This window comes from Gambusia affinis, linkage group LG05, assembly GCF_019740435.1.
Source record: "Gambusia affinis linkage group LG05, SWU_Gaff_1.0, whole genome shotgun sequence".
Taxonomy (NCBI): Eukaryota; Metazoa; Chordata; class Actinopteri; order Cyprinodontiformes; family Poeciliidae; genus Gambusia; species Gambusia affinis.
In genome coordinates this window covers 24208097-24335007 of record NC_057872.1, presented here as the reverse complement: position 1 = coordinate 24335007, position 126911 = coordinate 24208097, and the positions used below count along the sequence as shown (strand labels likewise).

The following is a 126911-nucleotide window of genomic DNA, read 5'->3' as shown; positions in this document are numbered from 1 at the left end:
ATTTTTTAGGATTAAGCTAAAAATGCTACAAAATGAAGGCAGCAGCATGACCATAAAGGTGGACATGATTTTGGAGGCTTTTCAGTAAATCAGCTGCTCCCTGCACACACTGGATCAATTATTTTTAAGTGCTTTTTTTGTTATTTTGTGAGCAAGATGATCCAAACTAATTAAATATTTATGCATCTGTGTCAAATCCTTTTTTACAGTAGAACTGCTAAGATAAAATAAGCGTTGACTGAATAAAAATTAAACCAGAGTTGCTTTGGTTAGCTCTCAGATAAGTAAAACTGTTTGTGGTGTCATTTTCAATCTTTTGTGGACGATTTTTCCCTGCAGGTGGGGACTTTTCAGGTTTGCTGTGATATATGAGTCGACTGCTGTGTGACAGACCTATCAGTGAGTCGCAGTTTAGCTTGGGGGGGAGTGTGTCAGGCTCGCCTGGTGTTAGCTGTGGGACATCTCACTCTGAAACGAGCCAGAGACGTCTTTTGTGCCTGCGCGTGAAAGACATCCATCCGACTCTGTGTGATCACTGCGGTTAGCAACAGTGTCTTAGTGTGTTTAGATAGCATCATTGACTGTGGTCTTTTCTGTCTCTGAGTTATACAGAATCCCCTCAAGGTAATGCTTTTACATTGAATTCTTTCTGCTCAAACTCATACATTTCAAAGAAGCACAACACATTCTTTCGTACAAGAAGTAACCTGTTGTAGCGTGCAGAATGTTTGGTATCAAACTTTCCGAGCAACATATCTGAACAGAAAAATTTAAGCATAAAACTAGTGAGTTAATTCTCAAGCATGCACAGCAGTGGCATCTGTCAATAAAAACTGTGGTAGAGATTGTAAAGGAAACTAAATTGAATCCTGCTGGGGTCACAACTTTGATGCTGTAGCTAAGGTCAGCATTACTATGAATAGTGCTTTTCAGGGTACATTGTCATTTACCTTGATTCACCTGAAATAGTCAGATAGACGCATTCCAAGTATTGCCACCAAGTTTCAACTTGCAAGTTTCAAACTGCCTCCTTTTGAATTTTGTGGAAAAACATTTAGAAACTGTTTCTTCTAGATTGAAAAGATAAGTAACAGGTTATGAAACAAAAGTCTCATGTGTGTGCTAATCCATGGAGAAGAGATCCCACAGATTTCCTTAACAATGATTCTCAATGGAAACAAATGACCACCAATTATACACCTTTGTCATTTGTAATGAGTTTGTGATCGTGACTTCGGTTTTTATTCTTCTTTTCAGGTAATTTGAACATCTTTACATCTCTCTGGGATCCTTTTTATCCATTTAGATGATAATTATTTGTTGCCTCTGGTTCTTATGTGCTTTGGGGCCTTAGTTATTATTTCCATTTTCCAAAAGTGTCTTTATTTCTATTTTTCCTCTCTTATTGATCCAAATGAAGATTGCCAAGGACTCTGCTAGACTAAGAAAACAAAATATGCTTCCTTATTGATCTCCGGCTGCAATCAGGTAGAAGTTTGCCTGTCTCTTCTTTGTGTGGAGTTTTTTATATCCTCTCCTGCCTTAGTACAGTCTGGGAACTTGTTAGTCCATTATTAAGAGAAAATTGCTCTCTTGTGTAAATGCTCAGAAATAAATGAAAATATTTTATTTGGACATTTTTCAACAGACCAAGACAAAGTAATAGTTGTGTGGGAAACTCTTCAACCTCCATTTGTGTGTAGACATTTGTTAGAGAATATTGAACAGAAAGTATCATGAAGAACAATAAAACCAAGATTATTAAACAGTATTTCAAGCTTCAGTCCTTTAGATGGAAATGGTAAGAACATGGAACAACAGCAAATGCAATGAGAAAGAGGAAAGCCAAGTGGCTCTTTGGAGGAGCTGCAGAGATCCACAAGCTATGAGAATTTGTTGACTGTACAATTTAGTCAAGTTAATCTGTGTTATTCTAAAACATTGCCTCAAGCTTTTAAAAGAAGGTGCTCTGATTAGAGAAAACTAAAATTAAACATTTTAACTTCCACTGTAAATATTGTGGTTGTAACCCGACAAAATGTGGAAACGTTTAATTGATGTGAACAGATTACAGATTTCTGGCTGATCATTGATTTTCATAAAGCCTGATCTGCTGATTGTGATTTTGTCTGATACTGATTTTTTTTGTCAGAAATTTTGCTAAATATAGTAAGAAAGTTGCCGATAGGTTGCAACTCTATTTTATTTGTATGAATTGATTTTATAGGACACTTCATATGTGTATATAAAGATTCTTGTATACATACAAACTTTTACACTAATGAAATAAAATTAGTTGCTTTTAAAAGCCTCTAATTAGTCATTGCAACATATGCTTCTAGAAAAAGATTCATTTTACCTAATTTTTAGTAGGAAGGTCTGTCTAGCAGTCTTTGAGGGGATTATTTTTGTTCAGAATGAAGGTTATGGAGCTATCTGTTTCTTCAAGCCACGGTCTTGATGCGAGACGAAGGCTTATTGTAAATCCAGCCTGAATCCCTACTTAACATGATACATTTGGGGAGATATTTAGTGACTTTCTTCTACTCTGTTTGTTTGAAACATCTCCACAAGCTCTTTGCTTATTTATTTATAAACATTTTTAATTCAGAAGATTCAGTTTTATACCATTTGGAAAGTTTTATGAGAAAATGAGATAATTATACATTTACAGTCTGAATGATTTTATTTGTTTTTCTTTTTTCAATATTTTTGTTGAATAAGTTATAGTACCAAATGGGAAACCTTTTACTATTTATTGGATTCCACTTTGCTAAATTTGAATTTTGGGAAAACATCTTAAAAATGATGAGAGAATACATAAATGCCAATATTTTTTTTGTTTCCAGGCTCAGAAACTAAAATATGAGCCAAGGCACTGCCGTGTGCTTTATAGCCGTATTTACTAATCTGCTTGTCTCTAGCAAAGTGCACATGCTCATTTATATTCGCAACAATTTTCAATATGCATAGATAATCCAATCCCCTGAACCTCGATATTTTTCTGTCTCTCCCGCTTGCTATGTTTCTTCGATTTGTGTCAAGGTTACTCTGTGCAGGAGGCATCAACAAATGAAGAGTTCCCCACTAACAAGGAGCCAGGGAGTAACAAGGCTCTTCTGAGTATTTCTGCAAATGTGTGGGTTGGAGCTTGATAGCCCCAGCATTCATTATCTCATCAGTTTGAATATTATCACCCTCTGAATGCATGCACATTCACACATAAATGCATGTATTTACAAGCCGGGATTTTAATCACTTATTTGCTTACTCACCACCTTTCAGAGACACATCCCACATCTGCGCTCTCTCCGCATCTCACATGGTGGTGTGCACACACACACACTGCTGCCTCTCAGTGTGCTCTCGTAGCTATTAGGCAAGTATCATTAAAGCTCTTCAGTCTAATTATCTCCCCTGATGAGCCGCAGGTCTCAATGGGACAACAGGGAGAGATCCAGCATGATTGACTTGGCCTGTGCTATCCTCAGTGAGCCTAATGCAATGAAACACACACTTACAAACATGCATCAGCTTGAGCTAATGTACTGCAAGCCAGCTCACCCTATTAATTTTCAGCTATGTGAGAAAGACCTGTCAGTTTCTGGGGAAGTGAAAACATTTGATGGAGGGATGTTGGTGAAAAAGTCTATCTGCTTTGTACACTTTTGCCTGGTTTGTGCACTTGTTTGCCACTTGTGAGCCAGGTGCCATGGCAATGCTGGGAATGTAAGCCGTCAGTGAGTGATGGTGACAGTTTGCCAAAGAAATGGAGCGATGAAGGGAGATGGAAGAATGGAGGAAGACGCCCTGCGTTTGCTTTGCAGGAATTGTACCCATGCACCACCGATAAGCTCTGTCACAACCTAAGAAAAATAATTCCTCCTTTGGGTCATCATTCACTTTAATTCCCTCATTCATCAGTTTTCTTTTCTACCAAGGAGGTTTGGACAAATGAGGGTGATATTTGTTTTCGCTGTAAGCCAAGCTTTTACGCCTGAGTTATGGCTGCCAAAAGATAGAGGAGGAGGTTGGGAGAACCTTTAGAAACTTAGCTACAATTTATAATTTGTTTCTTCAAAGGGAGTGGAAAGGGAGTGGAAAGAGCAAAAGTTAACCATTAGAAGAGGTCAACATGTTAAGTCTAACAAGACAGGGAGATATTAGTGGAAGACTTGTCACCCAGAAACATCATTATGTGTCCAGACCCTGATTGTATTGAAGCAAATTTTAAATTAAAGTTCTAAAATGCCAAAGAAACATCCATGTGTTGTTTCAATGATGTCGGTATTGATACTTTTGGTCTTTGGCCACCAACTGAAAATAGGAATCTCATTTTGGAAGTCATTGACATTTCGACACCAGTAAGGTGTCCTTGAGACACACTGAGCGAAGTTCATGAAGTTCATGAAGATGATAACTGTTGGCCCACATTTAGATTTGCTAGAGGTCAATGTTTTTTTTTAAATATATTTATTGTTTTCAACAAATTAACAAAACTGCAGGACAGTTATCAAAATACAAAGATATGCGGAACATCGATCAGACTGCGATGACCAATTGGCGTCGGTTGACGCTGGCATTGGGATCTTCTACAATGTCATCATCAGTGAATGAATCCAAACAAGATTGCAGTTACAGATAAATTCCAGAATACAACTGTCCAACTATAATTTATGTAACCAGAAAATAAACAACAAAAACAGTGATACCCCGACCCAACCCACCCCAAGTTATCAAGGATAGAAGATAGAACAGCAAAAAGATAGATGGGAGAAACAGAAAGAAAGAAAAAAAAAAGGGAAGGTTAATATGTACAACTAAAACAAGTATGATAACTAAATAAAATATTCAGCTCCTCCGCATACCGCTGGAAATGAGTGCATCAGGGTGTATTAAGTTTCTTGTGTACCAACCGAGAGGCCAACCTACAGCCTTTCTGACAGGTGCTGAAGGTCAATGTTGACTCCTAAATGGATTCATTGAATGACTGAATGGGACTTTCATGATTCCTACAGGCTCCATTTCAATGTTTAACTTTTAGTAACTTTTTATCTATGATCTCCATGAGTTAATTTTTAGTTGAGAAGAATGTTAAAACATCTAAAAAGTTGTGATAAAGGCTTCCATAAAGAACTTAGCTACAGGGACTCATTACGTTCTGCCAATTATTATTATTTTTTTTTTTTGTGGATAATGTTTTGAAGTTGTTCGTTGACGTAGTGTGTTGTGGCAAAGAATGCAGATTTTCTATTTTGGCTTTTGTCACACTTTAATGTTCCAGCTCAAACACATTTTAATGACAAGATCAATGTAAGTGAATACAAAACCTTATCAGACTATTGGGCCTCTGAATGCCCTTTGGAAGAAAACCACAGTTAGAACCAGTGTTAACAAATGGTGAAAATGTGGAACAATTTTGCGGACCGGCACAATAAGTACAAAATGTTTCCAGGAGGTCAGAAAAGAAGCCAGAACAACCTCTCATGCACTGCAACACTCACTAGCCTGAGCTATCTTACAAGTTACAACCCCTTTTTGGGAACACAACAGAAAGGTCAGAGATAAAGTTTATCAAAGTTTATTACAGTTATTAGTTAAAAAGTCCTTTCAGATTTCTGACCAGTACTTTTTGGTTTATTGTTTAAGGGAATGGTTATCTTATGATACTAATAAAAGCTTTCAATTAATAATATATTAGCAATAGCATTCAGTTGTATATTTTAATAATGAAATGTGATATTTCAAATTGATAGAAAAAAGAAACACAAAAGTGCTTTAAACTATCACACCAATTAATACTGCACTGATTTCTGAAGTGACATCCTACTTATTCCTTAGTCTGCCTTCTTTCTCCCACTGAGGTGCAAAAACAGGAAAAGAGGGGGTGTGGATCAGGGGAGAAATGCTGAAAGCAGATGGCAGAGTGGTCCCTCTGTTTTGGGTGATTATGGACACAGCTGTCATTCACTTTGCATGTATGTGACTATTGGTGTGTTTGCATGTGAAACTCTGACTTACCCCATGTGTTCCCCCTGTTTCTTTGTCTCTCGGTAACATTAGATCACATCCATGTGTTTATGGCTGTAACATTCTTTCGCAAATGGCTGGGCATGTTTGTAGACTTCACAGAAAAACCTTAAAAAAGTAGAATTTCCATCACCTGTTCACTCTTTCTCTCAGCTCTCTGTGCCTGAATCTTTAGGCGTTACCGCCCTCTAGTTGTACCTTTTATTATTGCAGCATTTTCAAGCCTTGGCAGAGAAATGTTCAGACCCAATCCATTGTGAAAAATGGAAATGACATTTGAGACTCCTTATCAGATACAATCACATCCAGCAATCTATTAGAAAGCCCTGTAATGTCTCCTGCATAGTCATCTTTTATTTTATCCCTTTCAATCACTAGAAGGATAAACTTTAAACAATTGGAGCGACTGTGCCTCGATGTGCAGAGTGGTTTTCCTGCAATTGGAAGGTTGCAGGTTTTATTCAAACTTTTCCTTATCACATGTGGTTGTGCCCATGGGCAAGGCATCTCACCCCAAGTTGCCTTTTTATATTTGTGTTAACATTTAAATGTATGCTTGTTTGTGAGCGCAAATGAATGAAAGTGGCTCTAGTGTGAAATACTTTTAATGGTCAGTATGATTTGGCAAGAGTTAAATTAGTCCAGTTAATTTCTTGTTGCACTACTTTCTCTCAAGAATTCTTTTTTGGCCTCTTATGATAAAAATAACAACTTGACCACCTACTTATTACTATAATGTCCCTGCTTTTGCTGCCAAAACAGTCCAGACCCTTTGAGGTATTGATTCCACAATGCCAGGTGTCTTTTTAGGGAATATTTTTAATTTCCACAGTAGAATGATATTGAATGTGCCAGTTACAACTTTTTTCTTGCCATTACATTGAAGACTGTGCTTTTTTTCTGCACGATTTTCACAATTATCAATATATCATAGAATTAAATTTATTCATCATTTTTCTTTAAAGTTGTATTATTTTCTGTATTTTGAAAGCCTATTAGTGGAAGTACAATGGTTTTTGGTATCTGGCAGTAAGATATTAGCAGCAGATCTTTCAGTAATTTGCAATATGTATCCTTTGTGGATCAGATGTCTTTGTCTAGCACATTCCAAAGATGCACATTTAGACTGAAACCCTGGGAATTTGGAGGCCAAACCAACACATTAAGCTCATGGTGGTGCTCTTTAAACAATTCCCAAAACATTCTTTTCCTTTTGGCAGGAATCATTATTCTCCTGAAAGAGGCCAAAACCATCTAGAAAAGGTTGTACATGATCATTAACCATTCTTCTTTTTAGGTGTTATAGTTCACAATAACATACACCTGGATGGCATTACTCAAGCTTTCCCAGTGGAACATTGTCCAAAATAAGAGAGCTTTACAAGGGCCAGAGTGTAATAACTAGACCACTGGGTCAGAGCTACTGCAGCACTATTAAAAGTGGTCCAATAAAGAAGCAGTGGTGAGCTGCAGCTGAGGTTATAGATGGCCAAGGGTCACCGATGCATGTTGGGAGTGATATTTAATAGATTTGCCACTATTACTCAAACTGCAGAGAAAGTTAGTTCTTCTTCTGATATGACAAGTGTCAAAATGCATCTCTTTGGCTGGTTATGGCCAAAGAGCAGCGAGGTTTCCCATTCTGACCATGTCCAGTACTGGAAACACCAACGATTAAAGCTTAAGTATCAGAACTAGACCTCAGAAAATTGAAAGAATGTAGCCTGGTCAGATGAATCTTGATTTTCCATCACTTAAACAAGCAGATTTGACTGTGAGCATTTCTTACCTGGAGAACATGCAACACTGGAATACACTATGCAAAGAAAACAAGGCAGAGGCAGTATCATGCTTTGGGCATTGTGGTCAATTTGGTTGTCATTTGTCATATTAAGCTCAGAGTTACCTAACTTGTTGGATTTCAGGTTGTGAGGCAAAACAAAAGTCTTTGAAACCTTTGTAGGAAGCAGCCAAAAGTGGTAAAACAAAATGGACAAAATCAAAACAATAGGAAACATTTAACTATTTTTTATTTACAGAGAATCTCATTAAACCTCAACAAACCACAAAGCAAAGTAATATTTCCAGTTGTGAGGAGCGATCTTTTAAAATATCATAGTCTCCTCATATTAAATGCAGATGTGCGTGCCAATGCTGCCTTATGTTGTCCAGGGCAAAGCAGTTGTAGTCTCGGGAGAATATATGGCCATCATTTCGTTAATCCAGTGGGTGTATTCACACATCTTGGTGTAAACTGTGGGGTGAGCTGGATCCTCGCAGCCGTGATTGAACCACGTCAAACCCTGCAGTTCACCGGTGCACACCATCACATTGCTGCTACCAGTCTGAAGAAGACACAACATAACACTTTGTTAAAACGGAAGGTTTTGTGATGGAAGACAGCTCTGGAGGGCGTGGGGTGGACAGGATCAGAAACAGTCAACATCAGTATCTGTGCTTCGTGTCGATGCTCACCAGGCAGTTATCTGTGTTTGCTTGACCGGCGCAGACCATGACACCCCAGAACAGATATGGAGGGAAGGTATTCAAACAAACCATATCATCCACCACAGGCACAGTAAGACACTTCAGGTGCCGGGAGGGGTAATCTGATTTAAAGAGAGGGAAGGAAAGTTGTTACTTATTTTAAACTGTTTCCTCCATTTCAGACAGGTATCTTATCTTTGTTTTAAATAGCATACAATCTGTGTTCCATTGCTTGTCAAATTGCTACCCAATGCAGTTATTTAACAAAACAATCTTTCATTCTACACAGGGTTTAACAGATTATATGGAGCATGAAGATCTAATCCTTCACCAAATCCTGTTTTCAGAGTCTACCTCTTTTAATTAGTTCTGATCACTGACTGGGTGCTCTGGCAGGTAATTACAAACTGATTAAAAATGGAAATGATTAAAAAATAACATTCTTTCCTCTTTGGAGACTCAAGTGACCAGAATAAGAATGAGCTCCTGATTAAAAACATTTATATATTCTGAGTTTGAATTTTAACCAAGCACCCATTCAAAATTAAATATCAACAAATTGAACCAAAGTCTGCAGCCTGTCAAGTGAACCTCTGGAGAACTGATGTTCCCCCTATGTGAGAGAAGAACAGAGATGATAATCCCTAAAAACATAAACTTATTATTGGGCAACAAAGTATGTACAACCCTTATTTCTGTTTTATCATTGTATGTCTGGTGTAAGAAACTAAACCCCAAATTTGTGGTGTTTCCAAAATCTGGATTTTATCTTTCCTTTTTTCTATTCTACATAACTTATCTTATTAAGTACCAGCTGTGAAATTCATTCCTTTATATCCTAGAAAACCTATAAACTTTAATGAAAGTTTGGTCTTTAATCATCAAACACACATTTGAACATTATTTTTTTATTCAGAAAACATTTTTTTTCCCTTGTATCAGAACAATAAAATCAGCAACATTTTTTATTGTACGTTCATTTACCTTTGCTTATCTTTTTATCTAATTGGATCGTTAGGAAACAAACGTGTGATGAGTAATAAAATGAATTCTTTATTACATTAATTGTTAGTTTCCTGGTGTGTTTTTTCTTTAAATTTCAGTTTAATTATTTTTGAGTAATTTGATAAAAAAATTAACTACACTGAGGAATATACAAAACATTTTTCTGCTCAGACAAATCACATAAAAAGCAATACTAAAGTTTTTATGTCATTATAGTTTAACACATCTTTATATGTTAAACTATAGTGATTTGCTTTTTATTCACAATTTGGAAATTTATTAGCAATTTCCAAACTTTTTATTGTTTTTATGTTTGACCATTTTGTAACAAAACTTTGTAACAACTTTTCTTTTTCAATATGTTCCTTACAAACATATTCTACAGAACAATATACAATTTAGCCAGGTTTCCCATTCATTTTAAAATGTATAAGCGTTTTATACGTTTTTAAAACGTATTAACTTCACATTTCATACATTTTATTTTATGGCCTTCAGAAACTCAGGTTTGAGCTGAAAGAGCTTGGGTCTGCTAATAAAGTTAGTTTCTCAATGCTACATTTGATGCCCTAAATGCTAAGAAAATCAGATCACAATCAACATGACCGCCTTTAAATCCACTCACACTGGTTTGGTTCTGTGGAGCCCCAGCCGCTGATGGAGCAGATCTCTCCTGTCTTTGGGCAGCGGGTTGGTAGTGGGATTGGTTTGACATACTGGTTCAACCTGGCAGGCGCAGACAGACGCACCATGGTGAGGCTGTGGAGAGGCGAGCGGTAGGGGCTGTGTTGGATCACGTCAGAAACTAAGATGTGCTGCTCTGTGCCTTCCTCCACACTTGAGTCATGTTCCCCAAGAGAAACAACGGTCTGATAGGATCTGCAAAGAACCAAGGAGAGGCGAATAATTTATCAAACTCAGACAGAAAAAAGGACAATAAGAGAGAAACAGTATGTCTTAGTCAGACATGAACAAGAGGTTGAATAATGGTCTACAATTAAGCTGGAAGCCAACAGAGATTTCCAGTCAGTTTGAGCTTTTCTGGGTCTGACTGCCCTAGTGACTGAAACTATATTTCCCTATTATTCACAACAAAAGCCATGCAATATTTATTTCTGAACAGCTTTGTGTTTTGTTGCCATTACTTGCTGACACTTACGTAGGTGCACACTGAAATGAAGTCACTATCCACCACTCATCAATGAGCGCTCCGCTGCATGACACTCCTCCACCATGCAGCCTCACATGCCAGGGCCTTGAGTGAGGCTGGCACTCTTTCAGATCTTCCAGGGGGTAGGCTCCTACAAACCACCAATGACAGCAAGAAGAAGCTATAAATATGAGTTAAAATCTTAGCATTTTTCTATAGCATCCAGTAAATGTTTACCTGCGAGCACAAAGGTAGCAGCCAGGAGGAGAAGATACATTGTGTTTCTCTGGGTTTCTTCCAATGGAAAGACAAAGCCTACAACACAACCTGCAATTTATTTGTGAGAACTTTAGAGCACAGAGGGAGGAGCCGGCTACTTATTAAAATTCAGCGTCATTTCCCTGTCAGTCTTGCATCTTATCAGAGTAATATCCAACACTTTTATTAAGCAACTTTTTAAACAGCACATCTCGCTTCCTGTAAAGAGATTTGACAATCTCCTTTATCTGAAGAGAAGACTTTGTTCTTCCCCAATAACAACCTGAACCGGAAACGTAGACAGATATTAATGCCAGGTGTGGGTTTAAAATCCATATAATAGCAAAAAGATATAGTGCATCTTGTGAGAGGTTTGGTGAGAGGTTGATGACACAAAATGCAATGTTTCACCATTCAGTGTTAAACAAACCACTGCAGACATACAAAGGTTATGCCAGAACTCAAGGAGACAGAAGCAGGGAATGTAAAAGTGAATTGCTGAAAGCTTTGTAATCTGGCACAATGTGTCAAATTTTGTTTTCTATATTTATTAAATATTTTTCCTTTTTGAATAAAGTCAAAGATAAGCTTGTTTGTATTTTGGTACATTTTTAATAGTATGTGTTTATGGGGTAAAAAGGTAGAAATAACTTAGCTTTGACCTAGAAATGATGTGGTTTCCATCAGTTTATAAAATTACTTCAATATAACTTTGAGAGTAACACATTTTATTGTGAAATAATATTACATGGGAAGATACATGTATTGTGCAAACCAATGTGAAGGATGTTGTGTAGGAGATAGATCAGATCATTAATCCAGTCACCAGTGCTGTTTCTGATCAGTTTGTGAGCTAATGCCTTTTTGGATTGGATAAACATAAGTACAGACTATTCTCACCTTTTTTATGGTTCCTTTGTCCCAACATTAGTGTGCTAGGTAAACGAACATAGGTTTTGTGCAACTTCATCACGTAATAAGAAGATAAGAGCTATGTCAAGATTGATACGTCTCTTTTCTAAAGTTAATATTTCACCATGTTAATAGTCATAATACGAAGCCCTTGTCTGAATGATATTCAGAGTTGCAAAAGTAATAATATTTATGATTGATTGAAAGCGATTAAGAGTGTGATCTGCTTGAGTAAAGAGTGACAGATTGTCCTACAGGTTGGTGGCTGCTAATCCAAAGGCTGAAACAAGATTACAAAACCCTGTTTCCAGAAGTCAACTTATCATTCCTATTCTCCCTTCCTTGAAGCAATTAAACCAGTCATTGAAGGGAAGCATCACTGTGTAGGAGGTTATCTGTGTGTGTTCCTTCTCTAAGAGTCGGGTCAGTGTTTATTACCTCAACCGTTCTGGGCCGAGGAGGTTGCATCTTCAAATAATACAGAAAGTAAGAGACTCAAAGTTTATGTAAACCTTCTTGATGAACTGATTGTGCAAGAATAAATGTGTTTTTGGTTTTTTTTTTAATAAAAAAGATTCTTTTTATAACTTATTTGATTGCTGCGACATTAATAGAATTAAAAAGAGAAATGTTTTTAATGAACTGTTAAATATGTGTTTCAAACGCCTTTCAGATCCATGAGTTCCATTTCATCCAAGCTCAAATAAAGCCCATGATTTAAATAATAATAAAAGAGAGTTATATTCTTCTGTACCACAATGGGGCAAAATACAACCACACAAGGGCAGAAATAGCTATCTGCTTCTACCCTTGGCCCATTGAATAATTGGAGGTTTTAGCATTGTTGCCTTGCAGAAAGGTGGTCCTGAGTTTAAATCCTTTCCAACATCTTTCTCCCAGAGTTTGTATATTTTCAGTGCACAAGTGGGTTCTCACTGGGTGCTTTGTCTTTCTCCCAATGTCCAAAAACAAGTGTGCTTGGTTAAATGGTCACTTTGAAGTTTCCTTAAGTGTGTCTATGCCAGGTTATCTGTTCTAGGAGATTCTGTTTTGCTCAGCCAAATGTTGAACTGAAGAGAGAAACCAAGATCCCCATCCCAGCTGCCTGCAAGGGTGGATGGAAGGATAAATTAAAATGAAATACAATATATTCAATTAAAGGAAACACAGGACAAAAAAAAAAAAAATATCTAAAAGAGGTCAGGGTCTGAATGCAAAAAATTTAAGCAAAAATTATATTAAAATGCCAAAGAATAATACAATGAATAAAACTAAGTGCAAATAAATGAAATTTAAAAGGTCTAGGATGCACAAAAAAGAAAATAAACCTGACAGGCACATAGCAGGTATAGAAAATGAATGGATGAACACAGAAATGACTGAGAAAAAGCAGAGGGGATTCTAGAATCTGAAATTTAAGGCTGCATTTCTAAAGCACATTCATTCGTGTTGAGAGTCTCCTCCATTGAATCATCACCTTAATGTGGAGGAGGAACTTGTGTATGAAATTATCTGTATCGCTGCATGAAATACTGAATGAATAAATAAATATTTCATATTCACACAGTCAGTTGGTAACAAAGGAACATATTTAACAAAAAAAAATTAGAATGTAAATATAGAATAAAAATAACAAATCAAATAAAAGATATTTAAAGCACATAAAATTCCTCCTGGGATTAAAATAAAACAAGCAAATACAGCATGAATAAATAAATAATCAAACTGCCTTTTCAAGGTCTAATTACAAAGGCAAAACCTAAAACTTCAGGAATTGTAAAAGACTGTACTATTCTCTATTCTTTTCCAAAAGACAGAATCCAAGGAAGATAATATTTTCATAGACAAATGGAAATATTGACATCATACTAGATTGAACCTACCTATTGTGTTTACTAAAGTGTTATCCAAAATACAGGAAGGCCTACAAAAAAACAACATATACATCTAAAACTCAATCAATAAAACAATTTGGTGTTTAAAAATTGCATCAATAAACTTTCTGTTCTCTCATTTTCTTTTTTGTTGTGCTGCAGCTTCAGAAGCAGCTGTGTCTTGCAGATTTAGGCATTCATTAAAAATCAAAACCATCTTGCGTCAGTGGACTTCTGCACAGATGAAACAGCCTTCATAGCCTGTTGTTGAGTCATCTGTGTTAGTTTCATTGCATTCGTATTTGACTTATCTTTTCATTCATTATTAATTGGAGCAGAAATTTGTGTTCTGATTCTGCCTGCGCCCAGAAAAGACTTGTTTGTGACTGCAAATTAATCAACACAGAAAGGTGGGACTTTGTGGGATAAAAGGAGACACAAACAGGTGAAAAGAGTGCAAAAACATGACAGTTGTTCCTGTAAATAAATTGCAAATGCCTTTTTTGTATAAATACTTTATTTCAAGAAATGACACAAACATTATACTCATCGAGGGGTGAAATGGCTGATTTAAGTAAATTAAGAGGGAATACAATACATCTAGGTGGAGATGAGATTATCTGCAGGACATTGAGTGCCCCATGTGCTCACCACATTTGGCCATCCATTTCCTCTAGGCAGGTTGTGTTGTCAGGATGTCTCCAATTTGTGTTGTCATCAGTTCAGTGGTTTAAAAAAGCACTCTAAAAAGCACATTGTCCACTATTTCAGTTGTGAGGTTCCGTTTGGTAATGAGTACCAAACGTTAACGTGACAAATGGTGTGTAGACTCTTTAAGGTGCAGGATGAGCAGTGCAGTGCTCTTGAAAATGTTTTTTTTTTTTTTACTTATTTTGTACTTTCTTGTCCTAGTGGTGGAAAAAATGGTAAAGCTGGTCTTGGAATATGCCAGCGTAGGTGCTCACAACTGTACTGGTTTCAGTGTAAAGATTCCTAAAGACAAAACAAACGGAAAAGGAACAATTTGGTTTTTGAATTCGGGCCTCTGCTCAGGCTTTATCAATGAAGCTACCGACACACTCTTACTTTGCTTTCTCCTGGAGGTTCAGGCCTTTGATGTTGTCCACATATCCATTGACGGTGTCCACGGCGCTGTTGTAGTAGGACTTGACAGCGCCTGAGATCTTGGTCAGCGTTCCCTCTTCCTCCTCCACCTGCCTTCTCAAACGAAAGCTATCGGCGCCTGCAAGAGAAGTGGTCCGAAGTGGTTTTGACTTTCAAAACAATTTTTATTAGCCTTGCTGAAGTGTTCCTAGTCCTACTCACATCATAATAATGTGACAAAATGTGACATTTGGCATTGTAATGTGCCAAATGTCACATTACAATTACACACATCTGTGCATTTTGTCAGAATTGTTTGGAATAGACCAACACAAGTTAGAACATTGCTGAAAATATACATTTGCATTCAACTCTCTTCACAATGATATCTCAGTACAAGTTGGTGATTGTTACATGACAAAATGTGGAATAAGTTCCAATGACTTTCAAAGCCACATTATGCTTTTTAACCAGGCTTATTCTAGCTGAGTGACACTGTCAAAAATGCAATGAGATTGGAAAATGATACGAGAAATTATGCTAAAAAACATAAACACAATTTTCCTTTTTCTTTTTGCCAAACTAAAATTTATTGCTCAATTTCTTTTTATATTTTTTAATGTACATTTACTTTAATGCCAATAAAAATGGTAATATTTTAATGTAAATTATCCAATCTTCTAATTTCTAATCAATGCTCACTTGTCCTTTGTTACATTTACACAAACAAACTTCAAAGCAAAACACGGAAACACAGAAACCCAACTTAGTTTTCCAACTTCATCAGTCGATTAATGTACACTGTCTTCTTTGATCTACTAGAATCATTTTCAGACCGTGTTTTAATATGGATAAAAATAGACTTACTGATAGCAAGAAGTGCAACCAGCACAGTAACGACTAGCAGTTTATTCATGGTGCTTTGGATCTGTGAACAGAGAGACAGCAAAGACGTACTGAGACCTTACACCTCTTTATCCACTAGGGTGAGACATTATCAAAGATTTGCCCGCTCATGTTTCTGATGCTTCAATAATGCAGTAACAGTACATGTTGATTGTTTTCCATCTTCTAACTAAGAAATACAATATGTTCCTATCTGAATATTCTGAAATGTAAGCCAAACTCAAATAAATGCACACTAACTGGTCTACCACAATGTCATTTTTCTTCTAGAAATGTGGCAAAATGTTCAGTACTCACTGTTTTCCTGTGCAGAAATGAGAAAAAGAAAACAAAGTTGGAAGCACCGCTGGCCTGAGCTGTTTATATAGGAGTGTAAATGTGTTGACTTGTTGCTCTCAGAGCCAAAGTGCACTCCACCGGGGAGATAACCCAGAATTGTTTTCTGATATGCGTTGTCCTGGTAAAGTGTGTCATTGCATCTTCATATAAGAGGAGATTGTGATTACATGTATATTAAAAAATTAATGCAAGTGCCTTGACTAGATGGTTACAGTCAGGAGGACGTAATGCGTAGCTGCAAGGATGTTTTATTCTGCTGAATCTGTTCGTGTAACTCAAATTGAAATCAGCCTCAGTCAATAATCCTTCTTATTGATTAGATCAGGAGCTTCTGCCACTCACGTCCAGAGGAAGGTTCATTGTTACTTGCATAACAGGAATGATGTGTTCAGTCCTATGTACTATTAAACTGGTCCTAAGTCGACAGTGTGTTTAACACGTCATCAGTCCTGAGTCAGGTTGTTAGTCCCCACTGCTCCCACTAGAAAAAAAAGCCTTTTGACAAGGACACCTTAATGTGTTTCTGATCTTTTTCCTGCAGTTGACAAAAGTGTGTATGAACTAGTGCAGGGACATGATCCTTGAGGACTTTTTGCTTGAGCGAATTCATGTTTCCATCAGTTTTAACAAGATACCCATGTCCTGAAGCAGAACCTGTGATCCTGCTGCCATATGATTGACTGACATTATGATGTAGTTTTTCCTAAAAGGGTCAGTTTTAATGCCTGATTTAACATGATGCTCATCTTCAAAACGTTCCAGGTTTGTATCAACAGTCTAGAAAATATTCTCCCAAAAATCTGGGGAGAAAAAATAGGGAAAAAATCCACTCTTTTATGAACTATGAACAAATATTCTGTTTATCACACAAAAGTTCAAGCCTCTGTATAGTAAATTTTTTATGCTTATGTTGAAATTAGGCCTTTTGTTTGTTTTTTTTTTACATAAATCCGAGAACATGTGAGTGCCATTCGAAGAACCTTAAACCATCTTGTCATTCTTTTTCAGATTCAAAAATGAAAATGTCAGAAAAGCAAATACATTACATTCCCAGTTTATTATTTTTATTCACAATTTACAAATTCTTTTCATTCTAAATAAACAGTGAGAACATGTACAGAGAACACATTCATTGCTATTGTTTACTTTTGATTGTTTTTTCCTCTGCTGACCTTTAACCTGTGGTCATGTATTGACTGTAAATATTTTGAATCTAGTTAATATGTACTAATACTAGTTATTGCTAAACTCTTAGCACAATCTTTTTTAAATCTCAGTTCATGGAATTTGCAGAACAACAATCCTACCATGTCTGAAAAAATAAATATCAGAGATACCATCAAACTACCCAAGCAACATATGTGATAAGACAACAAATGTAATCAAATCTATTTTCCCTTTTCAGTATAAGATCTTAACCATGTTTTAAGGATTTGTAAGAAGAGAAATACAGGATTCAACTTTCTTACAAAACAAGATTTTAGTAGTTTAGAAGCTGAGTCAGAATTGATGGAAAAAATGATCATGCTGGGTCAATATTGGAAAACAAACTGTTGCAGTTTGCAAATTATGGCAACGTTCCACAGCCCTCATACAGCTTTGACTAGGTTTAAAGTATTTTGCAAATAAGAATTTGTAAAAATTAGAATTTGTGGATCTGTACTGCTGGTATGGACAAGACACAAATGAATAAAATTTTAACTTAGGGAGCCTGCATGCAAAGCCATGCCATACCTAAATTTGTTTTGATAAAGAAAATAACAATTAAAACCTACATCTAGTTCCTTTCATTTCAGAATTATGTCTCTGCCATCGCTAAGCAACATATCAAACACTTTACTTTCATACAAATCAGTTGCATAATGACTGATTTTATTTTCATGCTTTTATTGTGTTAAAACTACACATGTTGCAGCCAGCCCCGGTATCCTCTTTTGGTAAAATGTAATTCTACTTTGGAGCGCTTCTTCTAAGCCTCCATTTTGAATATTTTCTAAATCAAAATGCTTGTGCAATAAGTCATCACACAAATATGTGACATTACTGCAAAGCAACATCAGAATAATCCTTCTCTCTACTAACACCTGGTTTTCAATTCTCATCCCACATCAAGTTAATGTAAAACAATGTAGGATTTGTTTCTCAGTAAAACATTTTGAAGTGGGTTTTTTTTAGTTGTTTTTTTAATTGAAATTTATTATATCATAGAAATATCTAACTAAAATGTTTCAAAACATTAAAATACTAAAGTTTGTCTGCCATGGCCACAGCTGTACGCATAGATGTAACCTCCTTTAAAACAGAAGACAGTGTTAAGAAAACGTAAACATTTGTTTAACTAAGGGAGATATGAGTCAGCCGAATTCTTCTCTTCATTTCAAGAGATAAAGGCAGCGAACACAAACTCAAAACAAGGATCAGTCCCAGGCAAGGAAAGGCAGTGCATTGAAACTCAAACTCAGTTTTATACAGTACAATGACGTGACAACAAGACTACAGTGGTGGGTCAGATACAGTTGTTTTCCTGAATACATACGTCACTGATGCATTGGACACAATTTAATATGACATAATTGGTCCTTGTCTCAAAGAGATACTCCATTGACGCACTTTATTATCAATAAAAACAATGTTCTGAAGAGAATCATACTCTGTATATGCGTGTCTGTGAAGGCCTTATCTGCTGATTGATATTCTTGTCAGGCAGCTGGCTGCATCTAAAACATCGGGTCACAGCTGATATTTTACACATTTCTGTCTCCTTAAACTGGCACTTTGAATAGTATTCATATCCTTCTGACAGGCGTCTCAGACTCCACTGCAATTAATTGATTTACAACCCTAAGAGAAGAAATTTTGAGTATTTCTATTTTTAAATTCAGATAGATCACAACAAAAGGTAGAGCATACTTTTAATATTTTTTTTTACAAACTTAATTCTGAAAGTGCCACTCATACAATCATCACGTTTGTATTCAGACCGGTGGTTTAATACTTGCCCACAGTATAATACGGTGACAACCATGTTTTATTGCAAACTTGGTGTGTTCATGCCGTGTTACACTACTCACCCAAAAACCTCCAACCACAGGCAATGTTCCCTACATGGATAACAGGAAATTATCGAGGAAGTTCTTTTAGCATTTCTTCAATAATCTAGCCAGTCTGTCACCACTTCCTTGACTTTATCCTCAATCTGTCTGCTGTTTTCCTTGGTGTTTGTGATGCCGCTTGTTCATTAATTAATTCATTCTCTGAGTTCAACATAAAACAGTGATTGCATCATACATGGGTACCTTTATACTAATTATGCGACCTCTGATGGCAGTTGCTTGTGCAGGATATCATTTAGACGGTGAAAAAGTAAAAATGTGCTGAATATGAATTTGTGTTACTCTTTTTAGATTGGAATTAAAAAAAAAAAAAAAGAGTTGAAAACATGTATAATCTTCTTTCCACAAGCAGGGATGCTTTCGTCCATTATAAAAATACATAAACACAATACTTTAAAAGTGGGTTGAGCTTAAAATAAAGAGCATTTTCTACAAAGAAATGCGTGCTTTCACTATGAATACTAAGTTAAACTTAGCTCTACTAAGTTTAAGGTGAATTTGTTAACAGTTGAGTCCTTCTCTCTATAACACCCACATGTCGATTGAAGTCTGAACAAACATTGCAGCCAATCATGTGATTCAGACTCACATGTCATGTCGCTCAGGGCAGTTTGTGTCCAGCTGCAGGGTTCAAAATGTCAGCGAAGCTCTGGGTATGATCCAGCCCTGCTGGGGAGAAACACTACAGCTGCATACTTGTGCTGTCACTATAAACCTGCATCATGTTCAGTCCTGTCTGCTGTTAGTTTTTATTTTTTGCCTGAAGTGTGCTGTGTAATTGTAAAATAGGAACCATTTGTTTGTTTAATTTCAATTTAAAAGCTGTGTCCATCTGTTGTTTGTCTTAAATGAGGTAAAACACCACAAACCCTCCTCAGGGTGTTGCACAATATGCTATCATATAACTAGCACCACATTGTAATGCTAGATGCATCACTAGATGCAAAAAGATATTAGAAGTGCTGGATCAGCACACGCAGCTTTTAAGCAGTCACTTGTACTATTTATGCGATTTTATAAATTGGAGTCTTAAATGTTCTGTGCGCAAAATAAACCTGTAAATTTTCTTCCTGGAGTGTCATCTACCTAACAATTAGTACATCATGCTTACATTTAAAATACAGGAAAAGATACTAATTTTTGTAAAATAGGAATTAATTGGCTAAACTGAAGTGAGGACTGATAAATATTCTCATAAGGCAACATGACTTCAGATGATCTTTAGGTAGTAACCAAATGAAAGTGACAAAATAAATCTGCATCATTGTTTCTGTTCAAGTCATTAATGAAGGGATTTCTGGACACATTTTATAGTTTTCAGTACGTTTTATTGAACATGCACACACATACGTACACAGTCACACAGACACTGTTAGTGTATCAAACATATAGTACTGTACATGCAGAATTTGCGCACATGGTGACATGTTTGCCATGCTTGTAACTCTGCATGATCTGGCAAAGACATTGATTTAGAAACAGGCAAAATAATCGTGTTTGCATTGAGTATTGCTGCTTTCAGGCTAAACCGGTGTAATTCTATCAGCTATCATCTATTACAGGCACCTGACACGCATTTCCGCTTTAGCTGGTTCTTTTTGAATTATTATTATTGTCATTGTTTTACTCAGCGGGCATGTATTGATCCAGGTAGACCTTGATCTGGTCGATGGCTTCGCTCAAGCTGTTTCCGACATGGGGGCGCAGGTATTGTTCGTACAAACCGAGCAGAGATGCACGAGCGCTGTCCACCACTGGAGCTGCTTCTGAGCCCAGACCACTGCAGGAAGACAAAAAAAAAGTGTACTTCTTGAAACATGTCACAAAGAAAAACCTTTATTTGCTGTTGTCAGCAAAAATTGACATATGCTTCTGATGTTTAACAAGAAATAATGGTTGAACTAAGCACAAGAAAAATCCAACATTAATGCCTTCTTCAAATGGAAACTCTTAGAGACCACTGACTTTGCAACTTTGACAACTGCTTGCAGTTCAGGCTTGTCTCTCAGAGACTCGACGAACTCCCTGGTGGTCTGTCCTTGGTCAGTCTCTCCAACGGCACCTTGCAGCTTGCCATAAGCATTGACCAATCTCTTGTAGAAAGTAGCTTTCATGTTCTCATATTTGTCGACAAGTTCCTGGCTTGGTGCAGGAACCTGACTCAGGCTCATGGAGACTAAAATAAATCAAAAAGAGTTGAACTATGATTTGACAATGAATAAAAAAAGTAAAGCCCAAATTTTTCAAAGAAACGTTTCAATGTTTCTGTGTATAAATCTTGCAAAGCAACATTGTCAGCATGCTACAGCAATATCAGGGAAAATCTGTAGTTCTTTGAGCATTAGGTTTTACTTTTCATCTACTTCATGCATAATTATTCAGATGGAGTTTGCATGTTGCCTTACCCTGAAGAGCGAAGACAAGTGCGAGGATCAATTTTGTGTTCATCTCTGAAACAAGAGAGAGACAAAAAAGAATGCAAACCTTTAAACAAATAGAAAGATACAAATATATTCTTGGAAAAGTTTTCCTCACTTCTTTTGGGCAAAAGTGAAATATGCTTCAAAGAAGTGAGAGTTATGCTCGTTAACAAGAGCTGAGCACCTACTGTGGTTGCTGGATGTACAGATCCAAGACGTGACAGTCTTCTCTGGAGGCGAGTTGTCTGTAAACCACAGCTCACATCTGGACGAGATGATATAGGGGGGACTGCAAACAAACGTCATCTGGTGATATTACACACATGCTTGTATCCGCTCATGCAAACACACACACACACACACTCAAAGGCATCCACCTACAAAGTCCAGTGTACATGGCCGTCTGGGGTGCATGTGGAATTGTGGTTGTGCAATATTTCTGAGATGTACGTTTATCTGCATTCAGATGGTAAGATGCAAAGGGAGCGCTGCTGATATTGAAGAAATTGTGTCTTTAGAAAAAAGATGGTGCTTCATGGAAAAAAACAAGCAGAAATCTTTAAATTGGCCCATTACCTTCAGTGAGAGAAGATAATGCTGATTAGATCAGCATTTTCCAGTCAGCAAGTCTGTCGGTTCGGTAAGATTGGAGTAAAAGTGGTCTGTCATTCCTGACCTGTCTGGACAAATTGTGTTAAGCCCCAAGACTTCACCTTTGAACCTGTTAATTTAAAACAAACAGCTTGGAAGGTGATATGTGATGTGTCCATGATTACTTTTTTTTTTTTTTTTTTTTTACCTCTTTGTGCATCCTTTCTAGCATTTGGATGGCCTTCTGAGTAAGACTCAATCTCTCACCATCTATTAGCAAATAAATGGATTCCTTAAAATGTTTTGATGTTTTGAAGTATATTTTAATAGGGCAGCTGTGTGCAGTCAGTATCTTGCAGAGTGCAATTTTTTTTTTTTTTTTTTTTTTTTTTTTCAATGGCATCTTGAAGCAGCCAAAAGTAAGGGTTTTGTCCCTTTCTGTGTTACAGGAATTCATTAAGTTACTTCCCTGGCTGAGATTCAGTAACTCAAAGTTTCAGTTCTCTCCCTCAGTTATACTTTTGAAGTCTGCCACTCTTCTTTAGACACTCCTTTGTGTCTAAAGAAAGGTCAGTGCTCTCTAAGAGTTTCCATGTGAAGAAGGCATTGATGTCGAATTTTTCTTGTGCTTAGTTCAACCACTAGTTCTTGTTAAACGTCAGAAGCATCTGACAATTTATATAATGGACTCATTATATTTTGAGTTCAAGTGATTTATACTGAAATGAAACTGCACAGAATTTGATTTATTTCTGCACTCTGCACTTGCTTTTATTTTGGAGTAGAAGAAAATTTATGAAATTGTATTACTTGATTTTTTAAAATTATTTTGTTAAACTTGTGTATCATTTCCTTCTGCTTCACAAATACATATCATTTAGGTCAAATAAAATCCCATTAAGTCATTTAAATTCACCACTTTCTCCAATCTCCCACAATAGAGTTCACTTAAGAGGCAAAGTTGCTTTAATTAAGTTTTATTTGATTATGCCATAATTCCTTACAGTCATCAAACGTTGGGAGAACAGCAGGAATTTGTAAGTAAAGTAGTGAAAGTAAAAACTGATAATAAAGCAGTTATCTTTCTCTGTTCTAATTTTCAGGTGCTTGATGAGTAGGTGGCATGTAGTTGTCAGAGGCTTTCTGAAACTTCTCCCACAGCGAACTCCTTATTTCAGAGGCCCACTCAACGTAGCCTCCAGCCACCGGTTGGATGTGGTCTTCATAATAAGCTCTAGTGAAGCCAAACACGGTCTCTCCAATGGACTGGATTTTAGCTTTGGCTTGCCTGCACACAGATCAAAATGTAAATTTTTAAATGCACACAGAAATATACCAATAAAGCTTATTTAATAAGTTGTTAAAATTTAGCTAAAGTATTTGTTTTTTTCTTAAACACTTCTTCCATTTTTTTTGTTTGTTTGTTTTTTGTCACACTTACATACAGAAACTGATATTGGACAAAGATGAAATGAGTGAATGTAAAAGACTACTAAAATAAAAATTTTATTTATGCAAAGATAAAAACATTGAAAGCAACTTAGTTCTATGAAACACCCTCCACCCATTCTTAAATATGAATCAGCTGTGATTAACTGCAGTTTTTGACATCTTAGTTCAATTTCACCAGGTACATTTGGCCTGATTACTATCAAACCTGTAGAATCAGAAAACTTCTTAATTACAATCTTAATTTTTTACATCTTGATAAGTAGTCAGCAAGATCTAAAAAAAAAAACTCACTTCAAAAACAAACACAAAGGAGGAAATAAAGCCACAGATTCTTTCAATCCAGAATGTCAAAGAGAGGCTCATTATCCAGAAATAAAGGGGAAAAGGTGGAATCATGGGAAGGCAGACCACCTTCTGAGGAGTGGGCCACCTACCAATAAAGGATGTCCAGATCAAATAAGATTGATAAATGATGAAGGACACCACCATGGCTACTACAACAAAACAAAATTAACCCTTGGGATTGGCCTAGTCAAATTCCAGAACTAAATCTGATTGAGATACTGTGGCTTTAAAAGCCACCCAGTTTTCAAAACTCTCCTGAAATAAAACAAATTTTCAAAGAACAATAAGCCAAATATTCTTCACTGTCACCTAAAAGACTCCTGCTATTGATCAGAAATACCTGAAGGCAGTTTTTGAGATCAAGGATGATATAACCAGTTATAAGGTTTTAGATTTACTTTTTAGATTGACTTTTTCACAAGATTTTGATTTGATACTTTTTTTTTAAGAAACTTATTTGTCATTTAAAATCATTTTTGTGTGTGTACTTTGGTTAGTCTGGTGTGATTTGTAAAATTAGTATAAGGATCTGAAACATTTAAGAGTAACAAAAGCAGAAGAAAGCTGAAACAAAATATATGATCTTTTCAAGCCACTGTGATTTAAACTGAACCACTCAAAAATAGGATTTATATTCTTCTGTGAGTTAAGTGCTTCAGGTTTCCTCTACAAATTAAAGCAAGCAAAAACATGAATAAATCACCCAGCTCTGTCTGCGAGCCTCTCCAGTATTCCTCTGGAGTCTGGTTGCTCAGGGGCAGTTGTCTGTGCCGAAGTTGGCTTCCATGCTGCAGGTGAATCAATTCAAGTTTAGTAAATTAACTCAAACTCAATGTCATAAAGGAAAAACATTGATAATGAGAATTTTGTGTGATTCATTTTTAAAGTTGTACCTTGCAGGAGAAACAAGAGAAGGAAGATTGACTGAAGTCGCAAGAGCTGAAAAGAAAGTAGAAACACATCCAGCAGTTAGTTTGTCTTCTGCTAAAACATTCAGAACATCACAGTAACTTTTACTGACTGGTTCAACAACAAAAGAAGGTTTTACATGTCTCAGGTTTTTACATTACTACTATCACAATTACAAAAAAAGCAGTTTTTACCATTTTTTCCATCTTTCATCAACAGAAATCAAGCGAGTTAAATCTTATCAGGCTGCTGTATTTGATTTAGGTTGGTGCAAGAGTGCGAACATTGGTCCTTACCGCACGATCATTGATCCTGTGCTTGTTTTCTTTTTTTCTGTGCTTCAATATTTTATTGCCAAATCACAGAGTGACAGCAAAGCAACGTGTCTGAACCTGTTCCAGTGAGTGGGTTTATTTTTCCAATTTGACTCCTACTGTTTGTTCCCTCATAAAAACAAAGACTACAAACACGTGCAATGCAAAGGCATTTGAAGTAGCTGCCAGTTCTGGGGATTTAAAAAGCTTAAAACTCAAAATACTTTTGGAATCATCAAGTTTAATCTTTCAAGTATCACATTTTGTGTTAATTTAGTGTAGCTATACTACATTGCAAATTGTTGTGTCAGCAAAGATTTGCAAAATGCTTATTTTGTAAAATTACGGGTTCTGAACTGCTGCCATCTTCTTTAGGGCCTATGTTAGCTGTCGATGCACCCTTTGGCTTGCATATCTCACCCCATTTGGCAAGTGCTGAAATGTGTACAAACCAGGCAAAGTCTCCAAAGAAGAGATACGTGTTGTAGTGAAGACGGGTACAAAAAGATCGTTGAGGGGCCAGAGTCCACCTCATATTGATTTGAGTTTTTAGTAGATACATGGGCTTTTCACCTCACTTGTTCTAAATGGAAGCAATTCTGTCTGAAACATTATTTTCTAATAGACCAGAATACTTAAAAATCTAACCATCTAGCACAATTAAGAATTTTAAACCCTTTCACCTGGGACTCCATCATTAGGCCTAGCATCCCTTCATATCAGGTAAGAGAGATGCTGGAAAAAACTAGAAATGCATTAATCTTATGCCTTTGTGTACAAGTGACTGACCTCTGTCACTGTTCACTTCAGCGAAAAGATTTCATTGAACCTGGATAACTGGTGAATTATTAACACATCATAAACAGTGACTTTATACCAGGGGCATTATGAAATGCCCAAAAAGCTACCATGTTGGCGTTTGCCCTTTGGTCCTTACAACCAACAGAAATAAACCATTATCTATTAGATAATCAGAGGTGTTTGATATGGCAGTATGTTGTGCATTATTTATTGCTAGATTTGAAGCAGAGCTGGGACCATTTTGGTGGTACATATTTTCAATTAAATTTAGACTTAGATTTATACCAACCTGCTGTAACACACAGAGAGGCCTTAGTCTGAACCAGTGGTTTTCAGTCTTGGTCCTAAGAATCCAGTGGGTTTTGAATGTCTTTGTTCTCTAGAACAACAGATTCAAATAACTGTATTACCATCTCAGCATGCCATTAAGTACTGCATTACTATGCCATTCACTGCAGCAAGGAAACATGTCCTGCATGTTTCAGGATTCACTGTCCTGAAACATGCAGGACAGTGAATCCTGAGAACCACAATTATTAGTCTAAACTATTCAGTTTTAATAAGTTTTAATTTTGGCTGTATGATGAGGGTAGTTACTGACTCCCCCAGCCATCCTGCTCCCCAATCCTTCTACCCATGATGTTTGACTACGTTGCTGTACTGCTTTAAAAAAAATGCATTTCATGGTGGGGATGTTATACTCTGGGTGTTTGGACTTGTATTGTTTTACATGTAGTTAAAAAATGCTTAATTTGAATTAGCTTATTTTCCAGTGGCCAATGGCAAAATCCAAACGGACATCAGAATGTCAGAATTAGAATATGGCTTTCTTTCACAAATTCAGAAATGTTGTTATTCCTCCAGAGAATTCATGCTGAGCGATTATCAACAAAATCTTCAGCTCCGAGAGAAAATATCTGGTCAGTGTTTCTTATCATCTTATCAATTGTTTTTATATTTGTCTCCTTCTCTTCTTAGAACTGTCTTTTTAAAACTAAACGCTTTAAATGTGTCATTTTTTTATATTTCACTGCAGCAATGCAGAAGCAACCAATCTGCTTATTTTAGTTCAGAGTGTCATTTGTCTACTCACATTATCTGAACTTTTGTTATCAGGCGTCTTGGATAGTTCAGTTTGTTCTGTCTGGTCTTAATCATTCAGTTAAATCTGAAGAAACAAAATCCACAAGGGCCTTGTTGTTTGTTTAGAAGTTCTCATTTTATTTGTACAGAAATATAATGATATAACAGAACATTTTATTCCATTCCATGTATTTTATTGCACTTTCACACAGTTTTTCCAAAGAAAGATTACAAGCTAAAAATTGGCAGAAATTTTTGTTGAGCAATGTGACTTCAGCCTTGAGAGGGTGCAGAAGCAAGTCATCTGTCAGCGTGGGCGTTGGGAACAGAGGGCAGGTCATTGACTGGACCACCAGTTCATTAAGCCATTTCATTTACCTTCTGCTTAATCTTCTGGAACTGCTCTGTGAACCAATTCCTGTGAAGGTTCAAAATGAAATTTGAGTCAAGCACTTAACAAGAAAGAACTTACATGCATTTTATGTGTATCAGTCTACCTGGTGTTCTCTGCAAATTCACTGGTTGTAATGGTGTCAAAATGGGTCTTGGCTTTTTCAGCTACATTCTTGCTGAACTCTGTGATCTGATCCCCAAAGTTTGAGAACCGTTCTGCAAGTGAGTCATCCTGAGCCTCTGGAAGTCAGTAAAATAAAAACAAGGACAATAAGAATCTTCATACAAGATGAAAGCAGAAAGAAACATACAAGACTTTTCTGTATGAAAACACTAAGGACCTGTGTATGCGACAAGAGCCAGCAACAGCACGACAGCTACAAGATACAGTCTCATCTTGACTTCTTTTCCTAAGAATAGAGAACAGAAAAGTTATGTTGTGAATTTGCATTAAATTGCAAGCGCAGATGTTCTTTGAAAAACATTAAAATAGATTGTTTTTCTCCAGCAAGAACTTTATTTAATACACAATTAAAGTTTAGCTTTCAAAGAAGTGCAGAATTTTCCAAAACACAAAAGATTCATTATTTAGTTGCTTTTTTCCTTACATTACTTACTTGTTGTTTGTTCAGCACAAAGTTACAAAAACGTAATTTTTTAAGTGGTAAAGTGTAAAGCATACCTCTTTTCCGTCTCTGTGCAGAAAAAAAATGGTGTGTCTTGGATGGTCAGAGTGTCCCTGCTTTTTATAACCCTTCCCCGTTTCAGGAGTGTTATGCAAAAACACCAGATTTAGGTCAACACGTAGGCGCGACGGCCTTGAGGAATCCCTGCCCATTTCATTGATCTGCACTCATCTAATTGCATTAAAAAAGCTCAATGATGAAACAGGCCTACTGTAAATAAAAGGTTGCACAGCTGGTGCATATTGATGAAATGTTGAGCTTAATTCTCAAATAATGTCTTGTGATTAAGGGGAAAACGAGACGAAAAGGGAGTAAAATTCTCATCTGAGCCTTCAGCAAAACAGTGGTTTGAACAGATAAGCAGGGAGGTGATGTAGACGGACAGCAGAGTTCACTGCTGACAGACATACAGACATGAGCTATGTGTAAGCTACTTTGGACCTGGATAGTTGCCCAAGAGTTAATTCTGAGTCAAAAAAAAAAAAACTCCATGCAATGACTTGACAAGACTGTGTTGGAAGGCAACTGGACTTTAATAGTTTATGTTACACGATGCCACTGTTTGTGCCTTTTATGCACCTTCAAACTGACAACATAGAAGTACTATGCTGATTCCAAGAGTGATTCTTTTTAATATGAGACATTGTTAGACCCACAGCTCAATATAAGGGGAGTTGGGTCACTGTGAGAGAGCTAACCTTGGTGCTCTCCACAGAAAAGTTTTCTTTACACATGCAGACTGCAATCAACTAAACGTTAAGCATAAACTCAAAGGTTCTACGACAATGTCCAAGTAAAAATAGTAAAAACTAACTTAGTATTTGTTCTTTCATTACAAACATCAAAACATTTAGAAAGGCTGGCATCCATAAATAAATGTTGCAGTTGCTGTGGAAGACCTGTGTGTGGTGACATCAGGCAGTAAAAACTGAACTGCATCATAAACAAATTAGTCCAGAACGCATTTGGTGCTTGCTTTTGGTACATTTGGCAATTTTGTGATCAATCCGTAGGCTTATGATTGTGAAATTATCCTTTTCAAGTAGCATCTATAAAAAATCCAGCAAATTAAACTATATCAAATGCAGAAATTGCATGAAATGATAACACTATACAGCTGAATAGAATTACTTGTGATTGGGTATTTTTTATGGCTATTTATCTCCATAATTTATGAAAATGCTTAATTTAGTACATGGATACAAAATTTCTCTCACATTTATGAAGTTGGAAGTGTCTAAATTGTTACGTATATCTATGAAATGGGCTTATAAATTGGTGAAAGGGCATAATGACCCAGAACCCATTTTTTGTTGCTTTGTTAGTTTTTCATTTGCCTCTCAAATTAGAAATGTCAATGCAACACTCACTGTCTGGTTTGTGTACACCTTCCTTATTTTAAAAAAAGGAAATGACCAAGACAGAACCATGTGGCTGATTCTTCCAGCCAGCTTGTGACGGCAAAGAGACGCACAGTCAACGCACTGCAGTAACCCACAATTACAGCTTTTTATCATACATGGCAAATCAAATGGACAATCTTAACTTAGGTGACAAAGGTCAATCTATTGCTAATCACTGCAACCAGACAGTCCTATTGTTATGATGAAAAGCCCACAATTTAGGCATTGGCATTACGGATAGAATCCTGAAACCCCAAATTCTCATCTTTTGTTCAGAAGAGGCCAATTAGGTTAGAGTATGGGTCCTGACCTTGCCTGCATGCGAGCCCATCTTGAATAATTGTAGGAGGCACTGGGTGTTAAAGTGGATGTCTACCGTGCTTCTAATTTGCAATAATGAGCTTAAGAAAGGCCTGTTTTTGTGTTTTGCCCAGGCCCCCGTGGAGACAATTGTTGTGTGCCAGCACTAAAGAGCACTGAAAAATGAAGTGAAGAAAGAGATTTCAAAAGGAGGCAAAAACACCATGGGGATGTTTTTGGAGAGGTTACTAGCAGTCATGGGCTAGTTACCACCTGCTTTTTTTTGCTGTGTTTTTTCCTGGATTGTTGCTGGGCAGTTCTCAAAGTGCAGACACCCTATAGGAACAGACTGAGCAGAAGTGCTGAACAAGCAGACCAATTGTGGTTTTCCTGTTTTTACCTTTCATGAGTAATCCTCAAAACAACTGGCAGCTTACTCTCGAAGTTTCACTCTATCTGCCAGAAAATAAACACAGCTTCCCTAAAGAGAGTGATTTCATGAGTGATGAACAGCTGCTCGTTGTGTTAGTCATTCTTTCACTTTGAACAAAGTGCCCCTTCACACAGAAAGAAACTGTAAACATGTTTTTCACGATCTTGTGAAATGATTTTTCTTAGATGAATCTATGAAAAAAAATCCACTTTTTTAAATCTGCCTACAGTTTGTAGTGTCATATCAGCAGTTCCCCTTATTAATTTTGATACAGAATAAGTACAAATTGCTCTTGTGTAACAGCACATGTAACTTTTGAACTTCTGAATGTCAAAGGGTCTGTATCCTATTTACAAAGCTATATTATTTTGTAAATAGGATACTATTCACAAAAGCATCCTGCAAAAGTATCCTGAACCTTGAAACGTTTCACACTTTGTCAATGTCAATAATATTTTCGGGGAGTATTTTTTATTTTTTTTACTTTTTAATTTCATTTTCAATAACTGTTTTATATCAACACATACGCATATCCACCCCTGTCACAATTCACATCTTGTTTACGCAGACCCTTCCAGACATTTAACCCACACCAAGCAAACAGGTCGTACAATTCCAGCTCTGCCAAAAGTCTTCCAGGGAATGTTGATGGAGGAAACAGTCCAACAGAGATACATTTCCTTCAGATAGACATTGGACCCGCTAAGAGATACTTAAATTCATCAACATCCAGGGATATATACATTACAATAATTATAATGATAGGGACAACAGTAGACATAATGAGAATACAAACTAAAGCAGTGAAAGTACACAAAGATATTAATACAAAATAAATTTGAAAGGTACACAAACAAACAAATAGAGGTGTCAAGGTTACAGTATGAAATTAGCTATAGGTCTCCACTTTGTTTCAAAGATCTCCATCTTGAGTTATAGTCTTGTGGTTGTTTTTTTCCATAGTGTAGACTTTTCTAATTATATCTCTCCACTGTGTAATACTGGGAGGCTCGGGGAGTATTTTTATCTGATACACAAAAATGAGTACATTATTGCAAAGCAGAAAATGACTGGTTTCAAAACTTTTGATAAAAATATAAAAAGTGTTAAATCAATTTTCTTTTTTTTAAGAACAACCTTTTATTGTAAATACAGCTACTTCTGGCAATCTATGCAGGCTGATCTCAGTTATATTGAATTCACCATCAATTTCTAGCTCAGAATCTCAATTGAAATTTGGTCTGACAATTCTAACATCTTGATATGATTTGATCTGAACCATTCCACTTGTTGCTGTGGCTGCATGTCCTGGGTCACTGTCCATCTGGAGAATGAACTTGTGCCCTGTTTCAAGTCTTTCACAACCTCTAACAGACTTTTTTTGTTGCCCTGCATTTAACTCCCTCCATCTTCCCATTATTTCTGACCAGCTTCCTTTTTCCTCATGAAGAAAGGTGTCTTCACTACACTGCCCCAAGATGGTTCACTTTGGAGTGTTTAAGATGATGGTTTTAGTTTTCCTCAGGTGATGTGTTTGGACCTAAAGGTTTAAATGTGTCCCTTCTGGCCAGAGTACCTCCTTCTCCATGTTTGTTTAAGCTTTTTGCAACATTTCAACAATCTCACCACTCTTGCACAGTAAGCTGGAAATCATGTTGATAGAACCTCCAACCTGAACCTGAGACCTCTGGCCCTACTGCAGAGTTATCAAGGCTCTGATTCTTGATAATCTTGCCTACCTTCTCATTTTAGGTTGGTGGCTATGTCTTGGTAGGTATGAGGTTGTGCAATTCACTTTCCATTTCGCAATAATGTATTGACCAGGTCTATATGAAAGGTTCAAAGTTGATATTTGATATTGCAGAAAGTAATCTGCAGTATCCCAAACTATTGGAATATTGTCCAGATTTCTAAAGTATATGTAATAGCTGCCCTGCAAATAGACTCTTTCTCCAGATCTCGTCTTGTGTTGCAGTGGTACCATACGTTATAGGGTGATAGATGTTACAATGCTCTGTGAGATGTCCAGTGTTTAGGATTGTTACTGTTTTACAAACTATCCATGTTTCAAATTCCTCAACAACTTTAACCTTGACTCATTTGCTATGTTCTTTGGTCTCTGGGGGCTTCACAGAACAGATTTAGGGTGCATTCACACCAGCCATGTTTAGTCTGCTTTAATTTAACTCCAGTTTGTTTGCCTTGAATTTGTCGTTCATTTGGCGAGGTGTGATTGAGCTATCAAACTCTGATGCAGATCAAAAAAGCTAACCGGTAAGCCTACTTCTCAATTTAGTTGAAGTGAACTCTTGTGATTTGAATACATATGTGAATGCTAAGGGGACCAGAGACCACTTCAAAAGCAGGAAGTGGATGAAAGTGCACAGAGTTCTGGGTAAATACATCCAAAACAAGCATGTAAGTCTAGTTCTAGCAGAAGAAATGGGTCATGGTCTTTTACCAACTACAAAAGAGAAATGCTACAATCGCTATTTTCTGACACCATTTCATTTTATTTAGCATTTTGTGAAGACAAAATTTAAGCTCATTGGTTTCTTCAGAGGTTTTCATGTCGCTATCTTCAGTGGTTCTTGGTACAATGCCGCCACAAGCAAGGGCAGAGGAAACATGTTTGGTTAGTTTGACATAGTGCAGGTAAAGGTGAATGGCACCAACTGAAAATGAAACAAATGTTGCAATTTTCATCCTCAATCTTGTCCTAATAGTTTTCACATTTGGTAGAGTACCTGACTATCAGGTGTGAAAACACCCTTACACTGAGGTTAAACTACACACTGACAAACTGTTTATTATTTAAACAACTTTGAAAAGGAACTTGGTTTTTATTTTCTAAGGAGTGTCGTAAGAAAAGGGTCCAAATACAGTACAGATCAAAAGTTTGGACAAACTTTCTAATTGAACTCAATTAGAAAGTTTGTCCAAACTTTTGGTCTGTACTGTATATGCAAAAAAATTAAAACTGTCTTCCAGAAAATGTAAATTCCCACTCTGGATATTTTAAGGCAATTTGTTTAAACATGTTTGGAAATTTCTGCAAAAGTCAGACACAATGCATTCATTTTAGTCTTATAAATCAAGTATTTCCCTTTCATGAAGTCTCATTTTCAGATCTTTCTTTCATGAGGCATATAGATTATCTAACTCTCCAACTAAGAAAACACAGCTGCAAGTTTTGCAGCACGGATCCGTACACAGGGGGGGTCAGAGGACGGATGTTGGCCAGTGAAGGGGGTGAATGGTGTCCCCTACCGGCCTCTGCTCTGAACTTCAAAGGAAAAGTCCTGCTGAGTTTGACAGACATAAAGAGGTTATCAAACTCAGCAGGTGGAAATGCTTATTTTGATGTTATATGCATTTGGCACAGCAGAAACCAGTGAAAAGGCTTGAATATGCGCCAAGACTTTTCAACACATCCTCTTATGAAAACAAATGATCATGTTCAGGCACAGAAACTTAACGGAAATGTGGAATGGCATGACATGCAGCCATCGATCTCATCCCAAAAGTGAATGAGAGCATGCATGAGGTCTGTGCATTTGTTGATCTGAGTGGCACATCTGTTCAAACCTGCATAAGTGCAGATAAAGCTGGAACTCGAACAGTGTCACTGGAAATGGCACAGCTTGTTCCCAAATACCTGCTGGGATCAAGAGAAAGGAATCTGCAAGCAAATACGAACAAGTCTGAACTGGATACAAAAAGTGGGCTTGAGGATTCAGGGGTGGCATTTAGTGCAAATACAGTTGATTTATGATTAGATGCAGAAACAGCAGAGAAGGAAAGCCTTCATTTTGGGTTTTATTCTTTTATTTTATGACAAGATGGCAATATATATCATGTATCCTTCTCTCATGCAGCAAATGCTGAGCAAGAGGTTGGCTAAAATGTGGTTGTTTATTTTTTGGAAGGTCCTCATTGAACTCTGAAAAAACCCAGAAACCTCATTGAACCCAGAAAAAAGTATTTGTTTGATTGTTAAAGTTAATGCAATCACCACAAACTTAGAAAACAAACAGTGGAGGTTGCTTTGTTTTATAGTCAAAATACTTTGAAAGTGAAAAGGTCATTTGACACCCCTCTGAGGTGAGAGTGTAACTGGATCTATGTCATTTTAAATAATACATCAGTCTTAAATATTTGATGAGAGAAACAAGCCAAGCAAGTGAAAACATCTTTTCTGAATTCTTTATTTACTCAAACTTGGAGGTTACACTGACAGAGAGCAGCATTGTGGGCTTACATCATGAAAAAATATCAAAGAATGCTTTCGTAGAAAGTTGTTGCAAAAAGACTGTCAGCTATGCATGAAGTCAGTTTATTGTCCACTCTTCTATGAAGTACAGCAAGAACTAACAGTCAATATGGAGTTAGATATTAACAATTCTGCCCATGTGCAAAGGAATTAGCAGATACCTTGCTGTATATGAATCCATCATTTATTCAGTGCATTATTGAAATGAAAGACAGTTGTGTGTGTTGCATCCAAACCCAGCAACAAAATGTAAAAAAAAATAATAATAATCAGGAAAAAAAATTTAATGCAAAACTAATGAGGATAAACAGTAGTAAAGCAGAAAAAGCAAAACAGAAAAAATATATTTGTTGTTTTCTGAAAGATATACTCTTGGTGACTGAGACATTTGCATAAAAGGAGTGTAAAGAAAATAAAGAAAGGAGATGATCTACCTTCCCTCTGTTTAAACCCCTCTATCCTGAACATGACAGCAAAACATTATCAGTAACTTTCATCTTCTTTCCTTCCTCTGGTACCACCAATCATTTACAACCTTAATAACCACTTTTCTTTATTCAGTGGCAGTCTCCTTGACCTTTTGCATGACATTTTCAAGGTGCTCGCGGACCTGGGTGGCGTACGGGGAGAGCAGCTCTGTCAGCTCCTCCAGCTTGCTGTCCATGGAGGTGCTCAGCTCCTTCATGCTGCTTTCCAGCTGGGTCCTGATGGTCTCAGCCTGGGTCTCCAGGATGGTGGAGATGTCCTTCAGCTTCTGAGAGGCGGTATCTCTGGCCTGCTCGATGTAGGGCTCAACGTTCTCCTTCACGGTATCTAGGTTCTGGTTGGTGCGGGACTGGATCTCAGTCATGTAGGTGGACACGGTGCTTAGGGAGAGAAAGAAAAAAGGGGACCGTTTAGGTTGCACGCGAATGGAAGCCTGATTCAGACAGATTGCTGAAAACCAACTTACTCTCTGATGTCATCAGTGTCTTTGATCAGGCGCTTCCTCAACTTTGTTGCGTAGGCGGTGATGCGGCCGCGGACGTCATCCGTGTTCTGCTCAGCCATGGTCTTGAGTTCATTCAGGTACTCGGTGCTGCGTTCCTTGGCATCTGTCATGTCTTTCTGCAGTCTGTTAGCCAGAAGCTGGAGATCCTCAGGGATCTGGCCTGGGGAACCTGCGCTGTAGGTAGCCAGCTTGCTCTGGATGCTGTCTCTATATGTTGAAAACTCACTCATGGTGTCAGTGATGAGAGTTCTGGAGAAATCAGACCAAACATCAGAATACTGTGGTCCCAATGGCAGAGAATAACATGCAATCAGAAGACATCACTCACTCCAACTGCTTGCTGAGCTCAGGGACTTTGAGGTTCGCCAGGACTCCATCAGCTTGTTGGTTCAGGTCTGTGATGTACTGCACGAATCGTTCCACACTGTTCTCCATGCGGGTCAAGGAGGTCTCAGCCTGTCGCACAACACGGCCATTGCAGCCTACAGTGGACGTAAACACAAAGGATTAATAATTAGCAAAAAAAATTTTGCAACATATGTTATGTGGCAAAGCAACACAAAACCTACCAGTGATGACTGCCAGAGCGAGGATCAGAGCTACAGCCTTCATGGTTGCTTAACAGAAAGATACACCTGGAATATAAACAAAAAGTATTCAGAAATTACAAAAAGCAGCAGCTAAATTCAACAATTCAGAATCACATCAAGGCGAACAGCCATTAAAATTTTTTTTATTATTATTTCATTTTATTTCCTCCTCGCATCACTCACCTGAGAGGTTGAGCTTCCTTCGTGCTCCCAGGATTGTGGCGGAGGGTTTTTATAGTCCCAGGGTGCCGCTGCTGTTCCGCGTGGAACGGGTGGGGTGAGAGGAGGAGGAGGATGGGGAGGTTGATGGGGTGAGTGATCGCTCACGCTCTCGCTCGCGCGTGCGTTCATGGCGTGATGGTGATTTGTCTGCACAGATCCGCGTGTCTTTGCACGCAACGTGCCACCACCGACACAGCGTCCGAAGTTCTCAGCAGTTTGCGAGGCTTGTTATTGGCGCTGACCGAGCTGCGTGGCTCTGACACGAAAGCAACAAGGTGAAAGTTAAAACCTGCAGCGGGATGATTCATACTATCTGCAGCAGAATTTTCTGCGTCGCATTTTGTCCTCATAAAATTGACAAGGTGTTAATTAATTAGATTAGAGTACAACGAGAAATACTGTATTAATCCCAGAATGTCAATTATTTTGTTACAGTAATATATAACACGAATGATTGTAAAGGTTTAGAAATCAGGGGCGCAACCAGAGCTGGATACGGGGGCAAATCCCACAGGCTGACTAGAAATTGCCAGCCCTTTTTATTTTGTTGAGTATTTTTGGAAAAATAGGAATAAACACAAGTTAGACTAATGAAATAGAAATTTGAAATGCATTGTCTAAGAGTAGTAAATCAAACTGTAAACAAACATTTGTGTATAATTACTTACATATTTACAGTTGAAGTGAAATGTTATTAGCTGCATTTGTTGTACAGTGAATAATTCAGTAGGTTAAATCTAATGTAGCCTAATTGTCATGTGAAATGTAAAAAAACATGAGAAGCTGAAAAAAGGACTAAGCTACACCTTTTTGGAATTAATGAGCTAAAAAACAGTGATCTAAGTTATATCTAAGAGGTTTTTTTTCTTGTTTTGCACAAACAGGATTTATATTTTTTATATTTGTATGTCTCTACATTTTATCCAGAAAGTCAGTCTGAATACTTTCTTTGCTGTTCTTTATTGCAGGTTTGTGTTAACTGGGTTTTCTTTCTCTGATTGTTGACAAATCAGTTCTCAACCAAAAGCATTGTCTAACACCAGGATGTAAAGCAGCTTTCCACATCTACATTTTCATTCAAATCACCTGCATTAGCATTTATCCCCACAAAGAGATAACACAACCACCTCCATCACAAAGAGCTCCTTTTTTATGCAGTCTCATCTTTCAAACAGTAGATATGTGATTCTCCAACAAATAGGATGTCCTGATGGCATAATGTGCATGTGTAGACTTGTGGGATGGAAATTCCACTGTACAAAAAAAGGATTAAAATGAGTAAATCAGGGAACATTAAGTGTGGATGCCATGGAATAAAATAAATGCTACGAAATCAGCTTTACCTCAGAGAGTGTAGGAGAAAAGTAAATTGCAAAGTAAAATGAGGTTTGTGGTTAAACATGCTAAGCAGTAAATATTTGTGTTGTTGCACAAACGTGTCATGGACTGTGTTGCTACTTTGATTATAGACATGCTTGGGTTTTTCAGTCAGACAAGTCTATTATTTTATCGCTCTAATTAGAGCCTTAGAACATTGTTGTTGCTTTTGCTGCCAGATACAAGTGGAACAAGAAAAGACTCAAAAGCCATACACAAGAATTAAATCTTTAATGCATAGCTGAAGTGATCTGTTACACATTTTGAAAGAGAAACCAAATTAATCTGTGGTGCTTTGCAGTCATAAATTCATCATCAGAGAAGCAATAAATGGTTTTGGGTCTGTGGAACCCAGACTGCCTATGTGGCCACGTTTAAACATCTTTGCCCTTTAGAACTTGACCTCTTTGTTGTTAGATTTTTAAGTTTCTGTTTAGTGTTATGTTCACTGACATCCAATTTACATAGGAACAAAGTTTAAATATGTTGTTCATGTAATTGGTGTGAGGCCATGGGAACAGGACTGTGTGATAACTGAGTGACGTCACTGTAACTATCCATTGATTGGTTAAGTGTAATAAATAGCCTGACTGTATTCTTTTTTTAAACGAGGTTTTATTGGCTCTAGTCGAATTTATTTGATAGTTAATTGACAGGAAAGTGGATAATGAGAGAAGGGGAAGACATGCAGCAAAGATTGCCAGGCCGGGAATCGAACCTGCAACAGCCACATCGAGGACTAAGGCCTCCATATGTGGGTTGTGCTTAACCCCTGCGCCTCCACATGACAGCCAGCCTGACTGTATTCTAATGAGAGAACTTATTTACTTTCCTTGAAATGTGATAACAGCAAACATAGCTAAAGCCCTTTGATCCTAATGTTCCAACACAATAGTGATTAATGAGGGTTTGGAATGAGGAGTTGTGTCACACAGAAATCATGATGATAACCAATCTATTCCAGAAAGGGAACACATTGAAAAAAAATCTTGTTTTTAATCTCTGGAGCACATTAAATGTGGTAACAATACCACCAGAAAAAGACAATGTTTTCTGAGAAAAGTTCTTACAGTCCAAACCTGCTTCAACACAAAAAAAATCAAATAAATTTGGTGCCTGTATTGTGTAGATGGAATGTGCTACCTCTAGCACACAACACACAAAGAAGTCAGAGTTTACTCAGGCAGATCATTTAGGGTTGACTGCTCAGTTTTGTTTTTCAGGGGCTTTCAGGACAAAAGGCAGTACAGAAAGGGAAGTGAAAGGGACAGATTCAAGAAGACATATGAGGTAATACAGTGAAAATCTGACAGAGTCATCCAATCTGCAGATGCTTCTTCTTTTGCTCCAGGAAAACACCAAATGTCTGATGTCAGGGGTCGGCAGACAGAGCACTGAATGAATGTAACCCCGATGAATGTGGTTTTTGGCTGATGGGATTTTAATCACCGAACAAAAGGGAATTTGTTTGGATGTGTCAGTAATATTATTACAGGTTAATTAGAAGCACATGTTCACTTTAATGTACGTAGATAAACATATTTTGTTTTCTGCACAGAAAGCTGGAAACACTTTGATATGGCAAAAATGAACTCAAAAAACCTCTTATCATCTGATTCTGACTCAGAGGTATCAGCTGATGGGAGTAGAAGGAAATCAAATCTTAGGAATTGCTGAGTTTGTCATTGTTTTGACTCAGCTAATGTCAGGAGGAATATATAATCAACAAGAATGAAGTGGAAAAAACCATCTAATGTGTGAAAGGTTGTATTTGGGTATGCATCTTGGTGCAAGACGAGGAAAGATGTTTCTTTAAGTTAGTGCTAAGGTATATATAAAAAGTCTTCTGTCCCTTTTAAAACATATATGTACTGCTATAGAAGATATAGGGATAAAACGTGGGAATGATTTGCATCCTTTGTTTCCACTATTCAAAAAAGAAACATTAAAAGTAAGGAAACACAATTGTGTGCGTTAGCTAATCCCATTTCTTTATTTTTGCAACAAATTCCTAACTCTTAAATTTTTTCAATTTATGTCATTAAAACCTGAAACTTTATTTTACTTGTTGTCTTATTTGATAGACCAACTCAAAACAGCACATAATTGTAAAACAAAAGGAAACTTATGATTTTTGAACATTTTTAGAAATAAAAACTTGAGTTTTTGAGTGAAGTTATAGCAATTTTGGGGGGGGCTTTATCTTTTTACCAACTTTGCACATAATCTTTTACACATTCTTTGCAAAATAGGTCAAATTAAGTCAAATTAGAAGGTGAACATCTGCAAACATTAATTTATAAGCCTTGCAGAACATTCTTGATTGGATCTGGTCTGAACTTTGGAAACATATTCATGTGTTCAAACACATGAATATGTTCAAACACATGAATATGTTTTGGTCTGTTGTAGCCTAAGAATTTCTTTGCCATCCATTTAGCTACATCCTTCTTCCCATCAACTTTAACTGGCTTCTTGTTCCTGCTGGAGAAAAGCTTTGCAGTTAGATTTCCAACAAACATTATGTTTTAAATATAAGCCAAAACATGGATTTTGGTCTCATTTCTCACAAAGCACTTTCTTCCACATGCTTACTGTATCCATGCATTTGTGACATTAATGTGTGTGACCCAGAACCCAACTGTGTGTCCCCTTGTTAGGTTTTCAACCTAAACGAGCATCTTAAAAAGGCTAATGTGGAATGTCAGTGCTGCCTAAAATTGGCAGAAATGAAAACCCCATAACCTGGGTTTCCAAACAAGTGTTATTTGGGTTAAAATGTATTGTCTTATTTCTTGTTTAGTCTGTGGAGGGTTAACAGTGTTTTTAGGTCTTGTAGCAGCTGGGGGCAGAACAGAGGAATGTTGTTTGCCACTGGGTAAGTCAGCGTGGGAGTAATCTTCCTGAAGGTTTGGAGGCACGAAAAGAGAAGTGATTTAGAACAAAAAAACAAGGAAGGATCAGGATGTTTTTACGAAGATCCAGACTTGTGGGTGAAAACAAATTTGAACATGCCCTCCACAGTACACAAAAGAGAATCGTACGAGGGCGTGGAGGAGGGTGTTGGGGGAGCGTTTGTAAATGGAACATAGAAAAAGCGTGTTACTCAATTCTTTCTAAGTTTTCATTAATGTCTTTACTTGTCATTGATGTCTAGTGTTAAGAACAAGCTGTTTTGTTATTTTATAAAATTTGACAATTTTTTTAGGTGTTAAAGCAGGTTTCAGGATTCAAAGTATCACTGACTAAACTGAACACTTCAGTTTAAAATACACTTTATTTTATGCTAAGACCTCAGTCTCCTTACCCTGCTTTAATTACAGATTCTTTAATAATAAAAAAGGTTTTGATATAAAAAAAAATATTTTGCATGAAATAATTGCTTTACTAAATCCACTCAGATGGTCTGTTTTGAATATGCCTGTCTAAAATTCACAACTCTTTGCCATTGCAGCACCTACAGCGCCTGACAAAAGTGTTGAGAATTTTATCCTGTACTTATAAAGAACCCCACAGAAAGTAGTGTCACTTCAGCCTTTGCAAAGAGGGAGAGTCTCAGTGGTGCCTCAGGACAACTCCAGCTTGTCCCCCTGCAGCAGCCTGGTTTTATTGAAAGCAGGGTGGGGGTCGGTCATAAAACAGAAACTTAAAGATAAGGAGTAGAGGGGGCTCTCTGAACTCGCTGAAACTGGTTTCTCCAAGAATAGCATGGTCCACCTCACCTTGTCTCCAGCTTAGAGTAGAGAGACAAACCTATTCATGAGATAACTATTTGCAAAACTCTGACAAAAAGTATTGGCAAAAGGACCATGGTAACGTTTGAGGAGCAGTACTAATCCACAGCTCATATTGACAGGAAAACTACTAGTAATTAGGAAGAATTGTCTGCAATGAGACACTTTACAGTCTAATACACGTCACACATTTATGTTCTTTTAAAACCCTTCCATAAAATGGAACATAATAACTAAATAAGCACCATTAAGTAAGAATTAAATATAAAGGTTTTCTTTACCTTTCATTTCCCATAAGACCCCAATCATTACCATCTGATCTTCAATATAGGTGTAATGTTAAGACAATTCCTGTAAAATCTCACCTTTATGCATAATTTTTACAGAATATTTCTTTGCTTGTTTATAAATGCAACAGTTGCTGTTGTTTTTATTTTGTTTTTTATAACCCTTTGGCATATTCTGTCTTTTTTGTTCAAAGTCTGGAAAATAAAATATTACAAAGACATTTTAAACTTCAACCCATTTCATAAACAAAAATACACAAGAATCTCAAGTTTCTTTTGCTTTTGTTTTATTTTCATAAATTAGGGAGCGGACACCTTGTGGTCACAGACCAACATGCTTTTGTTATGTATCACCTTTTTGACACTATTACATGAACTAACAACTGTAGCTTTTCCAAAACAGGTAAATTAAAGTTGTACTGCCATGTTTCTGGCATCCGGGAGAAAATTCTGTTTTATTTGAAGCAGTTTCTTTTAGTTCAGAGTCAGCTGGAGTTTGACTTAGTTGGCCTTGATGTAGGATTCATAGAGGGAGGTGAGACGAGTCTGGAGGTCCTGGGCATAGGGGTCCAGCCTCTCCCTCAGGTTGTCTACGTATGGGGCAGCAATTTCCTTCACCTGCTGGGCTCTCTGTGTGAGCTGGTCCTGGACTCTCTCGGTCACGGGAGCGACTCTCTGCTTGAAGTCTTCCAGGTGCTGGTCAACCTTCTGCTTCAGGTCGTCGGTGTAGGGCCCCAGGTGAGTCTGCAGCTCCTGCACACTCTGCTCCAGCTGAGTCTTCAGCTCCTCGCTTTTCTGGATGACTGTGGTCCTCAGGGTCTCAGTATCCAAACTCTCGGTGTAGGGGGCCAGCTCCTGCTTGAGCTGCTCCACTCTCTCCCTGATCTGGACCTTCAGGTTCTCAGTGTAGGGCTCCAGCTTCTCCCGGGCGTTGTTCAGGTCGGTGTTCAAGCGATCTCTCAGATCTTCTGCCTCTTGGGTGACTCTGGTGATCAGTTCCTGGGCTCTGGGTGGGAGCTGCTCCTGCAGGGTGACTGCATACTGGCTGGCTGCTTCAGCGCCGTCGGTGAGACGGGCACTGAACAAAGCGACAGGAGACAGTGAGTTTACACTCTGCAAAAACTAAATGAAAGCCATGCTTCATGTGATGGTGTATGTCTTACCTGATATCCTGGCCAAACTGGGACTTTCTGATCATCTGAAGGGTGTCATCAGCTGTCTGGGTTGCTTTGCCGACATAGTCCCAGAAAGCATCAGTCATTACTTCCAGCTGTGGCTTGGGAGCGTCAGCGTAGAAGAGGTTGGCATTGCAGCCTGTTGGACGGATAGAAGGACAACTTGAAACTACGGCAGCTGTCTGAAGGTATAATTCAGTCATTAACGAGACTTTAAGCTTCCTTTTGATTTGCCCCCAGGTTACTTACCGGTGAAAACGGCCAGGACGAGCACAGCAAGGACCTTCATGGCTCTTTGAAGCTACAACAAGAAAAAAAAAATTAAAGCATTTTCCTTCAGTAAGCTTAGATGAAAAGAGCTTAATCAATTTCCTCTTCTTACCTGAGTTTACAAGAGTGTCTGTAAATCCGCTCAGTTGTGCTGGTGTCGAAGTAATGAAGCTCTGCAGCTTATATAGTGAATTTGGACAGTAATGATCCCAAAGTCCAAGAGGTAGTGCTTTGCTGTCACCTTGCCTCACCCTTCTATCACTGCTGATATTTTGTAGCAGACAATCTATGTAACAAGTACAGGTCCCTTCTGTCCCAGCAATGTCATTTAAGTATTGGTTTTATCCTGTACATTTACCACTTTAAGAGGAAATGATCAATGTAAAATCAAGATTACACTGTTATTGCCTAAAAATGTGTTTGTGCTTCATGATTACAACAGTAAAACTAAATCCATAGTGTTAACTCTGTTTGACCTTATGTTCATCTGAAAACCTTCAGTTTTTACTACAGAGAGAATCCACAACATTACTGTCACTGAATTCCAACTTCAAGTAGACATACAGCATATTTCTGTAATCTTTATATTGTGCCAACAACATTCAGGGCAATTAATAGTTGTTGCTTTTGTGTCATGCCAATGTTCAGCAGTCCTGCATATCTGTCTGACCAAAGGTTAGTGCATTCAGGCGTCGTCAGCCTCTGAGGGACAAAGTAGCTTCTGCTTCACTTAGACGAGTCAAAGGTCAATTCTCATAAACACATTTTAGAGTTTTCTTGATTTATGAGTCTTTTTCACTTAAAGAACAATATAAGGCCATTTATAGTGTTAAAAGTAACAAAAGTGCACCTATCCTTTGAACTTTCTAATGTGTTGTAAAATTGCGACAAGAAACTTGAGTGCATTGTATCTTTCATTGGGGTTTTATGCAAGAAACCAATGAGAAGTAGCACATTTTGAAGCAAAAGGAAGTGGACTGAAGCTCCTTTGAGGAGTCTTTTCTTCACTTTCTTGTAGACGGCATCATTAGCGGTGTTCCCATTACATATGCGCGCCAAACTTCGTCGATATTCTGCTAAGATTGGAAAATCACAATTTGCAATTGTGGTGTTTTCATTAAATAAGGAACGCAATTAAAATCACATAAAAATATGCATCGCCATCATCCTCCTGCCACTTGATTCCAATTGATCAATGAAAACTCATCTACTTTTGAGTCTTCGCCCAGGTGATAAACAAGTTATTTACACTCCTCCACCATCTCCACTTCTTTTCCACAAATGGAAAGAATATGGCACAGCTGCAAACCAACCAAGATATGGCGATCAGCCAAGAAATCCATACATTGATTTAAAACACAATTAGAAGAATCAATCATCAGTTGTGCTCTCCACAAATCTGAAAGCACATCTTTGTGGAGAGAAGAGAGCCATTGTTGAAATAAAGCCAAAAATCTCCAGTTTGCCGTTTGTAATAAGCTATGAAGGATGCACAGCTAACATGTAGAAGAAATACTCTCGTTAGGTGAGACCGAAAGTTAACTTTTTCTCTAATATGGACAGACAAGCTGATTAGAGCTGATAAGTAAGTAAGTAAAATTTTCCTTATAACACCTTGTAAGATCGCAAAGTGTTAAGAAAGCTAAAGGAGAGGAAATCTGCTAGAGGCTACAGAAGGCATGAGACTGGGGCGGAGCATTATGTTCCAGCAGAACACTAACCTAAATATTTTTGGGACAAAGCTGTCCCAAAGTTTTGTTTGGGTCTAAACTTATCCTACCTTATTTCCCTCACACGCATTTAAAAATATCTCCTTTAGTAGTCAAATCAAATCAAATCAAAATTAAATCAAATTTTATGTGTATAGCACATTTCAGCAACAAGGCATTTCAAAGTGCTTTACATCAAATCAAACACAAAAACACAATGCAACATAGAATCAACAATCAAAACACAACATCAAGTCAGATTCTGTCAATAAATTTGCAATTGATTACGTTTCAAATACGACTCTAAACAAGTGGGTTTTAGTTGAGATTTAAAAGAAGTCAATGTTTCAGCTGTTTTATAGTTTTCTGGAAGTTTGTTCTAGATTTGTGGTGTATAGATGCTAAATGCCGCTTCTCCTCGTTTGGTTCTGGTTCTGGGGTGCAGAGCAGACCAGAACTCAAATAGAAATGTCCAACAGGTATCTCCTGAATAAATAAAAGAAAACCCTTAAATGAGATAAAAATCTTCATTATTTATTTAAAACTTAATTCCATTTAGAAAATATCCACCATGAATTCAAGTGGCTAAAATTAAGAAATAAACAATCTAAGTGGATCAATCTTGATAGCGCTTAATTCGTGAAGCTTGACCTGAAGACAAATTCCAGAAGTCTAACAGGGTCATCTTAAGTTATCTAGTGACTGGTAGTGCAGGACGATGTTGACACCTTAAAAGCTGCACACTTCTAAAGCTTTCTGCAAACAGTTTAGGGAGGAAGTGAAACTATTGAAAATCAAAGCAGATTTTTCTGTATATATTTTCCATCTTTCAGCAATTCAGTGAAAATATATCTAAAAAGAAACCAGCAGATATAGAAAAAGAGCTGTTGTGACAGCATGGCAGGGACTCCTGGACTTTGGGCTCTTGACTACAACAGTCATCTGACTTCTATATATACACACGGAAGCAACACTGAGACACAGTTACTAACACGGTTAGCCCTGAAAGATACACACGCCCCAAAGCAGGTGAGACAAGCACTGCGCTTCAGACTACATATTTACAGCAAAATCTAAAATTGTTGATGTAGCCTTAATAGTAGGAATTGCTTATTAAATATTAATGTCTTTCAGCAGGTTGAAGTCATGAAGGTGTTTGTGTTGCTAATCGCCGCAGTGCTCTCTGGTAAGATGATCTCATTTAAATTAAAAAATTTGAAAGAGTAATAATAAAATAAACAGGGACTTACAATAATAACAATAAATAAATTAATAGTGATAAAATAAGTTAGATCTGAAAATAACCTTTATTGACATCTTTATTTTGGAAGGCTGCAATGCCAACCTTTTCTATGCTGATGCTCCAAAGCCAAAGTTAGAAGTGTTGACTGATGCTTTCTGGGACTACATTGCCAAGGCCACACAAACAGCTGATGATACTCTGGAGATGATTAGGAGCTCACCAATTGGACAGGAAGTTAAGTAAGTTGCGTGAGGGAGAGTTGGAGGGGGGAGGCTTATGTCCTGCAACATGTTACACAATCATAGATATTCTGACAGTCATTTTGTTTTGTTTTGGTCATCTAGTGCTCGCTTGACAGAGAGTGCTGACTTAGCCAGCAAGTATGCTGTGACCCTGCAGGAGCAGCTTTCCCCCGCAGCCGAGGACTTGATGAACAAGATCACCACAGAGGCTGACATGCTGAAAAGTGTGCTGACCCAAGAGCTCAGCTCTGTCAGAGGCAAACTGGAGCCCTACACAGAGAACATGAAGGCCCAGATCCAGCAGAGGGTTGAGCAGCTCAAGCAGGAGCTGGCCCCCTACGCAGACTCGCTGGACTCCGATGCGCTGAGGTCCACCTTGATTCAAAAGAGCGAAGAGCTGAAGACCAACCTGGAGCAGAGCGTGAAGGACCTACAGGCTCAACTGGGGCCCTACACAGATGACCTGAAGCAAAAGGTTGACCGGCACCTGGAAGCGTTCCAGAAAAGCGTTGCCCCCATGACCGAGAAGGTCCAGGTAGAACTGACCCAGAGAGCCAGTCTGGTGAAGCAAATTGTGGCTCCCTATGCTGAGGACCTGAGAGAGAAACTGGACCCCTATGCTCAGGATCTCCAGTCCCAGCTCATGTCTCTCTACCAGTCATTCCTCGAAGCCAACTAAGTCATCTTCAGTCTCTGCAGACATAATTTAACACAAACCATATGGAGGATGAACAACGAGATACTGATGTTGTACTGTAAATGACACCAAACTGTCTGAATATCCATGTTATATTTATTGCTGAATACTGAAAAAACAAGCAAGACCCTGCACTTGTCCACATGTATATATATACTGTTTATTCTGTGTTGTGGAAAAAAAAACTGTGAGCATTTTTGTAATTTCTTTAAGTTATCTAAAATAAAAATACCACATAAAAATGTCTGAACTTTGTCCATCTGTGTATAAATGCAATTTTATAAGAGACTAATGGGAAGATATTTGCTCTTCCATAAATCACAGACCTCTCATTAGCCACAACAAAGACATGTGCTGTGTTTTTCCCAAGAGGCAATAAGTATTTTGACTTTATACACTTTGCCTCAACATGTTTTGGCTTGTATCACAGTTTCGCCTTGGAGTTTCTCCACAGGCTCCCTGTTGTTTTTGCCATGAAAGCTTTAGTGTGTTATCACTAAAAAAATCTTACTCAAAAAGACGTGATGGACCAACACCATTGTGGGAGAAAGTAAGATAAGCAAATGTCTTCACATATAAAATATTTTGGTAAAAATACATACCTAATTTTCACATTACATGCTTGTTTCGATGCTGTTTTAGATTGTGCAATCTACCCTTTTCTGCTTTTAGTTCAGGCCTTCACCTCCATGCTTACAGTGCCAGCATCCAACGTGGAGGGTTAGAGTCCAGCAATGATAGAGCAAACATGCATGCACACACAACACGTTTGTTCTCCAATACCATCAAAAAACATATTACAAAATATATTTCACAATGTTGTTGAAATGTTGTCTTGTTGGCAGTTTTGACAGGAAGTTTTACACATTTAGTTTTTTACATATTTTCACACAAAAAGCTGTAATTCTTGATTCCAGGCTGAGAGCACAAACATTTTAACCAAACACAGTAATTTGTATGAGGTAAAGATAAAGTTTGTGTTTTTTGTTATCTCTGTAATCTGTGTAATTATCCGAAAATGTTAGCTCTAGGGAAATTCTAAGAAGCAAGAAGCTAACTGAAACCCTATGAGGCTCTGCAATGGCAAATCTTATCTTCCATTTTCATGTTCCAGCCTGTTTTATTGCTGATTAGAGCTGTTCGTGCTGCCTTATCAGTCAATGTGAGGCATTAAGAACTTGGTCCAAATGGCCACGGTAAAGGCAGCTGTTGGTACAATGAGAAGTTAAAAAATCTGGGGCATAATGTGAGTTTTCTAGAACATGATGCGACATGCAAAAAAGAAACTTGGTTTTATTTTGGTGGTGGTAAGAAGTCATTACTTGTGAATTAGTTTCAGTTTTAAAGTGACCCAGTGCCATTAAAGACCGGGAAGGGTTGTAGATCAGTGGTTTGTAACAAACGCTCAAACATTTTCCCCTTTGTCTGATTTTACAAGACTTACAAGCAAATAAACCTGAAAAATTGAGAAGAGCGAAAACAGAAACTCAACTGTGCATCCTAGTGGCAGTAAAATATATTACCTTTTCACATTTATAAAGCATTAATGACAATTTGCAAGAGATTACAAAAAGGAGAACAAAAGCAGCTATGAAATAATATTTTGAAAGAAATCTTAGAATTAGACAAATGTTGTTTTTGATACAAAATGTACTAATGACCCAGTGAAAAGGGATGGCAACAAAAGGGGAATTCAGTCTTATATGCCACGTCACCTTTGCTGTGGATTTCATTAAAAAGAGAAAGCCAATTTAAAGGCAACCATTTGAAAAGATGGACACTAAAAAGAGGATAATAGTAATTTCGGTTTAAAAGACATATATCATTAATTCTAAAGATTTGTTTCTTCCAGTTGTGGTCAGACAAGCTATGATGACTTTCTTTACGACAATCAAGAAATGTGTATAAAAGCATCAAAGACAAAATAATAAGCACAGCAGAGAATGCAGATGAAGGTTGCTGAAAGGTGATCCATCCATCCAGCCATCCATTTTCTGTTCATTCTTGTCCCTAATGGGGTCGGGAGGGTTGCTGGTTCCTCTCCAGCTACGTTCCGGGCGAGAGGCGGGGTTCACCCTGGACAGGTCGCCAGTCTGTCGCAGCTGAAAGGTGATGTATCTGCATAAACCAATAACAAACAAGGCAAAAGTAACTTTAGATTTAAACAGTGACGAGGAATTCTACAGAAATGCCAACTGAGTGCAGCAGCTCAGATACTTAACAAACTGACACCATACTCAGGGATTTAAAAGCACTCTCCAACACACAGGCGCCTTGTGATTCACCATAGTTTTAAATAACTGATTGCAAAACAAACTAATTCAGAAGAATGAAATTTTGGTAACATTCAGATTATATGCTGTAATTTCTGTGGCTCTGATCAGCATTGATACTCAAAAGTCAGTTGTTGTTAGTAGCCAGTTATTTCACGTTAGTACCTTCATTTTTCTTGTGTAGCAAGAGTACTTTGTATTAAGTAGCTTTGTTATAGTTCTGTAAATCTCACTTTTCTCCACTTAGAGTTAAAATAATTATGTTTTGTTATCATTCGTACATAATTAGTTACCAGTTTGCTTTCCACTCATAGGTTTAGTATTCACACCCCAGAGACGAGAAATTTGTTAAAGTGTGTGAGACAGAGCTAACCTTTCTTTAACCCTTAAAACATGTTCTTTGAAGATGGTCTTCTGAGGGATTCCTTAGTCGTAAAACTGTGTTTGTTTCTAGTCTGTGCCCCCTACATAGAGATTCCTTAGTTGTAAAACTGTGTTTGTTATGTGTTAGTTCCTGGGGGCTCCTAATCTTATCAGCACCAGCCCCCTTGCTTTTGTTTTATGTTAATAAAAGGCAAGTTCTACTGCAGAGTTTCAGAACACATGGTGAACTGTTCTGAGGAGCAGTTTTCTGTGTCTTCCCCTTCTGCAGAAGCTTTGTTGAAAACTCATAAACGTTGTCTGTGGTTCTTAGGTAAACAAAATAGTCAGTCAGTCAGTCTATGTGTGGGATCGCTGTCAAAACTTCCTCTTGATCTCTCAACATTTGACACACCACCTGAGTACCTGTGTTAATTGCTAAGGTTGCTGTTGTAGATCTTTAAACTCAAAATGAATAAAAGGATTTAAAGTTATATTTTCTCTGTTCATGAACCAGCCCAACAAGTTCTTATTTGGTTTTGCTAGATGAAGCACTATGTCCTGTTATATTGTACTATAGTTATTCAACAATTGAGACTGATTCTACAGTTTAACTTAGCATTTGACTGCAGAGCTGGATTCCCATGATTAAGGGGGAACCTCTTAAATCGGTAGAAGGTGCTACACTGCCACCCCGTGTTGAAATTGTGGCAGAGCAGCTTAACCTAATCAACTCTAACTTTAATCTGAAGTTACAATTAAGTAGATTTAGTTCAATTGTTAACAAATTTGTCAGCCACATTTGTCAGAATAGTATTATTGCACTCTCAACCTGATGTCACATTTGTGGCTCTGAGCCCTGATTTAAAAGATAGTCATCTTCAAACCCATGACCCGCTGTGCCGTATGGATGTAATTGCATGATTATTGGATGAGAACTCTGCAATCAAAGCCAAAGTCAAGAGATAGTGGTTATCATCTCTCATTTTACATATTCACATTATTTTCGAAAATTTGTAAATATATTATAGTGGCCCATATTGCAATGCTGACCAGTAATGAGAAACAACATGTTATTTATTACATTACAGAGCTGAAACATTTTAAGATAAAAAAATTGGTAGAAATACAAACAAATAGTTTAAAGGGAATCCACAAAATTGAAACAGTTATATTGTGCTCAGAGGTCAGTTTTTGAGATGGCCACTGTTTGTTTTTTCATGCCGCTGTATCGCTCTTCGGGAGGTTTTCACATAATTCTTCAACCCAGTAAAGGTGAGTTTATCTAATGATTATCTCTAAGTTTAGCAGATGTGCAGTGATAAAATCAAAATAATCAATAAATATTGTATCATGTTTATTTGGTGCTGTGGAGGTGATTTTTCTGTGAACCAGTCATTTCTTGTAAAGTCTCTGGTACTGAATGTGTCCTACTGAAACAGGAGGGAGATGGATGAAGGCAGAGAAGAACCTCACATCACCTCAGAGTGTGCTCTCATTTATGAATCCAATCAATCACATTTATTTTATAGTCTCAGTCACCTCTTTAATGGTTTATTACACCCATAATGTAGGTAATCAGTTTCCATAAAAGATGTGTTATGTTTTACCTACTTGCATAATATATTGAAACGTGCTAATAAAACTGTCACAAAACTGTAGGGAAGCAGCCAAAGCTGAGACGTGCAATACCTCTACTGCCCTCTTCTGTACAGAGACTGAAAGTACCAAACACTGGTTAAAAATTATAATGTCAGATGTTGTGGAGTATGAATGGATTTCTTTGATCAGACAGAATAAAACTGGAAACTCAAAACAGGACTTTCCATCTAAAAATTAAGAAAAATAAAGGGAACAGAGACTTCCAGGGATGTCATCTCTGAATTGTATTATCTCTCTAAGGAAACAGTACTGTGTGTTCACTCATTGCTGAAACAAACAAAAGAGACCATTTCAAATAATTGAAAACATTTTTCCACCTCTAATTTCACATGTATGCTATTTACCTCAATTATTTTGGGAAAAACTGGATTGAAAATGCATTTAAAAGCTGCAACAACCAACTCCTACTAAGCTTCATACGTTTGGACTCATTTAAACTAAGATTTTGCTAAACTACCTTAGCTTTTTATACCAAGATCTTACATCACTTTGGTAAATGTACCCACTCTGGCTTGCAAAAGTTTTGGACTTTTTGTCCATAGTCATTTTGACCCCACAGATTTTCTCGCAGACACATGAAGATTTGATCCATAACTTCTTGCAGTCATTGATCAGTTCAATTAACCTCGAAGCTTTTATTTATACAGGTGTTTCTCAGTATATTACTATATTGTCAAAATTCTAATTTATTTTAGTGACTTTGTTGATATGGTAAATCATGCAAACCAAGTATTATTATTCATACTATGAATGGGAAGCTTTTCATTTGGCTCATTTGTTGGATTTTAATTATCTGTAAGCCATAACTAGCAAAGTGAACAATTGACTCTCTGTGAAATGAATCCATAAAACAGTTTCATTATAAATAAATTACTGAATGACTCTGCATTTTTAAATAATCTAATCCACTGAGCTGTCTCTGTAAAACCTGTTCAACCTCATTCTCACTCTGAGGAACATTAAAAGTCATTCTGACGCCACAAAAGATCAATTTGTTTTACTCAAGCTAAGAAGAAAGTACATCCTCTTTCATTTCAAGGGTTTAATGTACACATTTCATTTACTTGGTTATCATATTTAGTCAAGTCTGAAATCATTAATTAAAAAAGCAGACAAGCAAGTGTTAATTTATCAAACAAAGACAGAGCAAAATTGAAAGTTTTAGAACAACTGAGTTGATCCCCCCCAAGAATAATAATTAAAAGTAGCAAACTACACAAAACCCCATGGGGAGTTCACTTTTTCCGTAACTGTAGATGAGCTCATGTGAGAAGCAGCAGAGGTATTTGCTGGTATGGTAACAATGCAAACAGTTGCCCAGCTACTGTACTGAAAGCAAACACGAGCCATACCGCTTATAAAGAGTCCCGCCACTTGACGGTTACTGTCAACACATTTTTTCACAGCTAATCCTCCTCTGCTCAGTTTCCGAACAGTGCTTGCAGCATTCAGCGTGGTTGAGCTGTCTGTACAAAGGTTACAGAGTATTAACATTGTTTTAGAGTATAATCCCATTGTTAAGTAAAGTGTCTGTCTTCTTTGTGTTTGTCTTCTTAAAATAAGTTGTTGTTCTTGTGACTGTAATGGTTTTACAAGAGAAAGGGAGTCTAACTCAGTCAAATGAGAAAACAGTTCAACCCCAAAAATAGATTGAACAAATGTTCAAGTAAACAAAACAATTTGCAACTGCTTGTTTTGTCTAACTGAGGTTGTACATTATTCAGTTGGTGGAATTTGTTTTTGTAGTGTATGTCTGGTAATTTACAGTAAAATTTACTAGATAAATGTGTTATTTCTTTGAAAACTCACATGTGGCCATATTAAAATCAAAGAGTCCAGTGCCTTTTGTTATGATTTAATGCGTTACACCAAAACAGAAGAGCATGATTGTAAAATGGACAGAAAAATGTGGATACATTATCCACAGCTTGAAAGACGTACCTGAAAGGTGATTCTTCAAAGTATTGGCACAGAAAGATCAATGCAAAGCACAAAGATTTTTATTTGTACATGGAAACAAATGAAACTACATATTCCTTTTTGTCCACTTTGAAAGTATGTTCTATCTTGTGTTGGTCAATCACAACATATTTTCATAAAATATTTTCATAAAATATTTTGACAGTTGTGATTGTTGCGTGACAAAAGGAAACTTTAAATGGTAGGAATGCTACATGTGCAGATAAACATAACATTGAAATGAAAATATTTTATCTTCCGTCCCTCAGTTTGCAGTTGCAATGTACCTTTTCTGATATTATTTTTTTCTTTCTTGACAGGCAAAGAAAGAACACTGGAACACTACCTTGTTCTGATCCCAGATTTTTTATTTTTAGTAGTTACACAAAACTTATTACTAATTGCTTATTACTGTTACTAATTTTTTGTTCAACAGCACTTTTTTAAAAGATTTACTTCATACTAAAAAAAACATGGAACCCTGAAACTCTGAATTATATATATGTATATATATATATATATATATATATATTTTATTATTATTTATTTATTTTTATTTTTTTCAAGAGTGTGAAATATTTAGAAACTACCAGTAATTGTTTTACTTCTGTCTGAACTAGTTTTGTACTTAAACTTTGACTTGAATTTTACAGGATGTTACCTACTGTCCATCCACCTACTACTACAGGCGGCAGGTATTGCACTTTAATGAGAATGTTTTCACAATTAAAGAAAATAACAGGACAATTCATTGTGTAGTAACTAGCATTTTACTAAATGATAGTTACTATAAATTATGTTGTTTGATGATGATTTGGCTTTTCCAGTATCTCAACCACCATCTTTCCACCACCTCTTGGAACGACGGATGACAGGTAGTGGATGACGTGCTAGTGGAAGGAACCAGAAACAAAAGCAAGAGACAACAAATATAAGAGCTTATCAGAAGTTGAATACCACAGGTTTAAAAATATAAGGTTTGCATGTAAGTCTGGCTGCCATGTAATTTTCAGTCATACTGTGGTGGGTCAGACTGTAATCATCCCCAAAAATCATCCTCCTTTGGTTTTCACATGATGATTAGCATTGCCAGTTAATTACATGCAGAGGACTAGCCAAAAAGTCATGGACCTGACAGGTCAAACAGGATCAAGCAGAAATGGAATGTACCAGGAAGTGGTTAATGTCTCATCACTCCTTTTCTTTTATGACTTTTGACTTCAATTGTCGTCTCAAACATAGCATCTCAGAAAACACTGAAGATAAAGATCCCTGGCTTGTGTTACTTGTTTTTCCTTGGACATTCACAGAATTACAAGACTAATGCAATTCAGTCCGTCACAATCACAGGTTTTTATTAATTGTAACCTCGTTAGATACTTACTCTCTAAATGAATCTAAGTATCAGTCCTCATAGTCTCTCTAATGTAATAGTGGTATAAACTGGTCTGTAAGTATCATTTGATTAAGAATTTTAGATATTATGTATCTACTAATAACTATTAATTAGCCCATAATGTTCAAGCCAAGCTTCATATTGGGAGGAAAGATAATTTAGGTGACTTAGAAGGTGACATTGATCCCAGATATAATTTTAGTATATCATCTCTTAGATGTACAGCAACAGTTTCACAAAACAGAGAAAACATCCAGTGACTTCCAGGTGTTTGGTCAAACATGCCTTGCTGATGTCACTGAAGAAAGGGTTTGCTGGCTTAGGCAGATAGAAAAGCAGCAAAGGTATCTAGAAGACACATAGATCCTTTATGGACTGCAGGAGTAACTTGGCAATTTCCAGAAACCATATTCTGTGTTGTTTTATGACTTGATCCTTATATTTGTCAAACAATTACAACTAGTCAGTATATTATATATTTTACATCTTTTCTTCATGGTGAACAATATACATTTTCTATATTAAGTGACTCTATCAGCACCTTTTCATCACCCAACAGGAAATACTGCATGACAACTGCAAACGAAGAAGGCCTGCCGACAATCAACCTCAAAGCAAAGCCTTTCGGTGTGACGTTGACGCTTTGAAATGATCCAACCTGTTTTGTAAAAGGGTGAGATTTTTTTAAAAGTCCTTCCTGTTTGTTTGGAATCTCAGTTGAACAGCTTCTGAGCTTCTGAAAGTCTTCATACAGGTAGGAAATGAATTACTGTAAAATTTATGGAATCTACTGAAAGTCATGCATCTTCACTGGATTAAAGTATTTTAACATTTAATTTCATCTAATGTATTTTCTGTGAAGCTTGAGGTTAGATTTTATCCACAAAGCCAACATGAAGATGAAAGGCTACATTTTCCTTTTGGTACACCTTGCACTTTCTTCAGGACTCTCCATCCCTGGCGTAAGTATATTTTTGCAGTTTAAACTACAGTTTAAATGTCAACCAGTTTGATATTAGGAAATAAGAATAATTTAGTTGTTTTATGTACGGTAATAGTAAAAACCTGAAAATCTGGTGGCAATGAGTGTAATAATTCAGCAATCCATCTGCATTTTCTAGTGACTGCTGTCTTCTCATTATATGCATACTGATACTTTTCTATTAACTGTTTAACTAGTTATATATATATATATATATATATATATATATATATATATATATATATATATAACTAGTTATATATATATATATATATATATATATATATATATATATATATATATATATATATATATATATATATATATATATATATATATATATATATATATATATAAATATAAATACAATATAAAGAAAAATACAAAATTGATTTAATATATATATATATATATATTAAATCAATTTTGTATTTTTCCTTGTTTAATTTTATAGTTTTAAACCTATTTAAATTGTTTGTGCATTAAGTGTTGCTCTCTGAGCCATTTGCAATTCCATCCATGTGTAAGTACATCAGTAAGTAAAATTTATTTATATAGCACCTGTCACAGACATTAAAATGACAAAGTGCTTCACTAAGATGCAAACATAAAATCAAGAATAAAAAACAAAATATAAAAGGTAGCAATCTAATTAAATACTGTCAGTTTAACAATGATCTTAGCTGTTTCTTTAAAAGTTCGGTGGAGTTCATGCAGTGCAGGGACAGCAGTAGAGATTTCCAGAGCCACAACGGGGCCACAACCTGAAAAGCCCAATCTCTAAGAGTTTGACAAAGTAGTATCTAAAGTATTATCTAAAAAGAAAACTATTATTTAAGATCTTCATTTCAGGTCTTAACAGCCATTTTACGAGTCCCTAATGTTATGACAGCATCATGCAGGTACACTGTCAAACATTTGAGCCACATTTAGTTGTGCCTACTTTCGAATACTCTTTCAGTCAGATAAGTCTTGAGAACCGAAATGTGAGTTTGCGAAAGATAAACTTACAGTAATTTCTGTTAAAGTTCTGTTAACTTTGTATTAATTTTGTCATACCTCCAAGAGTTGGAAAAACCAGGGTTCTTAGGTTAGCACTTTAAAAATGTTTTAGTGTGGTTAGTGGCATGATTTTTGTATCCTGTGTTGCACAGTGAGTGAAAAGCAAGTGTGTTACATCGACATGACGCTTGTGTGTTGTTAAGAAAAATTTTAATTTTAATCCATTTGTCAGTTTTAAAAGCTTGAGGATAATGTTCTGTTCACACTAAATGTTTTTGAGCAGAATTTATTGTGATGTTTAATAAATTTATCAGATAAAAAAAATCTTGTTCATGCAATTTAAAACAAGAATTTAAATTATTCTAATGTAAAAGTAAGTTGTTATTTTAACTTGATAATGTAAGTGAAAATAAAACAAAAATGTGTGCTCTTTAACTGGGTGAGGACAGTTTTGTTTATTTCAGTTTTTCACTGAAATAATTTATCACAACTCAAGATTAATTAGATAAAACAATGTTTACACAAGTGTCTCTTGTTAAATCAACTTGATGAACTTTAATTTCAGAATTCAAACAAAAGCAATTTTCTAGTTAATTAACTTTAATCGCTTTTTCAAGCGATTCATTAACTTTAATTAATTAAAGTTAATTAACTTTAATCGCTTCATGCATTGACTTCATGCAAACCAAAGTTCATGCATTGAACTTTGGTTTTCAAGTTAAGCCACCTTCAAATGTTTTACAGTGTACTGCAGATTGGTTGGCAGCACATACATGATCAAAAATCTCCTGTTCTACCACACCCAAAAGGTGCTCTACCAGATTGAGATCTGGTGACTGTGGAGTGTTTGTGTTATTGTTATGTTCACTAAAATAGTTTTAGTAAGTTTTGTGACATAGTAGTCGTCCCAAATCAATATTCTGTCTCCACCAGCCTGGATAATTGCTTCAAGACAAGATGGATTGACGGCTTCATATGTTTAAAGTGGCATCATTATATGTTTTCCAGTCACATAGTATCATTACATAGCATAATCAAGTAACTATGTTACTTTCAGTTGTTATAAAAATGCTGTATATATCTAATATGACTTAAAAGAAATCTAATTTTAAAATTTAACACCTAGAAATTGTGGCTCTGTCTCTTTAAAAACTCCTGCTCTATCGGAAGGCAGTTCACAAAGAGTGTGGTTACTCTAAAAACACACCTTATATATGAAGGTCTGAGTACATGGTTGTTTGTCCTGCATGTGTCTGTGTTGTTTTATGAGAGAATTGCAAACTGTTCAGTGTATATTCTGCCTTTTTCCCAGCGACTATTTTATTTATACACTGATAAAAAATATTCTGCCCTATCTACTTAAAAAATAAAGGCAACTATTTGCATAAGTTATGTTTATAAGTAAGACTCTTATTTGTTTTTGAATTACTTATTTTGTATATAATAAATGAATACAATTATTTATTTATTCTTTCATTTTAATTCTTTTTGACTCCAGTTAGATGGAGAAATAGTCGGTAAGTTTCATGCATTTTCTTCATACTACCATGTGGATTTCACTATTGATTTTAAGTGATTTTTTTAAGGTAATATGAATTTACAAAAAGCCTCTTTGTGTTATAGTGATTGAAAGAAACACAAATGAAGAAGGTAAAGTGACTTTTCTTAACTTTTTGTAAAAAAACAAACAAAAAAAACTAACTTTTTTTTTAGATTTGTCTGTGAATTGCTTTCCAACTTTCTTTGATAAAAGAACTAACATTATTCCCTGATCTTAGATTTGACTCTTGACGACATTCGGGAGGTATGTTTCAGTATTATTCTAAGCAAACAACGGCAGTTTTTAGTACAACATTTATGTAGGCATGTTGTCTTCCATGTCTGTGCCCCGCATTCTTCCTTATTAGCCTCCAAACCTTCAAAGGAGCACCCTTCTTTCTGGAGATAAACTATGGACATCCCCAGTTCCATATGTCTTGGATAAAGGCCTGGGTAAATATTAGTTTTCTTTTATAGAAGACGAACCAAACTTCTGGGTAATTGCATTTTAGTGTTTTAATTTCTCAAGAAGAACTTGGCAACAGTGGAAAGGAACACCTCTCTTTGAACAGCAGACAAGCTGCAGGGGATCCTGGCTCAGTTTGAATGGCCATCAGTTGGAACTGAATGGAGAGTGACACAACAGAGTAAACATACAACACATGCTGAAGCGCTCAATGTTGTGCATGAATGACTTCAACTAAAGTCATTCACGCTTTGTTTGAGGGAGAAAGATTTAAACATCCAAATGTTTAGCGGGGAAACGTTGGATATTTTCTTGCTACATGGTGTCTGTGTTTGCATGTGCAGCAGTCGAGAGAGTTCATCTTTGCAAAGGCCTCTACTTTTAATTTTAATTAAGGTCTTCTCTTTGCTTTCAACTTGACTTCAGGTAGTTTTGGTTGTAAAGACATTAACTGCACAATCGAGTTCCAACCCTTAAAACTATCAGATTACACTGATGAATTTTTTTTTGGGGGGAGAGGAGGTTGAAAAAAGCATTAAAGCAGTTCTGGAAAGTATAAAATACTGTTTATGAGGGCAAAGACAAACAGAGAATGAATCAGATTCAAGACAATGAAATAACCCATATAAATTGTTCCTGTTGGTTTGTTAATTTTAAAACATTGATATGGATAAAATTTGAAAACTAAACAAGAACTAGTTATAGCTGGAGATGGGGATTTAATCCAAATGATCTAGGTGGCAAACTATGAGCATGAATTAATTTATTTTAACTTGACCGGACTGGATTTAGATCTAATTCATGTAAAGGATGAACTGGCACCATAATGGAAGCACTGGTCCAGTAGTGGTTTTCTTTTTTCTTTTTTGGTTTGTTTTGAATTAACATTATTGGTATTTATTGCTGTGTAATAAGTAACAGAAAAGCTATGTTACATACTATCTAAAAAGTAATTATGTGTATTTATGTGTAATTATGTTCTTTATTCTCTATCATTTTGAAATTCCTCATGAAATGAAAGACTTGAATGCTAAAGGAGTCATCATGAGAGCCTTTGAACAGTTCAGACTGAAGTCATGCATTGATTTCAAACCGAGGGATTCTGAGGAATATTACATTAACATCCAGAAGTCAGACGGGTAATTTATCCTTATCTTTGATTTCTTATTTCACTTACTTTCAACTAAACGTGTTAATTTGTACTTATACATGTAACTGAAACATGAGCCTTCTACAATGGTGCAGCAGTTCAGTGTACAGCAGTTTGACCTGCCAACTGTCAGATTTCTTCATGTTTTCTTGAGTGTCTTATTCACCTTTCATCAGCATGACAGCGTAGGTCAGACTTGAAAAATAACATGCTGATCCTTGTTTTAGCAGTTTAAACAAACTGTGTCTATGTTTTTGAAATTTATTAACTGAGAGCAGGATTCATCTGAACAAATTGCTTGTGGTTTTACAGTTGTGGTCAAAAGTGTACATACACTTGTAAAAAATCATAATGTTATGGCTGTCTTGAGTCTTCAATAAGTTCTACAACTCTTATTTTTCTGTGATAGAGTGATCGGAACACATACATGTTTGTCACAAAAAACAGTCATAAAGTTTGGTTCTTTCATAAATTTATTATGGGTCTGCTGAAAATGTCACCAAATCTGCTGGGTCAAAAATATACATACAGCAACATTAGTATTTGGTTACATGTCCCTTGGCCATTTTCACGGCAACTAGGCGCTTTTGGTAGCCATCCACAAGGTCCTGGCAAGCTTCAGGTCGAATGTTTGACCACTCTTCTTGACAGAATTGGTGCAGTTCAGCTAAATGCGATGGTTTTCTTGCATGAACCTGTTTCTTTAGCACTGTCCACATGTTCTCAATGGGGTTTAAGTCAGGACTTTGGGAAGGCCATTCTAAAACCTTAATTCTAGCCTGGTTTAGCCATTCCTTTACCACTTTTGATGTGTGTTTTGGGTCATTGTCTTGTTGGAACACCCAACTGCGCCCAAGACCCAACCTTCGGGCTGATGGTTTTAAGTTTTCCTGCAGAATTTGGAGGTAATCCTCCTTCTTCATTATCCCATTTACTTTCTGCAAAGAACCAGTTCCACTGGCAGCAAAACATCCCCAGAGCATAATACTACCACCACCATGCTTGACAGTAGGCATGGTGTTCCTGGGATTAAAGGCCTCACCTTTTCTCCTCCAAACATATTGCTGTGTTGTGGCCAAACAGCTCAATTTTTGTTTCGTCTGACCAGAGAACTTTCCTCCAGAAGGTTTTATCTTTGTCCATGTGATCAGCAGCAAACTTCAGCCGAGTCTTAAGGTGCCTTTTCTGGAGCAAGGGCTTCTTTCTTGCACGGCAGCCTCTCAGTCCATGGCGATGTAAAACACGCTTGACTGTGGAGACTGACACCTGTGTTCCATCAGCTTCCAAATCCTTGCAGACCTGCTTCTTGGTGATTCTTGGTTGACTCTTGACCATCCTGACCAATCTCCTCTCGGCAGCATGTGATAGCTTATGCTTTCCTGATCGTGGCAGTGACACAACTGTTCCATGCACTTTATACTTGCGTATAATTGTCTGCACAGTTGCTCTTGGGACCTGTAGCTGCTTTGAAATGGCTCCAAGTGACTTCCCTGACTTGTTCACGTCAATAATTCGCTTTTTCAGATCCACACTGAGTTCCTTTGACTTTCCCATTGTAGCTTTTGTAGCTGAGTCTAATCACTGGGTCAAATGAGCCCTATTTAAATGGGCTCATGAGAAGTCAACAGCTGTAGTCAATCAGAATCACTTAGAAGAAGTGAAGAGGCCATGACATGAAGCTAATTTGATTGACACAACTCGCTACATCACCAAAATTGACATATTTTGTTGCTGTATGTATATTTTTGACCCAGCAGATTTGGTGACATTTTCAGCAGACCCATAATAAATTTATGAAAGAACCAAACTTTATGACTGTTTTTTGTGACAAACATGTATGTGTTCCGATCACTCTATCACAGAAAAATAAGAGTTGTAGAACTTATTGGAAACTCAAGACAGCCATAACATTATGATTTTTTACAAGTGTATGTACACTTTTGACCACAACTGTATGTCTCAACAACACCTGAATAACGCCTTTCCCCCTTGCAGTTGCTGGTCATACATTGGTCGAATATTCTCCAATGGTCAGAATCTCTCTATTGGTGCAGGCTGTGACAAAATTGGGACTGTTGAACATGAGCTTCTTCATGCTCTTGGTTTCTACCATGAACAGTCTAGATATGACAGAGATGATTATGTACGGATTGAATTAGCCAACATCCAACCAGGTAAAACATTTATTTTTTTAGTGTGTTTTTTAGTCTGTGATCTGTGGTGTGTTTAATTAATTAAGTTTTTCTCATTGCAAAAATGTGCATTTTTTGTGTCATCTAGGTAAAGAGAGGAATTTCATCACAGTTGGCTGTAATAAGAGCACCATATATACCATAGTATTTTTAAAGTGCAGTGTGTTTTGTGTCACCCAGGTAAAGAGAATAATTTTGACAAGTATAGCAGTAGTGTGAGCACTACACATGGAGTCCCATATGACTACATGTCGGTGATGCACTATGGCAAAAATGCATTCTCAAATGGCAATGGCGCTACAATTATCACCATCAACCCCAAATTCCAAGATGTGATTGGTCAAAGGCTGGAAATGAGTCCTAGTGATGCTCTAGAGCTGAACCTTCGCTACAACTGCAGTAAGTCATAAAACATTGTTAAGCCTGCCGTAAATTGATTGCTTAAAGTGCCTTAGTCAAATTATAATTTCTATCATAACTTCTGTACTTTTTGACAAGCTACACATATATAAAGTGAAATAGTAATAAATGTAAACTATTTTGTTCTGTTGAATTTGATAAATATGGTCCCTCCAGTGTTCTAGGAACACTGGAGGGACCATATTCAGCATCCAGTGTTCTAGGAACACTGGATGCTGATTTTTAAATTACATAAAAGCTCCTCTACTGACATGGACAGTACATGTCCATGTACTATAAATTATATAAACCACCTTTGGTTGGGGATCCTTTTGGATAATTTACAGCATGGAGGTGATCAGCCTGTGGGTCTGCTAAGGCGGTCAACAAGCAACTTGTTGCTTTAATAGTGGCCTTCAACTTGTCTGCATTGTTAGCTCTGGTGTCACTCATCTTCTTCTTAACGGTACTCACTTGTGGCTTTTAAGCCAGGTGAATTTGTTACATGATCAAGCACAGATGTTAGTATTTCCAGGAATGTAAATCTGCATTTCCACATAGTTTGTCAGCAGAAATGCAGAAATGTCCTGGTAGGTGATTGTTTTATCTTCAGTGTAGATAAAACACATTGCATCAACACCAGAAAATAAATTATCACTTTCAGTGAAAACTTCCCACTGGACCTCAGATAACTTTGATTCTGGTTTGACTCTCTCCACTCTTCTTCCAGTCTTAGAAATCTTTATTTAGCTGTGGGAATCCTGGTTGCTTGTCCCCCTCCTTCTGCCACATTTTTTCTTTCATTCCATTTATCAATAAAACATTAGAATAAATCAAGGCAGCTGCTCTGGCAATGACATTCTGTGGTTTCTTTGTGGAAGTGGTCTTTTACTGGTAGAAAACCATCAAACCTTCAATCATAGCCTTAATTCTGGAGGCCATAAAATGGCCAAAAGTAATGATTCATTTTTTTATAAAGAAGCTTTTCATTGTGATTACGTGATATTGTAATTTCATGAGAAACTCTTTTTTTTTTTAAATGATCATTAAAATTGTCAGTAACAATGTTGAAATATACAACTGTATATAGAGTAAAATTGTTTAATGTGTTTAAGTTGTTTCACTGACTTAATCAAATAAAAAGCTCTTTCATTGATGTCTTAATTTAGTAAGATGCACCAGTATACTCCGGTCAAACGATGTCTGGTTCATACATGAACTTTTTGGAGTTGTTAACAACAATGTGTAAATCAAACTATATTGTAAAATATATTGTATTCTTCTTTCTTACCATCGTAGAGTCAACTGTTGCCTTTAATTCTTACTGTGGCTTTTCGAATGGATCGATGTGCCAAATGAGCCGCTGCTCACAGGGTGGAATTAGCTGGGAAGTTGTTACTCAAGTTCATGGGGGCCCCAGTTCTGACCATACCAGTCTGCCAAGTGGAAATGGAGACAACGGTGAGATTTGCTCCTTGTATATTATGACTATTTTCCCCTTATGGCTTTGAAGAGCAATGGAAAGTAAACAAATCTGAGCCAATAACATATCATTTAACTGTTTGGTATTTTTGCTGAATTACACCTTTCTAAATAATCTTTGAGCAAAACTTGTTTCAGAAATAATATATTGAAGACAATTTTCAACTAAAAACAAACAATCCCTCTTTAAGAATCATAAAGATGGAATATTAAGGGAGGTTTATTTCCTGTTCTACTAGCTTTACTGCAAAATCGAGTGATTTTTACCATGGTTATGCAAACATAATTTCTGTCTGAACATATTAAAATATATTGAGTTGTCTATGATTATCATATAGACGAAGGTGATTTATGAGAAACATTATCTTGATCAACGTATTTGCAGGTAATGAAACTGGGTACTTCATCCATGTGAGCACAACATCAGGACAAGAGGGAGATTCAACTCTACTGGAAACCAAGATAGTGAAACCTACCAGGGCATGTAATGTCCAGTGTCTGCAGTTCTACTATTTCCACAGTGGAAATAAGTTAGATGAACTTAATATCTGGATCAGAGAGTTTCAAAATGAGCAGGACATCACAGGAACTCTTCGCCTAATGGGACAAATTATTGGTAAAGACAGATTGTCTTTATTTTTCACTTTTGCATGTTGTAATATTAAAATTGTATAGCATAGTAAATTAAAACCTGTTACTCCAGGTTCACCAACATCTCACTGGAAGTTCCACCACGTTTCCTTGAATGCCACCAAGGACTTCCAGGTTGTGTTTGAGGTTCGGAAAGGAGCAGGAAACTCCACAGGAGGTTTCTCAATTGATGACATCAATCTCTCAGAGACAGAGTGTCCACACTTTGCTTGGCAGATTGATGACTTGGAGATTCTTTTAAACACAAACAGCTATGGAGCCAGTATGACCAGCCCACGACAATTCTCCAAAGACGGCTATGCATACCGTCTAGTTGCTAAACTTTACAAAACATATGTTTCAATGTACATGCAGCTCTTGTCTAGTAAGAATGATGACCAGCTGCAATATCCTTGTCTGCAAAGACATATGATTTTCCAGTTGATGGATCAAACCGTGAACAAGCAACTGCAAATGTCCAAGCAATATAGTTTTGTTTCTGATGAAAAGGACGTATTTTCTGGTAAGTTTATCATAAAATGTTGGTATTTTGAAGAAAAGTTGTTGGTAAAAAATGAACGCGTATTCTCATGCATTGTGTGTCATATAAACAGGTTTCTCTGTCTGGGAGAATCCCAGGAAGACTAAATATGGATCATTTAATGAGAATGGAGAAATAATCTATTATGGGCTTCTCTGGGATTACAACAATATTGTAACATTAGAAGAATTGCAATCCAGAGAGTTCCTCAAGGGAGGAAGTGCCATTTTCATGTTCAACTTTGAAGGTAGGGGAAATGTTTTAATTAAAATAATTTTGCAAACTACATATAATGTCACAAGTCTGTCAAGACTGATAGTTTTGTCCATTGATAGATCTCACCCCACTAATCAATGGAACAACTTTACCATGTCCTCAGTTAAAACCAGTGAGGATAACAAATCCTCCACCAAATCAGAATGAAAGTCCATGCTCTGCACGGTAAAACAAGTTGTCAAGTAAATTATAACTTAATTCTGACAAGTTTGCATTTCCAGACAAAGCTCTAAAAGAAAATGATTTAGAAATACAGACAGATTTCAGTTTTTGCTCTAACTTTTACAGAGTATCCCCAAGCATCAACCCACCTTCTACATCACCAGAAGACAGGTATTCACACATTTGATTACACTTTATTTATTTTTTTTTCAAATCAAGCATTATATCCAGTGCAAACTAAGACGTATTATTTTGTTCTGTTTCTGTGGTGAATAATTTGCTTTATTCCTATCATTATTGTTTAATCAAATTAAATACAGTTTATTTTTATAACACTGTCACTGTACAAAGAGAAAACAAGTTATCACTTTCTTCTCTTGTATTTTTTAATAACCTTCATCTACCATCTGTCAGATTGTTTTTGAATATAACTATTGAAACAGTGCTGTAACATTAAACAGTAGGCTGTGATAAACACATCATAATATAGTACAAGTCTAATGTGCAGGTGATCAAGGTAAAGTTCATTTTCTCTGTAAAGAAAAGTTTGCTGGTTTGTGTCATGGCTACACAAACAGCCAAAACCAGACTTCTACCTGCATTGTAGAAAAGGGCAAATATTATTTTTATCACCATTTGAAATTAAATTTTACCAAACCTTACCTGTATTATGTCAGTTACATTAAAAAAAATTATTTCAATTGCTGGAATATGGGAAAGATAATTTTTTTTATTAATTCACGCATTCACATACATTTTCATTGAATTGGTAAATTTGTCTTTTATATTGGGTCAAATTATGGGTATTCTCCCACAAGATTCTCACAATGGCTAACCTAGAGTATCAGCTGATTCCGAAAACCCCTAACCCTTACCATAGCCCCTAACCCTCAGAACTAGTGTAACTGAGTTACATTTGTTGGCTGCCTTGCTTAGCTGCAGCACAAAATTTTTCAAAAAGGTTTTCCCTCTCGATATTCTGGCATCTAGAAAATATTAAAAATGATGATATTTCAAACTGATGTAGAAGACTAAAAGGTTGGCCTAATTCAATGAGACAGTGACCTTTTAAGACATATGCAATGTATCCAGCATCACCCATGAGTCATATATTTACTTTTGTTTTGTACCTAAATGTTTGGTTATAATCTTACAGGACTTTATCTACTGTCCATCCGCCTCCCACTACAGACAACAGGTATTGCCAATTTGTTGAGAGTTGTTTGAACATTTCTTCATGGTTTGCAGATGAACCTATCTGCAAAGTATGAAGAAAATTAACAGTTACTAATGTTATCAAGAATCCAGAGTTATTGCAAATACAGAGGCCTGGACTCACCATCTTGCAAATAAAAAAATCAGTTTATGTAGGGGACAATACATAAAAGGATTCCTTTTATTCCTTTCAATACAGGAAAGGAAAAGTTGTCACACTTTTCCTTTCATCTAATTTTCAAATAAACGCTATGCTTACTCAATCACATTTCAGTGTGTGATTGAACCCATAAATGTCTTGCCAGAACCAAGTAACTTTATCCTTCTCAAAATATTTTATTTCTTCAAAATATTTTATTTCTTCAAAATATTTCCATTACCAAGTACAGCTTTTAATTTTATTTTATTTTAATGGAAAATAATTTAGGAATGAGGCTTCTGGAGAATAATTTGTTTTAAAAACAATCTTTCAATTTACAATGTCTAATTTCTTAGTTGAAAAAACATATAGAGGCAACGACATCTTATATGCCAGGGATTGACACATTTAAAACCTAATTTGTTCAAAACATTAGGGTCTTAACATCAGAATCAAATTGATTACAATAGGTCAGAATATGGCCTGCCCACATTTTAATAGGTTTTTAAAAGTATTATGAGTTCATCTATGGTTCATAGCTTCAATTATAACTTACTTTAAACACATGAAAATTGATGTAGTGAGCCAGAATTTTTTTCTTTTTTCTTCCACCATTATTCTACCTATCATTCCACCAGCCCCTACAATAATAGATAACAGGTATTCCCACATGTTATTGACCATCATATTTGTCAAAGCAGAAGACAGAGTGGGTTGTCCATATTTTTAATTTTTCTGTAAACAATGTGTTTATTGCTTTCTTTTTTGCTGGTATATTGTTTTTAGAATTTTATTAGTTCTCACTAGTTTCTACCTCTAACAAGAAATGACAGATGTTTTACCTTCATTTTTTGTTGTAGAGATAAAAAAAATAATCTAAAACATATTACTTGTGAAGTATTGATCAGAACTGAAAATTCTTACATTTTAAGCAAAGTATAAATTTAGTTATCTAAGCTAGTTGTTCCTCAAAGAAATTATTATGCAAAATCAACTTTTTTTAGCTTTATAGTTATAATATAAACACACAAATATGCCTTTTACTTTAAATATTTGGTTATAATTTTACAGGACTACAACTACCATCCATCCACTTCCAACTACAGACAGGTATTGCCACATCTGATGCCTATTGATTTCATATTTCTCAAAGTTTTGATACCATTATACTGTAAGTAGAGGATAATGGAAATACAAATATTGCCACTGTTGCAATATTGCAATTGGATAAAATTTAAAACCTCAACACAGTCCATGCCTCCAGGAACCTGGAGTTTCTGAACGTAGCAAAGTATAGTAGCCTGTTTTTACCAGGCTAGGAATTTTCCAAAGTTCAAACAACAGTATTCCTAAAGTGTGTAAACTTTTGCATTTGAAGACACTAAAGGTTATTCTGGCATTTTACATAATATAAAAAAGTATAAATATATATAGAATTCTGTCTCAGAAACATGACATTTGATCTGATTAAATGAGAAGCTATGTAACTTCAATAATGAGTCAATTATTTATTTTTGTTTTGTAACTAAATGTTTGGTTATAATTTTGCAGGACTTCATCTACCATCCATCCACCTCCCGTTACAGACAAGTAGGTCTAATTAAAATAATTCCCCACCTAGCAATCACTCCTACAAATGAAATTGAAAACTTTTCCATTTTAGTTTGAATTATCAATTCAGATTTCTATGAAATAGTATACATCACAATGTTTGCAAACACAGAATAACATCTGTGAGGGATATTTTGATTGTTTTGAAAAACTGCAAACAAGTTTTTAAAAGTTTTTTTGAGGTCAGCAAAATATCACAGCTAGATGTAATAGGCTGCAATAATAGTATTGTACATTGTTTCTTTTGCAGAATTTCCTAGAGATAGGGTTAGGGTTAAGCCTAATACTATTCTTAGAATATTTTTTAATGACTCTTTGGCTTTTCCAGAATCTCATCCACCATCGTTCCACCACTTGATACAACAACAGATGACAGGTATTCAAATTTAATGACCACTTTATTTGTCAAAGCCTGCTTGGTATATTTACTATTACTAAATACTTTAATGTTTGTATATAATTTTGCAGGACTTCATCTACCATCCATCCACCTCCCATTACAGATAAAAGGTATTTCCACATTTGATGCCATCAGTTCAAACTTCCCTTGACACTATTCTTTCATTACGGTACATTTTTTAAAATATGTGCAATTAACTTTTGTTAATCAAATTTTGTCACAAGCTCTCACCCACCACCAATCCTCTTCTTACAAGATGTGACCGATATTTTACCCATTTGAAAAATATTGAATTTTTTTTTCTTGGTAGCCGCATCATGAAACTAAACATATTAGAAGCAGTTTAAAGGAATAGTATTCTTAATATCTGTAAACTTTTTAATTTGAAGACACTACTATCAACATTTTCTGAAAGGTTACCCCTCTCTGTAATCTGGCATTTGCAAATTATAAGAAAAAAATAATTCTTACTGTTTTAGAAACATTTTCAGAGTTATGTAAGATATGTAACAGCAATAAAGAGTCAGTTATATATTTAAGTTTTGTACCTAAATGTTTGGAAATCATCTTACAGGCCTTCATCTACCATCCATCCACCTCCCACTACAGACAACAGGTATTGCCATATTTGATGCCATAGTTTCACATTTCCAATGTCTCCATATGCAGAGATGAATTGAAATAAAGAATTGCTACTCTTACAAGATGTAACTAAAAATCCCTGAAAAGTACAAGATGAGTAAAAATATTACCTAAATGTGGGTCTAATTAAAATAATTCCCCACCTAGCAATCACTCCTACAAATGAAATTGAAAACTTTTCCATTTTAGTTTGAATTATCAATTCAGATTTCTATGAAATAGTATACATCACAATGTTTGCAAGCACAGAATAACATCTGTGAGGGATATTTTGATTGTTTTGAAAAACTGCAAACAAGTTTTTAAAAGTTTTTTTGAGGTCAGCAAAATATCACAACTAGATGTAATAGGCTGCAATAATAGTATTGTACATTGTTTATTTTGCAGAATTTCCTAGAGATAGGGTTAGGGTTAAGCCTAATACTATTCTTAGAATATTTTTTAATGACTCTTTGGCTTTTCCAGAATCTCATCCACCATCGTTCCACCACTTGATACAACAACAGATGACAGGTATTCAAATTTAATGACCACTTTATTTGTCAAAGCCTGCTCGGTATATTTACTATTACTAAATACTTTAATGTTTGTATATAATTTTGCAGGACTTCATCTACCATCCATCCACCTCCCATTACAGATAAAAGGTATTGCCACATTTGATGCCATCAGTTCAAACTTCCCTTTACACTATTCTTTCATTACGGTACATTTTTTAAAATATGTGCAATTAACTTTTGTTAATCAAATTTTGTCACAAGCTCTCACCCACCACCAATCCTCTTCTTACAAGATGTGACCGATATTTTACCCATTTGAAAAATATTATTTTTTTTTTTCTTGGTAGCCGCATCATGAAACTAAACATATTAGAAGCAGTTTAAAGGAATAGTATTCTTAATATCTGTAAACCTTTTAATTTGTAGACACTACTATCAACATTTTCTGAAAGGTTACCCCTCTCTGTATTCTGGCATTTACAAATTATAAGAAAAAAATAATTCTTACTGTCTTAGAAACATTTTAAGATCTATGTAAGGTATGTAACAACAATAATGAGTCAGTTATATATTTAAGTTTTGTACCTAAATGTTTGGAAATCATTTTACAGGCCTTCATCTACCATCCATCCACCTCCCACTACAGACAACAGGTATTGCCACATTTGATACCATCATTTCAAACTTCCCTTGACTCTACATGCACAACATGAAAGAAACAAAGCATTGCTACTGTTAGAAGACATAACTAACACATATTCCTGAAAAGGATTGTTGATATTGTAGCTTTAAGTATTTTTGCTACAGCTAATACGTTGAAAAGATCATTTTGTTCAATGATGCTCTGGCTTTTGTAGAATCTCACCCACCACCATTCCAAGACCTGATACAACAACAGCTGAAAGGTATTCACAAATAATGACTTTATTTAAGTTGTTTGTCAATACCTTTTATGTACAGTTTGTGTGATGGGTTGTTTAATATTCTTTAATTGCTTAGTTGAAAGTGTGTTTGCAACTTTCACTTCTGTTTATTGTCACAAGATCTAAACTACCATTAATCCATCTCTTATAAGACATGACAATTATTTTGCCGATTTTATTTTAAATACAAATATCTTGAATCACTTTCTCTTTAACTTCCAAGGACAATAAAACCATAATTGAAAAGTATGATTTTATTGAAAGCAATGGAAGCAATAAAACCTTACAGTGGCAATACTTGGGATTTGTGTGACCTGCCAAAAACCCAAATATCTGATAAAACTACAGAATTTTGCATTCAGGCTGGTCATTTTTTTAAAAAAAACGACTAGCAAATTTTAGAGCTTTGAAAGCTTTGTAGAATCTCTTCTACAAATAAAATTGCTTACTTTTAATCTTTAATTAGAAATATCTATGTCTTTTACAAATTTATGTTTCAAGTGAAGTCAGTTTTTCCCAATACTGACTATAAATCTATACCATACAGATACGTCGTAGCACAAATAGACATAACATATATGTTTTAGCTGTAAGTGCTGTGCTACAGATATACACTCTGCTAAAAAATAAAATTGTAAAATAATCCTTTGACTTTTGCAGAATCCCATCCACCAACGTTCCACCACCGGATTCGACGACAGACAACAGGTATATCCAAATTAATGGGTCTGCTTGTATGAGTAGAAAATATTGCAGTATTTTTAGCTAGATGATCAAATGTTTAAATTCAACTTTTAAAAACTTTTAGAAGGTTGGTCAAGATCCACAGCCGTAATGATAACATAATTCACACGTCACAATTTATTTTGTTGCTGAAATTATACTGCTATAGATATTAATAGGCAGCAAAAATTACATTGTGCAATAACGCTTTTATTTTTTCAGAATCTCAACCACGGCGACTCCACCACCTACTACGACAGATGACAGGTATTCCCAGATTTAATGACCATTTCATTTCTCAAAGCCTTAAAGATGGTGCCTGTGATGGATCATTCATATTTGTCCATTTCTCTGTAAAGTATTATTGCTTTCATTTTGGATGACAAAATGACAAAATTGTTTATTTATTTTTACTTCTGTCATTATTGACAATTGTACAAAAGTATGTAGATACTTTATCCATTCAAATGTTTTAATAAACAAAATGGAAAAACAATTATAACATGGCAATCTAAGCTAAAATGTCACATTTTATAATAAATCAAACCATACATATATTCAGTTGCAATTCCAACTGAATATATAAACATTGAGCTAAACCTTTGTCACTAAGTTTAAAATTATTTAGTATTTTTATTTGGATATTTCTTTATTAGGGCTCCATACTGTAATAATTTATTTAAAAATGAGATTGAAGCTACAAATAGAAAATAAAACAGTCAAGAGAAACAAATAGCACTTATATAGATGGTGTCTACATGGGAACTGTTTTACATGGTGGCCCTCACACAGTCCAATGTTGATCAATTTAAAACTAATCAACATTTTAAAGCTTGATCAAATACATTTTCCATGGGAACACCTTCTAAGTTCTATTTGATCCTCTTCAGTGTTGACCTGGTTGTTGATAACTCCATACCTTCAAGGTGCAGTAAAATAACAGAATGAAGTTTCTAGTGCTGCACTTAACATGGCTGGTCAACTAAAACACAAAAATTTATCACTTGTTTCTAAAGACAAATATGACTGGACACATACAGCTTTAGTTTTCAAAAAAATCAATGTTTTTGTTTTTTTGAGAAATATTTTTTGGTATATTACGAAGAAACATGGATCTAACTAAAGAACACTCCATTACCATGAAAAATGATATTTGCTAAATTACAGAACTTATTATTGAATTAATATTAAATTATATGAATGACCTAATTACTTAATCAATTTAACTTGACCAATGATGACTGAACTGGTGCATATTCTCAGGATGTTTTTCTTCTCTTATAGCATTTTTTCCTTCTGTCCTGGTATGGTGGCCTCTACCATCCTCACTGTCCTGCTGGCGATGATCCTTCTGCTGTCACAATGTACACCTCTCATATAAAACGTGTGTCTGCATAGGCAGCAAAATAATTAGAAATGTCTCAATGCATATATGTTATAATGACAGTGTAAGTTGGCATCTTCTCCTAAAAATGTGAGTTTGTTGTGCAAAAACAGACTGGGAAGATATGTATTGCTTTAAGAAATCAGTGTATAATGCCTGAACTTGTGGCTCATATTCAACAATATTTGGTGATGGGACTTTATTTTTATTAAACATGTATCTGCACATTTTTAAAGATTGCAGATTTTCAAAGTATGATATTGTTTTTTTGATAACAGATACAGGTATTCAAAGCTCTTTAATTTCTGAATCAAACACAGAATATTCTGTTTTACGATTACATCTTCATACAAATATTTAACCACATGCAAATATATTTAAACATGGGTGCATGGTGGCTTAAGGATAAAGAACATGTTTTAGCAAGCATGACTTGTATTTTGGGCTCTTGTTAATAGCAACCCTAACAGTAATGTCAAAATGTTTGGTTCAATATGTGTTCACTTTTGGATGGTTTCATTGGTAATCTACAATGTCAAGTTTCAATGAAATACATAATATTGTGTTATTTTCACTTTGTCACATTTTTGGACGATTTGTATTAGGGCCTTTATGTCATACAAACTACATTGTGTACAATAATGTGTGGAGTAGGTATGAAATAAAAAGACTGGTATTTGTCTTTTTGCCTCAGCTCTTCTCTACGGAGTTCTACCATCTCAGTGCTGGTCGCTACTTCCTCCTGAAGTCACGTTCCCCTTCTTCTGTTTTCTGATCAAAGTAATCAGATGTAATAAGATGTGATAGATGTAATTATAGCAAATACAAATGTGAAAGTTACATACACAAAAAGAATAATAGAAAACAGACATACTACTTCTACCATTCAGACATGCACAATTATAAATAACTGGAATAGTGGTGTAAATTAAAGACACGACTATTTCGTTGATAAACGAGAGTGGATAAAGTTTGAATAAAACTTGTATTATTTGAGTTTATTGTTCATTTCTATGTCCTGTACAATGAATAGTTTATATGTTTATTTAGATAACTGATATCTAAACATAGCTTTCCATTCTCTCCGCTGACACTGTGTCAACAAAAACTACTCATTCCTCATTGCTCCATCAAGCTGCCGCTGAATACTGAAGTCTGATACACAGAAAAGCCATCGTCTCAACGTTCACCGCTTGCTCTTTTCAGAGGACTCCCTTCACTTCCATGTTGCAGCAAGTTTGAAATTTTGCGCCATTTGTTTTTCTTCTCTCTTTGGTCCTATGGGTGACCATGCCCATGACTAATCAGTGAACAGGAGCTAAGCTTACATCACCCATGCCAGCCCCACTCCAAAGTAGGGACTGGCCTGGAAAAAATGGTAGTGGAAATGCTCGTAATGTAGGTTGAGTAGAGGGGAGCTGGGTTCTTTAGAGCCATTGGATAAGGGGCATACGTTAAACCTGGATCAGTTTCAAGAGCCAGTTCTGAGATGAGAAGAGCAGCTGTCTGTCTAATGAATGTGTTCCGTGGAACCAAGCTGACTCACGCTACTAGTTGATTAATCCTTGGAAGGGGCATTCAGACGTAGGCTGTTAGAATGCAGGCGAATCTTCTCCACTAAACTAGCCAGATAGATTCTCTATGAATTCTGAGGTGGGTTTTACTCTGCAGACTAGGTGTCTAAGTACCAGAGGAATAGATAGTTGGTTAGGTGTGAACCTGCTCATAGAAAGAAGTAAATTAGGGGAGGGTGGTAATCTACAAGGAGAGTGTTAGCCTCTCTGTGATAGGAAGCTCAAAGGTTGAGGGGAGAACCACATGCAACAAGTACAAAATATGTAGATGTTAGAGGTCAGTACAATGCCCTTAATTGTAAAGATGCAATTAAATTGTCACCAGGTTTTATAAGTTTCCTGCATGAGACACTTCCATGTCTGTCAATTTGGCAGGTGCAACTCAAATATCTTTGCAAATGCTATATAAGTGCAAAAGGCACAGTAAATTACATTTAATTTCAATATACTTTACACAAGAAACAGTTTCTGTGTGACTGAAGTGTGACTCAATACAAAATTATCTGACACAACTCCACGTCTCTGGTGGCCTCCGTATCCTAAGTATTTTAATATTTTACATTTTTATATTTTACTTGTCTTTCTTCATATCCCATTTCTTTGTGTTCTAGACACAGTGATTTATGAATTGTTGAGAAACATTGTGTGATTTTTATCTTGAAATAGGCTACAGATTCTAATATTTTTGTAAATATCATTTTTAGAAATTGTTTCTCAAACTAAAACAAAAATTTGTAATTTTACTTTGGTAAAGCACTCTTCTTCAAAATTAACCTATCTTATATTTAAAAAAAGAAAACAAATTATATCTTTCAATCAATAAAAGCCATTGAAACATAATAAGTTTTAATTACACAACTTATAATGTTGTGGGTTCCTAAAATGTTTTTAAAAGAAGTTTCATTTCACAATTAAAAACGTCCCTGGTTTTCGTGACAGAAAAAGATGTTTGGTGGGAATATTTTAATATTCAAATATTGATATTAGTGCTGAATGGAAGGCATTGATGAGGTCCAGGATAAATAAACTAAAGGAAGTAGCTTCACCTAAGTATATGTATAGAAAAGAATACAGCTTGATACAAAACTAAAATGAGATGTAAATAAGGCGGTTTTTTTAATTTTGTTTACGGGGGGGGGGGTTACAGGTTTTGAATAAGGGTGAGTGCATGGCAACATAAGAGGAAAAACACAAAATGTTTTGAGGTTTTTCCTGATGCGGAAGGGAAACTACCAGGTTTTTCTTTCCTGGTCTGACTTTCCCCACTAGAAAAAACTTGTAAAAAAAAAAAAAAGACTCTCAGAAAAAAAGAGATGTTGTTTGAGCAACAATCAGTTAATAAAAAATAGGTTTTGAGCTAGTTTAATCTTCATACATTTTAATGTCATAATATATAGGTTTACCACAAAATACTTTAGTTTTTCAATGAATTGTTGTGCACCTTGTTTCCATGTCTTGTTTTCCAAGCATAAAACCATGTAGGTTGTCTTTGTTTAATGTTATTAAATACTCAGTTCATCTCCACCAGCTTCCTCTTTCAAGTTGACTTTTAAACCATAACGGTTAAATGCATTAAACAATATAAATAGTCATTCCTCATTAAATAATCATGCCAAAGTGCAACAAAATGGATAGACAGGATTTTGAATATTTGTGTTGAAACTACACCAACACTAGTTATACTGACATGACCATGAAAGGAGTTTAGCAAAACAAGTCAAAGATTTGTCTAACTGAACGAGAAAATTACTTTCTCAGTGCTTTCTTCAGCCTTGTTCCTAACTTTACTTTTTAATTTATAGGCTTATCTACCATTAATCCACCTGCTCCACAGACAACAGTTATTGCCATATATTGCATATATATATATATATATATATATATATATATATATATATATATATATATATATATATATATATATATATTGTGCAATATTGCTTTGACTTTTGGAAAATCTTTCTAACCGACACTCCACCTACTACAACAAATGATGACAGGCTTTCCTAGACTTAATGATTTGAGAAAAATGTTTGAGAAAATCTTTCATGTCTGGTTTTAGATCAGTTAGCATGAAATTTTAGCGTTTTAATCTAGATAGTAAGGCTCATCATAAAATTCTAGGTAATTGAGGTCCTTGATAGACTGCAGCATCTTTTCATAACCCAACAGGAAATAATGTGTGACAGCCACAAAAGAAGAAGGCCTGCCTACAATTATAAAATCAACCTGTAAGCAAGGCCTTCAGTATGACGTTGCTTTGAAATGATCCAACCTCCATTGTAACAGGGTGAGATTTTAAGTCCTTCCAGTTTGTTTGGAGTCTCATTTGAACAGATTCTGAGCTTCTGAAAGTCTTCATACAGGTAGGAAATGAATTACTGTAAAATTTATGGAATCTACTGAAAGTCATGCATCTTCACTGAATCTATGTATTTTAACATTTAATTTAATCTAATTTGTTTTCTGTGAAGCTTAATGTTAGATTTTATCCACAAAGCCAACATGAGGATGAAAGGCTACATTGTTCTTTTGGTGCATCTTGCACTTTCTTCAGGACTCTCCATCCCTGGAGTAAGTATATTTTTACAGACAGTTTACTACAGTTTAAATGTCAACTTTTTTGGAATTAGGAAATAATAATAACTTTTTTTTTTTTTTATCATATAATTAGTAAAAGTCACATTTGTGTAGTTCATGCAGGGCAGACACAGAAGTTGAAATTCCTGAGCCTTGGGGCAACAACCTGAATAGCCCAATTTCGAAGAGACTTAAAATGGGTCTGTGTGCATCTGTGATGCATATTTTGGATGAGAAACTAGTATCTACAAAGAAAAACATTATTGAATAATTTCTGGTCCCTTAACAGTCCATATTACTGCAGATTTGTTGGCAGCACATACATGATCAAAAATCTCCTGTTCTACGACACCCAAAAGGGGCTCTATCAGATTGAGCTCTGGTGATTGTGGAGAGTTTGCGTGTACATTGTTATGTTCACAAAAATAGTTTTAAATGACTTAAGCTTTGCAACATTGTAGAATTCCCAAATCAATATTCTGTCATCACCAGCCTGGATAACTGCAACAAGACCAGATGGATTTGATGGTTTCATATGTTTAAAGAGGCATTATTATACATATTCAACCCACATAGTATCATTACATTGTCAATACATTCAAGTAACTATGTTATTTTCAATAGTCATAGAAATGCTGCATATATCTAATATGCCTTAAAAGAAATTTGACTTTCAAATTTAACACCTTGAAATTTAATAATTTCAAGGTGGTGAGTTTTTAAACTGTCTCTTTACAAACTCAGTTTGTAAAGAGACAGTTCACAAAGAGTGTGGTTACTCTAAAAACTCTCCTTAGATGAGGGTGTGAGTACATGTTTGTTTGTCCTGTATGTATCTGTTTTTTTTTTGTGAGGATCTTGTAAACTGTTCAGTGTGTATTCTGCCTTTTTCCAGTGACAATTGGATGTGGGAACATGCCAGTATAGAAAGTGAAAGGCTGAGATTCTCATTTAAAAAACAAAACCTTTTGTATGTTTTCAGTTTGATGTGTAAATGATTTAGTATGTTCTAAGATTTTAGTATAAATTTTTTAACCTACCACAATAACCAAGATACAGAAACACTTGAAAATATTGTTTTATCCTGTATTTTAACAATTTTTTTTAATCGTTTGAATTATTTTTGATTTTTTGAATTCAGGTAGATATAGAAATAGGCGGTAAGTTCCATGTATTTCCTTTATACTTCTGCATCAATTTCACTATATGATTTATTTATTTTAATGGTTATGTGAACTAAAGGTATGTGCGTGTGCATTTTATAGCGTTTGAAGAAAACGGGATAAAAGAAGGTAAATTGACATTTCTTTTTGTAAAAAACATTTTTGCGATTTAACTCAATTGTTATCTAGCTTTCTATAGTAAAAGAACTAACATTATTCCCTGATCTTAGATTTGACTCTTGACGACATTCGGGAGGTATGTTTCAGTATTATTATAAGCAAACAACGGCAGTTTTTAGTACAACATTTATGTAGGCATGTTGTCTTCCATGTCTGTGCCCCACATTCTTCCTTATTAGCCTCCAAACCTTCAAAGGAGCACCCTTCTTTCTGGAGATAAACTATGGACATCCCCAGTTCCATATGTCTTGGATAAAGGCCTGGGTAAATATTAGTTTTCTTTTATAGAAGTCAATTAGACAAACCATACTTTTCAGTAGTTGCATTTTAGTGTTTTAATTTCTCGAGAAGAACTTGGCAACAGTGGAAAGGGACACCTCTCTTTGAACAGCAGACAAGCTGCAGGAGATCCTGGCTCAGTTTGAATGGCCATCAGTTGGAAGTGAATGGAGAGTGACACAACAGAGTAAACATACAACACATGCTGAAGCGCTCACTGTTGTGCATGAATGACTTCAACTAAAGTCATTCACGCTTTGTTTAAGGGAGAAAGATTTAAACATCCAAATGTTTAGGGGGCAAACGTTGGATATTTTCTTGCTACATGGTGTCTGTGTTTGCATGTGCAGCAGTCGAGAGAGTTCATCTTTGCAAAGGCCTCTACTTTTAATTTTAATTAAGGTCTTCTCTTTGCTTTCAACTTGACTTCAGTTTTGGTTGTAAAGGCATTAGCTGCACAATCAAGTTCCAACCCTTAAAATTACACTGATTACACTGACGGAGGGCTGCACAGTGGCGCAGTTGGTAGAGCTGTTGCCTTGCAGCAAGAAAGTCCTGGGTTCAATTCCTGGCCAGGGGTCTTTCTGCATGGAGTTTGCATGTTCTCCCTGTGCATGGTGGGTTCTCTCCGGGTTCTCCGGCTTCCTCCCACAGTCCAAAAACATGACTGTCAGGTTAATTGGTTTCTCTAAATTCTCCCTATGTGTGAGTGTGTGAATGGTTGTGTGTCCTGTATGTCTCTGTGTTGCCCTGCGACAGACTGGCGACCTGTCCAGGTGACCCCGCCTCTCACCTGGAACGTTAGCTGGGGATAGGCACCAGCAAACCTCCTGACCCTGTTAGGGAAAAAGAGTGTGTAGAAAATGGATGGATGGATACACTGACAAATTTTTTGGGGGGAGAGGAGGTTGAAAAAAGCATTAACGCAGTTCTGGAAAGTATAAAATACTGTTTATGAGGGCAAAGACAAACAGAGAATGAATCAAATTCAAGACAATGAAATAACCCATATAAATTGTTCCTGTTGGTTTATTAATTTTAAAACATTGATATGGATAAAATTTGAAAACTAAACAAGAACTAGTTATAGCTGGAGATGGGGATTTAGTCCAAGTGATCTAGGTGGCAAACTATGAGCATGAATTAATTTATTTTAACTTGAACAGACTGGATTTAGATCTAATTCATGTAAAGCATGAACTGGCACCATAATGGAAGCACTGGTCCAGTAGTGGTTTTCTTTTTTCTTTTTTGGTTTGTTTTGAATTAACATTATTGGTATTTATTGTCGTGTAATATGTAACAGAAAAGCTATGTTACAAAATATCTAAAAAGTAATTATGTGTATGTTCTTTATTCTCTAAAATTTTGAAATTCCTCATGAAATGAAAGACTTGAATGCTAAAGGAGTCATCATGAGAGCCTTTGAACAGTTCAGACTGAAGTCATGCATTGATTTCAAACCGAGGGATTCTGAGGAATATTACATTAACATCCAGAAGTCAGACGGGTAATTTATCCTTATCTTTGATTTCTTATTTCACTTACTTTCAACTAAACTTGTTAATTTGTACTTATACATGTAACTGAAACATGAGCCTTCTACAATGGTGCAGCAGTTCAGTGTTTAGCAAAGTTTGACCTGCCAAATGTCAGATTTCTTCATGTTTTCTTGAGTGTCTTATTTACCTCTTATCAGCATGACAGTGTAGGTCAGACTTGAAAAATAACATGCTGATCCTTGTTTTAGCAGTTTAAACAAACTGTGTCTATGTTTTTAAAATTTATTAACTGAGAGCAGGATTCATCTGAACAAATTGCTTGTGGTTTTACGTCTCAACAATACCTGAATAACGCCTTTCCCCCTTGCAGTTGCTGGTCATATATTGGTCAAATATTCTCCAATGGTCAGAATCTCTCTATCGGTGAAGGCTGTGACTACATTGGGATTGTCGAGCATGAGCTTTTTCATGCTCTTGGTTTCTACCATGAACAGTCTAGATATGACAGAGATGATTTTGTACGGATTGAATTAGCCAACATCCAAGCAGGTAAAACACTTATTTTTTAGTGTGTTTTTTAGTCTGTTAAAATCTGTGATGTGTTTAATTAATTAAGTTTTTCTCATTGCAAAAATGTGTATTTATTGTGTCATATAGGTAAAGAGAGGAATTTCATGACAGTTGGCTGTAATAAGAGCACCATATATACCATAGTATTTTTAAAGTGCAGTGTGTTTTGTGTCACCCAGGTAAAGAGCATAATTTTGACAAGGCTAGCAGTAGTGTGAGCACTACACATGGAGTCCCATATGACTACATGTCGGTGATGCACTATGGCAAAAATGCATTCTCAAATGGCAAAGGCTCTACAATTATCACCATCAACCCCAAATTCCAAGATATGATTGGTCAAAGGCTGGAAATGAGTCCTAGTGATGCTCTAGAGCTGAACCTTCGCTACAACTGCAGTAAGTCATAAAACATTGTTAAGCCTGCCGTAAATTGATTGTTTGAAGTGCCGTGGTCAAATTATAATTTCTATCATAACTTCTGTACTTTTTGACAAACTGCTATGCTCATAAAGTGAAATAGTAATGAATGTCAAGTGTTTAGTTCTTTTGAATTTGATGAATATGGTCCATCCAGTGTTCCTGAAACCATAAGACGTTGATTTTTAAATGACATAAAAGCTCCTCTATGTACATGGACAGTAAATGATATATACCACCTTTGGTTGGGGATCCTTTTGCATAATCTACGGCATGGATTTGATCAGCCTGCGTGTCTGCTGACGTGTTTAATCCTTGTTGCTTTAACAGTGGCCTTCAACTTGTCTGCATTGTTATCTCTGGTGTCACTCATCTTCTTCTTAACGGTACTCACTTGTGGCTTTTAAGCCAGGTGAATTTGTTACATGATCAAGCACAGATGTCAGTATTTCCAGGAAAGTAAATCTGCATTTCCACATAGTTTGTCAGCAGAGGGAAGAATGCAGAAATGTCCTGGTAGGTGATTGTTTTATTTTCAGTGTAGATAAAACACATTGCATCAACACCAGAAGATAAATTATCACTTTCAGTGAAAACTTCCCACTGGACCTCAGATAACTTTGATTCTGGTTTGACTCTCCACTCTTCTTCCAGTCTTAAAAATCTTTATTTAGCTGTGGGAATCCTGGTTGCTTGTCCCCCTCCTTCTGCCACATTTTTTCTTTCATTCCATTTATCAATAAAACACTTGAATACATCAAAGGCAGCTGCTCTGGCAATGACATTCTGTGGTTTCACACTCCTTGTGGAAGTGGTCTTTTACTGGTAGAAAACCATCAAGCCAGCAATAATAACCTTAATTCTGGAGGCCATAAAATGGCCAAAAGTAATGATTAATTTTTTATATAAATTTTTATAATCGTTGGGATTACATATTGTAATTTCATGAGAAACTCATTTTTATTTTTAAATGGTCATTAAAATTGTCAGAAACAATGCTTGAAATATACAACTGTATATACAGTAAAATTGTTTAATGTGTTTAAGTTGTTTCATTGACTTAATCAAATAAAATGCTCTTTCATTGATCTCTTAATTTAGTAAGATACACCAGTATACTCCGGTCAAACGATGTCTGGTTCATACATGAACTTTTTGGAGTTGTTAATAACAATGTGTTGTCTTACATAAAAACATGTTTGCGCCGTTTTGAAAAGCTTAACCTAGGCCAGGTAAATTTGGCCTAGACTAATCTTTAAATATTAGCTCAAAACATATTGTAAAATATATTATATTATTTTTACCATCTTAGAGTCAACTGTTGCATTTAATTCTTACTGTGGCTTTTCGAATGGATCGATGTGCCAAATGAGCCGCTGCTCACAAGGTGGGATTAGCTGGGAAGTTGTTACTCAAGTTCCTGGGGGCCCCAGTTCTGACCATACCAGTCTGCCAAGTGGAAATGGAGACAACGGTGAGATTTGCTCCTTGTATATTATGACTATTTTCCCCTTATGGCTTTGAAGAGCAATGGAAAGTAAACAAATCTGAGCCAATAACATATCATTTAACTGTTTGGTATTTTTGCTGAATTACACCTTTCTAAATAATCTTTGAGCAAAACTTGTTTCAGAAATAATATATTGAAGACAATTTTCAACTAAAAAGAAACAATCCCTCTTTAAGAATCATAAAGATGGAATATTAAGGGGGGTTTATTTCCTAGCTTTACTTTATTTCTACTAGCTTTACTGCAAAATTGAGTGATTTTTACCATGGTTATGTAAACATAATTTCTATCTGAACATATTAAAATATATTGAGTTCTCTATTATTATCATATAGATGAAGGTGATTTATGAAAAATATTATCTTTTTCAACGTATTTGAAGGTAATGAAACTGGGTACTTCATCCATGTGAGCACAACATCAGGACAAGAGGGAGATTCAACTCTACTGGAAACCAAGATAGTGAAACCTACCAGGGCATGTAATGTCCAGTGTCTGCAGTTCTACTATTTCCACAGTGGAAATAAGTTAGATGAACTTAATATCTGGATCAGAGAGTTTCAAAATGAGCAGGACATCACAGGAACTCTTCGCCTAATGGGACAAATTATTGGTAAAGACTGATTGTCTTTATTTTTCACTTTTGCATGTTGTAATATTAAAATCATATAGCACAGAAAATTAAAATGTATTCCTCCAGGTTCACGAACATCTCATTGGAAGCTCCACCACGTTTCCTTGAATGCCACCAAGGACTTCCAGGTTGTGTTTGAGGTTCGGAAAGGAGCAGGAAACTCCACAGGAGGTTTCTCAATTGATGACATCAATCTCTCAGAGACAGAGTGTCCACACTTTGCCTGGCAGATTGATGACTTGGAGGTTCTTTTAAACACAAACAGCTATGGAGCCAGTATGACCAGCCCACGACAATTCTCCAAAGACGGCTATGCATACCGTCTAGTTGCTGTACTTTCCAAAACATATGTTTCAATGTTCGTGCAGCTCTTGTCTAGTAAGAATGATGACCAGCTGCAATATCCTTGTCTGCAAAGACACATGATTTTCCAGTTGATGGATCAAACCCCGAACAAGCAACTGCAAATGTCCAAGCAATATAGTTTTGTTTCTGATGAAAAGGACGTATTTTCTGGTAAGTTTATCATAAAATGTTGGTATTTTGAAGAAAAGTTCTTGGTAAAAAACGAACCCGTATTCTCATGCATTGTGTGTCATATAAACAGGTTTCTCTGTCTGGGACAATCCCAGGAATACTATATATGGATTATTTTATGAGAATGGAGAAATAATCTATAATGGGCCTTTCTGGGATTACAACAATATTGTAACATTAGAAGAATTGCAATCCAGAGAGTTCCTCAAGGGAGGAACTGCCATTTTCATGTTCAACTTTGAAGGTAGGGAAAATGTTTTAATTAAAATAATTTTGCAAACTACATATAATGTCACAAGTCTGTCAAGACTGATAGTTTTGTCCTTTGATAGATCTCACCCCACTAATCAATGGAACAACTTTACCATGTCCTCAGTTAAAACCAGTGAGGATAACAAATCCTCCACCAAATCAGAATGAAAGTCCATGCTCTGCACGGTAAAACAAGTTGTCAAGTAAATTATAACTTAATTCTGACAAGTTTGCATTTCCAGACAAAGCTCTAAAAGAAAATGATTTAGAAATACAGACAGATTTCAGTTTTTGCTCTAACTTTTACAGAGTATCCCCAAGCATCAACCCACCTTCTACATCACCAGAAGACAGGTATTCACACATTTGATTGCACTTTATTTTTTTAAATAAAGCAATATATCCAGTGCAAACGAAATTGTATTATTTTTTGTTTTTATAATTTGTTTTATTCCTTCCCTTATTGTTTAATTAAGTTAAATTCTGTTTATTTTTATAACACTGTACAAAGAGAAAACAAGTTATCACTTTCTTCTCTTGTATTTTTAATAACTTTCATCTACCATCTGTCAGATTGTTTTTGAATATAACTATTGAAACAGTGCTGTAACATTAAACAGAAGGCTGTGATGAACACATCATAATATAGTACAAGTCTAATGTGGAGGTGACCAAGTTAAAGTTCATTTTCTCTGTAAAGAAAAGTTTGCTGGTTTGTGTCATGGCTACACAAACAGCCAAAACCAGACTTCTACGTGCATTGTAGAAAAGGGCAAATATTATTTTTATCACCATTTGAAATTAAATTTTACCAAACCTTACCTGTATTATGTCAGTTACAATAACAAAAATTATTTCAATTGCTGGAATATGGGAAAGGTAATTTTTTTTTATTAATTCACGCATTCACATACATTTCCATTGAATTGGTAAATTTGTCTTTTATATTGGGTCAAATTATGGGTATTCTTCCACAAGATTCTCACAATGGCTAACCTGGAGTTTCAGCTGATTCCGAAAACCCCTAACCATTACCCTAGCCCCTAACCCTCAGAAGTGGTCTAACTGAGTTACATTTGTTGGCTGCCTTGTCCCCACATGCTTAGCTGCAGCACAAAATTTTTCAAAAAGGTTTTCCCTCTCGATATTCTGGCATCTAGAAAATATTAAAAATGGTGGTATTTCTAACTGACGTAGAAAACTAAAAGTTTGGCCTAATTCAGTGTTTCTCAATTCCAGTCCTCAGGCCCATCCTGCCCTGCATGTTTTACGTGTTTCCCTTCTGCCACACACCTGGATTGAATATGTGGGTGATTAACAGGTTTCTGCAGCTCTTGATGGTCATGCAATCATTTGAATCAGCTGTTCTGGAGTAGAGGAACATCTAAAACATGCAGAGCAGGGGGGCCTGAGGACTGGATTGAGAAGCGCTGGCCTAATTCAATGAGACAGTGACCTTTTAAGACATGCAATGTATCCAGCATCACCCATGAGTCATATATTTATTTTGTTTTGTACCTAAATATTTGGTTATAATCTTACAGTACTCTACTGTCCATCCGCCTCCCACTACAGAGAACAGGTATTACCAATTTGTTGAGAGTTGCTTGGACATTTCTTCATGGTTTGCAGATGAACCTATCTGCAAAGCATGAAGAAAATCAACCACTGCTAATGTTATCAAGAGTCCATAGTTATTGCAAATACAAGGCCTTGACTCAGTTTGCATTTCATTACCATCTTGCAAATAAAAAAATCAGTTTATGTAGGGGACAATACATAAAAGAATTGATTTTATTCCTTTCAATACACGAAAGAAAAGTTGTCACACCCACTATTCTTACTCAATCACTTTTCAGTGTGTGATTGAACCCATAAATGCCTTGCTAGAACCGAGTAACTTTATCCTTCTCAAAATATTTTTTTTCTAAATATTTCCACTACCAAATACAGTTTGTAAAACACATAGTTTAAACTTAAACTTAATACAGGATGGCTGGATTGATTCATATTCTCAAGATGTTTTTCTTTCTCTTATAGCATTTTTGGCTTCTGTCCTGGTATGGTGGCCTCTCCCATCCTCACTGTCCTGCTGGCGATGATCCCTCTACTGTCATGATGCACGCCTCCCAAATAAATAGGCAGCAAAAATGATTAGACATTTTTCCCAGTTATGCATATATGTTATAATGACAGAGCAGGTTGTCATTTTGCCCAAATATTGTGAATTCTTTGTTCAACAACAAACTGGGAAACTGTGTATTACCTTAAGAAATCAACATATATATATATAAAGCCTGAACTTGTAGCTTCTATTCAACAATTTCTGGTAAGGGGACTTCATTTGTACCATTTATATACATGCAGATTTTTGAATATTGCAGCAAAAGCTTGTTTGAAGTATGATTTTGTTTTATGATAACAGGTACACCTATTCACAGCTCTTCAATTTCTGAATCAAATCCATAATATTCTGTTTGAAAATTAAATATTTTCACAAATATTTAATCACATGCTAATTTAAACATGGGTACTTGGTGGCTTAATGGTAAAGGACATATTTTAATTAGATATGTGTGATATTTTGCTTTGGAAAAGCTGAACAAGTGAATTAAACTAAGAAAAATCCACATTAGTCGTATGTTGTAGTTTTTTATTAAACACATTTGAGATTTTATTTTCACTGCACACACAAAAACAAAATCTAATAATTTCTTCACCACAGTTGGTGATGATGCCACCATCTTTGAGATTTTGTATTATTTCAAATAATAACAAATTGTCCTGTGAGATTTTAATAAATTTAACCAGACTTGGATGTTTTATTTGAAAGAAAAATTCTCAATAGTTCATATACATGGAAAAAAGTGAAGTTGTGGTCATATGAACATAACCATCACAGGTCAGCTTCCTTGAACACTTTATGCCTTGTCTATTCACTGGGTTTCATTGTATCAGTTAACAATTTAATAAGATATAACTGAATTACCTTACTAAGAATAGAATTTCTGTGCAAAACAAAACCTGATTGAGAACACATCTGATAAAATAAATGCCAACAGACACTGGTTTCCGATATACTGTATGTTAATAATTTGCTTTGTGTGCAATGATATTAAATAAATATGATGAAATTCACATAAAAATGTAATAGAAATTGCTTTATTGTACATAGGCTATCAGGTCTATTCTGATTTTAGACAGCGCTAAAATTATTTTTCCTTGAACATTCTGCAGTGATCAGAACATAAGCTTCTGCAACATCCACAATCTTGTGCAAAAGTCTTGAACCATTTCTCATATAGTTCCCTTTTAAAGGAGTTTGATCCTTGTGATCTCTATCAATACCTCTCTAGTCTTCCTGAAGGTTTTTCTTTGAACCATCACTGCTTTTTAACTTCTTTCCAACAGAAAACTACAGAAAGACCGGACGACTGTGGAATATGACCATTTCATAAGATTACAAGACAGTCTAGTTGCTTAGAAGAAAAATATAGAAAAACTTTAGAAAAGAAGTGGGATTCATCCCAAAAATTATTTACAACAATATCTCCCTGCATAATAGGAAAAGCCTAAAGTGAAAAATGTGGTAAAGAATATCTTTGAGGAGTAAGATGGCTGTTAAACACTTGTTAATAACAAGATGTCCAAGAGGGGTTTTTTATTTTCTTGACTCAACCATTGTATCTTGCACATAGCTGATTTGAGTCCTGTCCTCTTGTATTTCACTGCCTGCTTCTCTTTCCTACAAGACTGTTTGTGTGGAGTCAGTGGTGCTGCTTGTGTTGGGTTTCTGCTCAGAATTCACTGAACTCACTGCCGCCTGTTCCACTCTGTTCATCGCTGGTTGGCGATCTGGTTGGATGGCAGTGGTCGGTGGGGGTGAAACCACCACCCTTTCAATGGGCTCATTGGGTGTTCTGTCTGTCACAATGAGGTAATTTGGCTCTGGCTGGAGAGCGCTGGAGCGGCGCTGCAGTGCATGCTGGGTACATGAGAAAGAGCGCTGCCGGGGGGCTGGCTGGGGAGAGAGGAAGTGAGGTGTAGTAGCTCTGGGATTTTCGTGATGCCGGTCTCGATCCTCGTCTTCTGATGTCACCTCCTGTAAGGTACTGATTGGACGAGGGGAACGACCCATGACTCTTGGAGGAACGAGTGCCGTGGCTGATTGGTTGAGCTGGGGTCTCCAGTTCTGAGGCGGTGGGTACTGCATTCGGCCCATTGACCAATCACTGGCAACGAAGAAAAGTCATGAAAACATAATCAAATGGATGAAGGCATAAAAAAATTATGGTGAACAGCTTAAATTAAGAAAAAGAGAATGCTTAATTGATCTCCATTGTATGGCTCAAAACATATTGCAATATAAGGGTTACATATCAGTCTATATTTTTGATTCGTGTTTTTTGTTTTTCTTCTCGAGCTGTTGTAATCATTCTCTCCTTTTACTCCACCGCATTCTTTTTATTTTCAAGCAGTTATGAGGCGGCAAAACATGCTACCGCTGCTGTGCAAGTTACTCAACAGGTTGTTGCTAGGTAACCAAAGAGAGAGCGAGTTAGCCGATGCAACCAACCTGAACTTTGCTGGCCAAATTTAGATGTCTAAAGCTTTTCCTCTACCTACGTCCCCCAGAATGCTGTGCAGTTCTGAATTGGAGTTCACTGAAATTATTGAACATTGCATCGGACGTACCAGCTCTACATCAAACTGACCACAGCACTCCTACAACCATTTTCTGAAATAGTTTGGTTAGTCTGACAAAATAATTGTGATGTGTGTTTGAGTCAAATTTCCGAAAGCTTACTTCTGAGGTGGTGAGGTCATGTCTCGATGGGCTATCATCCCAGAGAATGAGGCGCTTCTTCCAGGGAGACCCTGGGAACTGACCCACGGTGAGTACATTAGAGCACGCTCTTCCCACATCACATCGCTGGCTGTGTTAACAGGAACAGGCCCTCTCTGTATCTGGTGAGCCAGCAAGAGCTCCAGGACCTGATGGTGCATGGCCTCTCTGGCCACATCGATTGGACGACGGCCCCTCCGGTCATGCAGCTCCAGGTTGGCACCATGAAGCAGGAGAAGCCTGGAAGTGTCATAACAGCCATGGAGGGAGGAGAGGAAGAGCGCTGTCTCACCCTAAAAGAAAAAAAATAATTGTACTGTACTCAAAATCATTTATTACATATAATCTTTTGATTATAAAATTCTAAACTGATACAGTGCCTTTCAAAAACATTTATACCCCTTCAACTTCTGCCAACTTACAGCCACAAACCTCCCAGCCACAAACCAAAGCAAACTGGTTGCACCGAATTTGCATTGGTGTGAAACTAATCCCCCAAAAAATATATTAAAATTTGCAGCTATCACATTAAAAAATGTGCAGCGGTTTAACAGGTGGGATTTATTTCCAGGACAATGTCTGGATAATAAAGCTTAGTCACATACCTTGTTGTCTTGCAGGTCCACAGCAGCTCCATAGCGAATGAGGGTCCTTGCTAGGGAGAGGTGATTTACTGAGCATGCCCAGTGTAGGGCTGATCTCCCTGAGAGACAAGTGTGAGTGGAGGGGAGGTGAGGGAGTAAGTCAGCCAGTGAACAACCATTACACAACAGAGTTAAGCCCAGATGGTAAGGAGATGGGAGATGAAGAGGGAGGACACCTCTAATTAGGGGAGGAAGGGGGTGATGAGACAGGAGGACAGAGGCTTGAAGACAAAGAAAAGGATAGAAGAGCTGAAGCAAAGAGAAAGATTAACCACAAAGCTAATATATCCATCAACGCAAGAATATTAACTTTGCTCTGAGTCAGAAGAAGAGAGTAGGGGAGCTGGAGAAGGACAGGTAGGAGGGACAGAAGGGACACAAAAAGAGGATGTGAGAGAGACGGGGTAAGTCACAAGTTACTCGACCCCCTCAGTGTCAGAAAAAGATGATTGTGAATTACACCCATTTGACATAAACTCTCTACAGGGAGACTGGGGGCAGAGGTACATTATCAAGTCCCAGACTAACTAGTGATGTCGTCACAGGAAGCATTACCAGTATGATCTGTGTTATTTACTGGAACTCCAGCTTGCAGCAGTTCCAGAACCACTCTGTCCAGTCCACTGCGCACAGCTCGGATCAGAACCACAGACCCATCGGGACCACACCACTCTGCTGACTGCCAACAGAACATTACTAGGATAAACATTTGACTACACCCACAATACACATTTGGTTTTTAGCTTAACTACTCGTAATGACTCACCTGCTGGGGGGGACTGAGCAAAGGAGGAGGCATGGCATTCCTTTCCCATCCTCTAGGTGGAGCTGTTTAAAAGAAAGTTAAGAATGAGGGATGCTAAATTCAAATAGCAAAAGTAAAAGGCATATGAATCTTAAAAACAACATTTTCTATTAAAATAGCTTTAGGTCCTATATGATTACTGTAGGGACTGTGTATGTACTATCTTTTGCAAAGAAGTGTTTACATTTTATATATTTATAAATTCACAGTCATAGAGATGAGAATGTATACTGTTATACTTACTCAGGGCATAAACCTTGGGCTAAATTCAACCTCAAGAGTAAAATAAACACGCAACAAATATATTCTAATTTGAAATCAAAATGCCTATCTCCAGCTACATTCCGGGCAAGATGCGGGGTACACCCTGGACAGGTCACCAGTCTGTCGCATGATTGTGTTATTGTCATTTCAAAAATATGACAAAAACATGACAATAACTTCACTTTAGGTACCTTAAATTTTAGGTAGCATGTTGAATGTTAAAGTTATTGTCAAGACAGTTAGCAAAACATTCCAGGAGAAGTTGCATTCTTTCTAAAACGAATATGGCAGATTACGTTGTATTGGCCTGCAGGTTTGAGCGGCTCCAGGCCGAAAGTGTCTCTGGTCCGCGGTCCTGTGGTCACAGATGGATGGGTCCTCCTGTCGCCTGGAGCATCTTATGTTGATGTCCTCCATTGAACTTTGGGTAAAATCTGTGTCACTTCCTGGCTCTTGGTCCCTTTTCAAAGGCCTGAAAGCAAAGATAGTATTATGAAATCATATTTTTCCTATATATCCTGTTACAATTTGTTTTTTAGTTTTCCTTTTTAACCACTTCTTTATCTGCAAGTGCCCAGGGAGCTCTGCAGCACATGTACAGTGGATTTCTGGGTTGTCAGTTAATTCCCTATATCTAGTATCCCAAATAAACCATGTAATGAGCAGTGTACTGTCTAACATTTTAAGTCACATCTTAGATTTCTTAAAATTTTGTAAAACTCTGAATCTAATGTGAAATAAATATATACATTTAGGCAAATACATTTAGAGCACAATTTCTAAAGGTGTTCTCAAATGAGAAACTTTGACAATCGAAAATGAAATTTAGCCACAATCATAAGAAAGCAGAGGACAAATGTTTTGATTACACAGCTCTTTCAGATCACATCACAATCTTTAGAAGCAGCAACACTTACCGCATTCGTATGGCATCCTCCCCTAACGGTTCCCTCCTCCTCTTTTTCTCTGCTTCCTTGTATTTCTTTTTCTTCCGAAGGCTAATTTTGTCTTTCTCTCTGCTATATCGAACTCGTTGCTCTTGCTGTGGTGCGTGTTGCATCCAGGCCTTGGATTTTCTGCTGTCATCATCGTTAGCAACTTTAGACCGATGTCTCACCCTAACACTGCTGTTGTTCTCTGATCGCTGCAATCTCATCTTCCTCATCACCAGAAAGACCACCAGAGGAATCAAAATCAGAAGTCCAACTGCAATGGCAGCTACAGCCCAAATCCAGGCAGGGGTTTGCTCTATGAATGAAAAGATGGAAACATTAAAATATACAAGTAAATATAAGTAGCATCAGTTATCTAAAATAATTTCACCGCTGATGAAAGGAGCATTTAGTCTAAGAAACCTAATAATTTAGCTTAATTTATTCCATCCATCCATCCATCCATTTTCTGTACACCCTTCTTCCCTAAATGGGGTCAGGAGGGTTGCTGGTACATATCTCCAGCTGCGTCCCGGGCGAGAGGCAGGGTGACCTGTCCAGTTTATTTACACCTCTACTTTGTGAAGACATTGAAAGTTATCTTTGTGTGTTGATACCTTTTTTATTTGACTGTGAATACACTTTCAAAAATGCACACCCCAGTCTGCACACCAGGAAAACAAAGCTGTTTTATATTGTTTTGATTGGCTACATTTGAAATAGGGAAGTGTGTGTGAGCGTGTGTAGGTGACGGGAAACAAGAGCCTACTTTCAACTTCCACTTGTTCCTCTCTGGTTCCTATTTCCTCTTGGACACCTCTGATGCCTATAATGACTTGCAGCTCCTGCAGCATTGGGAACGTTGAAGGCTTTGTCATTATCACTGCATGTAGGAAACTGCCGGCTTCAGTAGCGTAAGGGAAACAGATAGAAGGTGACCTGGAGCAAGGCCTGTTGTCGACTTGTAGGAACAGGAGGGAGCTAGAGAGAAGACAGGAGAAATTTGGTACTAAAGAGCAGGTACCTCTTAAATGTTATACCTTTCTTGCACTTAATGAAGATCTCCAACCTAAACTGTTTGCTCAGTTTAGGTTGTCTTGATAAATGAATAAAATAGTCCACCTCACTCCACTAGGAGTGACCCACAGTCATGTACTTAATTTTTATATTGATTAGTGATAATAAAGTATTTCTCATACACCTGTGGACCAACTGTGTTTGTTGTATTTTTAAGTAATCTTTTTGGTTGAATTGGATTAAGTATTTAACCCAATCTTACTCAAATTAATTAATATTTCTCCAGGTTTCTGCACATTTTTAGGTTAACCAATGTAGTAATACATTTGAATTTAAGCCTTATTACTTTGAAGATGCAATAGCTTTGGACACAAATCTCTTGCTGTTGTTGCAAATTTGAGTCAAATTATCTTTAATATTTAAACTAACAGTTGCCGCCTAATTTAGCTTTTCTTATCATTTCTGCTTGTTGGGCTTTTAAATTATACAAAAATAATTGTTGATTGCACTATGAAAAAGCTTAACAACAAATTTTAAGGTTACCCTATTTGGATTAATGGAGGTCTTCAAGGATATCCAGTTGGTACCCTTTCATTTTATGTGTTATTATATAGGAATGTAAACCATTTCTTATGTATATAAAATGTTTGGGTTCTTTTAGGAAGAGTCTTGCCAAATGCTTAATTTTTAATGCATAATCTATCATCTAACATGTATTACTTACTGTTTCATTAAGCTTACTTTGCATAACTAACATTGTCTTTAGTATTGTTACTGTCAAAATAAGAAAATGGTGTACCGTAGTTTCAAATCCCACATGTATTACCTACCCATTAGAGTCTGTTGGTGAAGAGTGAGCCAGCATGTCAGCAAACTTCTGAGGGTAAATATCAAACAAGTTCAAGTTTGCTGCAAGGGATATGTTTCCCCTCAGTTTGAGGGGTGACTGCAGGATGACGCTGAGTGTCCAGAGTAGAGGAGTGACAGCAAGGGAGAGATTTTGTTTTGGGATTTTGGTGTGAAGAAGCAAGGTGCCTTTAGCCCACAGAGGGCTCTGATCTCTGAAGCAGTCACTTCCATCCCATCCACAGGCAGCGTTGTTGCAGCCCTGGTCACAGCGATTGCTGGCATAATATGCTCGACAGTACTGAGTGTGTCCTGGACTGAGAGATATGATGAATGGGGAACAAAGGGATGAGAAGAAAAGACAAGTTAGTGACAGAAATAATAGGATCATAACAATAAAGTGTTCAAGCACACCCTCTAATTTTACAAATATCTGTACCAGGTCATATGCAAAATAAATCCTCCAGGTAATGTTTTTTCATCATCTGCTGATATGTAACATCTTAATAATAGAAGAGGGGATGCTTATTTTACACCACTAAAATCTGCCCTATTAAGTTAAAGGCGTTTCCATAATTTACAGTTCAAAAAAGCTAACTTAGTCACGAAGGTTTTTTTTACTTGCAGTGACCACGATTCTTCAGGCAGTCGAATCCGTCTCGAAGGCAACGTGACTCCATGCATTCTCGGTTACATGTCCCATCTCCAAACTTCTCCTTGCAATTGTTCTCGCGACACTGGACCCATGGATCACTGGACCCAGCTGCTGAAATTGATACTGATTAGTATGAATGAAAAGCTGACACATACAGCAATTAGAGGCTTGTTGAAATAAACCTTTCATACATCAATTTACTAAAAAGAACAAACTGGTTTTTTGCTGTATTTAATTGCATAGTTAAGCTAATTTCTTTATTAGAAGGATACAACCTTGCATCAGACTGATCTATCTGAAAACAACATACATGTACACTAGCAGACCATGATATTATGCACACTGCCCTCCTTTCAGTTGATTACCTTTTTGCTATTAAAACAATCATGTCCTTTTGAGCCGTGGACTTTTTTAGACCCCTGATTGTCTGGTGTCTGGCACCAAAATGTTAGCAGCAGTCAAGTGGTGATCCTTTATTAATCTACCCACAGATACTTGATGATTAATATCAGGGGATTTTGCAGGCCAAATCAACACCTCTTGTTTGTTCCCTCGTTCCTGAACTATTTTTAATCTATAGCTTTGAGCATTATCCTGCTGGAAGAGGTCAAAGACACCAGAATATGTATATACCCTTTTACAGAGGGTTTACATGGTGTGCAACAATGATTAAAAAGGTGGTATGTATCAAACAAGAATTTATTTGGATTTGTAGAACATTGATAAAACATCACACTGCCTTCACCGGCTTGCTATCTTTTAAGTCAGTGGTTCCCAAAGATTTTCTTCAGGGCCGCCTTATGGATTACAATAAAAACCCCCGAAAAAGAAAAAAAAAAATCATCGTTCAACCAGACATAAACCTATACACATATTTCGTTTTCAAACTCCACTGAAGTTTATTTTACACTTCAGGATTCAACAAAACAAACTACAACCCATCTTTACAGTGAAACACTTTTGTGTAATTGTTTTTTTTATTTAGTTCTATATTGTAGAAGAGTATTCTTTGCTGTTCATTCATCGCGTCCCCCTTCCCCCTGGCAATAGCAATGGCGCCCCACACTTTGGGAACCACTATTTTAAGTGAACAACACACAATCACTCAGATGCAATTCCAAAACATGATTCATCAGACCAGGTCACACTTCATGACCAATTTCTGACTTCGTATGTCCAAATGTGAACAGAGGTCAGCATTTCACTCTGAGAGACCCACAACTATAGAGACCAAAGGGCAACACTGTTTCTGTCAACAGTTCACCATGGTACGTTCTCTGGATTGTTTTTGATAAATGTTAATCACTACAAACCAGAAACACACCACAATCACATCAGTTTTGGATATTGTCTAACCAAACTGGCACACCTTGACCTTGGCAAACTCTGAAATCCTTAGTTTGGTACATTTTTAAATAATTTTGCTGATCGTTTTAAGGGCAAAGAGGTCATGATGTTATGCCCAATTAGTACATTTCTGAATGAATAATCTAGAGAGAACAATACCCCCACATTCACACCTAACTGTGCAAATATAAATTAACCCGAACAACTGGGGTGGGGTTAATGTATTTGTGTATATAACCTTAGGTTTTCAAACCAAAGTGTTTTTATCAGATGGCTGGTTCTCCCATGCATTCAGCTACTCATTGTTTCAAACCATCAGCAACTATTCACCACAATGCAGGTTAAGCTACGCAAGGTGGGTCGTAATACAACCAGCTAAAGGGGACAGGAAATGGGCCCGACATAAACAGGAAGCTTCCAGAAGGAGCGAATAGCCAAAGGAAATGGAGTGGGCTGGGAACTTGATAAAGGTCGAAGGTTGTCACCAAGGCAATGTGGAATGTGATGGAGTTGGACAATGGACTTGGCAGGTGTTAGCAAGACCATAAAGGGAAAAGAGCCCGTTGACAATAGAGCTGAAATTAGATGACTACTTCACTATGACTCATTTGATCAGTAAAATGTCTGTCTGTGTTTCGAAAGGAATTAAATACTACCCCTCATTTTTATGTAAATACATATTTAGAGAATTTCAGAAAACCTGTTTAAGATTGTAAAGCCAAAATATTCACTTAATCTTTAGCAGAGCAGTAATAGGAGTTAAAATGTGAATCAGTTTTTTTGCACAGTAAATTTTCTTAGACCAGGGGTGTCAAGCTCCAGTCCTCAAGGGCCGGTGTCCTACAGTTTTTAGATGTGCAACAGGTACAAAGCACTGGAATGAAATGGCTTAATTACCTCCTCCTTGTGTAGATCAGTTCTCCACAGCCTTGCTAATGACCTAATTATTCTATTCAGGTGTGGTGCAGCGGAGGCACATCTAAAAGTTGCAGGACAGCGGCCCTTGAGGACTGCAGTTTGACACCCCTGTCTTAGACTCTTATTTGAGGACCTCCAGCCATATAAACAGCAAAACAGAGAGCTAGTACATTAAAGTATGATTTTAAGAAATATTTTGCTCACCTTGAGACGTGCAACTCACTCCCAACAGGACAAACATCCTGAGACTCAGCATGTTCACGTCACGTTCTTCTGTAAACCTGGGTTTGAAAGTTCTTCTAATCGATCCCTAATCCATCACATCAAGAACATCTTGAGGTCTTGCTGCTCGCGCTAAGTCAAGTCACCAAATGTCATCACCGCTGCATCAGCCACCCTGCTCACTCTATTCGCTCACTACTTTTTTTTCAGAGCCCCTGCGGATATCTGGACAACTTCCTGCCACTGTGTGCAGAAGAATAGGAAGGGCGCTAACCCCTGTGTGCCTCTGTGTGTGTTTTTGCAATAATGTGACTGGAGAACTGCTAGGAGGGCTATTTCTTCATGTCGTGAGGACGCAGTGTGGTTTGAATTTGATTTTTGAATCTGAACACACACACACATATCCAGAAATAACGACCATGCCCTTTCTGTAAGACAAATCAGTAAATGTTACTAAATAGTGTCACATATGTCAAAAATGTTCTAAGACTGATCTCATTTTGATTCTTGACAAAATTCAAGTTCTTTGTGTTAGATTTTGAAAAAAATAGTTTTATTTTTCCACCATGGTCAAAGGCGCCAACCCCACTGCAACTCTGCAGCTATGTAAGATGGGATATTGGAGGACCTGTACATTTCTGGTTCAAAGACACAAAACAACAGAGAAACTGGCTCCCAGGTTATTTTTATAGTCAATCTTTAGATTTATAGCTTTAGTTGTTGATTAAGCTTACAGTGTGTCTTATCGGTATACTGCACAGTCTTGTGTTTTCGCTTGTTAATGTCTTTTTATGAATTACTGTGCCATCCAAATGTATTGCCACCCCAGAAGAAATGCAGCTTTAAAACCTCATAAAAGATCATGTATTTAATCCTCTAGATGAATCTCACCTTGAATGTTTTTTGAAAATACAATCTTTAATTTAAGTACAGGGATTCAGTGACAAAAAAGAACTAATTGTTTTTGTTAGTTTTTTTCAACAGAACCACTAATGTAGACTCTTATTTGAAACTGTAAAATTTGTCATTGAGGCATTTTTTTCATTTATTCTTGATCAGAGTTTGTTAAGGAACAAAGCTTCAGTTCTATCACATAAATTCAGATGTAGTAGTTCTAAGGTTTGAATTTGATTTCTCCTGTAACGTATTATTACATACATCCCAAATAGGAATAGCTCATTCATTTCTCTAAAATCTCCTGTTTCGTTAGTGTTTCTTTATTTATTTATTTATTTATTTATTTTCAGCTTTTACAAATTCTTAAAACCAAAAGATGGGTTGGGGTTGCAGTTGGCCATACTACTGCCTCGCAGCAAGAAGATCTTAGATTCAAATCCCAACCTGGGGGTTTTCAGGTGAAGTCTGGATTTTCCCCACATTCATACTTTTTTCCCAGTATTCTAGCTTTCTCCTGCAACCCAAAAACATCACTCTTAGGTTAGTCAAACTCTCTAATAATAACATAATAAAAGGAAAACTCTGAACCATAACTTATTTATTTATTTTTATTTATTCTATTTTGAACATGATAGAAATATAAAATCACACACTTAAACAAGGAATGCAAAAAATACATATTTTTGTACTAAAATAATCTTAGCATGCTCAAAAAGGAGTAGGAAGAAGTAAGGAACTTATGAGCTCCTTTTACCCTGTGTTTAATAAAGAATTCCAATTGTGAAATAATATAATGTTCCTTTTCTGTTATTTTTCCAACAAACAGCATGTCGAACGCAAACACAAAAGATTGGGTGATTTATAGGTAACTAGAAAAGGAGCTTAAAATAGACGACCATTTATGACTTTACTTCGGCCATCCTTCAAACATGAAAGAAGGGGAAATAAGGAAGGAAGCTGTCAAAGATCAAAGTGTTTTAGGGATCCAGATGATAAAAACAGCAGTAACAGCCAAACTTGAAGAAAAGCAAAGCAAGGTGATAGGTGACAATTTTAGGACATCCTGTAGTCTCTAATTTGGCATCTTCTCTGTATAGTATGAAATGCTAGAAACAGCAAACAGCAAAAAAAACAAAAAAAAAACGTAAAAGAACAAACAAAAACATTTCACAGAAGCAATAATTTCCTCACACCAACTTTTTGCAAAGATGTGTATTAACTAATTATGTGTATGAAGTTACATCTACTTGAGTAATATTACTGTAAGGTACAGCTACTCTTCCTTGAGTAAAACTTGATAGTCTACCCACTGTAAATAAATTCATTGAATGAAGAACAAATGCATTTCAACCAAACGCCCATGAGACACAAACACACATAAAGTTTATGTTGAAACAAGACTTATTTTGTTGTACCCAAGCTTTGTCATTCTTTTCTATCTGCTGAGCCTGCTGTGCTATGTGGGGGTCAAAAATAGTAAGAAGGAGTAATTTTCTTCTACTTGAATTTTCTACTTTGTAATTGTGTTTTTTCCATTTTTTTCTTCATGTTAGTCTTAAGATCAGTTTTGAAATACTCTTTTACTTGTACTTGAGTCATCTCTTGGTCGGATACTTTATACTTGAATAAAAATAGATTGAATTGATGCTGCTTACTCTTACTGGAGTTTTAGGGTATGCGACCCACCAGAGATGTAGTGGAGCCTCAACGAACCAGGGAAGGGGAACCAACACATTTTTAAGGAGGAAATTAAGTCTAGTGACAACGTTAAAGTGCAGTTCTAGAAAGTTACTACAAGGGGTCGCTGTTGGACTATTTCAGACAACCTAAACGTCTTGCAACAGTGAGGTAAAGTGGTATACTTATATTTATTGGATTGAAAAGAACACCTTATTCTCCTAAAGCCAGTAGTTTGTAAATAACACATATTAGTTGGGCTTCATTGTTTGGTAGACTTGCAAGGGACTTTCCGATATAGAGGTATAAATAGTTGGTTTCAGTTTCACCTTTATCAGATCGATTGGCTCATACACGTTCCTCACAGCCTGTCGGGGTCAGACGCGTTACAGCTTTATTTTGGACACTTCAAGCTATTGGAGTCAAGTCTCAGAGGCAGCAAACTCACCTAGTGAAGAGGAATTCAAGTAAGTCTGCTGGGTTTCGGCGTAGTAACATTAGCTTACCAGTGTTAGCTACTGTACTCACCGTAGCTTGCATATTTACGTTTGTCTAAAGTAAATTATGATATTCGTCATGGGAGTTTGAGTTGTTTTGTTCGCATTAACCTGACCAGTGCCGCATTTGAAGCTGAACAGTGTTGCAGATAGATGTAGATAAAAACGAAAGTAAAAAAAATAACAAAAAACATTTTATTGGTCAAAGTGAAAGTAAAAGCAAATCTGCGAAAAGGAGTTCTTGCTTTGTGTTGTCATATTCACAAACTTTTATATATTTAATTGGCATTGTATGTGACACAAACTAATGTACAATTATTAAGTGGAACCCCCCTTTACCCCGACACCCCTAAATAAAATGCAGAGCAACAAATTGCCTTGAATTGATACCTAATTAGGAAGATTCCACCTGTTTGTAAATTAATCTGGCCTTTTGAGGTCACAGAGGTTTGCTATAGCCTAGAACATTGGAGACCAAACAGTGTAATGGAGACTATAACGTGTAAAGACTATAAGGCGGAGAAGTTCAAAGTATTAAAACAATATCAAAAGCTTTAACATCTCACTGCATTGTTCAGTCCACCTGAAATGGTAGGCATGGCTGGAAACTTACCAGACTGTCTGAGTAGGCAAGCAGAACATTAAATGAAGAAGTTGTTGTAACTCTACAGAAATCTACATCTTGGGTGGAAAAATCTTTGGCCAAGACAAGATTAACCAATTTTGGCTTTTGTGGAAGAGTTCCCTGAAGAAAGCCAGTGTTGAATGTATGGTAAAGTAAGTAGTGCTGTTTCATTACCATGTGTAAGAAGTTATTCTTGTCAAATAAAACATGAACAGAGCTTGAACTTTGTCTGCACTCTTTTTAATTGCACCTTGTGAACATTATATTGTATCATATTTAGGTCTCTGTTACACCCTAGATGTAACAATATATTGAAGCATGCATCTTTTCTGGTGATGCTTTGCCAAACCTCTGCTGCAAACATCTTCAACTGTAGAGGATTTTCACAAGTACAGACCATCTATGTTTATTTTGGTGAATCCATGATGAATAAACACTAGGTCTCCGATTCATAACACTCCCACCATCATAATATTACATAGATTAATATACTTTTGGTCTTGACCAGTTCCTTTCTCCTTTCACTCTTGTCATCACTCATAAAAGTTTCAGTTCAATTTCACACACTTACTTTTCCCAGATCCCAAAGCCTCGAATCTTGTTTTTGTAGCTAATATTTGCATTTTACAGTTCACCCTCTGTTTTTATAATTATAAAGTTTTCTGTTGAAACAAATTTTTCACGAGACAGAACTACCTTCAGCTATGTGTTTTTGATTACTTTTTTTCACCACAGTTATGAATCTTTTTTCACCTTCAGCACAAGTTAAGAAAAAAGTTTCTCAAACATTCAAAACGTTTTGAATTATCATGTGACTCACCTGATTTAAATCTAACTAAAGATATATTTTGATTTGCTTTCACAATTCACAGGCTTCACAAAGATATATTTGACTGCTTTAATATACATCCTATTACTTTATCTTAAGCAATATTGTTCCCTCAAATGAGCGAAACTGTCTATAAATCTGAAATTTCTGCAAGGTGAGAATTGGAATCAACATATTTTTCTTATTCAGTCTACTGTGTATGTTTTCTAGCTGAGCCTATCTGTCTCTCTCTCTCTGTTTATTTTTGCAGTATCTACGCGTAATGCAGAAAATGAGCTACTTCTTCCCCGTGGTTTGCATTTGCATGGATGTGTGCGCTGTGCACGCCATTCGTCTAGCACAACTCTCACCTCTCCTCCTCCCCCATCCTTTCATCACCTTGTGGGGGGGAGCTCTGACCAGAGCCTTCATCCTGGGTTTTCTTGCCTTCACTTACCCTGGAGGCCTCCCATGGGTGAGAAGCTTTGAGGGACTTCAAAGCATAGCCGTCCTTTGCTTCCACTTTCCAGTGTACACCACTCTCCTTTGGCAGCTGGGCCAATCCACTGTTGAAGAACTGTGGGGATGGCACTCCTGGGAACGGGTGAGTAGGTCCGATTGTTGTTTTCTGTTCAGTGTGTATATTAATGTGGTGAGTGATATAAATTAAAAGAAGAGTTTAGTTTTTGAACATTTCCCAAAGACAATAATATGATGTTCCAAAGCTTTCTTGAGTAAGAAAGGCAAGAAAGCCTTTATTATGCACAATATATTGTGAATTTATAACATCACAATATCACTGTGTTCAATATTCATATCACAAATGGCTCTTTGCAGTGCAATAATTATTGAATAGTAGTATTATAAATTTGTGTTTACATGCTGATGGAACCTGTAGTTTAACCTTTTATTAAACTACAAACATCATCTAAACGTAATTAACCTGAACTAATTTGAAATTATTTATTAGTTTGTAGTCATTGTGATTTTTAATGACTATTATTTAATGTCCTTAAAAATATTTGTGGTGAGAATATGCATTGTAGTTTATAAGGTAAGTAATTGAAACTTTAACTCTGCTTGTATATTTTTGTCATATTCTCTTATGAAATGAAAAACTTAGTTAAAATTTTCCTTAATTCCCATTAAAGCTGCTCTTATTTAAATATTTTGCCCTTTTTCCTTGTGGAGTCTCCGCTTGCAGCACGCTTCTGTAGAATAACGTAATAAAGTAAAATGTAGACCAACTCAGCAGTGCTGGGATGTGGTTAGAACATCATTGTACATTTCAGCTCAAAGCAAGTGAGCAGTCATAGTATGTCAGGTCTCACTAGTGGCAGAAGTAAAGCACACACAAACAACAAACTCAAGCCCAAGAGGGAAAATGTTGCAACATAAAGAAAATGTTTGTCTTAAACCATTTTATAGTATACAGAGCTCAAGTTTGTCATGTGAAAAACATCAAGCTTGAGTTCAAAGATCTACAAAAGTGAACAGCAGTCATCATTTAATCATTTCATATGAACATGCACCACGCTGAGCCTCAGGTACTTTGAAAATAGGATGGTCCAGAGAAAATGACTCATGCAGTACATCCAAATACCACCGCAAGCTGGAGTTATAATATTTGAAATGAAATCATTTGCTGCCAACATGTTCTTCCCCTAAGTCTGCAAAAGACAGAAGATTGAAACCAAAACTAATTTAGAGTGTAAAACTGTAGCTATCACATTAGCATTTAAAAAAAGACTACTTGTCATTTAATAAAAGTACTTTAAACAGTTAGTTTTAAATTATTTCAAATATCTGAAGCTTGAAAATCGGTGTAATATTTTGTGTTGCAGGTGTTACAGGGCTATGCCGTTACAGCGGTGTCATGGCTCTACTGGAGTCGATACATCTCATCCTTTATGACCAGAACTCCGTCACAGAAGAAGGAGAAGAAGCCCGGACCGGACAGTAGAGACTCTCTGAAGAGGCTTATGGGATACATGCTGCCGTATTCGGCTCGCTTCATTGTGGTGTTGGCTCTAGTTGTTCTCTCATCTTACGGTACGTTGGTCGACATCATTCTATAAAATCTTCAGGGTTTTTTATATCAGTGTTTACTGTTTTGTTGAGCTTCGTGTAGCGCAAAGGTTTATACAATAATATTTTTAACTATTAACCGCAGGCGAGATGGCTATTCCCCAGTACACTGGTCGTATGGCAGACTGGATCATAAATGAAGAAGCACCCGATGCGTTCTCCCAGGCCATCACAATCATGACATTGTTGACTTTCGCCAGGTAGAGCATCAGATCTGTCATCACAAATTTTATTCATACTCATTTTTAATTACTATAATAGTAATATGTGAAATGTTTTTTACATTTTGATTAAAAGCAGGAAGATATTGGATTTATTTTCAGATTTATTTTTAGGCCTTTTTATTGCTAAGATAGTAGAACAAATAGTCAATCAGGTGTCAGAGAAGGGAGTTAAATTTTGTAATATGGTAAAATGCTTCTTGAAGGATTGTGGATTCATATTTAAACCTGTGAATTTACAGTTTGATATGAACATCTTCATTTGAGTCATGGTTCAGACATTATTTTCTGACTGAAAAAGAATTCTGTGTTGTAGGAAAGTATGCACAGCCAGGCAAAGTTTTTCTACATATGATTTCATTTAAAAATTTGAATTTATTTGGACTTAATTTTTAAAATTTAAAATATTTTGAAAAGTTTTAATTTTAACTGAATGAGAAAAAAGTGTTCCAATTATTTTTTTCTCATCATAATGCAATACAAAATGCTGCAAAGAACTTGTTATCTCAATATGAAAATGCGAAATAAATGGTTGCTAAATACATAGTTGCTAATGTGGCATCTCTTGAACATGTTGTGGTACACCTGGTGGTGGATGGAATAAGTTCAACTAGACACCAAAAGTTTTTTTTCAAAGTGGGCTTCTCTGCATCCCCAGAACCAGAACCAAACGAGGAGAAGCGGCATTTAGCATCTATGCACCAAAAATCTGGAACAAACTTCCAGAAAACTGTAAAACAGCTGAAACACTGACTTCCTTTAAATCTCAACTAAAAACCCACTTGTTTAGAGTTGTATTTGAAACGTAATCAATTGCAAATTTATTGACGGAATCTGACTTGATGTTGTGTTTTTATTGTTGATTCTATGTTGCATTGTGTTTTTGTGTTTGATTTGATGTAAAGCACTTTGAAATGCCTTGCTACTGAAATGTGCTATACAAATAAAATTTGATTTTTTATTTTTTTTGATTTGATGTGGGATGAATTACATTGTCACTCCACCTATAAAATGCTTCAATGATATTTTGTGTGCTTTCAACCCCTTCTCTGTGTGTTTCAGTGCTGTGTTTGAGTTTTTGTGCGACCTGACCTATAACGTCACCATGAGCCTCATTCACACCTCAGTGCAGGGAGCCGTTTTCCAGGCCGTTCTCCGGCAGGAGATCGCTTTCTTTGATGCCACTTCCACAGGTAGGAATAATTTCAATGTGCAAATGTCTGAGTTGATAAAACAATTTTTATAATATTCTTTGCAGATTTCAAAACAGTCTCAGTGTTGCATTTAAGATAATTAGGGAACAATAATGCAACATAATGGCAATTGAAAACTTGCATTCATGTTGAACTGTAACCTCTGTTTTATCTCAGGTGAGCTTGTGTCTCGTATTACCACGGACACCAACGACATGAGCGAAGCACTGAGCGAGAAGCTGAGTCTCCTGATGTGGTACACGGCTCGTTTCGGTTTCCTGCTCTACTTCATGGTCAGCCAGTCATGGAAAATGACTCTGCTGACCTGTATGGGACTTCCCATCATCTGGGTCATCCCTGAGCTCACTGGACATTTCTACCAGGTGACGTCACGCAAGGAAACGTTCCAACTGGAGTAGCATTTATTTTTTTGTTTGTTGTAAACTTTATCAGATGTGTTGTTAGAAATTTACCATGATACTATATTACTTGATTACATATTTATTTTATTAGTAAATAATATCAGTGGGCATTTATGTTCACTTCTGCAGACAGAGAAAACAGAATCTCTTTTTTTTTTACCTGATAAATTCCGAAAAATATCAAAGTTGGATGATATTTATTTACATGCTGCAAAAATCTATTCTGTAAACTAATTTAGTTTGTTGTGTTCATGGTTTAGACAATTGCTGCAAAGGTTCAGGACTCTCTGGCAAAGGCCAACCAGGTGGCCACCGAGACATTCTCCAATATGAAGACAGTGAGGAGTTTTGCCAACGAGGACGGAGAGACAGAGAAGTACAGGCAGCGACTGGACGAAACATATTCTCTCAACAAAAAGGAGGCCGTAGCTTACGCAGCTTCTACCTGGGCCAACAGCGTGAGTATATTAGTGATATTTATCCTGCTTTAAGCATTTATTTAAATTAATGTAGAAAAGAAAATAATCTCAGACCTTACATTGGCAATCTCTTTGGTTTTGCCACAACTTGAAATTGCACCTGTTGACAGGTTGCTGGAGGTAGCTTTTTTATTTTTTTCAATTGGCTGTTCTGATGTAAAATGTATTTGTCAGACTATGAGAGAGAGTGGAAAATACAGATAACAATGAAGCAGTTCATTAAGTTCGAAACTGATTTTTACAATTGTTTTTGTATATCAGAGCAACTTTTAATTTTTGAACTTCAGTCTAATTTCCTTGTCATTATAAGTGGAAAAACATACAACTTCAGTTGTTTTTAATTACATTATTTGTCCTGATTACATCTGTTGAGTTAATGTGACATGATTATTGTGCAGGGAGAAAACCTCTGTACAGAAAACTATTACTTAAATTCTTGTGATGCTGATAAGCTAATAACACTGATAGCATTTCTTTCAGTTTCAGTAAGGTTGAAATTGATAGTGAAGGTCCAGACACCTCTTATATGTAGCATACAATAAGAGATGATGGGAAACTTTGTAATAAGGATGGGAAAGTCACGTGAATAGTACTGTGGTAAGGTAGCGGATAAGCAGTGAAGTTCAAACTTTCCTGGGGATCTTAGGCCATTGTGAATGGGTCTAGCAAAGGTTTTAGCTACTGTTTTCATTTCACAATTCAAAGATGGCTGTTTTTTTAGTGAACTTTAGCAGGATCAAGGTCATATTGCAAAACAATAAAGCAGCTGACTAATCTCTGAAAACCGGCATATTTGTTGTTGCAGATGACCACTTTGGCCTTGAAGGTGTGTATTTTGTACTATGGAGGGACCCTGGTGACCCGGGGGTCTGTTAGCAGTGGAGACCTGGTCTCATTTGTTCTCTACGAGCTACAGTTTGCTTCCGCTGTTGAGGTGAGCCACAAACCCTGAAAAGACAAACATTTTGTTGTATTCATAAAGTTTTTTATTAATCTCCTCTCTTTTTCTTCCAGGCTGTCATGCGCTCCTACCCAGAGGTAAAAAAAGCAATTGGTGCCTCAGAGAAGATTTTTGAATATCTTGATAGGAAACCTCAAATACCTCCTCCTGGCAGTTTGGCTCCTGAGAATTTCAAAGGACACGTTCAGTTTAAAAATGTTCGCTTTTCCTATTCTGGAAAGACAGATGAGAACAGTCTTGTACTTAAGGTGTGTGCCCCTCTCTGCTGTTTCTTATCTTTCCCCAAACTGTTTGTTTTAACTAAATCCTCTTTTGTAAAAGGATGTGACTCTGGAGGTAAGGCCGGGACAGATCACTGCACTTGTTGGACTAAACAGATCTGGGAAGACGACCTGTGTGAAGCTACTTGAGAGGTTTTACCAGCCTCAGTCTGGAGAAATCCTGCTGGATGGGAAACCACTGCAAAACTACAAAGATCAGTACCTACATGAAAAGGTGGGTGGATGGGTGGTGAACAGAGAATTTTAAAATAATATGGAATATTTTAACTTTTCTGTCAAAAGTTTTATTTATTTTCTTACCAGATTGCAGTCAGCTGTAATAGATAGAGACATGACAATAAATCTGTTAATATAATCCATCAGTAATGGATTCAGAGAGCTTCTTTATATTTTATTCAATAATATACTCAGATTTATAAAGAAAACTTGTTTATTAGTGGTCAAAAACTGTGACCCACAAAACCTCATGGTACTAATCCTGCATGTCAAATTTCTGAAACTGAAGACTAAATTAAAATCATAATGACAACAAATAAAGTAAGAAATGTGAAGATGTATAAAAACATACAAATGCATTTCTCTCATTGAAAAGTAAAAAAAAACGCGCACACAGATGTACACATATATATATTTATATAGAAAATATGCAAATAGAAATCGATAAATTGATCATCACCAATCTCTAACAAGTTAAAAACTGTTCAATCAAATTTCAAACTACTTCTAAACTCCTTCATCAGACTTGGTTGATTAAACAATGCTTTACAGCCACTAAACCCTCTTTCTTTATGTATTTTTAATAGATTGCTGTGGTGAGCCAGGATTGCGTGTTGTTTGCTCGATCTGTCCGGGAGAACATCAAGTACGGCTGCGAGGGCGCATCAGACGAGGACATGTACAAAGCTGCTCAGCAGGCTAGTGCCCACAAGTTCATCAGTGGACTTTCAAAAGGATACGACACAGGTTCGATCCCCCTTTAATTTCTATAGCAGAGGAACTCAGGAGTTATTACAGTGAAGATAAGACTGTTCAAATAGGTCACTTTACTGCTTCACAATACTTTATCCTAAACTCCAAATATATTTTTTTAATTTGTTGATATAGTGATCAAAGGAAGTAATGATAGCAAACCCTGCAGCTTCAATGTAAGATTATGTGAACATTTATAGCCTAGGGTTGGCAATGAGAATTTGCCAACCCTATCCTTAACCAAAATATTTTATAATGTTGAGAAGTGCAGCAGCTGTGTAAAACACAGCAGAAGTGAAAGGAAGCAGATACAATTTTTTTGTTTTCTTACACATAGCCTATTTGTGTTTCATAGCTGTCGAAACATTATTGTAAAAACGTCTTTCATTGCTCTCTGCAAGTCCACCTTCAATTAGTTTTCCCACATATTGTTGGTCACTCACGCAAATAAAATTTTTATGGTGTATGAGTGAATTTCTGAAGTACCAACAGGAGCAGCAATCAAATACTCTACTACATTTGGCTCAGACACTGAGAAAAAGAAGTCTGTCTGCAGCTACATTATTATGTCTGAAACCATACAAAAGAAAGATCTCGCGAGAATGCACATGAAAAAAGAACACAACACAACTTTGTACTTGTTGGGGTACTAACTTACCCTCGTGATTTTGCATGTGATTTAATTATGCAGCAAGAAAATGTTTCAACCACTTAGTTATATGAAATGTCTTTCCTCTTAAATTTCACAACCTTTTCTTCCATACCTGCGTCTTTGGGAAATCTACTGTGCTGCTGTAATAAGCAATTATACAACAATTTGGCATGTTTAAGGTCTAAGTTATTCACTTAAGGTATGTTATCACTCAAAAATGTGTATTGGGTCAGTGCCATGTCTGATTGTGAATGATAAGCTCCCTTTGCATCAAAGCAGTGATTTCTAGGATTATCTTTCTGTTTTAAGAAAAAAATCAAAAAGCCTGTTTGAAAATATGAGGTCTTATTAGCTGTCTATATTATATCTTGAAAAATTTCTAACTACTTAATAATGTTATTTTTTAATGGTATATATTCTTTTTTACGTAGATGCTGGTGAGAAGGGGGGTCAAGTATCTGGAGGTCAAAAGCAACGCATTGCTATTGCCAGGGCTTTAATTAGAAATCCGAAAATCCTGATCCTGGACAACGCCACTAGTGATTTAGACACTGAGAATGAATACCAGGTACAAAATATTTCACTTGCCTGAATTTTTATTTATTTGTTGATTTATTTTTTCTCCTTTAAAGAAAAATCTTTATCTTACTTCTCAGGTCCGTGAAGCTCTGTCAAAGCTGGCAAAGAACTGCTCTGTGCTTATGATTTCCAACAAAATGAGTGTCGCAAAGACAGCCAGTCATATCATTGTCCTGAACAACGGGACAGTGGAGGAGGAGGGCAGTCATGATGCTCTCTTGGAGAAAGGTGGCCTTTATTCAGAATTGGTAAAGAAACAGGAAGAGGGCTTCAAACGTCCAACAGATGAAAGCAGTGGTCAGCAGTGACCCGTCTAAGTGACTGTAAAATGACTTAAAGTTGGATGGTTTGTTGGAGTTCAGGTGAAAACCTAAGCAAAACTCATATTGGTAAGAATGCTCTTAATATGAAACAACACTTTTTATTGAAAATATTTGCTTGAGTTTGACTCCATAAGACAATTGCACCTTGAAGGGGAAGAGAACTACATCTTTAAGAAAAGGGTTTGCATTACCAACATGATTTAAGAGAAAGTTAAATCCTTAGATCCTATCTCATTGAAAGACAAGAAACAATTTTGTGTTCACAAAAGCCACAAAACTTAAAGAATCATGCATGTTGAGTATTTTATTATTGTTAAATTGCCCACTTCTAGATCCTGCTGCACAGCTTTTTACATGGCTGTAAAAACACACATGGTGTGCCCTAAAATATTGAATATAAAATATATTTATTTTGTACAGAACATAAACTTATATGACAAAAGTGGACGGTTAATTTATTCAGGGCTTTTATTTATATTGATCATTAGAAATGGCACAGGAGAAAGTACAGGCTTATCTTAATTTTAATCTTGCACTTAAACAGACATGGTACATGCCTGAGCTTGTTCTGCTTCACGGCAAGGCTAAGAAATTCCATATCACGCCTTTTACTCTTTCCATGTGCAGCATCTCATGGAAATAATTTTGTACTTTGTTTTGCAAAAAATAGATTTTTAGGTGCATTAAAGAATGTGCCTCTAAAATTTTCTGTTAATCCACACAAACAGAATCTCTTTTGTAGCAGCCAACTCTCCAAAACATGGCCCCAGCAGTCCTGTTTATTCTGTTAAAAACAGCTGAAGTCCAGCAAACCGTTATTTCATTCATGCCGCATTTCAGCATGACTCATCAAATGTCAATTAAAAGCGTCAGCTGACATGTTTCAATCGTGAGAAGAATTACCTGCTTTGCAGATGCAGATACCCTTATGCATTGTTGTTGAATTTATCTACTTTTTGGTTTATAGTCATGAAAATACCACAATACTTTTGACAGCATTTTGCTACTTTTAAAAAAATGTGGATTGTTTGGATCAGAGATTTTATTTAACCCTTTAATTGTCACTTCCAAAATGCTTACATGTAAGTCAATACATCCATGAGGACACTGGTTTCCTTGTGGTATTAAAGGGGAAGGAAAGTAAAAGTCAAACTCATCTTGCATGGAGTACAAAAGAAAACCAACCATTCCTTTAATGATACAAATGCTACTAAGACTAAAATTTAACCCTGTTTCATCATTTTCACAACAAATTTGAGGTCCTATTAACTGTCTCACATGAGCAAGGCCAGCAGGTGGAAAGGTTTCTCTCGCTGTCCATTATGTGGTCAGTTTTTTTTCTTTATATTTTTTATATATATTTCACATTTTTGAGCTGGTTACATGGCACAGTAAAATATATAATAGGGATAACAGTGCAACAACTTCAGAAACTCCATAATAATCATAAAACAACTTTTACAATAAAAAGCAGAAAAATAAAGTTTTTCTGTTTATTTTTTTTAGTTTTGCAATCAATCATGTATCATCTAATCACCAATATCATTATGCTTGAAAATATAAATAGAAATATATTTTATAACACTTCTAACAGATAAAGATCACTTAGTGTTCTACAAGGACAAAGCATAAAAATCAAAGGCTTTTATGAATCACCTCTAATCATCATATGCATAGTTCCTCAATGTTGAAATGTTTTTATTTTACTTGTGGGTTCAAGATCAATTTGAAGCTCTGGGTTCTATTATTACCTTTTTTTTTCAAACATGAGAGTTATTTCTCTCTTTTTTTTCTTTAGCCTGGTTGCCTTCCAATATCCTGCTTCAAAATCACCCCGACAGCCACTTTAGTTAGAAAAGAGTCTTTAGTGACCTTCATAAACACTTTTATCAAGATAATAACAGTACAGTAATACACAAAATCAAAAAATGAATAAAAGGCATTGAAAGGGACCTTTTTACAACAAAGCAGCATTTAAAAACACATTGTTTTGAGAAATCTAATTTTTTCCACCTGGTAACAAAACTGATGTAAAGAAATGATGTCTGTTATTTTGAAAAGAATTTGGTTTGTGAGTATTCTGGTCCTATGCTTGAGTACATTTTCTGTCTTTTATTCTTAATGTGAAATTATTTTTGTTGGATTCATACAGACATATAGCAATAAACTGTTTTTTATTATTATTTGTTTGGCTGTTTTTTTACATTTAAGCTTCATGGAAAATATATTTTTTATGTACTTTCATGTTATAATTAACAGGATTGTTCAATTCTTTTTATGCAGTTGACATTCAAAATAATAATATCAATTTAGGCAAGCTAAAAAAAGCTACATTTTTACAAACCCAAGTTTAAATTTTTGATTTTTCACTGGCAAAATATAAATTTTTGGGGATAGGGACGTTGGCTTCTCAACAGATTTATATATAGATAGATAGATAGATAGATAGATAGATAGATAGATAGATAGATAGATAGATAGATAGATAGATAGATAGATAGATAGATATAAATGGGCTGCACAGTGGCGCAGTTGGTAGAGCTGTTGCTTGCAGCAAGAAGGTCCTGGGTTTGATTCCCGGCCCGGGGATCTTTCTGCATGGATTTTGCATGTTCTCTCCGGCTTCCTCCCACAGTCCAAAAACATGACTGTCAGGTTAATTGGTCTCTCTAAATTCTCCCTAGGTGTGAGTGTGTGTGTGAATGGTTGCGTGTCCTGTCTGTCTCTGTCTTGCCCTGCGACAGACTGGCGACCTGTCCAGAGTGTACCCCGCCTCTCGCCCGGAACGTAGCTGGAGTTAGATTTATAGGCAGCTTGATTTGCAACTTTAGCTTTTCAAGTTGGCTTGGCCTGAGAGAAATATTCAAGCTTTTATTTTGAAATTTTCTGTAAGCTTTACTTTAAAGGGATAAACTAATCTTCTGAGTAACAGTGTTTGGGTTAATCAGTTATATACAGCCCATAGCAGCAAGTAGTTCTAAATGGCAGCTCAGTCCTCCTCTGTTTCAGCTGAGACTTCTGCCATAGTTAGAAGTACAGTGATGGCGTATTTGTAGTCCTAAGCAGCCCTCCCTGCTCTGTGTTCCGTTGCTATGGTAATTAATCCTGTCTGCCAACTGTCAGCTGTGAGTGAGACATGCAGGGGGAGACAATTCTCTGTTTGAGCCAGCCAGTTTGACTAAAAAAAAGCAGTCCGAACAACTCCTTCCAAGACATATTTGAATACCGTTTGAAGCATATGAGAGGGCTATGTGTGATTCATATATCTACCTCACTCACAGTAATAACAGCGATGACAGAAAGATGGTGTGCGCTGAGGTCCGAAATTTTTGAGAAATATATAGAAATACATGGGCGAGAGCTTGAGCGAGCGTGAGCAAATCCTGTCACATCACTTTGCTCTGAAGCACCTTGACAGAAAACTGTAAGCCCTAGATACATTTCTAAAACATTTTACAGGATCAGGCATGCGTATCAATGTCATGATACGGATAGGGCGATATTTGTGGGCGTGATGGGCGATTTCAAAATTGTTTTGCGGTCAAAAATACGCTTCATTTCTCACTCTAATGGAGTGGCAGTTGGTTTCAGTTACACTCTGCATTTCGGCAGTTGGAAATTTTGCTCGTTTTTCACTTGTAAGTCCGAATCCCAATAAAAATAATAGTTCCAATGCCGGGATCGAGCCGCACGTTTTGATACCACTTTTGTGGGGGTACACGCAGCGGTACGAGCCGCATTAACGGTAACGGAAGAATAATAAAGATTAAAGAGACATTCTATTGGGTGTAGAACAATAGGTGCCAGCCATGCAATGCATGAGACCTATTGCTCTCCCTATGCATTGCTATGGGCAGGCCCCACTAAAGCAACCACAGCAGCATGACAGCTTGGATTCAGTGAACTGACGTGCTAGGTGTATTTGACAGACAACAACAACCAGCCAATGAGAACCCAGAGGTACAGCTGACGTAACCGGACAGACGCAACACTGTCACGTGACGAGTATTTATAGATTCAAGCGGAAGCAGCCAGTCGCCATTTCATTTCAGAGCTGCGTAGTGGTTGTGAGGTTAAACAGAAGCGACTACAGCGGTTGAAAAAAGGAGAGAAATTGATGGTAATAACAGTCCACCCTCAACCCAATGGAAGCGGCCGTCAACCCACCTCAAGACAGGTAATTTCAAGCAGCTTTTTGTAGATTTAAGATATTTTACTGGCCTTTATGTGCTTTCTAAAACGGACATTTTTTTTTTTATCATCAGCGTTACCGTTAGCTTCTTGAGCCAGCGGTTACAGACGGATTTAGCTAGCTCTCAAAACTGGCTATTATTTATGTATCAATTAGCTAACGTATTCTAAAAGTATATCCGGAATTGATCATGCGTTTGCTATGCAAACTCTCAGTGTACAAGCAGCAGTCGGTAGATGACATCTGCAGCCCCATCGGCTGTCTCAGCAAGCTGCTCCCCGCCGGCTTTCTGTCAGGCGGGTCATTCATCTCTCACAGAGCCTGGCAGTGCTATCCTCCATCTTTATGCAAGCATTACTAAGATGATTTTTCACAATTAACTGCTCGTACATACGCAATTAACCAGAGCAAATCGAAAGCCCTTCAACGAACCGTTGGATTTGGGAGGATATTAATGGATGCCTTAGCGACAGCTTCATCTCTGAAGGATTAGATTCCTCTATGATGCGACGAAATTGCAAGAACTGTTTACCTGGTTTTCGGTAAAGCTCTAATATTAACAAAAATAGTAATTATTAGTAAGTAAAGACATGTTTCCGTCTTCGAGGACTGTGTGTGTTTACAAACAATGAAGGCGGGGCGTTCAAACCACGCCATCGTCAGCCAGGAGATTGGGAAGTCTTACAGTCCGATTTGTAATTACAACTACTGCTCTTGTATTGTCATATTGCGATATTACATATTAAATAAATAATATGTTGATAACAAAACAGTGAGGGTGACAAGACACTGGAAACATTAATTTGACTGTTTTCAAACAATGAATCATGTAGAATGCAAAACATTATTTTCATAAGGCTAAAATTGTAATCCTTTTCGATGACAAATGACTCCACAAGTTTGTGTGTGTAAGACAATAATTCATATAGTGAGTCAATGATGTTTAGCATATTAAAAAAAGATATGGTAAACTTGTTAGCATCATTCATCTTAATAGCTTATTACAGAAAAGCATTATGTGGCAAAACTGTAAAAAATCACATTTTGAAAGATGCAGGGGAAAAATCCTAACAGCAGAAGGCTACCATTAGGGTACCCTGCTGTAACTAATTTTTTTAATTAACTCTTAGGCAATATCACCTATTTTAATTAGATGGTGGAGCTGTTTGAGCTTTGTAAAATAAACTTTGTTTTTTGTAAAGAAATGTATAATTAATGTTCTCATTCCATACTTTAGAAATGATGTAAAGTTAAATAAATTCTACTGTGTTTACTGCAAATACAGGCCATTACATTGCTGCCTATTGCATTTCATCATTCTGATTTCATGTTGAAAATCAGACCACAAGCTTTGCCACAGCTTCTATGTCAGTGGGCCAGGTGGGTTTTTAGATTTATTGGGTGAGTTCCAATTTCTGCCTAGTCTGAGTTCTACTTAGAGGGAAGTGGGGACGTGATGAGTCTATCTGAATGTCAGTAAATTAATTAGCACATCACAAACTTACAACTACAGGGTTTCTGCAAGGTCTTAAGTTTTACAAGAAATGATAAAATTTGTATGTATTTACATTCATTGCTTCTGGAAGCAATATTTTTTATTTTTCAGAAATGTCCTATTTTTCAGAAATATTAATTAATATTGTGTTTCATGGTGTTTCATCTATTTTAGTAAAACTATAAAGCCCCCTAAAGCAAATAAGGAGTAACCTCAGTAATTATATTAGATATGCAAATTATTTTTTATGCGGATTTCTAAATTTGAATGCAGATTAAACAGTTTATAATTGATTTCAAGTAAACATGTTTATTGCACAGATTTTACCTTTTGTCAGTCTATATTTTAGCATTTAGGAGTATAATGAGCAGACTTTAGTTTATTAGTGAAGCTATTTGCTAAATAGACATGCAGCTTGTAACTTGGTAACAGTGTTTTTCGTTTGTTTAACCTTGTATCTTAAAGTGACTGTAGCTTACACAACCTTTTAACAAATATGTTAAAGTTTAATTTTTATTCTTTGGCCTATTACATCATATTTAGTCCAGATTGTTTACATTGTGGTGTTACTCCTTTTACTCCTTTTAGATTTATAGTCTTTTTTTTTTTTTGCTTTTACCTGATGGGATTAAGTTTGACCTGACATTTTCTTAACAACATTGACTGGCTGAACTCTGTGGCTTGGGTAGTTATATGGTCTCTATAGAATATGGTCATGATGGATGTTGTGGCATGTAAAGGACTCTTGACATGGTCTCACTTTTTATTTAACACAATTAAGACTTAAAAACCTACAACCTGGTGATGTCAGCTGTCCAATAGATAATTACCAGTGATCTTTAAAGGCATAGACTGAAGTGGTGTGCAACACTGATTCATGTTTTTGGTGAAACAATGTTTTTTTTGTTGCTTTTTTTGTCTGTTTGCTTTTCATTTTGCATTTTTGTGGCTAACATTTTTTAAAGCTTGGGTTCCTGATTTACATACTTTATACTTTCAGTTATTAATGCTCTTGCAAAGCCATGTAATTAATTAAAACAAATAATATATGCTTTGATTAAAACAATGTAGAATAAAACCACACCCAGTGTGTTTAGAATGGTTAAATAACTTAAGCAGCTCTAAACAATACAAGCTTTGTAAAACGATTTATTATATTGCTGAGTAAACTAGACTGCTGTTTTGTTTAGTCATTGCAGCTGATTCAGTTAGCTTTGCAGTTTGTGTTATTTAAAATAATTTATCAAATCAAATGTAAACAGTGTGACTACTACTATTGCAAATCATGTATAAATAGAATTTGAGGTCTAACTAGAGTTTCTTGAGCTCTAAATTAAACTGGGGACAAAATTAAAACTACTCTGTTAAAATAGCTGTTTCCTGATTGTTATCATTTATTTAGTGTACAGATAAGATTTGGAGCCTTATCTGCCAGCCTTATCACATGATCGATGAAAGTGTGTTTGCTGTTGGCTCCATGCAGTGCTGGTTCTCATGAAAGTGGTAAAAGTAGCAGTGTTGAAGGAATTCCAGTTCCCTGGACAAGTTATGCGAATGGGAGGACAGCTTTTCTTTTCATGTGGCTAATTGGAATGAGTGGGTCAAGTGTATAAACACAGATTATTTCCTTTTGATGCATTTGTCACAAATATGTTGGCTTCCTATAAAAATTCAAACAATTTTTTTTTTTTCCTCGCATGTTTCTCTCTGACCTCAGCTCTCTGGTTGGGTTGTCCAGTGGCATGTTGGATCAGCACTGCAGCTCGGGAAAACGCATTCGCAAGCCCTCCCTGCTGTACGAGGACTTTGAAAGCCCCTCCTTGCCACACACGATGACCCAGGCTACCCCCGCCCCTCCGCAGCCCCCGGTGAAGGACCCCAGCCGGCCAGGCCGCATGACCAACCAGCTGCAGTACCTCCAGAAAACCCTCATCAAGTGTTTGTGGAGGCACCACTTTGCCTGGCCGTTCCATGAGCCTGTGGATGCTTACAGACTAAACCTGCCAGTAGGTCACACCTTTTACATGATGGGTTTTGCTGCTTGTTGCATTAAATCAACTCAAACGTCTTTATTAAAAGATTTTTTAAAAATGCATCGTTTTTGGGTAAACTTCCTCACTTATTTACCTGACTAGAAAATGAATACTTTATCACAGTCTTTCACATTCTTGTAAATTTTAAAATCCCAAAACTAAATGAAGTACTGCATTGTTTCACCTTTTCCAGGATTATTATAAAATCATCAAACAGCCAATGGACATGGGGACAATAAAGAAGCGTTTGGAAAACAATTTTTACCAAAGTGCCGGAGAGTGCATTCAGGACTTCAACACGATGTTTACTAACTGCTACATCTACAACAAGGTAGGTTGAGATGTCTGAACTTACTCAGGGAGAAAACCTCAAAATAGAACCCAAAGCAAAAATAAAGGAAGTTTCTGTAGCTTTGCAATAAACCTGTCTGGGGGCAGAATTGCACTCAGAGCCAGTTTTTAAATATCAATAGCATAAGAGATGTCGATGACCTAGAAAACAACTTCGGATGTGTTGAGTTGGGAACATCAAACTGCTTAAACCTTTTCTCAGAAAATACACAAATTAATGTATTGACCAGTTAAGCGTTGACAGGTTTTTATTGAAACGAGAAGAAAATGAGAAATGCTTGAGGAACTGCTTTTCTAAACCAAGAGTTCAAATAAGCAGAAATAAGTAGAAAATAACCAGAAATAACTGGCACCTCTCCTTCACGTCGAGAGGTGCCAGTTGAGGTGGCTCGGGCATCTGGTCAGGATGCCTCCTGGAGACCTCCCTGGTGAGGTGTTCTGGGCACGTCCCACCGTGAGGAGGCCCCGGGGAAGACCCAGGACACGTTGGAGGGACTATGTCTCTCAGCTGGCCTGGGAACACCTTGGGATTCCTCCGGAGGACCTGGAAGAAGTGGCTGGGGAGAGGGAAGTCTGGGCCTCTCTTCTGAAGCTGCTACCCCCGTGACCCGACCCCGGATAAAGCGGATGGATGGATAGATAAATGAATGAATGAACTATCACAGTCATCTATGAATATTTGTCTTTGAGTTTGAGTTATTCTGCACACATGTGAAGATCTGTGTAATTATTACGAGTATTCAGTGAGTCTGTGGATTAACTAAGATCCACCCGTTCTTCTGTACACTTGTCAATGTTCCACTGTACTGCTGCTACTGAAACTGATTTGGTGTGTGTTTTCCTATTTTTTAAAAAATTATTGATTTAAATAATGAGCTAACAATTTATTTGTTGTTTACCTGCCAAATTACAAATTTGTAGCACAGACTCACACAAAAAAAGATTTAAAAAAAATGCAAAAGGAGAAACTACAGTTATGAATCCCACCTAAGTCCTCTCTGACATGCTGTGGATGTCTGTACAAAAAGACAAATTGACTATAGTTTGCATAGTTGATTATGTCAACTAATTCTTTTCAGCTGTAACTAATTCTCATTCTACACTAAAAGCCAGTGTGGCATTCTCAATTGATAATATAATGTATATTTGTAGCAGAATACCAATATTTCTAAAGTAATGATTTCCCTGTTTAGCCTACTGATGACATTGTGCTGATGGCCCAGTCCTTGGAGAAGATCTTCCTCCAGAAGGTAGCTCAGATGCCCCAAGAGGAAGTTGAGCTGCCTCCTCCTGCTCCTCGTAGCAAGAACAGCAGAGGAAGAGGCCGCAAGTCTAACCGTGAGAAAAATATTGTCTGATGTACCATTTTAATTTATGTAACATTTTCTGAAGACTGCTCATGAAACTTTTCACTCTCAGCTAAGTTTCTCTTATCAGCTATTTTCTTATTATGTGATTAAACCAGATAATTTTGAAACATTATCTTCGTCATGCCAACAACTTTTTTTGATGAGAATTCATTATCTAATTAATAAAAAAAATGTTTAAGAGTGCCTAACACTTGACGTATGATATCTTTTTTTTCTATTTTTTTATCTTTATTAATTGCTAACAGTAGTATCTTTTCCTCATGTGTTACATTCTGCGCCGTGTGCAGCATCCCGGGCTCAGCAGGTGCCAGCGGTATCCCAGTCCGCCTACTCACCTTCCTCCTCCGATACTGGTGACTCCATGCTGGCCAGTTCTCCTCAGACTGTTCTAACCAAAAGTCTGCCTCCAGCAAACATCATGGGCCTGCCTCCTACACAGCCTACCACTAAGGTGTATATAAATATTTGATGTGTTTTTTGATTGCTGTGCCTTAAATGTATATGATAAGAGATGATTTGTAGGTTTTAATAAGTTTAGAGTGATTGGTTTTGCTTATAAGAGAAATAAGCAAAATTGTGGTTCTCTTTTGTGCAGAAAAAAGGTGTGAAGCGTAAAGCGGACACTACAACTCCTTCCACCTTGGGTTTTACTGTTGGCATGTCGGGATCAACGCACATGGTGGGGTTGGGGAAAGGTGGTCACGGGGGTCAAGTCCATGACACCTCCATGCACACTATCTCCTCCATGGGAAGCATGAGCCTGGAGACCCCACCTGGCATGGGCCTGGTAAGAAGCTCCGGCGGTCCCGTTCTCCTGCAGCCAATGATGGCCGGGACGGGCCGAAGGGTGGGCAGCGGCCGTCCCATCAAACCGCCTAAGAAAGACCTGCCGGATTCTGTCCAGCCTCAGCTCTCCAAGAAAGGCAAGCTGAGTCCCCAGCTGAGGTACTGCAGTGGGCTGCTCAAAGAGATGCTATCAAAGAAGCATGCGGCGTACGCTTGGCCCTTTTATACACCTGTAGACACGACTGCTCTGGGGCTTCACGACTACCATGACATCATCAAGTGTCCCATGGACCTCAGCACCATCAAGGTAACTGAATGGATAGAAAAGCAACACAAGCAAGGGGAAAAAAGTTTTGTTCCTTGTTAAAATGATGTTAATTGTTCTTGCTTTTAATAAACTGTTAAATGATCTAATGAAATAATTCTCAAAGTTTGGACTCCTGTTTGAATCCAAACAAAATGAAGCTGAAAATGCAGAGTCACTGAATTTGGCAAACATATGTAGAAAAGTGTGGAGTATCATGTAATTTGGTGTCTGCAGAGTTTATTTAACAAATGTTGGGATTCCCAACAATTTTAAGTATTAGTGGGAGATGTGGGAGAGATCTCCCTGCTGCAAGCTGCTGTGTCATTTCACATTAAATAAATTCTCCCAATTTGAGAATAATAAATATCATCTTTATACAGGGAACATAAATTTATTCAGGAATTTACAATGCAGACAAAGGGGAAAGCATGGCATTTTGGCTTTTGGGTATAATAATTAATAATAATTTTTTTCTGATTTCTGTTTGGACAGAAATAATGGGGACTACAAAAAAAACATGTCAATGGGCTAAATTATTTATATCAAAGCATTATGCAGAGGAGTTGGCATTGGTGTTTGCTGAAGTAATTTTATAGCTGTTTGCAACAGTCAGATGGTCCATTAGAAGTAAAGGATAAAGCTAAATGTCCTAACCTAAAATATGACAATTTAAACAAAGAGCTCCCTGGGAGAAAAAAAAAAAACTCATGTTATTTTGACATGTTTTCTTTTCAAACTGTGTATCAGAGAAAGATGGACTGCCGTGAATACAGGGACGCCCAACAGTTTGCCAGCGACGTCAGACTGATGTTCTCAAACTGCTACAAATACAACCCACCGGACCACGACGTCGTGGCGATGGCACGGAAGCTGCAGGTGAGCGGATCTTTCTGCTTGGACCGGACCACGCTTCATGTCTGACGCTTAGTTTGAACCCTTTATTTATTTTTTTCCTAAGGACGTTTTTGAGTTCCGTTTTGCCAAGATGCCAGACGAACCGCTGATGGAACACACAACCATGTCTGTCATCGGACATCCCACGTCGTCTTCGTCATCTTCTTCGTCCTCCTCCTCGTCCTCCTCCTCCACCTCTGAGAGCGAGCCCAGCAGCGACAGTGAAGAGAGCGAGAGCAGCCTGAGCTCAGACAGCGAGGAAGAGCGTGCACACCGCCTGGCCGAGTTACAGGATCAGGTGTGTACTCAAGTAAGTGTTCCGCCCACCACCGTTTTATTTGCATCCCCTGTTTAGTTCACTGAAACATCCCAGTGAAAGAGACTACTGTATTTTTCAGACTATAAGGCGCACTGGATTATAAGACTGCAATATCAATGAACGGATCTGTTGTCATATATTAGACGCACTGGATTAGAAGGCGCATAAATCGAAACAAAATACGGTAGTCGGATAGGTCAGACTTTATTCAAATCATTAACAATAACTGTCAATATTACACAAAAAGGTACACTCACTTTTTCAAACATTTTTCTTCAACGAATCCATCAAATTCCTTTCTCGTCTTCAGATTTTAATGGTTGGGTGATAGCGGCATCAAGTAAGCCCGGATCTCTCTTGTTATCATCCGATTCAGTCTCATTGCTGTTGTTTGGCTGTTCATTTATGATTCCGGCCTTTGTGAAAGCTCAGACGACAGTTCGCCACCCCAAAACAAGTCTGTCTAGACAGCATAGAAAGCTGACTGCACAAGGTTTCTGACCAGCAGCAAGCATGCTTCGACAATTAAAGGGCGTGGCTTCGTTGCTTACCAAAGTCGTAATAAAACATACGATGCTCTGTTGTTACATAAGGCGCATTACCGATAAAATCACTATGCAAACATAGTGATTTTATGTGCGCCTTATAGTCCGAAAAATACGGTAATTTAAAAAATGTGTTTGTTTTTTTTTTTATTTACAGCTCCGGGCCGTACATGAACAGCTGGCTGCTCTGTCCCAAGGTCCCATCGTCAAACCCAAGAAAAAAAAGGAGAAAAAGGAGAAGAAAGAGAAGAAGAAAAAGAAGAAGATAGAGAAGCGTAGCCGTGCTGGCCGGAGCAGAGCTGGTTCAGAGGAATGGAAGATGCCGGGCAAGATGTTGAAGAGCAAATCAGCCAGAGCAGGCGTTTCACAAGCGAAGAGAGCCCAGCCAAAGAAGAGCAACAAGAACAACAAGTTAGTAGCAGAAAACAATCTTCATCCCCATGCAGGGTTCCTACTGGCACTTCAGTTTCAGTTAGGTGTTTGGAAAGTCTTTGATTTCTGTGTTAGGTCCTGAATATTGCTTGGGTTAGGGAATGTCATTTACCATAACACAATTTTAGATTGTAATGAACATATATTCCTTATAGTGACTTATTGATCTGTAGAATGGAAATAAAGCTTGCCTTAAATGTCTTATATGTTGAAGCTCATAAAATTGGGTGATTTTAAAAATTCTTTTAAGTGTTTTGTTTTCTGACCAGTGTACAGGGTGTATGCGAATGAGACATAACGTTGCTATATTTTAGTTTACCTTATCCCTGCTGTAAAATATAGAATGCTACCACAAAAAAAAACATTTTTTTTTTTTAGTTCATTTGTATTATTTTTATCTGAGTTCTTGGATCTTACTATGGGAAAAGTGTACAAAACCTTTCTCTTTTTCATGCAACTTATTTATTTTTATTTTTTTTATCGAAAACAAACTTGACCTCCGACAGCTTCTGTTGTTCTTTTTGTCCTCCAGGACGGCAAAGAAACCTTTCTATCCAACGCTGGCCCCGTCCATGCTTCCCCACTACGACTCTGAGGAAGAGGAAGAGATCGTTCCCATGACGTACGATGAGAAGCGCCAACTTAGCCTCGACATCAACAAGCTGCCAGGCGAGAAGCTCGGCCGGGTGGTCCACATCATCCAGTCCAGGGAGCCGTCCCTGAGGGACACCAACCCGGAGGAGATCGAAATTGACTTTGAAACCTTAAAGCCGTCAACGCTGAAGGAGCTGGAGCGCTACGTCATGACGTGTCTGAGAAAGAAACCCCGTAAGCCTTACGGTGAGCAAGGTAGATAACGCCTCCATCTATTAATTGGTAAAGTCCTCTCTCCTGTTTTTACGTGTTTATAGAACAAATGAAACTGGTTATTCTTACATACTGTACAAAACACAGACGTACTTACAGTAAGCAGAACTGAGTATCAAGAATCCATTTTATTTATTTGACTTCTTTAGCTGAAATTCATATTCATCAAAAATAAACCGACATCCAAATGTTCCTTTTAACTACATTACAGGAAAAAATAACTTTCATCATGTTTTGATTTATTGAGATCCACATTTAAAAGTTGAATGTAGTTTGGGAGTTCAACTAACAAATATTTTAGTAACCTGTTTTTCTGACGATTATAAAAAAATGTGGAAGATTCTGCAGATTTTTCATTTTACCACTTAAGCCTTTTCAATACAATATAACAAATGCATTAAAAGTTGTAAATAAACAAATATGTTCAGTCCTTTAAGGACATTTTACTTCCTAAAATGCAATAACACTAATGCACGCTTCTTCGTGTGTAGCAAAAGATGCATCTACTGCAAAAAATGTCTCCCAAACATTCACATGTCTCACCATGTGAATGTTTATTTTCAGAAGTGAAGAATAAAGGCAGTATGTCTAAGGAGGAGCTGACTCTGGAGAAGAGGAGGGAGCTGGAGAGGAGGCTGCAGGATGTCAGTGGACAGCTCAACTCGGTGAAAAAAACCACTAAGCCTAAAGGTGAGCTCACACGCTGCTGTGCAAATGCAAATTTCACTTGTTATAAAGAAAACATTCTTATTTATATTCACTTTTTGAGTCAAGAAAGAAAATAACTAGTTTAAGTAAATATTATCAATACAAAACTTTTTTATACATATATTTTTGTGGTTTAGGTGAGTTTTGATAAGATCCATCCATTCATGTTTAAAATGTAAAATAAGTAACTGTTGCTTCCAATCAGTCTGGGAAGGAGACCAGCAGTCAGCGTAAGTCATTTTTACAGTGGGAATTATTATTCCCTGTTGCCAGCCTTTCCTGAAGTTGGCAACAGGGAACTGAATTATAGTACGAATGCAATTATAGTACGAATGCAATTATACTAAACAATAATGTGGGAAAGTTATGTATAAGAAAGCCTCCTCTTTCTAAAACTAATGGGCATCAGAGATATTTGGCAGGAAGGCACATCATGTTTGGTTCATATCTCCATAAATCCTCAGACAGTGTTGGAGGTGTGGTGAAAATCACTGGCTCATCTTTAGAGGTGTGATTTTGGTGCAAATGTGGTCTTCCTGTTATAAGTAAGTCTCTTTCTAACTTCTATTTGCTCTTCTCAGTGGAAAAGCCCAGTGCTGTGGAGGCGCACGCCCAGCCATCACGCCTCAGCGGCAGCAGCTCCAGCTCAGACTCTTCCTCTTCCTCTTCTTCATCCTCGTCATCAGACACAAGTGATTCAGACTCGACTTGAATTCATAAAGTCGAGTCTTGACTTTATGAACACAAGCTTAAAACAAAAGAAGCACTGATAACTCAGGGACTTGGGCTGGCCCAGGACACAATACACCCTGAAACAGGTTTTTTTTTCTTCAACTGAGAAATCAGCTAAATTTATTGTGAATGTGGGACTAAAAGATGCAAATCCCCAAACACAAAATGCCTTGGTTTGTCCTCCCCCGGCTTTGTAAATACCTGTACAATTTTATTGTTTCTTTTATAAAGAAGATTTTTATTATCCCCAAAGAGGGAGGCGCTATTTAAAAAAAAAAAGAAAGAAAAAAAAAAACGATGCAGAAAGACGGACTGTACTCAGATCTGCGATTGGCTGGCACTTAAGTTTATCCTGAACAGATGAACAAGTTATTTTCTCCCACAACTGAAAACATCCTGGAGTTTGAACCAGCAAACCTTTAGTCATGTACCTCAGCTTTCTTAAATTTAACTTCAGTTCTGGTTTGATTTTAAGGTGAACTCTTAAAACGCTGCGTTAAATGTTGAAGGAACCAGATGTTAGCAGAACTATGTGCTTCCTTCTCATGTTCCAGCTCCAACAGCATTTTAGCGGCGTTTAAAAGCGACCATATGGTGCTTCTCATACTTATGTAAAAACCCGAAGTTGATTACATTTAACGCTTTGAAGCACGACTTGTTCCTCTCTGTGTTGCGGTTACATTTCTGCTGTAGTCAGTCTTCAATCCTGTACAGTAGTGGGTTTGTAGAACTGTATAGAATAAGTTTGACCTACTGTACAAAGTTTAGCAGTAAGTTGCACATTTTCCAGAGTTGACTGATTTAGTGGGAGTTCTCTTAAAATTTCAGGGTTTTTTTTTTATTTTTATTAAAATGACACTAACTGAAAACCTGCTACAGTTTTTCCTTCTTCAAAAGAAACAGAAAAACAAAAGCATCAAAACTATCTGGCTCCTGAATGTTATATTTATTGAACACATCTTTAACACTAAAACATTTTTTTCAAACAAATATTTTTTTGTTGTACTGCACTTACTGGATCAAGTGTGGCTGCTTATTAAAAAAAGTTATTCTAAGTTTCCCCTTTAAAGATTTTAAGTGAGATCCTGAAACTACAAAAAGTTGAACCTGCTGTTGAATGTTCACAAAAAGAAACGCTTGTATAAAATACTTTAACTGTATTTGCTGTTGCACAAAGTAATGTATTTCTGCTTTTTCAACTTTTTCCCCTTTTTATGTGTTAATGTCATTTCAGTAGTTGTTTACACTGTTAAGACTGCTGTCTCCTGTTAAGCTAATTACTTCTATTAGAGGAAACCCTCTCATTGGACTGTAAATTACACCAAATAATCTCTTCTGTAGGACTAATGTGAGTTTTGTGTCTGTTTGACATTTCTAGTTTCTATTAAAAACCCAGTGTGCTGGAGTTGTTCGAAAACTGTCATTGTCATTGTGATGATAACTTGGTTCCTCTAGGTGGCAGCAGATATGTTACAGTCTGCATGCTGAATTTACTGGCTTTCAGTTCAAGGTGAAGCATTTTCATTCTGTTGCAAGCTGTCCTTTCTTAAAGATAAATCCAAAATTGCAAAGTGAAAGATGAGCTTCAATGGCAGGAAGAGCTGTTTGGACTTTAGAAACCGTCAAGGTGAAAGAAAATTCAGACCAGTTTATTTACATGGTGCCAATTCATTTCAAGCACTTTACAAAACGGCTCATAAAAAAAAAGTCTTAAATGCATTCCACTTGATTCAAGGTATAAAAGAAATTTTAATTACATTTTTAGAGTAGAATAGAAATATTCCTCAATGTTACGCAATGGAAAAGTAAACAGCAAAACACCAGCATAACATTGAGGCATAGGTTCACACAAAGATAAAAAGTATTAAAATATATAAAAACCTAAGAATAAAATGCTGTACACTAAGGGCAAGACTATAACACTAAATACTGTTCAGTTACTGAGGTTTCTCCTTGTGGAGCTCTTCTTCATGATTAGTTCATCTAACTGCTTCCTCTTAGCTACAGATAAGTGGATCTTGTGAAGAATGACCATCTTCTGATGCTACAAATTTGAGCTTTGGTTTGTTCACAAATGGGTCTCAGCAAATAACCAATAATCTGTGATTACATTTAAGCTCAGCCCATTAACTTTGTCCCCAGATTCCACAATATGTGTTTTCTTAACAGGAAGTGAGGCCTCATTCAACCTTCAGCCAGCCAATTTGAACATGTTAATAATGCATCCTCTCCCCATTCACAGAGTGAATTTTGTCATTCTTCTAGGTTCAATATTTGGTATGCTTCTGTTCTCTTTAGCCAAGCTTGATGTGAAAAATATTAACAGGAAATGACTTAAGTTGGAGTTTTCAACAGCAGGTAATAAAAACACACTTTTGACTTTCTG

At 36.7% G+C, this 126911-nt stretch overlaps 13 protein-coding genes across 20 annotated transcripts; 5 read left to right on the top strand and 8 right to left on the bottom strand.

The window, feature by feature from the left end:
• Positions 1-8043: 8043 nt before the first annotated feature.
• Positions 8044-11894, bottom strand: LOC122831642 (trypsinogen-like protein 3). Its single transcript, XM_044117990.1, has 6 exons — positions 11831-11894; positions 10910-10999; positions 10682-10823; positions 10148-10401; positions 8506-8639; positions 8044-8375 (listed from the first exon to the last, which is right to left on the bottom strand). Exons 1-6 carry the CDS (start codon positions 11856-11858, stop codon positions 8190-8192), a joined length of 834 nt encoding a protein of 277 aa, XP_043973925.1. The 5' UTR covers positions 11859-11894; the 3' UTR covers positions 8044-8189.
• Positions 11895-14220: 2326 nt separating this feature from the next.
• Positions 14221-16105, bottom strand: apoc2 (apolipoprotein C-II). The gene is made up of 4 exons (XM_044117989.1): positions 16024-16105; positions 15688-15748; positions 14803-14959; positions 14221-14709 (listed from the first exon to the last, which is right to left on the bottom strand). Exons 2-4 carry the CDS (start codon positions 15734-15736, stop codon positions 14625-14627), a joined length of 291 nt encoding a protein of 96 aa, XP_043973924.1. The 5' UTR covers positions 15737-15748; positions 16024-16105; the 3' UTR covers positions 14221-14624.
• Positions 16106-20489: 4384 nt separating this feature from the next.
• apoa2 (apolipoprotein A-II) lies at positions 20490-21919 on the bottom strand. Its single transcript, XM_044117988.1, has 4 exons — positions 21787-21919; positions 21584-21628; positions 21144-21354; positions 20490-20958 (listed from the first exon to the last, which is right to left on the bottom strand). The coding sequence occupies exons 1-4, from the start codon at positions 21902-21904 to the stop codon at positions 20802-20804; spliced, it is 531 nt and encodes a 176-aa protein (XP_043973923.1). The 5' UTR covers positions 21905-21919; the 3' UTR covers positions 20490-20801.
• A 1231-nt stretch (positions 21920-23150) lies between these two features.
• Positions 23151-25203, bottom strand: apoc4 (apolipoprotein C-IV). Its single transcript, XM_044117986.1, has 4 exons — positions 25090-25203; positions 24880-24925; positions 24690-24774; positions 23151-23477 (listed from the first exon to the last, which is right to left on the bottom strand). The coding sequence occupies exons 1-4, from the start codon at positions 25099-25101 to the stop codon at positions 23282-23284; spliced, it is 339 nt and encodes a 112-aa protein (XP_043973921.1). The 5' UTR covers positions 25102-25203; the 3' UTR covers positions 23151-23281.
• Positions 25204-27210: 2007 nt separating this feature from the next.
• Positions 27211-28297, bottom strand: apoc1 (apolipoprotein C-I). Its single transcript, XM_044117987.1, has 4 exons — positions 28169-28297; positions 27828-27896; positions 27591-27726; positions 27211-27511 (listed from the first exon to the last, which is right to left on the bottom strand). The coding sequence occupies exons 2-4, from the start codon at positions 27880-27882 to the stop codon at positions 27454-27456; spliced, it is 249 nt and encodes an 82-aa protein (XP_043973922.1). The 5' UTR covers positions 27883-27896; positions 28169-28297; the 3' UTR covers positions 27211-27453.
• A 6203-nt stretch (positions 28298-34500) lies between these two features.
• On the bottom strand, positions 34501-36430 carry apoeb (apolipoprotein Eb). The gene is made up of 5 exons (XM_044117984.1): positions 36346-36430; positions 36142-36207; positions 35901-36054; positions 35534-35821; positions 34501-35447 (listed from the first exon to the last, which is right to left on the bottom strand). The coding sequence occupies exons 2-5, from the start codon at positions 36182-36184 to the stop codon at positions 35135-35137; spliced, it is 798 nt and encodes a 265-aa protein (XP_043973919.1). The 5' UTR covers positions 36185-36207; positions 36346-36430; the 3' UTR covers positions 34501-35134.
• Positions 36431-42052: 5622 nt separating this feature from the next.
• On the bottom strand, positions 42053-43444 carry LOC122831637 (apolipoprotein A-I-like). The gene is made up of 4 exons (XM_044117985.1): positions 43340-43444; positions 43207-43258; positions 42946-43096; positions 42053-42860 (listed from the first exon to the last, which is right to left on the bottom strand). Exons 2-4 carry the CDS (start codon positions 43244-43246, stop codon positions 42284-42286), a joined length of 768 nt encoding a protein of 255 aa, XP_043973920.1. The 5' UTR covers positions 43247-43258; positions 43340-43444; the 3' UTR covers positions 42053-42283.
• Positions 43445-45878: 2434 nt separating this feature from the next.
• LOC122831179 (apolipoprotein A-IV-like) lies at positions 45879-47360 on the top strand. Of its 2 annotated transcripts, none has more exons than XM_044117179.1 (4): positions 45879-45965; positions 46074-46122; positions 46268-46418; positions 46524-47360. In XM_044117179.1, the coding sequence occupies exons 2-4, from the start codon at positions 46083-46085 to the stop codon at positions 47098-47100; spliced, it is 768 nt and encodes a 255-aa protein (XP_043973114.1). In that variant the 5' UTR covers positions 45879-45965; positions 46074-46082; the 3' UTR covers positions 47101-47360. The 2 variants fall into 2 exon arrangements, with proteins under 2 accessions (XP_043973114.1, XP_043973113.1); XM_044117178.1 differs by having other exon boundaries at positions 45892-45965; positions 46071-46122.
• Positions 47361-56646: 9286 nt separating this feature from the next.
• Positions 56647-72141, top strand: LOC122831136 (meprin A subunit beta-like). Its single transcript, XM_044117088.1, has 26 exons — positions 56647-56652; positions 58251-58269; positions 58376-58402; positions 58531-58556; positions 58660-58744; positions 59779-59896; positions 61903-62081; positions 62280-62498; positions 63798-63959; positions 64366-64596; positions 64684-65133; positions 65225-65398; positions 65487-65592; positions 65716-65760; positions 66746-66787; positions 68015-68053; positions 68495-68533; positions 68883-68930; positions 69023-69064; positions 69529-69570; positions 70062-70109; positions 70202-70243; positions 70708-70749; positions 70954-71001; positions 71680-71727; positions 71965-72141. The coding sequence occupies exons 1-26, from the start codon at positions 56647-56649 to the stop codon at positions 72023-72025; spliced, it is 2388 nt and encodes a 795-aa protein (XP_043973023.1). The 3' UTR covers positions 72026-72141.
• Positions 72142-77025: 4884 nt separating this feature from the next.
• Positions 77026-86956, top strand: LOC122831277 (meprin A subunit beta-like). The gene is made up of 16 exons (XM_044117357.1): positions 77026-77066; positions 77175-77274; positions 78422-78440; positions 78546-78572; positions 78674-78699; positions 78803-78887; positions 80295-80412; positions 80775-80953; positions 81154-81372; positions 82706-82867; positions 83286-83516; positions 83604-84053; positions 84145-84318; positions 84407-84512; positions 84636-84680; positions 86367-86956. Exons 2-16 carry the CDS (start codon positions 77179-77181, stop codon positions 86443-86445), a joined length of 2016 nt encoding a protein of 671 aa, XP_043973292.1. The 5' UTR covers positions 77026-77066; positions 77175-77178; the 3' UTR covers positions 86446-86956.
• Positions 86957-87124: 168 nt separating this feature from the next.
• On the bottom strand, positions 87125-96994 carry notchl (notch receptor, like). 2 transcript variants are annotated; one of them, XM_044117355.1, is made up of 11 exons: positions 96805-96994; positions 94302-94446; positions 93665-93997; positions 92587-92798; positions 91803-92133; positions 91182-91357; positions 90583-90644; positions 90372-90495; positions 89778-89875; positions 89134-89465; positions 87125-88558 (listed from the first exon to the last, which is right to left on the bottom strand). In XM_044117355.1, exons 1-11 carry the CDS (start codon positions 96854-96856, stop codon positions 88072-88074), a joined length of 2352 nt encoding a protein of 783 aa, XP_043973290.1. In that variant the 5' UTR covers positions 96857-96994; the 3' UTR covers positions 87125-88071. The 2 variants fall into 2 exon arrangements, with proteins under 2 accessions (XP_043973290.1, XP_043973291.1); XM_044117356.1 differs by having other exon boundaries at positions 94302-94443.
• A 2508-nt stretch (positions 96995-99502) lies between these two features.
• tap1 (transporter 1, ATP-binding cassette, sub-family B (MDR/TAP)) lies at positions 99503-111677 on the top strand. 3 transcript variants are annotated; one of them, XM_044117299.1, is made up of 14 exons: positions 99585-99863; positions 100565-100670; positions 101598-101930; positions 103171-103378; positions 103500-103614; positions 104698-104828; positions 105006-105211; positions 105511-105708; positions 106535-106663; positions 106744-106938; positions 107012-107185; positions 107775-107934; positions 109024-109160; positions 109249-111677. In XM_044117299.1, the coding sequence occupies exons 2-14, from the start codon at positions 100659-100661 to the stop codon at positions 109477-109479; spliced, it is 2229 nt and encodes a 742-aa protein (XP_043973234.1). In that variant the 5' UTR covers positions 99585-99863; positions 100565-100658; the 3' UTR covers positions 109480-111677. The 3 variants fall into 3 exon arrangements, with proteins under 3 accessions (XP_043973237.1, XP_043973234.1, XP_043973236.1); XM_044117302.1 differs by lacking the exons at positions 99585-99863; positions 100565-100670 and adding an exon at positions 99503-99567; XM_044117301.1 differs by lacking the exon at positions 100565-100670 and having other exon boundaries at positions 99586-99863.
• A 1844-nt stretch (positions 111678-113521) lies between these two features.
• brd2b (bromodomain containing 2b) lies at positions 113522-125942 on the top strand. 4 transcript variants are annotated; one of them, XM_044116961.1, is made up of 12 exons: positions 113522-113671; positions 116899-117187; positions 117408-117545; positions 118759-118903; positions 119223-119386; positions 119531-120028; positions 120776-120904; positions 120987-121220; positions 121944-122197; positions 122751-123058; positions 123650-123775; positions 124375-125942. In XM_044116961.1, exons 1-12 carry the CDS (start codon positions 113640-113642, stop codon positions 124503-124505), a joined length of 2448 nt encoding a protein of 815 aa, XP_043972896.1. In that variant the 5' UTR covers positions 113522-113639; the 3' UTR covers positions 124506-125942. The 4 variants fall into 4 exon arrangements, with proteins under 4 accessions (XP_043972896.1, XP_043972895.1, XP_043972894.1 ...); XM_044116960.1 differs by having other exon boundaries at positions 122751-123067; XM_044116959.1 differs by having other exon boundaries at positions 120987-121232.
• Positions 125943-126911: the final 969 nt, after the last annotated feature.

Excerpts from the sequence above, each read along its gene's own strand:
- LOC122831642 (XM_044117990.1), bottom strand. The coding sequence starts at position 11,858 with ATGTTGGGACAAAGGAACCATAAAAAAG. Across the intron at positions 10,402-10,681 it reads TCATTTCAGTGTGCACCTAC|ATCCTATCAGACCGTTGTTT; the intron begins GTAAGTGTCAGC and ends GGTTCTTTGCAG. Across the intron at positions 8,640-10,147 it reads CTCCACAGAACCAAACCAGT|ATTACCCCTCCCGGCACCTG; the intron begins GTGAGTGGATTT and ends TCTTTAAATCAG.
- apoc2 (XM_044117989.1), bottom strand. The coding sequence starts at position 15,736 with ATGAATAAACTGCTAGTCGTTACTGTGCTGGTTGCACTTCTTGCTATC. Across the intron at positions 14,960-15,687 it reads GGTTGCACTTCTTGCTATCA|GCGCCGATAGCTTTCGTTTG; the intron begins GTAAGTCTATTT and ends CTTCTCTTGCAG. Across the intron at positions 14,710-14,802 it reads AACCTCCAGGAGAAAGCAAA|GAATCTTTACACTGAAACCA; the intron begins GTAAGAGTGTGT and ends TTTTGTCTTTAG.
- apoa2 (XM_044117988.1), bottom strand. The coding sequence starts at position 21,904 with ATGACGTTTGTTTGCAGTCCCCCCTATATCATCTCGTCCAGATGTGAG. Across the intron at positions 21,629-21,786 it reads CTGTACATCCAGCAACCACA|AGATGAACACAAAATTGATC; the intron begins GTAGGTGCTCAG and ends CTCTTGTTTCAG. Across the intron at positions 20,959-21,143 it reads GCAGTTGTCAAAGTTGCAAA|TGGTCTGGGCTCAGAAGCAG; the intron begins GTCAGTGGTCTC and ends GTCTTCCTGCAG.
- apoc4 (XM_044117986.1), bottom strand. Across the intron at positions 24,775-24,879 it reads TCTCTTGTTTCTCCTGCAAG|CATGGAAGCCAACTTCGGCA; the intron begins GTACAACTTTAA and ends ATTCACCTGCAG. Across the intron at positions 23,478-24,689 it reads AGGCTCGCAGACAGAGCTGG|GCAAGCCAAAGCTAAAATCC; the intron begins GTGATTTATTCA and ends ATCTGTGTGCAG.
- apoc1 (XM_044117987.1), bottom strand. The coding sequence starts at position 27,882 with ATGAGACTGTATCTTGTAGCTGTCGTGCTGTTGCTGGCTCTTGTCGCA. Across the intron at positions 27,727-27,827 it reads GGCTCTTGTCGCATACACAG|AGGCTCAGGATGACTCACTT; the intron begins GTCCTTAGTGTT and ends ACTGACTTCCAG. Across the intron at positions 27,512-27,590 it reads GAATTTGCAGAGAACACCAG|GAATTGGTTCACAGAGCAGT; the intron begins GTAGACTGATAC and ends GAACCTTCACAG.
- apoeb (XM_044117984.1), bottom strand. The coding sequence starts at position 36,184 with ATGAAGGCTGTAGCTCTGATCCTCGCTCTGGCAGTCATCACTG. Across the intron at positions 36,055-36,141 it reads CGCTCTGGCAGTCATCACTG|GCTGCAATGGCCGTGTTGTG; the intron begins GTAGGTTTTGTG and ends CGTCCACTGTAG. Across the intron at positions 35,448-35,533 it reads GACACTGATGACATCAGAGA|CACCGTGTCCACCTACATGA; the intron begins GTAAGTTGGTTT and ends TCTCTCCCTAAG.
- LOC122831637 (XM_044117985.1), bottom strand. The coding sequence starts at position 43,246 with ATGAAGGTCCTTGCTGTGCTCGTCCTGGCCGTTTTCACCG. Across the intron at positions 43,097-43,206 it reads CGTCCTGGCCGTTTTCACCG|GCTGCAATGCCAACCTCTTC; the intron begins GTAAGTAACCTG and ends TCCGTCCAACAG. Across the intron at positions 42,861-42,945 it reads CAGTTTGGCCAGGATATCAG|TGCCCGTCTCACCGACGGCG; the intron begins GTAAGACATACA and ends CGCTTTGTTCAG.
- LOC122831179 (XM_044117179.1), top strand. The coding sequence starts at position 46,083 with ATGAAGGTGTTTGTGTTGCTAATCGCCGCAGTGCTCTCTG. Across the intron at positions 46,123-46,267 it reads AATCGCCGCAGTGCTCTCTG|GCTGCAATGCCAACCTTTTC; the intron begins GTAAGATGATCT and ends TTATTTTGGAAG. Across the intron at positions 46,419-46,523 it reads CCAATTGGACAGGAAGTTAA|TGCTCGCTTGACAGAGAGTG; the intron begins GTAAGTTGCGTG and ends TTGGTCATCTAG.
- LOC122831136 (XM_044117088.1), top strand. Across the intron at positions 64,597-64,683 it reads CCTAATGGGACAAATTATTG|GTTCACCAACATCTCACTGG; the intron begins GTAAAGACAGAT and ends CTGTTACTCCAG. Across the intron at positions 66,788-68,014 it reads CCTCCCACTACAGACAACAG|GACTACAACTACCATCCATC; the intron begins GTATTGCCAATT and ends ATAATTTTACAG.
- LOC122831277 (XM_044117357.1), top strand. The coding sequence starts at position 77,179 with ATGTTAGATTTTATCCACAAAGCCAACATGAGGATGAAAGGCTACATT. Across the intron at positions 80,413-80,774 it reads AACATCCAGAAGTCAGACGG|TTGCTGGTCATATATTGGTC; the intron begins GTAATTTATCCT and ends TCCCCCTTGCAG. Across the intron at positions 84,054-84,144 it reads TGAAAAGGACGTATTTTCTG|GTTTCTCTGTCTGGGACAAT; the intron begins GTAAGTTTATCA and ends TCATATAAACAG.
- notchl (XM_044117355.1), bottom strand. The coding sequence starts at position 96,856 with ATGCTGAGTCTCAGGATGTTTGTCCTGTTGGGAGTGAGTTGCACGTCT. Across the intron at positions 93,998-94,301 it reads AAGAATCGTGGTCACTGCAA|TCCAGGACACACTCAGTACT; the intron begins GTAAAAAAAACC and ends CATATCTCTCAG. Across the intron at positions 92,134-92,586 it reads GGAACAAGTGGAAGTTGAAA|AGCAAACCCCTGCCTGGATT; the intron begins GTAGGCTCTTGT and ends TTTCATTCATAG.
- tap1 (XM_044117299.1), top strand. Across the intron at positions 105,212-105,510 it reads TCACTGGACATTTCTACCAG|ACAATTGCTGCAAAGGTTCA; the intron begins GTGACGTCACGC and ends TTCATGGTTTAG. Across the intron at positions 109,161-109,248 it reads ACACTGAGAATGAATACCAG|GTCCGTGAAGCTCTGTCAAA; the intron begins GTACAAAATATT and ends CTTACTTCTCAG.
- brd2b (XM_044116958.1), top strand. The coding sequence starts at position 113,640 with ATGGAAGCGGCCGTCAACCCACCTCAAGACAG. Across the intron at positions 119,387-119,530 it reads CTACACAGCCTACCACTAAG|AAAAAAGGTGTGAAGCGTAA; the intron begins GTGTATATAAAT and ends TCTTTTGTGCAG. Across the intron at positions 120,905-120,986 it reads CGATGGCACGGAAGCTGCAG|GACGTTTTTGAGTTCCGTTT; the intron begins GTGAGCGGATCT and ends TTTTTTCCTAAG.